Below are 141,953 nucleotides of genomic sequence, written 5' to 3' on the forward strand. Positions count from 1 at the left end.
ATCTAATCTAAAATTATATTATTTAATTCTTATAAGGACTTAAAATAAGGTGAAAAGACCATTTATATATGACTATTTAAGTATTTACTTATCAACCAATCAAACATTTAAAAGATTATTTTATTATTTCAGTCAAAAATATCTATGTACATTGACCCAGTTGTAACTGTTATTAGCTAGAGTATCTTCTCGAATTGAAGAGTGTATGTAACTTCAAATATAAATATCTATCTTAGAGTACAAAATGTTGCAAAAGGGAGTAGCTAGTGTTAGAATGCTATTATATAAGATTCTATTCTTTTAGATTCAATTTACCATCACAAATTTATTTAATTCAGTTTAGCTCAACTCATTCAAATCAATTAAGTTCAATCAGTATTGTCTTAACAAGTTAATCTTAATACAATTTCATTCAGTCAAATTTAGCCTAAAAGAATAAATCGTAAACTCATTAGAGAACTCCCAAAAATAGTGAGTTTATAGTTTACTAGGATGTCTAGAATTCTAGATAGAGTGTATGTCCTCAATATAAATGATTACATTATTGTATTATACTTTAACTCATCCATTTTTTTTGCTGCAACATTTAGACCTTCACTCTCGCCAAAAAATTATATAATATTCAATATATATAATATAAGTCAAGATCAAAATTATACACATATAAAAAGGTTAAAATATTATCTTAGTAATGTTATGGCATGGGAATGTTCCTCTCAAAACGTTATGGAGAAGTTAATGTTAGTAATGCATCAATAGGATTATTTAACATGTCTTAAATGAAATTATTGATGATCTGGTATCATATAAACATACAAGGTGTCACAAAAGAAATGAATTATTTTATTATTTATATCAATTGGGTAAAAAGGACCGGAAACCAATATAGAAGGATGACCATTTTGAGTATCGAGAGAGTGGATTTTTTTTTTTTTTTGTATGTTTAATATCTTTACCTAACCCAAGATCAATTTTGAATTGTATATTTGATTCATTGCATAAATAACCTTCTCAAAATCATTCTACGTAAATTAAAAATTAACACTTGATCTTATTATATTGATGAATAATAGCATAACAAATAATAATATGAAATTACATAAAATCTTAAACAATTGCATGTGATAAACAAATGTGTGACGTAAAAGAATGTGAAATCATACAATAAATATAGTGGAGATCAATAATAATTAAATGGCAGACAACGCATCTTCTGTCCATGCATATTAGTTCTCGATCTAAACTCTCGAATGCTTGCACTCTGGTGGAAAAGCTTGAGAAAATCGCTTCCAATCACTACAATAATCATAAACCATATAGTTTTTTTGAACCCATCTCATTCTTTTCCTACTATTTTCATTGAGATCGTGGTTTTTCCAACTCCCATTATTTGAGGTATCAATGTTGAAGTTGCGATAATAAGCATTGAAGGGAGCTTTAGACCAATCTGTTTTTACTAATCCACCTTGAGTAGCCCAATCATCAGCATTCCAAAGACTTGCATATATTCTTTGGGGTTGGTTCTTTGGAAAAAATATAATTCCACGATCTTCATAGTTTCTAAATACTCTTATTGGTGTTTCATCCACCAAGAACCTACAAATGTAAAGATAATAATGAGTGTAAGACTAGAGGGGGTGAAAAGGGTAATTTTTTTGACAACGGAAAAATTTACATTAATTAAAATTCAAATTACATCCTAGAAATTAAAATAAACTAATATTTCCTCCGTTTCAAAATATAGTTCTCATTTCTATTTTGGGTGTTCTAAAATATAATTTTCATTTTCATATTTAGTTCCACAATTTTCCGTAATTTCTCTAGAAAAACTGTGTCCCATCATTTATTTGGTTCTTGAATTTTGTTTTTTCCTTTGTTTATTCAACCAAAATGTTACAATTAATGCTATTTCACCACTTATTCTCCATTCTCTCTCCTAAAATCATCTTTTTCCATATCACATTTATTTTAATAAACAAAAAAATCTTTAACATTCCTCTATTCCACTTGCATAAATTACCCTGAAAAAAAGGGAGATGGGAACTATATTTTAGGACAGAGGGAGTACTATAGATGTAAGTTATCATGATTCTAGAGCTGATCATTTTAGCCCGGTCCGACCCGATTTTGGGCCAGGTTTTTTGGCCGCGGTCGGGCTCGGCCCAAATTTTTTGGCTTTGGGCAAGCTAAAATGACTTTTTAGCCCGAAAAGCCCACTAAATTTGGCCCGAAATAGTGGGCTTTGGGCACAAAATTTTGACCCGACCCGGCCCATAACCACCTCTACATGATTCATGAAAAAGCTAAGGATAAAGAGAAATTTGTTTGAGTCATATTCGAGTAATGAAGAATTTGGTTCGGTTCACTTATCAATTAGCTTATATGCTTAATTATTAATCACTATTAGCCATATATATTCAAATCGGGTCAAATTGAGTCAAATTTGGCCTGTAATTAAGAGTGTGGCAATAATTCAAGATTGAATAATAACGCACAAATAAACCAGTTCTTTTGCCACGTTCAATATAATGGATATAAGTTCTAAGAGGGATCTCTTTTGCATGTCTCTAAGAAAACCTAATAATATACTTTCTCAAATTTGAACATAACATTCAAAAACTTTAGATGTAAAAGCTGCCATATACTATAATAAAAATAATATTGATGATTTTGTTAGACTTACATGATGAGTTTTTGGTTCCAAACAATGGAATAGGTATGGAAGTTGATGGTTGGGTCAAACCAGAGGTGAAATTGTTGCTCCCTATTACCTTCTCCTTGGCTGAACACATTTGTGTGAAGGGTGTAAGGTTGGCCAGTCACGTTTCCTAAGAACTCAAAATCGATCTCGTCGTGTCTGCCTGTGCTTTGATCAGATGACAACTGCAAATAATAAGAATGTCATGAGAGTATTTTTCAACAATCAATATTATAGTATATGCATATATGGAGTAAGGATGTACCGAGCTATATAAGCTAATAGATAATATACTAATAGAATCGGATATGGGCCTTGTTTGAGGGTTGAGATGGCCTGCGGCCAATCCAGCACAACCCATCTTGTGGGCCCTATTGGCCGAGCCTGTGAAAGCCCGGTCCGACCTGGCTCGAACTGTGAAATTAGTGGGTAGGTCAGATATTTTGAATCCAACCCATGAAAGCCTGCTACTAAAACCACTACCCAACCCAGACCATGAAACCGGTCTAGCCAGGCCCATGAACCATAGCAGCCCAGTCCAAGTAATTATTCAACTAAATTATATATTTTAATCAAGTTACATATATTATAATTCAATCAAATTCAAAACTAACGAAATTATTCACTGGTCCTAATAATTGTGTATATTTTAATTAATCTTAAAGGTTTTATATAACAATATATAATGAATAATTCCTATGATGAAATAATTTCGAAACAGAAAATAAAAAAAATTCTTATGCCGGCACGCCAATCCGGTCCAGCCTGTTAGGTCCACGAAACACCATATTCGCTTCCCGAACTTTGAAAACCGATAACATACTGGTGTGGGCCAAAATTGCTCAATCGTGGATCAGTTCGTCCAACACGTGAATTTCACGGTTGGGCCATGAAATCTCAGTCCAACCCACTTGGCCCGCACGACCCGTGCAAACCGCACTAGTTGCCATCACTATTTGGGGGGGGGGGGGGTTTGACCTATTAATTGTAAGTTGGTAAATTTTATAGTTGTTTGTACCGGTTATTTTAGGCTATATATATTCTCTTCCTTTATAAAATGTTTTAGTAAAAATATGTTAAGTTGTATAAGAATAAGATGGGAGCATAGCCTTAGTATAAACTACTATGTCATTGATAACATTGAATGTTCATAAAGATGTTCGTTTAAGAAAAAAAGTTGTCTATAAGTTAAAAAAAAAACTGGCTAAACGTCATGCACCCAATGAAATTTTAGTAAGATAAACAAGATTATATACTAAAGTCGATCTTGTAACAGTATTATAATTAAGAAGTTAACATACAACTTACATATAAAGTAGTGACAGTGCCAGCAGAGTTACCACCAACAAGTTTCATTTGCATATCAATTCTACCAAACATGTATTCCTTCTTAGAACGAAACCCTGATCCAGAACCTTGGTCCAAGGAGAGCGAGAGTTGCTCGCTTCTTTGGCCGGATATTTGGACCCTATGGCCACCAAATGTGGGTTCAAACGCCTCATGAAAGTTACCTGCACCAAAGGCGGTAGAGCTCACCATGGCAACAACCACCATAACAATTTTAAGTACAAGAACTTTTTCATGATGCCCATTTGATAAGAATCCCATACTTTTGGGGTAGGCTCGGAATCACCTGTGTGATGCAAGTCGAGACTTACTCGTTTTCGAGTTTTATATATACTAAAACGTGAAAAGACTCAAGACGGAGGAATGGTGACCTATTGACTCCTATAAACTTGAGACACCTACAAAAACTACAATAGATGAAATTATAGGTTAACTATTACACTAGTGTAGTGTGGAACATGGTTAAGAAAGAGTGAAAGACGAGGTATATATACATATATGAAGTTGGATAAATGAATGAATAACAAGGAAGGTTCACAGTACGTAGAGGTATGGAGCATGCATTAGCTGGCCAATCATCGAACTCAACCGATTTTCGATACGAATTTCAAGACGTATTTTTTTGTAGGTCCCCTTGGATATTGTTGGTACTCTACTACTCAAGTTCTACTGATATTGTGTGATGAATAATTATGTGAGGTAATGAATTTTTCTGAAATCATCCAAAACATTATTTTACTGTCCTGAATTATATATGATCAAATTATTTTATGATCTTACCCTACAGAAAAGAGTTTTTAATGATCTTCTATGATGTAAACTTAATAATACTTCTAATAATCTATACACGCCATAAAAGTTCAAGAACTTTTTGTTCATTATATGTATATTCATGAATGATATTTTTCTTTACATAATTAACATAATCTCGATTATTGCATCTACAAAACTTAATAATTCATGGTTCGACCATTTTTCTTCGGCAATTCATTAAAATCTGATTTTCATAAGTGTAAAGTATAAATGTACAATCCTCTCATTAAAAGATAATTTTTTCTCTAAACTTGAGTTAATACTAAATTATCAGAAAAATTCAGAATTAGCTGAGTTTGGACAAGCTTATAAGCTAGATTTAGGCTCCGTTTGGTAGGGCGTAAAACGTTTTCCCGGAAAACTATTTTCCTCTATTTTCAGTTTTACATTGTTTGGTTGACAAAAGAGTGTAAAACCATTTTCCCTTGGGGTAAAATTACTCTCCCAATGATGTAAAACCATTTTCCTTTCAAAATGAAGGGAAAACTATTTTCCTTATCTCTCTTGTACACTCCTCTCACTACCTCCTTACTTTCCCTTTCATTTAATCATTTTTCTTACATCGAACCAAACAACGGAAAACTAATTTTGGAATTGTGTTTTCCATTGTAAATTGTTTTCCATGAAAATCATTTTACACTGAAAATGTTTTACGCCCTACCAAACGGAGCCTTACTCCTATAACTCAAACTTGAAGTAAAGCTAGCTAAGTAAAGTGAGTTTAAACATAGAAAAGGTAAGAGAGCATAACTCGACTCATGGACACTTCTCTCTACATAAGCGTAATATCTTAGAAATACTTGCAACTAGCAATATAAACATATAATAATGTCTCACCTATATTCTGTAGACATTATCCACCTTCCTAGTGGAATGTTTAGGGTTAATTTCAGGTAACTAAGAATATGTTGTTGCTTTGGAAGATTCGGGATTATGAAGGAGGTGTGGAATTTGGGCTTCATCTAAGTTGGGGATCACCTAACAATAAACCCGGCCGCTAGGCGTGCCAATTTGGGTTATCGAGTGGGTCTGAGTGAGCCCGAGTTGGGTCGGATGTATTTGGGTCAAATCGTGCCGGATCAAACCTTTTTTCAAATTGAGTGTCGGTTAGGTCAGAGCCGGATCAAGCCTGATCAACGTATATACTCGGATGTGAGATGGTTATGGGTCGTGCCATTTCGGCTAGGCTCAAATCAGTTTTGGATAGACATAACTCGGGTTCTAAATGGGTTTGTGCAAATCAAGTTGGATTCAGATGGACTTGGGTCAGCTCTGGTCGTGTTCGGATGGACTTGGGTCAGCTCAAGTCGAATTCAGGTCTAGTTGGAACAATCCATTATATGTTTGAATCAGTTAGTTTCTAGACATTATCGATATAGATCGAAGTTGGATCGGCACACGTATATTTGTGAGCGCGACAACGCGAGAAATACATAAATGAACAACTTAATAAACTTGCCCAATGTTGAGTATAATTATCATATTATCAAATATGTCCAGAGATTTTATTAATAACAATTTTTAATATCTTATATAGAAGTAATTATAAGAGCCCGAATCAAAGTTATGAGCAAAACATATTTGATTGATAATATCATCTCGGTAATGGGCTAGGTTGACATTAATCAGGTTACAATGGATTGGGTCTAAACGAGTTTTCTCGGGTCTACTTGGGTTTGGATTGACTTTTGGTCGGATGCGAATCAGGTTCGGATTTTGGTTTATCTGGGTTCAAATCAAGTTTGGTCGTAACATATTGTGTTGGGTTATGATATGTTCGGGTATAACTGGGCTGAGTTGATTCCAAATCAAAATAAATCAGATGGAAAACCTGATTATGCCCAATCGTGACAGATTGAATACGGATCGAATACAAGTGGATCCGTATATCGTGTATATTTTTAACACCCCAAACCAAACCCACTACATTATTAAAAAAAATTGCAGACCTAACTATATATAAGTATATAACTATACAAAGAGTTACAGCTTGCTCTATTTCAGTTCTTTTCACTTGGGCTAACCGCAAATGTTCCCCTGAATAATGCTATAGGCTTGATATGTAGGTATCATAGAAGAAAAAATATTTTTATACTCTGTATAGTAATGAAACACGGTTCTTATAGAGGTCTTAAAAAATGAGCAACGTAACAAGACTATGCGTCAATCTTGGTTCAACTAACGTCAATTTCTATTACATATAAAAGGTGTAAGAGAAGCTATTATTTAAACATACACTAACAAACATATACGTGTTTTGTCACATTATTGGACTTTTATATCGGTGCTACCAGACTTACGACATGTTCACATGAATAACAGGTATGAACAACATCCGAGGAACTGGAACAAGGCCAATCAGTATAATATGTAAGGGATGACCGCCCAACTGGACAAAGACAAATAAATTGTTTACAACTAATTAATAATTTGATACTATTAGGATTTTTCATGTTTTAAGATGCTAAATGTAGCATTGAAATGTACTATGTATAGAAGTTAAGAGTAAGAAAACTGATAATAAAAACAAATAACAACTAATTTTAGCTGAAATTTAAGAAATTGATACATTTTTAAAAAACTTTAAAGCATGTATATTTTCCTAAAAGAATATACAATTATACATATACTTTGATTATTTATACATCTTATAGTATGATGATAGATACCAAAATTATATAAATCGTGTCATTAAATACATTGAATAATTTTCGTATAATACCATTTTTCATAAATCAATATATATATATATATATATATATATATATATATATATATATATATATATATATATATATAGAGGCAAGATCACATGAGAATGCTCCTTATATGAGAAATGAGAATGAATCTCAACCACACGATTGGTTTAGAGTTACAAAACTTATTCATTAGAGTTATATCCTTCTAAAAAATTTTGAATTCAATTTTTTTTTGTTTTTTTTGAATTTTTTTTTCAAATTTTATGTTTTTGGAGTTACATCACTTTTTCATTAGAGTTACGTCACTCATTCATAAGAGTTATAGCGTGTAAAATTCATTCTCATTTCTCATATAAGTATGCATTCTCATATGAACTCAATTATATATATATAGAGAGAGAGAGCGAGAGAGCATAATATATGACCAATCGATCTCGTGTACTAGATAGTAACGACGATAGTCATGATAAATTTAACAAGATTCGACATACAATATGTTGCCCTATATGTTCGTAAGATTAAGCGGCTAAAGTTGGCAAACTTGAAGTACATAAAGAGAAATGCAACATAATATAATAGAAATTGAGGGGGTAGATTTTATTAAAAAAAAAGTAATTAAGAAATCTCTCATAGGTCAACTAGACCCGAGTTAGTCGACGATTTGGAAAGGTGGGGAAGGGTAAGGGGATAGATCCCCTCTCGCAAAGTAGCCGTAGTGGAAATTGAACTAACTCCCTTAAATAGTTCGTTTCTGTATATTAGACCAAGCTTAATTTGGTAACGAATGGAGTAGATATATCATATAAGGAACAAATCTAGTCTGTAAGACTACATGCCATAAGTCCCTGTTCTTTTGGACTTACTTTTAGGGTCTGTTCTCCCCAACTTATTTTCAGTTCAGTTTATATCAGTTCAGTTTATTTCAGTTCAGCTCTTGACAATACTTTTACTCTCACATATCACTATTCAGTTTAGTTTAGTTCAGTTCAATTCAATTCAATTCAGTTTAGTTCAGCTGTTTTATGTCGAAGAGAACAGACCCTTAATTCAGCTCATTCAGTTTCTCACAATCCAAAACAACGGGGCCTAAATCGATTGCTTTACGAACTTTCATAGTCATAGAGTTGAAAATTATGAACAAGTATCCTATGTACTACACCCAAAGGCCAAAACCAAATTAGCATGTATCTTTTTAAATGAATATGTATCCTTTCGAATGAGTATTTGTACAGTTTTCTAGAAAGAAAGCATGATACATTTACAGAATCCCTGTTTTTTTGGACTTATTTTCATTTCAATTACTCTCAACAGTTCAATTTCAAATAATTCAATTCAATTCAATTTAGGCTATATTCAGTTCACCTTATTTTTGCTTATTTCAGATCTAATCAGATCAGATCAGAAAAAATAAGTTCAGATCAGATCAGTTCAGATCATGCTTATATTTAAAAAGCATTATATCTTTCATTACATATTAGTAAAAATTATAATAATTGAATATTAATAAAGTACTCATTGAGACGAATCAAACAAGACCCCACATGACTATATTTTTTCTTATATATTGAGCAAAATCTAAAAGATAAGATCTTGTAATCAGAAAATATAAGTTCAGATCAGATCAGATCAGAAAAAATAAGTTCAGATCAGATCAGATAAGTTCAGATCAGAAAATTTCAGGTGAACTAAACATAGCCTTAGTTTTTCCGAATCCAAAAGAACGGGACCTTAACTTCAAGTATCCATAGAGCTCAGCTGGAGTATATAATTTGTGGTAAACTACGCGGTTTTCTACGTTAAATGTTAGTATTTCTATGTTTAGTAATTTTATTACATTATTGGCCAGCTTATGCTCACAAATCCGTGATTTGCGCTTCCGATGCTCTCCAAGTCCGCATCACACTCACCTAGGAAACTGCTATTTTCTTCACCTTGCAATTGCATGTGCTTACTAGATATCCCAACGGTCTCCAAGAATTTATATATATACACCTTTCTATACGTTCTTATTCACACAACTACTAAACACAAAATAACACATAATCTTTCTTCATAAGTATAATCTCCCTATTCTTCTTGTGGAAAAAAAAAACATGGCACTTCCACCAAATGGGCATCATGCCAAGATGCTCGTTCTCCAAATTGTTATGATTGTTGCTCTTGTACTGAGCTCTACTGCCTATGGTGCTGGCAACTTCCGCGACGAGTTCGAACCAACGTTTGGTGACCATAGAGTCCAGATGTCCGGCCCTGGAACCCGTGACCTCTCACTATCCTTAGACAAGTTTTCTGGGTCCGGATTTCGTTCTAAGAAGGAATATAAGTATGGAAGAATTGATATGCAAATGAAACTCGTTCCTGGTAACGCTGCTGGCACAGTGACTACTCTTTATGTAAGTTTTTTTTTTACTTGCTACTTTTTTTTATTAATATACGAACAGATAAAAGACTCTATTACAGTCAATTTGATATTAGATTGTTACCATCAAGTAATAAGCTAAGTCATTATGTTATTTTAAAACGACTAGTAAATAGTAACTTGTCGTCATTCTATCTAAGCCGTTTGTTATCACTTTTGTATAAGTTCTTATTAATCTTAATTCTTGAAAAAACTATTGATACTTATTGATTGATTATTGATGTTGTAATTTGTATTGCAGTTATCATCTGATCAAAGTACAGGTGTACATGATGAGATTGATTTTGAGTTCTTAGGGAACGTAAGTGGTCAACCTTACACTGTCCATACCAATGTGTTCAGTGAAGGGCAAGGCAATAGAGAACAACAATTCCACCTTTGGTTTGATCCATCCCTCAACTTCCATACCTATTCAATTGTTTGGAACCCAAGACTCATCATGTGAGTATTCTACTTATTTAATTCGAGAATATATTTCTTCATAGTTTCATGTGCATACAATATAACAAAGAAGAAATATGTTTATAAATAAAAATACCATTTTATCTACTTCCACCAGTCTGAAATAAATAAAAGGCATCTCCTAAAAACAAAAAAAAACTATTATGAGTATGATATACTAACAAAGACGAAGTATGTTTATAAAAAAAAATCATTTTATCTACTTCCTTCATTATGAAATAAATGAAACGCTTCTCTTAAAAAGCTCTCACATAAGATAAAGAAGTGTTTCATTTACTTCAGAATGGAGGATTAATAATATTATTTTTTGCTACGTTTTTTAGATTAATACGATATCATCTTCAATTTTTCTAAAGAAAATATCCTCTAATCTATTTCTCAATGTCTCCCAAAAATGCTCTTAAATCCATATTTAAAATTACCAAAATATCCTCAATATGCCGATAAGTTTGATATATATTAAATGAAGATACGAATTAGATTCTTTTAATTAACCTATAATTTATGTACCATTTGCCAAAACTTGTCTTTTAATTCACGAGTTTGTCTTGTAACAGACCGCCTATTTTTAAATTAAAATTAGGCAATTAATATTAGAAAGAGAATTAGTCCAATAATGACTAGGTTAATTTATTTCGATTGGTAACTAATTTAATTCATTTAGTGACCAGGTCTACTTTATTTTATATTAAAATTCGACCATCTCTTTTAATAATTTTTGTTAACTCGTCTAATTCACAGGTTCATGGTAGATGAAACACCATTAAGAGTATTCAGAAACTATGAGAATCATGGAATAACATTTTTCCCAAAGAAACAATACCAAAGAATTTATGCAAGTCTTTGGAATGCCGATGATTGGGCTACACAAGGTGGATTAGTAAAGACAGATTGGTCTAAAGCACCATTTGTAGCCAACTATCGCAACTTCAACATTGATACTTCGGCCAATGGAAGTTGGAAGAACCATGATCTTGATGCAAATAGTAGGAGAAGATTGAGGTGGGTTCAAAAGAACTATATGATTTATAATTATTGTAGTGATTGGAAGAGATTTTCTCAAGCTTTTCCACCAGAGTGCAAACACTCAAAGTTCAATTAAGGAGGTTGATCAAAAATAATATGGCATGGCTACTTTTTTTCACATTATATTGTATTATGATTTATCTATTCATATGAATTTTGATTATTTGTATTATTATGTTTTAATTATTGAATGGAAATAAATTCATTTTATTCATCGTTGATACAAAGAAAAATGTTTCTTGTATTGTTATTCCATTGTTATATTTATATCCATGTTAGTCAAGATTATTCAATTAAGAATGATGGTTTATTTTCATGCTTGTCATATTTTCTCATATAAAAAGACCTTTTTTTTAACTACTCCGTGGACATTTTACAAACCATGATTTACGTGACAAATAATCTTCAAACACGAGTAATATTTAACGACCACTTAGGCAAATGGGTATGGAGATATATATTCTTGTTATTTTGGTTTTAAAACACACATCTCTAATTAACTCAGCAACATCATCAGGCAAAATATATATAAAAATTACAAGACAGTCACCGACAATATATATCTACTTTTTGCCAAATTTTATAAAATAGAGAGCCTATTTACAAATTACAATTTATCAATTAATCTGATTATTATCGGATTTAACAAAGATGGGAGCTTAACTTAAACCCATAATAGTACAAATTATAGATGAAAAAGTTCATTCACTTATTAGGCTCAATTCTCTTAAATCTAATTTTGTTGAATTTATCTTACTTTCGTTAAATTTTACTTATTCTCGCCAAACTTAAGTTTTTCGAACTAAATTATTTTTATAAAATTAAGAATTTTGCTAAAATTTATTCCATACACTACTTTTACTGTTTTTACATTCGATTATTAATTTTTCTTAAATTGGTGAACCACGTAAATCCATTGTCTACTTTTACTGTTTTTACATTCGATTATTTGTTTCTTTCTCACGTCTGTTATAACAATTTTGCTGAAATTTATTTCATATACTACTTGCTTGTTTATAGTTTTCTTCAACTATATTAAAAGAACTTGGATTACTGAGCTAACAAGTAACAAATCTCCTACACCAAATCTCCGATTATTATAACTTATAAGTCGTTGATGTTGCGGACCTTGCGGTGCATGAGTCAGTAACTGTAATAGTATTATTCTTGGGAGATATTTGTTCCACCGTGTGTTCACCCATCAATGGATTACTAAAAATAAAACTACAAGATAATGTCGTAATACCATATGATGATTAGTACTACTAGAAGTATAAAAGATTAATAAATCTAGCTACGTATGAAGACGCATGTTATATAGATCCAAAAAGTATAGAATCGTTCCATTTGTAACTGGATACAGCGCAAATGATATATTTTTTTTAAAAAAAAAGACATCCAACAAAACAACCAAAATACTAGTAGTTCATAATTTATTGTTGAGTTTATCTTGTAATTGAGACCACCTACTTTTAAATTAAAATTAGGTAATGGTATTAAGCTTAATATTAAAAAGAGAATTAGTCCAATAGTGACTAGATAGGTTAATTTCTTTAGGTGATCAGTTTAACCTATTTAGTGACTAGGTATACTTTTATATTAAAATTAGACCGTCTTTTTTAATAATTTTTGTTTATTATTTTATGTACTTATAAAAGAAAGAAAAAGAAACTTATTTTGGAGGTAATCTTGTTCCTTTTAGTTTGTTTAGTGCAACTTTCATGGTATTGACTAATAATATCTTTAATTACGTACAACTAAAAATTATAAAGGTTTTTTAACAAGAATATGTAATATAAACTTTTGACCGTTCTCGCGCAATAATAAAAACTTTTGATTATTATGTAATAATACAAATTATACATCAAAATTCCTCCTGTAGGGCAATATCGGTTGTTAACTTGCTGTAGGAGGTAAACAAGCTGACATGGCACTCTCTAGGACACGTGTCCCTTTTTTATTGGTTGATTTTTTAATTTTTATTTATATTTGAAAAACGAAAAAAAAGGATTTTTTTCTTTCTCCCTCACACACCCCATGCACCCCCGACCCTGCCCACCCTTCCATCAACTAATCTCTCTCTTCGTCCTCTCCCCAGCACCTCCACAGAATCCCCTCCCCCATCCCGAAACTACAACTGCCACCAACCTTCACGATTTCCGCCGCGGAACCCTGATGTGTTACCGGCAACCTCCTCTCTCATCACCTCCTCCCTCGTTAGAGTCGCTGCCACCATCTCTAACCTTATCAAAGTCGCGCGTCCCTCCATGAAATTGAAACCCTAGAACATATAATTTCAAGTTGAGCTTGAAAACTCGGATCTACAAAAAAAAAATGGTGAAAGATGGAAGGTAGCAGGTCCGGTGCTGGTTACATGGTGGTGAGGGTTGGGTGAGAGGGTGGTTACGGCCCTTACGAGGTGGGTTTGTGGTGGCTGCAAGTTGGGTGGAATGGGTTTTGGATGGTTATGGTGGGGGTGAGGGTTGGGAAAGGGGTGGGGTTTCAGATTTTCAATTGGTTGGCTAGGGGGGTGGAGGAAGAGATTTTGGAGTTAATTTTAATTACCTATTTTACTATTTATGAGGGCGGTCTACTATTTGTTCTAAAAGTTGGTTATATGATTCCTAATTATCCATTTTACTATACTTTTCTCTGTCTTACTTAATAAAAAAGAATACAAAAAATATTGTATATTTACCAAGATTCATTCTCACATGAGGTACTCTTTAGTTTCCCCTTCCCCTCAATTCCTAATAGGAAGAACAAAAAGAAACATAAGGAGTATTTAATATTTATATTAGTGTGAAATTATGGTCAAAATTTTACAAGTTTGACCAATACTATCAAAAGAGGAAGCTAAAAGAACTGAGGGAGTCTGGTAATATATAGGGGACAAGACTCGATCTATTAAATGGGTGGATTAACCAGCTCTAATAGACTCTAATAGATAGTGAAGTCCAACTCGACCAACTTAAATACTTAATTATATATATCTCTGTTACATAAGTGACGGGGAAGGAAGATGGTGTTCCCCTTACAAAAAGTCTGATATACCCTTAATGAACTTGAATTATCGTAAATATATTAAATAATCTTTTCTTCTTCCTACTTGCCATATATATTGAACAATGTAATAATGTAATTACATTTGAAATTTCAATTAAATATCAAATTAAAGAGAATAATTTCCTCTTCTTACCTATGTGTGAAAAACTCTGATAAAAAATTAAATTGACAATATAACTTGATTGTCACAATCAGAAGAAAAAAAAAACTTAAAGTTCATATTAATAATTATATATATTGACAATATTTTAAAACCTCAATGTTGATTATTATTTGGTAATCTCTATTATATAAACCAGACTCTTCCACTCTATTAAATATTCAACGATTCAACCTCATACAAAAGTTCTCCGACTTTATTTGAGCACAAACTTTCTTCTGCTTTAAATTTCCTTTTCTCAATACTATATTTGAATAATGATGAAAAAATAACTAGAAAAAATCAATGAAACAATTAGTTAAGAAAAATATATTATAATATTAAAAATAATTATAAATGTCTATTCGACTTAAACTTCTTGTAACACCGATAAATAATTATTTGAGAAAAAAACGTTAATTTGACACGCACGCATAACATGAAAAAAATGCTAATATAGATAGATAGCAAGTAGGTGATCAATATATCTTCATATATATTCCCGTTGCTAAAAAATAAATATCTTCTTAGTTTGATAGTGGCAATTATTTGAACAACCTCTAAAATCATGTATTTGTATTAAATCTTTGTTCACTTATTGATATTATATATTCCATATATCTCATTTATCTACAACAGTACTTAACATTTAGAATAGTAGTAAAGGGAGTTACAAACAAAGCCCGTGCAAGGAAAGGCTTAATCGCCGCGGCCTTTCTTCTGGTTGTTATCAATTTGGGCCTCCAACTATTGACTGGCTCTTGTTATCTATTTGGGCCTCTAACCATTGACTGGGCTCTTGTTATCAATATGGATTTCTTACCATTGACTGGGCTCTTACCGAAAACCTAGACTGCATCTTTACGTATCTAAGAGTACTCACTAGTGCACTAGTGTACTACCACTCATAATACAGACTACAGAGTAGTGCTTATCAACTCGGATGATGCATATATATTCGAGGTGATCAAAAGTGGGTCGGATCGGGTTTGGTTGGGGTTCCACCAGCGAAAATTGGCCATTAATCGAATTGTCCTAAATTTTTGTATCCAAAGCCCGTTTGTTTTAGATTAAAATAATGGTCTTTTCAGACCAAAATTTGAAGTAAAAAGCCAAAATTTGAACTGAAAAGTCATTCCAAAACCCAATAAAATCGAACTGGGCTGGACTCGAACGTGCCCAAAAAACCTGCCCAAACCTGGACATTTTTCGAGCTCGGAGGTCGGATTCACTTTGACCGGGTATAATATACATATCTTAAAATTATGAACTTTTTAAAACTCAACTATTACAATTTTGAATGACAAAATTAGGTGTAGTTATCCATTGAAGGATACAAAATTTAATGTAACTGAAGTAGTTTTGATTGTGAACTTAAGCCTTATATCGATATCTAGATCGGTGGTTGAAGAGTGACTTTTGAATATGAAGTATTATGTTCCGGGATCCAAAATTACATCATAGAGGTTGAAGACCTGTTTTAAGAAAATGGATTGAAATTTGCGACTTTATAAAAAAAGGTTTATCGTCGTTTTTATTTATCTTATTTTGTTGTGCCTCTAAGGATGTACATTACACTAATTGTGCTGACAATGTAGTATACTTTTATATAGGTCATATATGAATCATGAGCACATCTATCCTATAAACGCTCCAACATGAACGATCCCGAATCCCAATCAAATTCATTTTACGATTGTAATAAAAAAGTAAAGTATAACTTGCACAAGAAGAATCAATATAAGTTTTTTGTGCACACGATTGAATTATATTTTTGTTACAACCATAGAAATTTTAACTTTGACTATGAGTAATTTGGTTGCAATAAATTTATCCCATGCAACCACTACATAAACAAAGTATTCTGAATCTATACACATATTGTTATGCAACTCACTTTCAAGTCATTCCACATGTAATGTGACCACTTTAGCAATTACAAATTGGTTTGAAATACTCATGAAATTTGTCATCGCATAGTGTTAACCATCATTCCCCCAATCGTAAAGTTAGTTCACCACCTATATAATGATTCTCATTAATGTGGTTATCACAAGTCCAACTCCTATCATTCCAACTTGTTCAACCTTCACTTGCATAATCAAGTCAATCTTCACTTCACATCAAACTAATTAACCAACCAAATTCTTAAAACAATTCAACCAACATCCAACCTATTCCTAATGCAATTTTATCTCAAACGTAAATAAAACTGTAGTAATTAGTCTATTATCAATCTATCAATCAATCATCACTCATTCCATCGAGTATCATTTTTCATTATACATCCGAGTGTACCTAAATTCGACGACTTTTTTTACTATCTCCACCAAAGTTTTATTTGGGTCCCCCATTACACCACCACCACCATTACCAAGAAAGAAAAAGAACTTTACTTACCCTCTTCTCTCAATCCTTTGATCTGGTAGTGAGAATATTTCTTCTCTTTCTCTCTCCTATTTTTTCTTCAATAGGGTTCTTAACTTGTTTTCAAGATTATACATATATCTGAAACCCTAATTTTCGATTACAATTCACGACTTTAGATTCATCCAATCGAACCTTCATTTCTGAAAGTTGACGAATAATCAAATTTCACACCATCAAATTACTTTTCTCCGAATTTGAGGAGCAGAGAAGAAGTGTGAGAAATTAAGATTTTTCGACGAGTTTTGGAATCAGGATCTTTCAGAATCTCGAAGGTTTGTTTTGGAGTAAATTTTAATTTAAGTTTAAGATTGAATTTTTTTAGCTTAAGCGTATTTAATTGAGTATGAATTCAGAATTTTATTATTGTTTATTAGTAAATTTTTTCATTGTTGAACTTAGAAGAAATAGGATTTATATGATTAAAAAAAAGAGTAAGTTCTTGGATTGTTTTGGAATCTTTGTTAGTATTGCTTATGTAAGTGGGATTGTATGAGAAAGTGTAACAGTGTGTGATTGATTGTTAAGAATTGTTTTGGATTGTTTGGCAATGTAATGTGTTAATATCTGATGAAATGTACTTGTGTATGTGTATTTGGTTGTTGTTGTTTTAATGGACAGCTGAATGATGGCATCCATGGTAGCGAAAGCGAGTACTAGTAGTTGTGGTCCATTATCTCCTTTGTCTGTTCAAGAGAAAGGGAGTCGGAATAAGCGAAAATTTCGAGCTGATCCACCATTAAATGACCATAATAAGGTTTTACCCTCAAACTTAAATGATGGGTCGAGTTATGAATTTTCAGCTGAAAAATTTGAGATGGCAGCTAGTCATGCTCACTTGCCTAGTCCTTGTGATGTCTGTGGTGTATATCAAGACCATTCCGACAGTTTGAAACTTGACCTTGGATTGTCGAGTGCTTCTATGGGGGATTCGTCTGAGGTGGGTTCTAGTCGTCCTAGAGAGGAAGTAGAAAGTGATGAGTTTCAAGATGCTGATTGGAGTGATCTTACTGAAAGTCAGTTGGAGGAGCTTGTTTTGAGCAATCTCGATGCTATATTCAAGAGTGCTATTAAGAAGATTGTCGCATGTGGATACACAGAAGAAGTTGCTACCAGGGCTGTTTTAAGGTCCGGTCTTTGTTATGGGTCAAAAGATACTGTATCTAATATTGTGGATAATGCTTTGGTATTTCTTAGGAGTGGGCAAGATATTAATCCTTCAAGGGAGCATTGTTTCGAGGATCTACAGCAGTTGGAGAAGTATGTGCTGGCAGAGTTGGTATGTGTTCTCCGAGAGGTCAGGCCTTTCTTCAGCACCGGAGATGCAATGTGGTGTTTGCTAATTTGTGACATGAATGTGTCACATGCCTGTGCCATGGATGGTGACCCCTTAAGTAGTTTGATCGGTGACAGTTCTCCAAATGATAGTTCATCTTGTCCCTCTCAGCCCCAATTTAAAGCTGAGTCCAATAGTACAGAGGTGAGTCTTCCTAGACTCTCTAAAGCAGCTCCAACAATTCCATGCAATGTAAATCAGACTGACTCAGTTGCTGGAGTTCCAAACCTCACCAAGACAAAGAGTTCCCTTGTTTCGAATGGGCCAACTTCAGATAAAGACGGCTCAACGTCTTCATCATCTAATTCTATAGATAAGCCTTTCAGTGCAGTAGGTATATCACGCTCTCTTTCCCTAGATGAAAAGTTTGTGTCAAGCAGGAAGACACATTCTAGCAGCTCAAAGAGAGAATCTACGCTTCGACAGAAATCCCTTCATTTAGAGAAAAGCTACAGGTCGTCTGGGGCAAAAGGGTCTTTTAGAACGGCAAAGTTCAGTGGTTACATCTTGGATAAAAGAATCAGACCTACATCTGAGTCAGCCGGTCTTAATTTGAAGAATGCTTCCCTAAAAATTAGCAAAGCAATGGCGATGGGATTGGAATTGGCCCATGAAAATGGAAGCCTCAGTTTCTCTGCCTGTCCTGCGTTGTCTTCCTCTTCTCCTCCAATTAATCTAGATGCCCGAAGTACCATTTCTTCAATAACCAAAACAGATCATACTCCAGCTGCACCAGTGGCCAAATCCAAACTAGCAGTGTCAGCTGCTGATACTGAACTTTCTCTTTCTTTGCCAACAAAAGCCAATCCTCTTCAAAAGAATCCAAGCTGTAGTAGTGACGCTCCTATTCCAAGCACTGCTGGGACTCCCTATGATAAGTCTCTGGCTCAGTGGGTGCCACATGATAATAAAGATGAGATGATTATGAAGCTGGTGCCAAGGATTCGGGAACTTCAACACCAGCTTCAGGAATGGACGGAGTGGGCTAACCGAAAGGTAATGCAGGCTGCCAGGAGATTGGGCAAGGATAAAGCTGAACTCAAGACTTTGAGGCAAGAAAAGGAGGAAGTAGAACGGCTCAAGAAGGAGAAGCAAACTTTAGAGGAGAACACCATGAAGAAGCTTTCTGAGATGGCGAATGCACTGGGTAAGGCTAGTGGACAGGTTGACCGAGCCAATGCCGCTGTCCGGAGGCTTGAGGGGGAGAATTCAGCGCTCAGGCAAGAGATGGAAGCTGCCAAGTTACGAGCAGCAGAGTCTGCTGCAAGCTGTCAGGAGGTCTCAAAGCGAGAGAAGAAGACATTGATGAAGTTTCAGTCATGGGAAAAGCAGAAAGGCATGTTCCAGGAGGAGCTTGGTGCCGAGAAACGCAAGTTATCTCAACTTCAGCAGGAGCTTGAACTAGCTAAAGATCTTTACAATCAGCTTGAGGTATGTGTATTCTCAGATTTGATCCTGCATTTTTTGTCTGTATCCTCTCATTTCAAATCGACTGTAGCTATAGTGTTGCGTGTCTGTGTATTTAATGCAATTGCTTGCTTAGTTTTGAAAACAATATACAATCTGAATACGGGGGTGTAAATCGGTGGATTTTGGAGGTTCCTGCTGGCTGCTAATGCCAGTCAACACAAATTTACTACATGCTTTGATGCTGTTACTCACCCAATTCTGAAGCACTACTCTTACTAACTTAGGAGTCATGATATTATAATATGTGTAGGAAGAAGGAAAAGAAGTTAAGCAATATTTAGGAGCTGGAGCAAATTACCTTCTAGTCTGTCTGACAGTAGCAAATGCCCAATAAGACTCTTGCTTACATTGCCAATGCAATGATGAGGAAATATTAGGAGGAAACTTGCATTAGTGGCTTCTAGTTGTGTATTATATATAGAAGATGAATACATAATTATATAAATATATGTTTCATTAATCCATAACTAGAAACTAATTAATTAATCAGCATAGTGGCAATCCCAATGCATAATTGCAAGAATTTACAATGAAATGAATGCCCCCTTCCCTCATTAATATATATTCATATGACTACAAATTAGCCCAATGTGATGTCCCCTTTATGTTCTTTATTGTTTGGTGTGTGAATGTTGATTTATTTCCTGCAATTGGTGTTTCCCTCTACTTATTTGAAGCCATTTATCTACTCTCTTGACCCCAATTTTTTTATAGCAGCATTATATAATGGAATATTACGGAACTCAGCTTCCAGACATGTTACAACTCGGCCTTTCAGTAATGGAATGACTGATTACTGAGCTTTAATTTCTTAATATCTTTCTTCTACGCCGGCTTTCTTCTATACCTAGCTTCAGCTTGTAGTAACTAGTAGGTATGTCCTTGCTTATATAAAGGAAAATTTTCATGTCATTGGAAACTTGCATTCACCTGCACTATATGTCCATTGCACAGTCTCATGGCCATAAAAAAGATAGTGTTTTCTCTTTTTGATACAAGCAGGTTCTCATGCTTGGAGGACTGGATATGCTCAGGCTCAACTTGCTTTCGTATTGGCCAAGTCACTGGTCCCATGGTACTTGTGGATGTCATCAGTAGCTTCAAAGTGCTGTTTCCATCCCTCCCTCCTCTTTCTGGACTTCTTTTCTTATCTCTTTTTGTATCTACTAGTCTCTAAATCAAGCCTTCCAGACTGAGAAGCACCGATTCATCACTTTGGAGAAGATCATAGGGATGTCTTATACAGTTATACCATCCTCATCATGTCTTTTTGAATTTCTCGTACCTAGCATCTACGTGAGTCCCAAGTCCACCTTCTTTATCACTGTTGCAGCTACTATGTGTGACTTCTTTCAAGAGCCAATACTTCAGGTTAGCTGGACTTTTTTGTGGCTTTTCTTTACTCCAGTTAGTACTTTTTAAGGTCATGCCCAAATCCAAAAGCGCTGTTGCCTTAAATACTTTTAGCTATCTTGAGAATGAGCTTCCCTATGATCCTGTTCTATGTGTTCGGCATTCTGGCTTAACTTGTAATTAGCAAGGTGCATCAGCTTCATCCTCGTCAGTCCTCTTCTTTCCATTCTTTCATTTTGGGCTGGAGGGTGCTTTCTAAACACCACTCCCAGTTCAGCGGATAGTCTTCCTGCTCTGAGTGTCTATACTAGTGGTAGTTATGGCCTGTTTTACCTAAATATTGTTTCTAGAGGATCATAAGAGAGGTATGAGACTATTAACCACGAGGCTTTAGCCTTTAAGTATATATACTCCCTCAGCTTCAAAGTATAAGGTGCCGATCGAACTTTTACCATTATTTTTTTTCAATATATATTTAGAAAAATTACATAAAAGAAGGAAAACTAAAATAAAGATATACTTTCTGCTTTTATTCTGATTATGAGAGTAACTAAATAGTATTTGTTTTCATAGGTTGCTATTACTTCTTCTGTTCTTTTATAATTGCAATCGTATGACTTTTACACCATTTATTCTCTAAATATGATGACGTGTTTTGTGTAATATGCTGTTGGCTTAGAGTCACTGTACATTTTCAAATAAAAATTGTACTTCTTTTCAAATAAATTCTAAAGATGTTAATGGTCAAAGTCATTTGTTGCCAAGCGTGAATGTCAAAACTTTGCAATTATGAAAGAATGGAAGAGTTATTTTGGGAGAATATAACAGACAAATTCAATTCTTAGAAACCATGGCATTTGATAATTTGAAACAAAGGGAGCAGTTTACCAGGGGATAGTTATTGTGAGTGCAAACTAATAGTTTCCCACAATCTTAGAATTTTAGGTAGTTAATGAAGTTTAATTGCATAGAACTAGGTAAAGATTTGTTTTGAGAACATTTATGTTTCATAATTTCACACACAATATGTACTCCCTCCGTTTCACGAAAATTTACTCATTTTGGTTTTTCATCAAAACCAAGAATATGGGAGAACAGTTGGTGAGAAAAATGGAAAAAGGTGGGAGTAAGGAGAGAGAGAGAGAGAAATAATGCAATTCAACTTGTTTATATATAGTACCCCATATGAGAAGATATGATGTGGTGTACAAAGTGACCTTAATCTGGCTGAAATTTTGGTACATGTAGGTGATTTTCTGAATGGACTAATAATCCTGGTGGGTTTTCCCAATAGAAAGAAGAAAAAGTCTTGCATGAATTAGAATCACCAAAATCCTTTTCACATCCATGGCATTTTCTTACTTCCATCTAGCTTGGTAGCAATGTGGCCGTATCATAATTATCCTTCCCTGATAATGCTCTATATGTAGCCATATGAACATTGTTATCTTCTGAAAGATCTCTAGTCTATTATACGAAGTACTGTTCAATGATTATGATGTAGCAAACAAAGTGTTTTAATTTGAAATGACATCCATTTGAAATGCTCTCTTGCATGTTGTGCTCTAGGCCTCTAGTACTATATACTTATTTCTTGTGGAAAGATAATTTAGATGATTTTTGAGAAAACCATCTTTTATCTCTTCCTTCCTTTCGATAAAAGGGTACATGTTGTCTTAGAGCAGTGGCATCAAGAGGCAGAAGCTATTGCCCATGCCGAAGATTTTCACTACTCATATTTGCCAAGTATTACTACAATATATATGTGATGAAGATTCAAACTTTGTTGCTCTTTTTGCATTCCATTTTTGTAGCAAGAGAGAGTGTAGTGTATCTTGATTTGCTTTTCATTGCATTTCTCTACTTAGAATCGTGAATGCAAAGCCAAAGGTTGCTGTTGGGATTCATCAACTTCTTCGCATTCTTTGACTCTCTATTACCGAATTTTGTCTGCATTTGATAAAGAATACAAGCATCCTTTCTTCATACAGGATGTACGACATAAGTTTGAGAAACCTGCAGCACTTGGCGGATCAATGCGATAGTTCTTACGTGGTCTTTGATTTAATTCATGTTTTTACTGGTGAAAGTTGGAGTCTTCGGGTTTTTCTGATAGTGCTTGAATGGTAAATTACTTTGCTCTCTTTGGTGGATAAACCTATGTTACCCGAACTCTTCATTTCACCTCAAGTACTCGTGTCTGATCTTAAATACCCCAACATAGGTAAGGTCAATTTGACACTTCTAGGCCAACATCATGGAATTTTTTTTAAAAAGAGCTGAGTCGGACACTTGGACACGTACCCATGTTTGACATTGAGTACTCGAGTCCAAGTAACAACAAATGTAGGGATCCATTCAGTTCATAATCTGTGGAAAAGGCCAAGAATCATTTGTTATCATCCATATTTTCTTCATAGCTTTTCAATGCTTAGTGAATACTAACTAATCTTTGTGGAATCATCTTTTCCCTTTGCTTTCAAATTCTGATAGCCTAAGTGAAAAAAACTTTACAGGCTCGGTGGAAGCAAGAGGAAAAGTCAAAGGAAGAACTACTCGCTCAGGCAAAGTCGATAAGAAAAGAAAGAGAACAGCTCGAGGCATCTGCAAAGTCAAAGGAGGATGCTATAAAACTTAAAGCAGAAGGAAATTTTCAGAAGTATAAAGAAGATATACAAAAGCTCGAGAAAGAAATATCGCAGTTGAGACTGAAGACCGACTCATCAAAGATAGCAGCTCTAAAGAGAGGCATTGATGGAAGTATTACTAGCAGGATCATAGACGCCCAAAGTACCCCTACTGCTAAGCAATCCCGGGATACATATAAGTCAGGACTGGCAAACAGTTTCCAGGAAATTTCAGCTTCTGGAGGGGTAAAACGGGAAAGGGAGTGCGTGATGTGCCTCTCGGAAGAGATGTCTGTAGTTTTTCTTCCTTGCGCTCATCAGGTAGTTTGCAAAATGTGCAATGAACTCCATGAGAAGCAAGGCATGAATGATTGCCCTTCATGTAGGAGCCCCATACATAGGCGTATTAGCGTGCGGTTCGCTCGCCCTTAAACCTTATCAATACTGCTCACTTGAATATAGAAGCACTTGAGTGTTCTGAATAACTGAGACTAATGTTTTGGAATAAAATACAAAACATTTTGAACCATTGAGTTCAAAAGTTTATACCAGAACTCCATATAGCCTTGTATTATGAAATGAAGGAGTTCATTAATGATTATCCTTTTGTGGAAATTAACTGGCCATGGATGACTAGCCCTCATAAGCCGTATGACTAATTTTTGCTTCCCTTTTAATCTTCTGATCTTAAGTGACTTAACTTGTCTTTATTCTAACATTAATGGCAGCTAGACCAAATCTGTTAGGTCACTTCTCACTAACAAGTTTATGTTATTATGTGTTTCATAAAGTATGGGATTGTAAGGCAATTGTTAATCAGTCGTGAGACGGTATAGTTCATAAGTAATACTACCTCTGTTTTTTAGATGTAACATTCGATTATTTTACTCCGCTCATCAAAAAGGCAAATGTTGCATCTAAAATAACAGAGGAAGTATTACTTTTATAAAGAGGAAATGCGAGGAAAGTTTTGGGCGAGACAAACTCTAACTAATATTTTAATCTATATTATAAACTTACCAACTAGAAAAGAAAGTTCCCTTCAAAAATTACGATCCTTGGTTAGAAACTACTTTCCATACGAGACTTTGCCTTCAAACTTCTTTGACAAAATGAGAGCCAGGAAAAAAATTATGGTGTGCTTAATATGAGAATTTTTTTTTGGATCCCTTTTGAAATCCCGTAGTAAAATGAATTGCCTTATGGAAACTTATTAAAATTTAATTTTATAGCTATCATAATTTATTTGAGCTTCTCTCAACTTATATTCTGTCTCTAACACTATACATGAGGCACTCTTTGATGTTTCTTTGACATATATATACAATGTTTTTTAAAAAAAAGGGAATTCATCTAATTAACATATGCAAAAATGATGACTATATATGATACAAATAAATTAATTTATTTACTTAGAACCCATTTTGAGTACAAAATCGGATACAAAAAGCTAATTTAGCTAGTAATGCAAGAAATTAAACAACAATATATTCATTCCATACTAAAGAACATTTCAGAACATCTTGCATTCAACTGGAACACCTCCAGGGAACCTTTGAAAATCAGTGCAATAATTGTAGATCATGAAGTATTTTTGAACCCATCTTAGTCTCCTTCTATTCCATGCATTCAACTCTTGGTTTTGCCACTTGCCATCGGTGAAGGCCGCGGTTGCAGCCGCGTGGTTTGGGTTGGCGTTGAAGTTCCGGTAGTACGCTGTGAACGGAGCCTTAGACCAATCTGTCTTGACACGACCGCCTTGTGTAGCCCATTGATCTGCATTCCATAGGCTTGAGTATATCCTCATGGCTTGGTTCTTAGGGAAGGGAACTCCTTTAGCTTCATGGTTCTTGAATACCCTTATTGGCATGTTATCTACCAAGAATCTGCATGAATTTAATTCAGTTAAATTTCAATCAATTACTTAATTAATTAATAATCATGTATTATTAAAAAAAAAAAGTGATCATCATGTACTTGGCTAAATTAAACCCTAGGTGTAAAACCATGTTGACTTCACCTGATTTAAGTTCATTCATCACAACGCAGGCGTATCACGTACGTGGTACACTCAAGACTAATTTTTGCTCATTTAGACTCTTTTTTTTTTACATTTTGCTCATTTGGATGATTTCAAATAACCCTAGGTGTACCATGTTCATGATACACCCGGATGTATGATAAAATCCGTAATCCGATTTTACCTGATTATATCGATCTTTCTTTACTAATATAAAGAGTTATGTCAACTAATTAAACTGATTAATGTGGATTATAGTGCTTCATCTTTTATATAGTTTACGAATTAGACACTTATTTGAGCTAATTTAAACCGATTTTTACATCAAATTCGGACTTTATTTGCAATTCAAACAATCAAAGAACCAAAAGAAAGGATTACTTACATAATCATCTTGGGGGTCCAAGCAACAGAATAAGTGTGGAATTTTAAGGTTGGATCAAACCATAGATGGAATTGTTGCTCTCGTCCACCTTTGCCTTGAGTAAATACATTAGTATGAAGTGTGTAAGGTTGCCCACTCACATTTCCCAAGAACTCAAAGTCGATCTCATCATGTGTTGCCCCTTCTGAAGATAACTACACAATGTAACAAAAAAATTCTGTTAAAGGACGGAAATTTGACTTCCTCGTCGAAAACAGTGTTTTTAGTACCTTTTAACAAAACTTAAATTTAGGTCGGTATATCAAAAAAAAAAATGAAGTATATCCTCACAAAAATGCCTTATTACCCTGGTATATTCCCGCAAAAAACACTAAATTATTTATAGTTTTATACTAATTATAAGCTCATTAATTGAATATAATTTCTTTCATAAATGTCTTAGATAAGTAAATAAATGTATTAGTATACATTTTCATTCTTTATGTGAAAACTTTTCGAGAGAGACGTCCTAACTATTTCAAAACGGATGAAATATAAGTTTCGAGTACTATATTACACTCCTCGGGCAAACAAACAAAAATTATTTTGGTTGCATACTATTGTTTTCTAGTAGCTTGCATGTTTTTAAGCAAATTCAAACAAAAGAAATTTTTGATGTTTTGAGTTGACATTCAGAAATATTATTGGAGCGTACGTAGATGCCATATTCCATTTCTCGTGCAAAAGCAATAGGCTAAATTAATTAAATTGCCAACTTTCACTAAAAAAGAATCCACACCCATAAAAAAAAAATATGGGTCCCTTATATTTCTCCATCATGTATAAAATTCGGTGATGCGACCTCTTTATATTACTACTCATTATAAGTACCCATAAATATGATTGCTCTTCTAGTCTTCTAGTATGTTTAAAAAATTAATGCAGATGTGGACCTACATCGTGTTAATAGGATGTATTAACTCCGTTTAATATTATTTGTAACGATTAGATATTTTTTATTTATATTTTATTTCAAATCGTTTATAATAAATTAATTTAAAAATCATCTATTTGACACAGGGGCGGCTTTTAGCATGTTCAACATGTTCCATGGAACAAAGCCCCTTAATTGTGAGGGCTCCAAAATAGAGAAAGTTCAAGTAGTAAAAAGAAAAAGTTTATCTATTTATTTGGACTACTTTTTTTCCATATATGATTATATGAAGTATGGATGAGCTATTATATTATTGAATTCTTCAAATATGAGATCGTACAGGGCCTCTATATAGTTTGAGACGGGCCTAATTTGACATGAAGTTGAAGTTTAATATGTTTAGTCCAAGTCAATATATAGTATATAAGTAAAAGATAAAAAAACATGTTTTGACTTGTAGATGTATAAGTAGGTGATTACTCATAGATTCACGTGCATAAATATCACTACTTATCATAATAACGGCAACAAATTAAATAAATATTGTATATTTTATAAAAAAATAATTATCTTATTGTTGCAGTTATTATGTAACGGAGGAAGTAAGTTGATTGATAAACAACTTATAGCGAGTACAAGTTATTTTTTTAATTGATAAACAAATATTGTGAAATCATATTTAAATATTGTTTTATTAATTAAGCTCACTCTACTAAGTGATCGACCTACACCTTACTCACTACTTAAACATGGTACTTTACAAAGAATGAAAGGAAAGTTCGAAAACTCGAACCTGTAACCTATCATTCATAACACTTCAATCTTAACCACTAGGTAGACATCAGTTACACCAATCACTAATCACTTAAGTTCACTATTTAGCAAGGTATTAGTTACTACTCTACTAGTGTACTAAATTTATAAAAGTACTATATGGTTACTTAATATAATAAAAAGAAGTCTTACATAATAAGCGGTTACAGTGCCAGCAGAGTTACCAGCAACGAGTTTAAGTTGCATATCAATCCTTCCAAAGAGATACTGTCTCTTTGACCTAAACCCCGAACCCGAAACCTTATCAAGAGAAAGTGTAAGAAGTTGGCCTCTACCAAATCTTTTAAGCCTTCCATCACCAAATGTGACCTCAAAATCTTGATCAAAATTTCCACCATTAACACAAATACTACTCAATGCTAAAGTTGCTAGCATTACCATGATCATAACTAAAAACCCATTATTTGAAGAAACACCCATTATTATTTATATATTGTTCACAAATTATTACCTAAGATTATATTTTTTGAATTTTCAAATGGAATTTTGTGACTTGTGTTTGAAGTGTTGTGGTGAATGAAATGAAGGGTATATAAAGGGTAAGAAATAATTGGAGGAATCCATGGAAGAGCGTGTAAGGTATGGTGTAATGAAGTGGGGAGCTTAAGAGCACCAGCTGGAAGTATTTCTGGTGACAGCTGGGGTAAAGTAAATACAATACAATACAAATACTCATAACTCACCCTTTTTATTAGGGTTACTATATTCTTTTTTGGGGTAGTAGGAGTATATTTTTTGGAAGTTAATGGATTGTTTTTAAGTATGGTGAAGTGAAATAAAGGATATACATGAACCTAAATTTAGGAAGTTTGTCTCTTTGTGAAATTTGGTGATGAGATTTTATTTGTCCAAAGGCACTTACTTATTAGAGTATTCTTAGTCGTTATCTTTCTTGTGGGTTATCAGGAGAGAGTGTAAAAGTAATACTACCTCTGTTTTTATTTAGTTGCAACGTTTTGACTTTCACGCTTGCCAATGTACAATTTCAAATCGTTTTATCTCTAATTGTATGTAAGTAAAAATTATGAAAATTTGATATTATGAAAGCTTACATCGAAACGAATCAAACAAGACCCCACATGATTATATTTTGTTTAACATATAAATCAATAAATGTGGTCAAATAAGAGAACATGAATAGTGCAATTTGTCAAACGTTGCAACTAAAAAAGAACGGAGGTACTATTAGTTTATTAGGAGAGAGAAAAAAATTCGGCCAAAAAATTAGAGGTGATCATAGGCCGAATCGAGTCACGCCTAAAAAATTGCCCATTGGTCGGGCTGAATTTTTGTGCACAAAGTTCGCTACTTCGGATCAAAATGAGCGGGCTTTTTGGGTCAAAATCGGCTCGGGGCCAAAAAATTGATTGAAAAGTCACTTTTGGCTTGATCAAAACCCGACCCAAAGCAAAAAAAAACGGGCCGACGGCGGGCCGAAAAATTCTATCCAAAATTACGCCGCGTCGGACCCGACCGCAGGCCAAAAAATCTGTTCGAAATCGAGTCGGGTTGGAGTTGATCAGCTCTATAAAAAAATGATGCACACTCTTCATGATGGACTAAGAAAAAGAGGAGCAAAGAAGGAATTGGAGGAGAGACAAAAATATGGTGAAGTAGGTGGAAGAGCGAAAAAGTACTAAAATAACTAATGACCATAAACTATAGCGCAACCATTGATTGTGCTGGTCGCATGAACATGAAGAAGACTATTGGTCTCTTTTATTAGCTTGTACATTTTTTAAAGTTTGAGTTTAGCTAAGCTGCTAAGGTACCCTACTTATTTATGTGAATGTTTATAGAACCATCACAATATGTTTGTGATCTTGACTCAAGGAAAATAAAGAATGCTAATACATGGTGAAATTTTCATTGCCATGCTAGAAAAATAAAGTATAGGAACATCTATAGTTATTGATACAGTTAACGGATACTTGTTGTTGTATGTTCTTCAAAATCTCAACTTTTATGAGTCTTTTCGAGTTCAATATTTATAAAGTTATGGCAGTAGATTTCATATAAAATTACTGTTTCTAATAATCTCCTTTCTTATACCTCAAAGATAAAGTTTCATATTTTCAGTTCAATATTTATCCGCGAGCATATCTAATAATTGATCGTATGTTCAAATCTTACTATACAAATTTTCATAGTACATCTTTCTTATTAAGCATATACCATGACATGTTTTTAATGTATGAGGATTCGACGTAACAACATTTATGGCATGTTCGACACAAATTTTTAAAGTAAGCTTTTAGTGTCTTGACTCGGTCAAACACTAATAAGAAAAAATGGTAGCATTGACAAGACTGTGGTGTAAATAGCTTTTAGCGGTACAAATAGTGTTTTTGTAGTGTTTGTCAAAAGTTACAATTTGTAGCTTTTGGATAGCGTTTAGTGGTGTATAAATTATATGTTAAAGTTTTGTTTGACTTTTTAACTAGTTATTCTTAAACAATTACTTTGAAAACTTCTTTTATCAAATATCAATATTTTATACCGCTACTTAGACAGCTAACTACTAACAATTACACACCAACTACTAACAGCTAACAACCCAGCTAACATCTACTCTTACAGTTAAAAACTACCACCACAATTATTATTGCCTAACACGTCCATATTCTATTAAGAAAACTGTTTTATACTACATCATCTTTCTCAATCCTAATAAGTGAAACAACTCTTTATTTTCTATCCATAGTTCATGATTCTATATATAGCAATTTACCCTATTTAAATTTTGATCAGATTCAAGTGGTGGGACCATGTTTAACCAATAGTAATAATAATACTAATAATAGGCAGCACTGAGTTTTATGGGTTATGGGGTCCACAAACCCAAAACTAAGACCAAAACTCAGAACTCAGAAGATGATGATGTTTTACTATTATTATCACTTCTACATTTTTACAAAAGAATTGAAAAAAATATTATCACTTCAGCATTTTATTGGGTTATGGATGAGGTGAGGGGGGTGGTGGAGTGTAGTGTAGTGTAGTGTAGTGTAGTGGTGTATAGTTGGATGCCATAAAGAAGACCTTAATTATTGATTTCAGAACATTCTGATTCTATTGGCTCTTACCAAAACCTTAAGTTAAGGAATAAATAATCCTTTTTTAATAGCTACTCAGACACGGATTGAGTATCTATTCGGATACGGGTGTTCAGGTATCGGATTCGGCTATTTTGTAGAAAAAAAGTCAAAGTTTTAGTTTAAAATGAAGTATCCAAGTAAAATGTCGTGTCGGACACGACACGACACGACATGATATCCTGTTTTTGAGGTAAGTGAAGGTTAAATTTTTAGTATAAAATGAAGTATCCAAGTAAAATATCGTGTCGGACACGACACGACATGACACTCCATTTTTGAGGTATATGAAGGTATCGGGGTACACCAGTACTTTTTATATTTTCTTTAAGATTATCTATCTTATTATTGTTGCCCATGCTATATTGTACGGTCGATTTTAGGATAGGGATTGTTCTACTATATATCAAGTCAAAATTTTCATTCTTATCTCTTTGTTAGTTCTTTCTATCTAGTCTTATGGGTTCACACCTCACAATACATTACTATTTTGGAGAATTAGAAGGTGGCCAATGTTTTATGGGCGGGGTAGGGTCAAGTGGTGGTCCGTTTGGGGGAAATTGGACATGGACTTCACCTTGAATTACGCATGCGGGTCGAGTTTCGGGTTTGGGTTGCGGCGAAGTATATTAGACTCAACCAAATTTGGGTTGGTCGGGTTGTACCTAATGAGCTAGGTTGGATCGGTTGGTTGGTTAGAAGCTTGAGTTACTTATCAAGTTGACCAATTCGAACAGGGTTGAGATTGGACCTGACCTAAATGGCTTCAATCCATAGTTAGGCTCGGATCGATCCAACCTTATAATCGCCTATATCGGCGAATTTACGTATTGTATATCATGATATCGGACGTATATGTGGCATGAAATTTACAAATAAAATGGAAGTGAATGTAAAAAGTAAAAAGCAAGATAAAGGAGGAAAAATTAGGTGATAGAACGAGAAAAGGAAAACAAATGTTTGATCGTCAGAGAAAGATATTTTTCATATGCAAAAGAGCAAAAAAAAAAAAAATGAGACAAATCTTATAGAGTTTGTCTAATAAAAGACTGCCTATTTTTAAATTAAGATTATGCAATGGTAAGCTCAATATTTAAAACAGAATTAACCCAATAGTAACTAGATTAATTTCTTTAGGTGACTAGTTTAATTCATTTAGTGACAAGGTTTACTTTTATATTAAAATTAGACCGTCTTTTTTAATATTTTCGGAACTTAATTATATGGTAAAATTTGATTAATATAAGATTGAGTTTGTCTTGTAAGAGACCGCTTACTTTTAAATTAAAATTAGGCTATGATAAACCTAATATGAAAAGTTATTCCTTTAGAATTATAGCTTTTCCTTTAGAACTCAAAGCTATTTATTGTACAATAGTATCCTCCAACAACTCTCTCGAGTCTTGTTCTTTATTATTACTTTTTCTAGGCCTCTCATTGGGCCAACTATGATTATAGTGGGCCTCACATCTATTTAGAATGACTAGTTGGGCCCACATCACGGATGACCAGTGATTTGATTCATCTATTCCAAATTTATAGTGCTGGATTCTTTGGAAACATTGATGCTAAGCTTTTTGCTTTCCTCATATTATTTTCAACTTTTTGTTGGCTCGAATTTTTAGCCATGAACAACTCAAAAGTGGAATTTACAGCTGCAAATCATATGAAGAGTATATTATAGTTACAAAAGAGAACTTGTGAAAAATGCCAAAATATGTAAATACAACTAAGAAAGCTTAAAATTGATGACATCCAAAGAAATCCCTTGACCAAAAAGTGAATCAAATGGTATGTATTTATGCTAAAGAGAAGCTTTTTATGATGCTTTTTGATGCCATATTTGCAAGTGATATAAACTACATTCTCTCCGGCTTACTTCCAGTTCAGTTGAATTCAATTCAGTTCAATTCAGTTCCATTCCTAAATGATAATCATTACTATTAATTAGTTATAATTTAGTTCAATTCAGTTGTTTTATGCCCAAAAGAACAGGCCCATAATGAAAATAATCTTTATAATTGGTCTACATTGGTTAGAGATGAGACTACATAAATGAAATAGAGTTAATCATGAACTGGAATTAGTTAGGACGAGCAAAAGTTGACCTGATTCGAAAACCTGACTCAAATATAACATGAAATAAGCATCATAAGAAACCTTTATTAAATATGTTGGGATTCGGGTCGAAAAAATTTCAACCAACCTGTTGGGGGCCCTAACTAGGCTGCCTAGAAAGGGTTGGCCATGTTTTGTTGGACAAGACATTGGACTGGATCGTATTTTGGGCCACGACGTTCAACGAGTTAAAGCGGGCCAATGCAAGTCAAAATCTAAGAACAATATATGCAGGAAATCAACAACAAGAGTTCGGGTGGTCAGACTTCATCAGCTGTGAAATGAACCTTACTACATTATCTGCCACAAGCAATAACTATTACTGAGGTTCATAAAACCAAATGTTCCTGTTTTCAAACTATATAATCCTCCATCGAAACAAACGATAATTACAGTAGAAAAATGTATTAGATATCTCATAATAGAAGTCATATTAGTATCTCAACAAAAGAGTGTTAACAATCATAGTTGCAGTTCTTCTTTTTGCCCCTTACGGGGGAGAGGGAGACGGGTGATGGCATCGGTACCCTGTGGGAAGGGTCAGTAAACCACAAGCTAGCTTGTTTGATAACAAGGATTTCATCAATATTTTGGCACAAAGTCAACTATGAAGCTTGAGTTCACAACTCCCAGGCATCAATTTTCAATTTTCAGAGTATCAGATAACACCACCAGGACCAAAGAGAATATGCAAAGTCCAGTAAAATCACAGTTCAAACGCTTACTTAGCTGGGTATTCACGGCTCTGTGAAGGATCGGTTGATACATCAAACCCAGGTGGTATGAAAACAACATCGTCCCATTTCTGAGTGGAATCATCCTGCAATATTAGTCTCTGGTGTTAATTTCGGCACTAGAATAGTGTTCCATACATTATAAATAACAGAGAAACTTAGGCGATCTTGTGATGGTAATTGGTAGATTTGCATCCTCCGCTTCCTATGGTTAGAAAATGTTCCCTTTCCTTTTCTTTTCAATGGTTACACTCCATGATGTGTGGAAACCTATAGAAACCTTAGTTGTTTCCATGCTAATGAAACCCCAAAATGGCTGACAAGTTCCCTAAAATCCAACCATTTTCATGCAACAGAGGTTACACTTATTTTTCACGGTCTCCAATAGACACCTTTGACCATTTATATCTTTAATTACATACAGTAACAAGTCTTAAAATTTTGATATTCTGAATATTTACATTTAGACAAAACAAGATCACACAAGATAATGTTTTTAGTTAATTGTAGTACAGAGTAAACAGTCAAAGTTTTCAAACTTTTACCACAAAAGGCAAAGTAACAATTAAAAAGAAATAGAGGTAGAAGTATTTATGGGATTTGTTCGGAAGAAGGCACTACCTGCCTTCATTTAGGACCCTCCAATAGGCTTTCGCAGTTTTTTATTTTTCTTCATTTAAGTTCCATAAAAGAAAGAAATATTAGGTAATAAAGCTTGCACAATGGCTCCATACTTTCTTTATTACATGTTAGAAAAATTCTGTTGAAAACTTAGGTTCATGAATCTCTTAGAAAATGCAAAAGTATAAATTAACATTTATTACTCATGTCTTGAGAAAATAGGGTGGTGATGAATTTATATACCTTCATTCCCTTGATTATGTCTTCAAGAACAGCTACCTGTGAAGAGAGGCGGTGAAAAAATTAGGAGAATCATATCCAACTAGACTAGCAAAGTTAAAAAGCCAGGAAAAACACATACTTCGATAGCTCCTTGTCTAAAAGCAGGATTCAACCTTCCTTGCTGCTTCGAAGCTCTATATAATGATTTTTCCAAGTCCTCCTATGTAGCCAAAGATCAGAGACAAAAATTGGGAGTTAAGGCTTCAAATATAAAGAAGGAAAAGCTGTTTACAATATTGACTTTTTCATTCTGCGAGTTAAGATGTTCAACCCTTCTGAAGAAAACTGGACGATATCTCCTGTTGTTGCTGCTCAAAATCAAACTCCGAGACTGTCATGTAAAAGTTAAAACTATTATATATTTATATGGATTATTCGAACATGAAGTAAAAAAGCCTACAAAAGAGAACCTACAAGTTACAGATAAGTGTCATTCGCAATCTGACTGTAACCAATGCCACAATACTCGTTTAGATGCAGACCACAAGTCTACAGTAACTGGTCGATACTAGTAAACCCAACAGTAGCCTGTAAAACTCAACTATAGGTTGCAGCATATAGGGTAGCCATAAGTAGTTCTTAAGCAGGCAATTGCTGAACTGAATCCGCCAATTGCTGAACTGAATCCGCTGATTCAAACTATGGATCACAAATGACGCAGATTGGGACTCTGAGAAAAGTCCGTCAATCTACTATAACTTGGCTAATAATTTCATGAGGAAAACCGAGTTTAATGGTGTTAGAGAATGAAAGAAAAGAAAACCTGGAAAATTGGAACTCCTAGAAGCTCATCTTCTGAATCTCCTGACTTTTCCAGCACCTGCAAATTCAATGGGACTGATAACAATGAAGCTTTACCCCTTTGGCTAATTTTAGAACAAGCAATTGAACAACTATGAGTCTATGACCATGATTCATAGATAGTAAACACTCACCCTCAAAGCATTTTTAACCTCTGATGCCTCCGGAAGTAATCTGAAGGCAACTCCATTCACCTTGAGCTGGAAAACCTGCCAATGCAAATCCCAGTTTACTCGCCATCACATTGTAAAAATTCGGAATATAATCAACTCATGCTCATCAATCTAAGTCCAAAATGCTCAATTAGCAACAAAGCACCTACCAGATCATCAAATAAAGGCAGCAAGAAATCAATTAAGGATCGCAAGGAACGATCAATGAATTCACTAGTAATCAAACAAAGAAAAAAACGATTACAACAGTTCATCTTGTTAGTAACTGATCCAACCAATGTTTCATTATATCCTACTCAAAACCTTCAACACCCTCAAACTAAAACATAATGGTTTATAATACCACCATTGCTTTTGGGTATCTTGTAACACACAAACTCTTATTTCTGAGACACGTCCCCCGCTTATATGTAGCATCAAGGGGAAGGCATAGTAGAGACCTAAGAGGGCCATGGCCCCTGCTAAACTGATTATAATAGGTTAAGAAGATTAAGAAAGTGAATATAAAAGTTGTTTCATTGGTAAACTGGCCTCTCTCCACAAGCATGTTTAGAATTCTTTGTTAAAAATTCTTTGTTAAACTCGCCTCCTCCAGGCCTCTACAACCAAGCCTGGCTTCGCCCCTGTGTACATTGGCCGCTAGCTAATTGCACCAATTTGGATAATACAATGACCAAATGAGCTATCCCATTATATAGGGGAAAAAGATATACAAGCAAATTCATCCACTTTATCAGCTACATATCATATCTTAAGATTTGACAACCAATCAATATTACAAATTACATACATTTCACAAACAAGCTATAAAATGGTCATTAATCTCAGTAGAAAAGGCGCAATTAAAACCCAATTCTTTCAAAACTAAAACTAAAAAAACCCAAAAAAAGAAACCATACCTTATTCAAAGCAACAGGAACAACACTAGAGCCGCGGCGCATATCAGGGTCCATCAATATCAACTGATCAAGAAGAATATCAGCATCTTCCTTCTTTAAACAAAACAAAGCAAGTGACTTTTTCGAATTTTTCCCAGAAATCAACACAAATTCCTCATTAGAATTGGTTATAGCATACACAGGAACTCCAGCTAATCTTTCCTCAATCGCTTCATTTGACATACCACATTGTTGTTGTTGTTGTTGTTGTTGCTCCATTTTAATGGGATTTACAGTTAATGGCGGAATTCGAGCAAAAGCGTGAGATTTAATGGGAGAAGAACATGTAGAAGCGAAATTAGAGAGGTGGGTATTAAGGTGATTAGTGAAAGAAGAAGAGAAATTGTGTAGAAAAGATGAACATGTTGTTAAAACTTGCTGAAAATGGGAATTTGGTGAAAATGGTGAAGAAGATGATAATGGGGATTGTTCATTGTTGGATGATGTTGCGAAATTCATCATCTTGGAAAGTTTTTTTGTGGGTTTATCGCGGGAACCAAAAAAAAAACAAAGTTGAGGGATTTTAGAACAAGGGTTTTAGGGTGGAATGAACAAGGGTTTTAGGGTGGATTTCTGGTAGTAGGATAGTGTAGGAGGGAGAAGGTGATGAGGAGGGGTTTCAACTTTCAAGGGCTTGTTGTTAACCCATGATTATTTGGGCTAGATGAACAAACTTGGGTTTAATACTAAATGTTGGTACTACTTGTTTTGGGTGGGAAGATTGTGTTCTTTAGCTGAAAAAATCTAAATTTATCTGAATTGAGTTTATTAGACCTGATTAATTATTATTAGAAGAATTTATTTTGAGTGTTATGTTAGACCTAATTGATCATTATTAGAAGAATTTATTTTGAGTGTTATGTTAGACCTGATTGATCATTATTAGAAGAATTTATTTTGAGTGTTATGTTAGATTTGATTAAACCTGATTTAAATTTATTGGACCTAAAACTTATTTTTTAAGGTGAAGAGAACATACCGTGTGTTCGGCAATAGTGTTTGAACTTCGAGAGGATATCTATACTAATATATTAAAAGGCGTTCCTAAGAACGTATATGTGTCACGTGTCCCCCTCCCTCATCCAATAACATTATATCCACGTCTTTCTCACATAGTAAAAAAAAAAAAAGAATTGTTTACGTAAAGATTCGAACCCATAACCTCAAGTATGAAAGTAAGAAATCCAACCATTACTCCACCGTACCATTATTGATTTTGTAATCAAAATTAATGATGACATATGAATGGAAAACGTTTGAAATACATATAATGAATAAGATGACTTTTTTAAATGAGTATGAGAATACTTATTTAACTATTAATAAATTGTAGCAAAGAGAAAATCCAGGGCATCGCCCGAGCCTAAATACTAGTTTGGTATGTCAAAATCTGATGTATGAAACGGATCTAAATAAGTGTTTCCATTTCTAATTGTTTGGTATGAGTGAAGTACCATATACCGTTTTCGAAGGAAAACATGATCCCCGTATTTTTTACCCTTATCAAACTAGCGGAAATAAAATATGTTTCCTTCCTTAACCATAAACCTCCCTATTATTTATATTCCACTAGTATATCAAACAACTATTAAAGGTACCATTTATTATTATTTTCATTTCCCTTCCTTATCCAAATCATTTCCATATTGTATATATTAATTATACCAAACACTCCCAAATGAAAATGCATTAACCAACTACAATTTAATATTAATTGTCACACTTTGGAGTAGCAATAATGATGCGAGTGGAGCTCGAGTTTAGCTCGACTCGAAATCTCATACCTAAACTCAGGGCCGTCTTAAACATTTTAGAGGCCCTGTTCTAATCTTAAAAATTAGGCCCCTAATATATATAAAAAATGCAATTTTCATAACAAAAAGTATGCATTAAATATCACCAAATTAAAAACAAACATACGTCGTTTCATTTGACATCTTCACTCTCTCAAGTCTCAAACTGAGTTATCTCATCCGAAATTCTCTCAAAGAAATGAGAGTTATCTCACTTAAAGTGAGCCCACTTGTCACCTGAGTTATACTTCACTGAGGAGTTTCTTGCTTTCACACCTGGCAGGTTATGGACTTCACAACACAACAATTACATCCAGCTGTCCAGACGCATGGTAACTGCATCGCCAGTTCGATCGGTAAAATCATATCCCACCGGTAAATTCATCCTTACCACCTTTGTTCTTCTTGTTTAAATACTCTCTCACTGTAATTCTTGCGGAAAAACTACCACCAAAAATCCTTCGCCTTTCCTTTCACTTTTCACTGTTAGTTTTTATTTGCTCTTTAATTTTGCCACTGTTTGTTACTGAATACCAACACAGAAAATTAAAAAAACTTTCGCTTAGTTCCAACACCTTCACCGTCTGAAATTCTACGTTACTTTTTAAACTTTCCACAACCTATATATTTGCGAAGAATGAGTTTCTCAGAACCTCAAACTAGTAATAGTGAAGGACTTCCTGTTCGTTCTATACACAAGCGCATGGGTAACCTTGTTAGCCACCCGCCATCGACTCTTCCTCCTCTGCCTAATTCGAGTGGAGTCATTCTGTAGTTGGCTGTTTTTTTGATCTTGTGCCTCCAAATACGAGCTTGGTTACTAATGTGGTCAATACTCAGTGGTACTCGAGGCTCCATTCGAGTTCTTCGCACTGGGGATTATTTTATCTTTGAGTGTCAAGACCCGCGTGATTGCGCGGCTCTTCCGCCAACACACTACGGTCATCGATGGTAAGATTATTACCTTTCGCGCTAGTTCAGCCAATCAAGTTCCTTCCACTATAGACTTTAGTTTGGCTACGCTATGGGTACGTATCCATAATTTACCTTGGCGTTTCTTGGAAAATGCATGGACTGCTCGTATATTATCTCACGTTGGGTTGGTTGATTTAGTGGAAGAAACTGGGTCGGGTCTCCCACAGGAGGCTTTTCTTCGTGCTCGTTTAATCGTCGATTTAACACAACCACTAATCCCAAGTTGCTTCTTGCCTTGGGAGATGGTCAAGTGTGTGGGTTTATTTTCGATATGAAGGGTTTTTAAGTTTTGCAAACAGGCGGTTGTGTAGGCCATCACACTGGAGATGTCCAATGTCTGCATAATGATGCACACCATCTTATTCATCGTCTTCCAGCAGTTTGAACATGATGGTATGAATATCATTTGGTGCTATGGGTGTTCCTCTTTATACAAATTATTCATGGGTTACCAGATCGTTTATTTACATAATGTTCGTGTGGATTTAACTCATGTGATTCCTGGCCATGACCCTATATATTTGAGGAACGTCATGTTGATGTTCATATGGTGGATCAAGCTCGGACGGGAACCAATGGAGGTGCGAGCTCGGAACCTTCGCTTGAGCCACCAAATTTGCCATCCCAAGCAAATAACCTTCTCTTCATGAATCTGACTTTCATACTAATCCCCTATGTCTTTTTCCCGGGGGTCACCTGCAAGCGTCACTCAGAATCTTTCTCCTGCTATCAGTGGCCACGAAGTGTTATCTCCACCTGGGCGCCGCTTTTCTACTGATGTTAACACTTCCGGCCACATCGAGGATTTTGTATCCCCAAGACCTCAACATGTGCCACCCGTATCTACTGCAATTTTCATCCTTCATTAATCGTACCTACAGCGCAGCACAAATACATCGAAGCAGGCCTTTTTCAGTCATCTGGGGATTACTACGCGACCTCCGAAATTATTCGCGTGGCAATGAACATGAGGAGTGTTATGTGCCTCCACAATGATGTGCATCGGGGTTTATTCATCAGTCTCCTGGTTGGGATTCTCTTAGCAATGTGGGAACTCTTGAGGCACTAGTGAACAAGAGAACTACGAGTGGTCCTCCGCATCCTGACGAACCTGGGCCTAGTACTTGGTTTTTCGACGGTCATAAGTGCAGGGCCGAGGATGGGTTGCATAGTCAATCTGCCAATGACATTGCTGGCTTGCCTTTGGAGGTGAGTTACAGATCTCACGCTGGAAAGCGACAACGTTTGGAACAATGGGAAGCTAAAGGAGGATTTAATTTAGGCTTCCTACGTGGTGATGTTCGTACTAAAGCTATTACTGATGTGTCTATGGCTCGAAATTTGGAAGTGGAACCTGGGGAAGAGATTATGTCTTCTTTGGCAAAGAAACGTCATGCAGCTACTTCACCACCTATGCCGGCTAAGAAATGGATTTTCAAACGTCAGCGTGGTAATGATGTCGGCTCCACTGCTACCGACATGGAGGGACATTTTTCTTTGTTGGTTAAGGTTGCAGATGACTCAACTAGGGTAGTGACTGACCCAGACCAGTCACCTCTAGTTCCATGAATATCCTTTCGTTAAATTGTCGGGGTTGAATACCAGTGATGCCCCGATAATTCCGTACATACGCTGGTTGGTTGCGACGGTTAAGCCCATGTTTTGTTTTTGCAAGAAACAAAATGTTCAGTTGCACATGTACAGTCTGTGTTACGAACTACTAATCCACACACTGTAGTTGGTGTAGATGCTCTAGGGTATAGTGGTGGGTTAGTTGTGGTTTCTTGGGCACCTTTTGCTGTTAACGTACTTAGGTCCACGTGTAATTTTATGTTTTGTAAAATATCAGCAAATAATGGAATGATCTGGTACGTTTTGTTTTTGTACGGAGAATCGCGCCAAGAATTTCGTATTCCTTATGGGATCAATTGTTACACTTGTTAGAGGCGTATCCTGACTTTGTTATTATTGGTGACATAAATCAACTTGATCATTATGGGATAAGTTGGGTGGGCTCACTATGATTAGGGGATGGGAAGAATTTTACCACTTGGAAGCATGCTCTACAACTACAAGATATTCCCTTTGTTGGTCCTCGATTCACTTGGACAAATAACAGGGATGGTGTGGATTTAATTATGGAACGTCTTGATAGAGTGTATGGTTCCCCAAATTGGAATAGATATCCACTTGGTTTTATTAAAAACTTCCCTATTCTACATTCTGATCATGCAGCTATCTTTTACCAGAAAACCACCAACCCAGATTCATCGTCGGCCATATCAGTTTGAAAATTGGTGCCTCCTACACCCTGATTTAACTAACATTATTTCGTCTGTATGGCGCATTCCCATAGTTGGGTCAACAATGTACCGGTTCATGGAACATCTATCCATCTTTCGCACTCAGATAAGGCGATGGTGTTTGGATCATAAAGTTGTATGGGGGATTGATTGGCAAGAACTTTCTACAAAGTTAATGGCCAATGCGACTGATATCTCTTCTCTTCCTCAGGTAACGCTTCATGCTCCAACGTCAGCAAGAGTTGAATAAGTCTGCTTTGGCACACTCTTATTGGTCGCAACGCTCTAAAGATAAATTCGTTCAAATCGGGGACCTCCCAACCAAGTTCTTCTATAATAAGATGAGACAAAAACAACGCGCATCATATAATATCTACTACGGATAGCAGACGACCAATGGACGGAGGATGGCCTACCATAGTAAAACTATTTTACATCATTTCAAGGTTGCATATGGGCCTCTCAGGTGTCTACTGCCTCTGACCAGGTCCAGGATGAGGCCATTGATTTAGTACTTCGCGACTTAAATTTACCTCATCTTTCTCCTTCTCAACAACAACAGCTCATTCGACCTTTCTCTAAGGATGAAGTGCATGAGGCCATGATTGGTATTGGTCAGGGCAAATCTCCTGGGATGGATGGATCAACGGCGGAGTTTTTCAAACTTCACTGGGTTGCCCTTGGAAACGAGGTATTTCAAGCTGTTAATCACTTTTTCACAACAGGTTTCATACTTCATGAATGGAACCAGACGTTGATTGTTTTGTTGCCTAAAGGAGAATCCTGAGGATGTGACACAATTTCGGCCAATTAGTTTATGTAATACCATTTACAAATGTGTTCGAAATGCCTTGTCAATCGATTACGGCCGTTGCTCTCTGATCTTATCACAGAATAACAGAGTGCCTTCATTCCAGGAAGGCATATGGATGACAACATTTTGATCAGTCATGAGTTAACCCATGTTCTTAATAAACATCGAAGCGGTAATGTTCATCTAGCGGCTCTTAAAATTGATATGAATAAGGCATATGACCGGGTTAACTGGAGGTTTCTCTTAAAGGTTCTTCAGGCCTATGGATTTCCTGCACAGTGGCTACAGTTGATTAGTCAATGTATATCTACAGTAACATATCGCATCCTGGTTAATGGACAGGTGACAGAGTCCTTTCCTTCCCATTGTGGGCTCCGTCAGGGTGACCCACTTTCCCCCTATCTATTCTTGTTCTGTATGGATATCTTCTCTCGCATGATAATACTGGCTACGGATATTCGACTATTTGATGGAATTCGAGCTCACAGGTACGCTCCTGCTATATCTCATCTGTTTTTTGCTGATGATGCTCTTCTTTTCTTTAAAGCGTCGACTACTTCTTGCACGGCACTGTCCAATCTACTTGATCGATTCTGCCATATTTCTGGTCAAATGCTCAGTTTACGTAAGTCTTTTGTTAAATTCAGTCCAAATGTTTCTGAGCACTTGGGTCAGGAATACAAACGTATCTTGCAATTAAATGCCAACGTTTCACTGGGCACATATCTGGGTACTCCTGTGGATATCCAAGGGAAGAAAACTCAGCATTTCACCTTCTTACTTGATAAAATTTCACAACGTATAACTGCGTGGAATCATATATCAATTTCGCAGGCTGGGAAATTGATTCTCATTAATTCAGTCCTCATTGCTTCCATAGCTCACATCCTATCAGTTTTCTTAGTTCCCACAACAATCACTAATAAGTTGGATGCAATGCTAGCACGATTCTTCTGGTCCAATTGCTCAGGTAAAGGAATTGCTTGGAAAAGTAAGGAGCTCTTGCATTTGCAAAAAGGTGCTGGCGGACTCGGATTACGTAGTATTGCGATGCACAATCGGTCGCTTCTGATTAAGAAAGTATGGCGTATTCATAGGGATTCCACTGGCCTTATCAGTAAAGTATTTGCTGATCAAACTTTGCGGCCGAGTTCATCAATATCTACACTGCGTCCTATGCGGAATCAATGTTCTTGGGGTGCGCGCGGATTAATTCAAGCTGAGAAGGTGCTCTTGACAAATTATATTTGGAAAATTGGATCCAATTCCAGATTACGAGCTGGCAACGAGCGCTGGGTTCATGGAAGGCTTCCCATCTTTCGGGATAATGTCTCTCTTCACACTGCCGCTACTGCTTCCATTGCTTCCCTCTTATTGCCACACCAACAAGGATGGAATGTATCCCGGCTTCATTCACTCTTTCATTCCAACACAGTTCGTGATATACGTTCTCTTGAAGTGCCACAACTCACAAACCAAGAGGATCTGTCTATTTGGCCTTTTACTATGTCGGGCCAATATACTACCAAATCTGGGTACTACTTCCTCTCTCGAAATACCGATATCTATCGCATGAACCCCCCTCTCAATTCGGAGTTCTTTCGAATCTTATGGGGATTGCGCATCATGCCAAAATGGAAACTTTTCCTCTGGAAACTGTTCCATAACGGGTTAGCAACAACATCTAACCTTTCGTAACGTGGTTTGACTAGTTCAGATGTTTGTCCAAATTGTAATTTGGAACCAGAGACATGCCAACACCTTTTTCGATTTTGTCATCTTTCCACGTTAGCATGGCAAACTAGCCAATTGAATCTTAATTCCAATCTGACTCCCCTTGTGAGCTTCAAAGACTGGCTCATTGCTTGGATACACTATTTCTACCAGCAGGATGGATACAATGGCCCTCGTCTTCCTTTATTTGTGGCTATTTTATGGGCTATTTGGCAGGGACGGAATCAAAAGGTCTTCAACAGCACAACTCCTGATCTGCCTCTCATCCGTTCACTTCAGGACAAAGGTATCCAACAACACTTCACCTTTATGGCTACTCCTCTTCCTCAACCTCGGTTTTTGCATGAGGCACCAGGTCCGCCAGGGTTTCTTTTCGCACATTTTGGGTTCTCCTTCTCCGGGGTACCACAGTTACAGATACAAGTGGATGGGTCCTGGAAAAAGTTTCTTCCTTTGGCCGGTATTGCTTGGGTTGTTGATAACGTTAGTACTAACGGGAGGGACAAGGTAGCTGCATTTATGCTGAGTCAGCCCTGGTGGCTGAAGCACGGGCTTGTCTGGGGGCTTTGCTTTGGGCTCAAGCTCAGGGTTATTATCACCTTCTGATCTACACAGATTCCGATATTCTGGTCCGGAGTTTGCTTCATCAAGCCACACAACCTATTTCAATTGCCTGGACTCTCAACGACATTCGAATCCTGGGACAACAACTTCAATGGTGTCGTATTCTAAAAGTCAATAGGCAACAGGTACGCGGGCAATGACCTGGCCAATCATGTTCGCCTAGGACAGATTCCAATGGCCAACCTGTAGTTTGTTTATTTTATGATTCTGTACGTTTTACCGATGTCCAAAAAAAAAAAAAAATATCACCAAATTACGATTATATTCTTACAAATTGAGTCCCCAAAACTTAAAATACTTTATTTAAATGGTAAATAAATCTCATTGCAACTTGAAGCTATTATTAACCTTCTACTTTAGTCAATTGCTAACCAATAATTTCAACCTAAAAAAATTAAAGAAAAAATCTCTTTGATTTAATAAATCAATTGATGATGGACATTATACACAAATGCCATTAAGCCTTAAAATATTACATTACAGGTTTACAGCATTACATATTGCAAGTTAGTACCTGTCATCGTCTTCGTCAGAGTAGAACAATTAGGCTACTGCCAACATTCTAACAATTGCAAACCATAAAATGAAAGAAAAAAATTGATAAATTAATAAACCCAATCGAACAGCAGATGAATGATAGTGTATCTTCAGTCTTGTCGGTTCTTCTTCCCCAAGTTCCCAGAAACCAAAATATAACATAACTTGAAGGTATGAATCTTAAATTCTTTTGTCTCAGAATCAATTGGTAATTGATGAAAAAATAGATTGAGTAGAAATATATAAAGAGTAAAAAAAATTAGCAGTTAACTGAAGATTGAATGGGGAAATTTGAATTGATTTTTCCATATTATGCATAGTTGTTGATAGTGAATGAATAGGAGAAATTTGGAAAGTTGTAGAAATTGAGAAATTAAGAATATGGAAGATTTTCAAAAGAACAAATTTTGGAAAATTGAACCGACAAATTAGGGGAAGTTAGAGTGTTATGCTGAATTACTGAAGACTGAAGTGGTGCGCTGAATATGGAAGATATCAGTTGAGAAGAAGACGTTTTTTTTTAAAGGCTGGGCTTCAATATTTGGGCCCTTAAAATTTTGGGGCCCTGTGCTAATGGTCTGTTTGCACAGGCCATTAGCCGGCCATGCCTAAACTTGACTCGGCTCAAAAATTCGCGAGCTTGAAGGATTCAGAACTCAAACTCGATTTAAGCTCAAACTGAACTCAAATTCGGATCAAGCTAGTGTAATGCCGAGTGAGGTTGACGAGGTGATGTAGCGCCAAGCTAATGAGGTGGGTCTCGTTGGTGGTTGCCTGGTTGGGTGTAGGTGACTGCCGTTGGTCTCTTTTTTTACTTTCCTTAACGGATGGCTAAGATATATTATTTGGATTCTTTATATCCCATTCATTGATTTACTTGTATAAATTCCTTTTAATTTTTTAGGGGAAATTCCCATCTATTGATTTGGTTGTATTAAATTCTTTCTTTTTTATATATAAAAAAGTAAATATTTATTGAAAAATAATTTAAACTTTATGGAAAAAACTAAAAATATATATATGTAACATTTTTTCGAGTATCTTACTAGTTCTTCGAATCGAGTATCCGGTAACTCGACTCGACTCAACTCATTAATTTGTCGAATCGAGCTCAGTCAAGTCGAGATTTAACTGAGTCGAGCTCGAGTAATTCGCAGACTGTCTCGACTCATTAACACCCCTAGTCACCCGCTTATTATTTTATGGTTTTTCAATTTTCGTTGTTGGGGTTTTTGAGTCAACTCCATACATTTTTCGTTTCTCTCACCTCCACAGCTCCACTCCCTATTCCTCTCACTCTCAAGCAGGGGCGGATTTACTATGGGTTCACTGGGTTCAGGTGAACCTAGTGATTTTTGGAAAAAAATTGCCTTTTTTTTTTTAATTAAAAATATTTTTTGGTATTAAATATAGGGAAAAGCTATATGCAGCCCTAAGGGCTGTATATAAGAAGCTAAAAATGGAAATAAGTTGCATTAATTGATCATTTATTACATTGGTTGATGCAAAAATTTTCCATAAAGTCATAACTTATTTCCATTTTAAGTAGTGTATTTATGTCTTATATGCAACCCTAAGGGCTGCATATAGCATAACCCTTAAATATATACTATATGCGTGCAAAATAAAACATGAAGGTCTGAGGTTCGAAACCTCATAGTCCTTTTTTTTTTTAAAACCTTCTCATTTCTTTTCCCCCACAACCCAGCCAACATTTTTCGGGTTTCTCCCAAACCAAAACCCTAACTAGTAGCTCCCTAGTCCCTAGCAACGAGCCAAAGCCAACCAGCGACGCTGCGACGACGGCCCACGGCCAGTCGTCCACCGTGACACCGTCTTTCCCACCGCGACAGCGAACCAGCAGGCAGGCCGCAGGCGGCAGCAACCTTTCCGGCCATTTAAAAGGTAAAGCCTAAACCCAGATCTTCAATTTTAAATATGAATTTACTATTTCAGATTTTAGTCTTTTACACATTAGATGATTAAAATATGTAATTGTAGTTATTTAATTTTGTTAATCATTTAAATGTTGGTTGTTGTCTTGTTGAATAATGAATACTTGAATGAATGAATGTGGAATGTGTACTTTGGAGTTTGGATTGTGATTTGTGAATGTTGAATAAATTTTCAATGAATGAATGTGGATTGTGGATTGTGGATGAATGAATGATTAATGTGATTGAACTTTGTAGTGTCTAGACTCATGGTATGGGTGATCAACTATTGAATGATAGCTTAGTCATATTTCTTGAGAGAGATCTTTTTGTTCAAGTTAGTGATGATGATGTATTAAAATGTTTCCAAAGTATGAAAACTCGTAGGATGCTTTTGTAATTTTTTTATTGATGTAATGTAATGAATTAACATTCTATTTAGCTATTGTAGTTTGATATTTGAATTAATGTATTGAACTTTGATTGAATGAATGTATTTTTTCTTTACCGGCTCCGAACCCATAGGGTCGGAATCCTGGATACACCATTGCTCTCAAGAAGACTAACACACGCCAATTCAGATCTGAAGTTTCTTATTTTCTCTATCCTCTTCCTCGTGCTCGAATTGCAGAAGCTCGTTCCTGGTTCTACTTTTGTTCCTTTTGTTCAGACGATTTGTGTTATTGTTTCAAATGTTGGTGTCAAATTGCGACTTTTAGATATACTTCATGTGATTATTCATGCCATTGTTTCTATGCGGTTGTTATTGTGTTGTTTCATGAATTCAACGTATTTTTTCGTTATCTCATATACTTGGTTATTTTCATGTTTTTATGATTCGAATTTCTGGTATAACTTCTTCATTCATGTTTGTTTCATGGAACTAGATGATAAAAAAATTTATATTACAATTTGTAGATGGGCATATTTTCATGCCATTGTTCACTTGTTCTTGATTATATCATCAAATCAATTTTTCAAGTGTTGTGGCTGGAAATCAGGAATGATTGACCTGTCATCCCTGGCCCCCTCTTGCCGTCGCTTGTTAATTAATGCAAAGATTGATTTTTTTTTTTATCTATATGAGCCACGAATGCAGTACAAAGAAGAGGAGGAGATTCGAACCTATGACCTATTGTTCATAGTACATCAATCTTAACCACTAGGCCAAGACATCACTGGTGTTTTTGCAACTTGCCATAGCACTAATTCCATATTTTGTAGAAGGATACTTATATGATATCAATCATGTAATTATTGTCCTAGATTGATTATGTTCTTGCAACTTGCCATAGCACTAATTCTATATTTTGTAGAAGGATTTTAGGATGTGATATTTAGGAAATAGAACCTTTGTATTTAACATTATTTATATATCTATTTGTCACTCTGAACAATATCAAGCATTAAAGATGATATTAATGGCTATACTATATGATAACAATCATTGGAACTTTTGTTGTTCGTTGTACCAAGTGTTGTATATTTTGTGTCTGTAAAGAAGCTTTTTTAGCATTTCAAGACTAGTACTTACTACTTAGGCACAGTTTGATGAAGGGTAAAATTTTGGTTTCAATTTATGTTCTTTGTCTTGCTTTTTAGTGTAAGTCCATGACTGATTCTTACTCTTGCATCGTGTGTGGTTTAACATGATGTTAGTGACTTATTGTTATGAAACTAGTCAAAAATGCCTACACTCATCTATAGAGACTGAGAGACCTCATATAATCTTGCATCTTTCAAATGATCATGATTTCTTGTCTTCATCAACTGTTCTTTTGCTAAATATGTTAGTGTCTTAAAGTTGTTGCTACTAAATCTTATGAAGCAATCTTTGATGACTTATCTTTTTAGGCATCAAATTTGCCTATTCCCGGGTTTGAAACACACAACGGACTAAATATCAAAGCAGTAAAGATGGAACTGACTCTAACACGCCCTGATGACTGGCATCTTCATCTCCGCGATGGAGATCTTCTTGCTACTGTTGCTCCTCACAGGTTAGTTATAAGAGAAAGAATGATCATTTTGAATGTGTGATACTTATGTGGGTTACTATAAAGTGTGCCTTATCCTTTTGTAATTCAGTGCAAGACATTTTGGAAGGGCAATCGTTATGCCGAATCTAAGGCCTCCTGTTACTACTACAGGTGCTGCTATTGCTTACCGAAAGTCTATTATGGAAGTATTGCCTGATGATAGCGACTTCAATCCTCTCATGACACTTTATTTGACTGATACGACCAGCCCTAATGAGATCAAGCTTGCCAGTAAGTCCTAACTTGTAGTTGAATCTGAAAATATATGTTATTCATTTTGTAACTGTCTCCTAATCCCTAGAGCTGATCATGGATTTTTATTATGACAAGGACTAGAAAACTTACGTCAACATATGCCTGTGTGTTCGGTGACAAGCACCATCTACCGATACAATCCAAGAAGTCTTTGTTTGCAGAGCCATCTCTTATTTTGGCATGAAATATAACTTCTTTTCCTTCGTTTTGTATCTCCATATATCTTACTAAGCCAGTGCTCTTTCAGCTTTTCATTCCCTTGCCATATTCCCATATTTGTCACTGTTCTCGCACATTTTCTTCCGCTTCTCTGATGATGGAGTGCTGCAGATTTATTACTTTTAGAACTGTTTGTCTGGTTTGGTTCTAGGTGTTCCTTCATCGGAGTCTGGGAGATATTATTTAGCATTAGGTATCGATTGCAGAGTGAAAAATGTGCTCTAAATCATATTCACCTAACCAGCACACATTATATTTCAACTAGTACTATAGAATGTTATTTTGATTTTTGATTGGTAATGACTGATTCTTTTGACAGGAAAAAGTGAGGTGGTATATGCTGTCAAATTATACCCTGCTGGCGCAACAACTAATTCTCAGGACGGTGTCACTGATCTTTTAGGAAAGTGTCTGCCTGTGCTTGAAGAGATGGCTGAGCAAGATATGCCTCTTCTGGTAAGGTTTTTATCACATATAAACGCAGGGTTTCGTGATGTCTTTTCTTTCATCAATTCTTAATTTGGGTTTGTCTCGTTTGTTTTGATCTTTTAGTCCCTTCTATTTTACCTATGATAGTATCAAATTTCACTATTTGACCTTCAATTTTAGGCAAAATTCCATGTATAGGTTTCTCCCAATGTGATTTGCACTTAATGTTTAGGCAAATTAGCTTTTCTGGGTAGCAAGATGTAACCATCAATCTATTTGGTATATTTCCCATTTGAACGAAAACCTTATAATTTCCCAACTCCTTTTAACATCCCCTTAAATGGTTTCTGCCTTGAGTTTTTTCCTTCATCTTTCTTATCCCTTTTTCCCATCTTAATTCTATCCTTTTGTGGTTGTGAGCTCACCGGTTGAGTATGGTGATATATGCAACAGTATTTTTGTTTGGGAAGCAATGAATAGCAACGCAAAGAGGTATTAGAACAAAGAGTAAAGATGTTGTAGTTCTTGCACCACCATACCTTGTTGAAACAAGAACAAAGATTGGCTTCTCTCCTCCTTCAGTAAATTGAAGGAAGGATTTTTCAGCGTTAACGTTGTCTATTAGGTCCTACTTGGTATCATTACCAATTTTCAGATTTCGAGCACTATATCATTCAGTTAATTACTTATACTAATCATGATTTATTATTAATGAAAACTGCCAAGAAAGAACTACTACTATACTGAAGAGTGTAAAATCAGAATGATAATTAACAAGCCTTTTTTGGTGGAAGGAGTCTTGGTCTTTGAAAAATCATTGTTTTTTATTAGTTGTTATGCCTTTGCATGAGAAGCTTGGGGTTCTTGCTTCTGTTGATTGTTTTCTGGTGCCAATTAGTTTTGGCAAGAGATTGAATATGAAGGGAACTTCTGGAGAATGGAGATGATCATTCTCATATGTTCAGACTTCAGTTACACATTGTTAACAAATGGATGTCTACCAAAATATGATTTATTATGACAATTTGTGAGATGAAGTTATGAGCTTCTACTTGTATTATTTGTGAATTGTTGGACCTTTCTAGTGCTACTTGGGTAATCAAATAGGAGTAATGCCTTGATGGGATCATGATGAGTGATAATTTATTAGCTCTTTACCTCACTCTCTCCGAGCAAATGTGAAAAATATAAAAGCATATCTACTGATTATGATATTTTGTGTGATGATAGGTCCATGGAGAAGTTACAGATCCTGATGTAGATATATTTGATCGTGAAAAGGTTTTTATTGAGTCAGTTTTAAGACCTTTAATTCAGAAATTACCACAGCTAAAGGTTGTGATGGAACACATCACTACTGCTGATGCTGTCAAGTTTATTGAGTCCTGTAATGGAGGTAAGATTGCTGTTATATTCATGACAATGTCTATCAATTAGGTGTGTTAGTTAATTGTTGAACAATTCTTGATTTTCTTTCAGTATCCAATTTGACCTGTCCATTATCTTACTCCTTTATGTTTATCAGGAAATGTAGCAGCCACTGTGACGCCGCAGCACCTTGTTCTGAATAGAAACTCTCTCTTCCAAGGAGGGTTGCAACCGCATAACTATTGTCTTCCAGTGCTCAAAAGAGAAATCCATAGTATGTGAGATTTGAGTCCGATTGCGTACTATTCTTCAACTAGTCAAGAAGAAAGAGGCTGGGGGTGGTGTTTTCACACAAGACTCAGTCCTGCTCCGTTGGTCTCTGCTTGTCTGATTTGTACCCTTTTGATTGCTTATGCAGGACAGGCACTTGTTTCAGCGGTAACCAGCGGGAGCAAGCAATATTTTCTTGGGACTGATAGTGCTCCTCATGAAAGGCGGAGGAAAGAATGTTCGTGTGGATGTGCTGGAATCTATAATTCCCCTGTTGCTCTATCACTATATGCCAAAGTATTTGAAGAGGTATACTTCATTGAATGCATTTATATTTATTATGTACTATGCCAAAACATTATGGTTTTCACTCATTGAGCTTATGTTGGATACTTATATGATATATGCTGTCCAAATGTTTGGCCCCGCCTCCTCCTGTGCATGTGGAATGTAACAAAATAGAGTCGATCTGAACTAGCCTATATACTTGTTTTTATAGATCTTCATGTTCAGTACAGTTGCTTGAGAACAAAAATTCTATTTAAGATGAAAGAGGAGAAAGATAAGGTGAACGGGGACTAAAGGTGGTTCTGATGGTCAACCTTCAAATGCTGCAATTACGAATTATAAATGATAATTCTCTACCTTTACCATGTTTCTTCTAAAGGGTCAACTCAACTCTTGGTTAACATAACAATAACATGGACCAAACTGCCAAAATATGCTACATTTTCTCTTCCACCAGACTCCCTTTTCTAAATTTCCCCCCAAATGAAAAAGAAATTTGGGAACAATCGTTTGCATAAGAAATTTGGAAACCACAGTATGCGTTGCAATTTCCCATCAGGTTGATACACACGCTTTAAAATTTAAATTTAGGCAGTGCAATCTCCCATCAGGTTGATACACATGCCTAAAATTCAGGTGTGGTTAATACTTGCTGTGAACTAGTCTGTGATTGCTTGTTCGAAAATTATGGGGTCTCCTCACAGTTGGGAGCATGATAATTTGGATTTTCTTTCTTGCTTTATCGCCTTACCATGTAGTAGACATCGGTTCTCCGATCTTGCATCTGCAGTGGTTCAAATTAAGTACTAGTTGTTTGGACGTTGAGGCTTTCGTTATCCTATTCTTTAACATGAAATTGCACCCTCCTTTTTTTTTGGGAGGTGTGTGTTATTCTTCCATCCATTTCCGAGTCGATTAAATACCATAAAGGTATGGATATTTCAAGCAAAAAAAAAAGAAAAAGGTTGTGTCTAGCAAAAATGAGACACCTCTCTCATCTAGAGCTCCTCAACATGCTTTTGAAATAAAATCATTAGCGTACAAAGTTAAGATTTTAGTTGATTGTTGTCTTAGCAGCAAGTAATGCATCCTCTTATATGTCCCTTTATATCTGTGTCTGTTGTATTTGCCCTCATTAGCTGTTGGATGTATGTTGTTTTTTAGGATGAAATCTTTGCTGATATCTTCTTCTATAGTATTTTCTCATGAATCTTGTTGTTTCACTTCTACCATATTTTTACTTCTTTTGACAAGGGAAATAAAGAGAAGACACCGGCCATTTCATCTCTTATGCTTCCCTTTATATCGTATAGCATTTACTGCCAGTCAATTTGCTGTTTTTTTTTTGCTATTCAGGCTGGTGCCCTTGACAAGTTAGAGGCATTTACAAGCTTTAATGGACCTGATTTCTATGGTCTTCCAAGGAATACGTCGAAGATCAAGTTGAAAAAAGAACCATGGAAAGTCCTAGAGCGTATACCTTTCCCATCCGGAGAAATAATCCCTATGTTTGCTGGACAAATGCTTGACTGGAAGCCATCTTTCTGAGATCATCTCTTATCCATCTTTACCATCTGTACTTTCCCTTTCTTTTGTGTCTCATTGATGAGAAATGTGTACTGCTTGAACATCAATTTTGTGGACAGTCAGTTTGTAAGACCTCTTACCTTATTTAGCAAAAAAAAAGGACCAACAAGTGCTTGGATCAAGTGGTAGTAAGAGGTTTCGGCTCAATCAAAGGATTCAGATTCGAGCTTCAAGCACTTGTTTGGAGAGCTCCCCCCAATCGAGCATTCCCTGCCCAAATCTAAGATCATTCGAACTCTGGTAGGCTCTAAATTACTGTGTATTTTTTCTTTATCTTCTACCCCTTGACATGAAAAAGGGGGTTCAAATTTTCCAATTTAATTTCTACAAGACAAATTTATAATAATTCTAATAAAGTTCTATACTAGCTTAATCTTACCTTTATTTTATATAGAAGTTTGCTTCAGTCTAGAAGGGTGATTTACTGATTTTCATCAATCTTTGTCAAAATATTGTTCGAGTTTTGTATGTTCGTCTTGTAACACAACGTACCTTGATCAATGTGTAAACTTTCTCCATGTGAGTTGTAATTGAAGCATCAGTTAATTAATAATTACATGGTATTGCCACTATAGTACTAGACCTAGACACAAGAAAGCGCGTAAATCATACTGCCTCCGTTCTATATTAATTGTCATATTTGGGGAATAAAAATAAATAAAGGAATATTATTTATGTTGTTTCTCACTTATTATATTACTTTTGACGAATAGAAATTAAGTTAGGTGGAATATTTAATGGTTTTGTCGTTTATTATTATATAACTTGCATGTTTGAGCACTCAAAAAGCCCTCAAAACATATTTTTAGAATGGAAAAAAAAAAGTGATTTTGATCATTAAGAAGTATTTTATGCAGGGACTCAATAATGATGTACTTGATCAAAGTTTTTGGTTAATTTTTTAGTGGCACTCAATGACAAAACATGTCATAATTTGAGATTTTTTGTTTTAGACACGAGCTAGTTAATGATTTCCAATAGCTAATCAATGGCAATTATTAGTACTACGAAACAAAATAAGGGCAACTAGTATTAATATGTTCGAGTGGGACTTTGTACGGGCATTACTGCATTACTTTAGGTATTTAAAAAATACGAACGATTTTAAGTAAATACGAACAATAAATAGTGATAAAGTAGTGAGTCATATTTATGCATTGAGGTGTTGCCAAGAACCGGCTTACAAACTGGCAAATACAATAAAACTGCAGCACATACTACAATAATGGCTTCCAATAAATAGAATAAAGTTTTCAAACCGGTATAATAATGCACAGGTTAAAACTAATTATACTGTAATACTCCCTCCGTTTTCTAAATATTTTCCCTCTTTTCGTTTAATTGCGTTTCCAAAAGATCTTCCCTCTTTTGCTTTATTCCTTATTTGGAATTTTTTTCCCCTTTTTATTCTCTCATGTCCCTATCATATGGTCCAGTAACAAGGAAGATCTTTAGGAAACGGAGGTAGTATATTCTAGCACAATAATATATCTATACATCTATACATATATATTAAAAGGCGTGCGTAAACAAGAAATTGTGCCACGTGGCGCTCTCCCTAGCGAGTTTTATGTTATGTAATACATGTACAATAAAAAAATTAAGAAATTGCATAATATAGGGTTTGATCCCAAGACCTCAAGTACATATACTATGGTTATATAACCAATAGGCTAAGTTGTATTTAGTGTTATTATTATAAAGTATTATATTAATAAATGAATTTTTTTTCTTACCCGGGGCATAGCACGGGCCTAATAACTAGGTACTCATATTAAAACTCTTCTCTTAATAATTTAAATAGATCTAACATATTTCATAAAGTAAATTACAAGTGATTTTTTTTCTACCTAAATTAATGATCTTGTTTTAATTTTTTTTTTTCCAAAATAAAATCCAATGGTACATATATTGTAAATGTTCCCTAATTCTTGTTCCACAAATCCAATAGTTACAAACTCGTATATAAATATTCCACAATTTATTATGATTCTTTCGAGAATTCAATTCATCGATGATTTTGTTTGAATATTAAATTACTTAAAGAGGACAAACCATGTATTATTCAAGCAAAAATAAAAGTTTCCTAAATCTTGTTATTTTTCAATTAAATTATCAAAACAACTCGTAACAAACTACCTTAACATGGTTGATGATGATGAGTGCATCTACCTAACATAACCTAATTCACTAATGATCTCATAATCTAGTACAAAGAAGTCAGCCAATCACAACCATCCACGATAGCAATGAATAATTTTCATCAATGTGTATAGATTTTTATTTTCCCAATCTTATCCTGACAAAATGTAGCTAGAATATCTGCCATTTTCAGTACAATAGCACAATCCTCTTTCACATTATTGATTGGTCTTGTGGATGGAATCATGGGATGGGGAGGTTAGTATGTTTATGTAAGTTATCAACTTTTTTCAGTTAACCTACCCAAATTTGAAAAATACTAGAAATATGTTTGGTTCAAGTTAAAAGAAAATGGAATTAAATAGTTGGCGCACGACTATTCTTCCTTTTTGTATTGGTTCCCTCCTTATTATAATGATTTCTCTCTTATTATCTGTAAAGATGTTTTAGGTTGGTCTTCGGATTATAAGGTCAAGTCTAAGTCTGTTTTCCGTATAAAAAAAAAAAAGAAAAAAAAGGAAAGTATAATGGTAATAAAATTTTTCTTTTTATTTGGTATTTGGTTGAAGCCTTGAAATATAAATCAAATAGATGACCGACGCTATTACCATTGACAAATGGAATTTTTTATGGCATGATTAACCATAACTATTATCACTAACATATGGATTTTTTTTATTTGAGGGGGAATGAAAGATAACAAATTAAGGAATTACATTACACCAAGTAATAGTAATGGGCTTTACAAAAAAAATAATAGTAATGAGCTTTCAAAAAAAGAAAATAATGGTAAAATGAATTAAGAAGGGATCGAACCAAACAGGAAAAAAGGAATAAGTGATTGATTCTATTTTATAGAACACAAAAATAGTGAACCAAACATATACTATATGTGAAAAAAATAAATATCCGAGTTGCAATAATTTTGATTTTGTCTGTTTTTCTTTTAGCCAGCTGTTTCAATGTCTTTTTTAAAAAAGAAATTAGCTCTAAATCCGTTGACTAGTCAAAATTAACTCAAATAAGACCAATTCATGATTGCCAAATAAGGGTATCTGTTAACACTAGTTTGAATATTTATTACATAATTTGGGTGTGTTTCATGGCATATCAGAATTAACTATGTTGGATGTTGAATTGTTGATAAATCTTTGATTTTTCTTTCTTTTAGTTTATACTTTCCTATTTCAGCTTATGTTTTAATGAATTAATAAAGTTTATTTTCATATGCTTAACCAAAACAACATTAAGTACACATTCTTTTACAAATTTCTAGATTTAATTGTGGATATCATCTAACTGTAACAGTAAAGTTTTATAAAAACAGTGCTAAAATCAGAGATTGAATCCCATATATATCATTGAACTTATTCACTCGTTTACACCAAATAAAAGTTCTTGATCTAATTTCAAAGTCCAATATAACACTCATGTTAACAATCAACGTAACATTACAAGTAATAACAAGCTTTTGAAACTGAAATTCGTTGCAAGTATTTAAAAACAGAGTAAGTGTCACGTTGAGGAGACTAAGAAGACTACACTTACCCCGCAAATTAGATGCTAGACACGAGGCTACCATCTAAATGGTGCGCACTATTCTATACGGCGTCATTTCGCATTATAATACAATGAACAAACTAAGCAACATGACGATGAAAGTAGAATAAAAGAACAACACACAAGACTCAATAAACATCTGAATCAGCAATGAACAAGAAGAAAAAAAGAACATAAGAGAAAATAACTGATGAATAACCACTCAACCTAATGAACAAACAAAAAAACACAATGAACAAAGACATATTTGCAATACAAAAACTAAGAAACATAAAGATAAAGGTCAACAAAGGATAATTGTTGAAATCGATATTCATTGGAGAACAGTTGATGTACATTAGTTTCACATATTCATTGAAAAACAATTGATATACATTAATTTCACGCGTTTTATGTTTTTTAGACTGCATTTTGACACTAATCAACCATCTACCAATTGCACTTACCCACATAGGATTCATTTTCTATATCAGTAATTGACTATTTGTATCCCCTTGAAGAGGGTCCCACTAACATAGCATAACATGCGCATATGGTGCACTGGATAAGCTGTTCTTACTCTCTCTCTCCTCCACACTTACACTGGCTCAGTCGCACTTGACTCAGTTAATACTACAACACATCAAAGAAGAGAAAAAAAAAGACTTGAAATTTCACCATTTATTTCTCACACTGTTTCTTTCTCTCTCCTTAATTTTTTTGCTATTGTCCTTTTTCTCTCTGTATTTTATCCATTTTATTTTTCTCTGGTCGGAAAAATGGAAACCCAGGATCACAGAAAGCCTAATCAATCAGGTTTGTCTTCTGGGCATTTAATTTTTCTGGGTTTTTTTTATATGTAAGAAAAATCTGATCTTTTTTTTTTCCTGGTGTAAAATGTGACAGATTGTACAGAATTTTTTGTGGGTTTTGTGTTTGGATGTACTTGTTCTTTGTTGGATTGAATATGACTGTTGTTTTGGTGATAAAGTTGATAACACAGTCATTTAATTTTTCTGGGTATTTTTTATATGTAAGAAAAATCTATCTTTATTATGGTGTAAAATGTGACAGATTGTACAGAATTTTTGTGGTTTTATGTTTGGATTTACTTTGTTCTTTGTTGGATTGAATATGACTGTGGTGTTGATGATACCTTGACTTATTGTGATTTTTTTTGGTCTTTTGTGGGTTGTCTGCCAAGTGTTTGTTGAAATACTTGAAAGAAGATGGGATTTTTATTGTTTCTGATTTGATCATTTGATGTTTGTAAAAGGAGGACATGAAGGACATAGTGGTGGAGTTCATGTTTGTCATAAATGTGGATGGCCGTTTCCAAACCCTCATCCTAGTGCTAGGCATAGGAGGGCTCATAAGAAGGTTTGTGGAAACGTTGAAGGGTATAAGCTGGATAATGATGCACAAGACAAGACCCATTTGATGGATGATTCCGATGGCGAACATGTTTCCGATGATGAACACAAAACCCTGAGTAATCATCAGTCTTTCTGTCCTATTATTTTGTTAAACTGTTTGGAATATGTTCTATGAATGTTGGTTTTGAAGTGGGTTTGAATTGGATATTTCATATTTGGAAGGTGGCAAAGTTGTGGAGAGGACTATAAGCAGGAAGAGTAGCAGTGGAGTTGGCAGCAGATCAAGTAGATCAGCCAGATCGGAAGATGAAGTGTTTACTGATGCAGTCACGGATTTTACTGATGGTCCGGGTCCTGGAGAGCCCTCGGAGGGTGGTATGCAACGATTCTATTCGATGCAAAATGTAAATGACAGTGATTTTGATGACATTAAGCATACTGCAGAAAATGGAGGTGCTGGTGAGACCATTTTTCTTCTGTTCTATCCAATTCTTATTGCTTGGTGTATGACTAATGAGTAGTTAAATGTTTCTGATTGTTGTGGAATGTGGATTACACATAAGAAGTAGCAATATGTTTGCGTGATCCAATAAAGCTTGTTTGTGGTGTAAGCTTTCTATAATTGTTATTTGTTTGTGTTTGATGTGAACATAAAATGATGTGAAGTTGGAATTTTTAATTTACTTACTATATGGTCTGATTGATATCATTAACTGACATACATCCTCTGTATGAGAGCAATGTGATTTAGATTGATTGAGGTTAGTCTATATGGTTTGATTGATATCATTAACTGACATCCATCCTCTGTTTGAGAGGAATGGAATCTATGCCATGCCAAAATCAGGATCTTACAATAGATATGGAAGAGCTGGTTATTTCCCTTTTGTGCTTAGTTCAATTGATTTATTTCTACTTACTGGGAGGAAATTTTGGTCTAAGCATTTAACTTGGGAGGAATTTAATAACATGCTTCTGTTCATGTTGAAAATCGTAGTGAGTCACGCTTGATGTTTTCTGGAAGTCATTGACTGTTCTCCTGTTGTGAGCGAGGGGTTTTCTGATGGAATCACATAAATTGATTGATTTACTAAGTGCATAGGAGTTGAGGATCAATGTATATTTGTTGGGATAACATCCTATCACTGTTTTGGTAATGAAGTGATTGTTTACAGCTAGCAATTTCTTTCATTTTCTCATTTTTTTTGTTCAGTGTGGCTGCCAGTTCTTGCTCATGAAATAGTTTAAGTTATTCTTTTTATTTTAATGCAGATAACTTAAGTACACCTAGTTTAACTCTCAAGGACAGTCAGACTCATTTTGAGACTGTACAAAACTTGGAAGGTGAAAATGACAGGGTAGAAGCTGGTAGTTTATCCCAGGATCACATCTCCAGCTGCATCACTGGTCCCACTCTGGTCTCTGCTTCAGTTACAGTAGAAAATGAGGACGCGGATGAAAGTAAAGATTTTGTTCAGAGTAAGGAGATACTGGAAATTAGGACCTCAGAAAATGAGATAACTGGGAAAGCATCAGAAGATATTTCATATCTGAGAGCCAATGAAGAAAATCTAGGTCCCGTCTCTACAGGTAAAATAGCGAAGTTTACAGGGTTGGAAACTACTGGTTCTGAAAACAATATTGAATTCTCTCAAAACTCCTGTTCCCTAGAGCATCCCGTTGAAGCTGTTGATCCTTTAAATGGGAGCACAAGCAAGTCAAGTGATTTGATGGAGGATTGTGACTCAAAGACTGGAGCTAATGACGATGTCCTCGTTTTAGCTGTTCCTGATGCTTCAGCTTTACCTTTGCATAAGAATCCTGAGATAGTAGTTGAAGATTTAGACAACAACAGAGAGATAATTAACACACATAAGGCCCCAGGCTCTGTTTCGGAAACTGAAGGTATAGCTCATACTGCAGAGATCTGCTCCGGTGATAGTAAGAAATTTCGTGCTGAAGATGACGTCCTTACGGATGTTGACGCCATAGAGAATAAGCTTAAGCAGGAAGTTGGGACACAATCTATAGTTGAACAAAACATTGGGGAGCCAGGTCAAATACCTGATGTTGAGGCTTCTGTTGGTGACATCAGCAAAATCAGGAGTGAAGTGGTTACAGACTTCAAGACTGAAAATACGAAAGATGCTAGCTGTGCTGAAGAGCAAAAACCCATTGTATCGTTGGAAAATGTCTCTCCAGAAGGTGCTACTGCTAATGCTGCTGAGAATGTGGATTTTATCTGGAATGGAGCCCATAACAAAAGTAACAGTGTTCAAAGTAACACAGAGCATCTAATTCTACAAGAAACTGATGAACGTGAAGAGTCAGGGAAAGAGTTGTCTGGAAGTTCTTTATTGGCTGAGTGTGCTGTCAACAACAGTCAGGATAGCAATGTTACAGGTATTGGTAGGAACACTGAAGTAATACAAACTCAATTGGAAGAAATTAAGTCGAGGAGTGGAGGTGAAGAAAATGAGGCTATTAATGCTGAAATTGCACCTGGTTGTGGCTTGGGTGCCGCTGGGTCTCATGACGTCATTCATGAGCCACTTGAGCCAGAGAGAATCAGTAATCATGGTAAGTCTATTAATATGGCGGATCCTGGAGAGCTGATGGTAGATCATTCACTACCAATGATGGAGAGCACCGGTGGTAGTCCAGGAAGGGAAGCACAGTGCATAGGTGAAGATGGTCCAGGTGGTATCCTGAAATTTGATGATGTTCCCGTTTCGACATCTAAGATCATACCAAGTGATTCCTTAGAAATGGGTGAAGATGCTCAATGTTCTTTGCAAAGTTCTGCTGCCGTCGATGACAGCTGCACAAAAAGACTTGCAGAGGAGGCTTCTGGTGTCGCTGAAGGTGGCAGGATTATTAAGCAACATGTTGCTGTTTCAGCACTCGATGTTATCCCGGATTCAAGTAGCCAAACTGACAGTCTGGAAGGCAATTGGGGATCTGTCTCAGGTAAATCTATTTTAATACTTCCGTTGGAGGTTTAGCATCAATTGCTACATACCCCACATTTTTAGTAACTTCTTTGGGATGAAATTACTGTGCTCTTACCTGATTTACATGACATTATATATAAAATTCTATTCGGGACCTCTTGGATGTACTTTTTCCTTTGCCTTAACTTGTGTTTAAGTTTCATATGTAGCAATTAGATGAGAACAGAGGAGGTAAATGATCTAGAAGCGATTTTCATGTACTTGTATCTCTCATCTTTTTTGGACAATGGTACCCTTCTGGATGCATTTGCCTATTCATACTTGATATATAGGGCGGAACATAACAGCATGTCAATCATGCTTATTTTCATTAACATGAATTGTATTGCCTCTCAGTCCATTTGCATGGGAATTTAACTTTGTTATGCTCTTTCTTGACTGAAGATGCAGTCATGTCTGCCCTATCAGACACACCACCTGCCGCTGGTACCCCTGCATCAAACCATTCCCAGGCATCAGCTGCAGAAGAAAATGCAAGCTTGGAGCCAAAACCAGTGATGGAGGTTCAACATTCTGTGAGTAAAACACCAGTTGAATCACATGCTGGAATTAACAAAATGGAAGGCATATCTGAAATCCAGACATTCGAGGAGCAGCAACAGAAAAACTCTACCTTGCAGACTTCTGCGTCTTCCTCAGTTGCTCATGTAGGAAAGAAAAATGAGGAGATTATTGCTAAGGTAACTAACTGGAGTACCGAAAAACACCATATTCCTTTAAAAACCCTTTTGGGAGAAGCCACTGCCAGAAGTAGAGAAGAATCACCAATTCATCATAGTCACAGCTCAACTTCTGTGCCTCCAAAAGAAGAAATACCGGTAGCAAACAATGGGCTTTCTAAGACAGAAAATGTGATTCTTAGCACTAACAACCCCCCGGAAGAGTCTTCCAAGGAGGACGCAGAAAAGGAATGGAATTCTCCTGCGAGATACCCAGTGAACATCAAGACGGAGAAGAGGAGGGCCAAGGGAAGAGGTTATTGGGTGCCGTTTCTTTGCTGTTCATCCGTTAATGCTAGGTAGGGATATGGCCATTGAAAGACAAGAAAGAACTATGGAGACCTGGTTGATTAGATTTTCTTCCATTTGTAGAATGCTTGTTTAAGTTGCACATGTTTAGGGGTTGTAAAAGATGTGTCGATATGCGGGTAATTAAGCCTAAGTACTCATGATGGTGTGTTATTATATTATTTAGTTCAGATAATTATTGCGTAGAGATGATTTGCAGAACAGAGTGAAGATATACTCATATTGGGCTTATGTTTCTATGACCAATACATATAGTATTTCTTCCACTCCATTTTATACGTCTCAATTTAATTAATACTTCTATAATTTAGTCACCTGTAAGTGGAGTTTGAAACAGAGGAAGTGTTCTATATATCTATTCTTCCATAAGCACTGAGTAGCATTTTGTGAACCCTGATTTGATGCAGGATGCTACACTTTAAAGTTTTCAAGAGTTAAAAGAATTAAATTTCTCGATCCTGTTGCTACTACCTTTTAACAAGTGAGGGAGTCCTCAAAAGGCGCCCAAACGTTTATGAAGAAATCACATTTTCGCGATCTCGAATGAGATATCCATTAGCTCAATAAGACAAGACGACATTAGTTGTCGCGGTATAAAATTACTAAGACCACCCAGAACTCATGAGAGTTTACGAGCTTAGCAGATTTTAAAATCTTACTCTTAGTTTAGGATAGAATATAACATGTGATTTGGGCACACTTAAGGAAGAAGAGAGGGATATAAAAATTCAAAAAAAAAACTTTGCTTTTAGATGAAGAGATAGAGATCTGTCGAAAGAGAAAGTGTTGCATTTAATTTACAACAATTTATTATTACAAGTGTAACGTTTGAAGCATATAAAAAAGTAAAACTGATCTATGAAGCACTAAGGTCGCTACTCACTAGCACGTATCTTTATAATGTATTTTTATATACATTTACTACCATATAACCTCAACTGATTGGATAATGATAATGAACCCACCAACATGACCATAAATTCTATATGAAGTCTAACTTATACGTTATCACTCATTACTCAAACCTCTCTATTTCCCGCAGCAAGCCTAGAAAACAAGTCTGTTTCTTCCATTAATCTGTTAGCTTTAGCATGATGTCCGCCAGTATTGATATCCAGATGTGATTCAGAAGACATTATTTGAAGTAGAAACTCACAAACTTCTCCCATGTCGCTCGACATAGTGACTACCTTCCTTCCATTCTCTTCTATGCATTCATCTTCATTATTTTCCATGCATATACATCTTCGACATGCCTGCAATACATATATAATGTAGAACAATATTGGTTTCATAAGATTTCCCTCAATGAATTTTAATCTTATTTGTGTAGAACACATTAGATAATTCTTCTCACCTAATAGTTCCCTGTAAAAGTAACAAAGAACAAAAGGACTTAAAACATCCCTTACAGAAAAACCATGGTTAATATCTGATGAATGGTCATTTATGGTCTTTTTTATGCCACTATTCATCAACCAACTTTGTTAAGTTATCTCGCACCATTATATAAGAAAAAACGTAGTCGGATGGGGTCTTGTTAGATTCATCTTAATGCGAGAATTCCAAATATTAAATTTTTATAATATTTACTTACACCAAATAAGAGATATTGACGTTTAAAGAAGCATCTCGGCAAATGTGAAAAAGCAAATGGTGCAACTAAAAAATAGACCAAATCCACACATTATAATGAATGCCAAAAGAACCAAGTATAAATGACTAACTAGTTTTTTTTATCTAACACCATGTGTATCGACAACATTACCCCGTGTATTTAACCCAACTTGGTTTTAGTAAGGGTATTAATGTCAATATATATAAGGTGTTAATTAGTCAAATAGCCATTTAGCTATAAAGCCAACTCAATTAGAAGTTCACATAAGACACAATATTAAAGACAAGAATTACCTGAAGCAGATGATCTATTTTGGCAATTTGATCAGACTTCAGGTAAGCTGACAGAAGTAGCTGTTGAAATAAGAGAACCACCTCAACACTTATGTTGTTAGGAGAGAGATTTTCAATTATACCAGATACACAGGCTTCATTGAGCACGGAATTCATCCATGAAGGAATAGTCTTTGATCTTAAAAGCGCTATAGTAATGTACACTGCAGGCCTGTGATGATTCATGAATGATGTCGACACTGAACATGGAGCAGCCAAAGATTTTGCTAGTTCTTCTACAATTGTCCTGCACCAGCTGTTGTTTCTCACTAAGCTTGTGGGTACTTCCCAACTGAATATCATCGATAGGCAGAGGCCAGAGTTCATGGCAATTCGCAGATCATGGTGGAATACTAGGCCTTCTAATATTGCAACCATGGACCTTAAATACCCCATGCTGCAATTGACACCGTTTTGTTGATCAGTGATTCCGTTTAACAACTCAATTAGGCAATACGAGGCAACCAATTTGACCAGGGATGAGCCAAAATGCAGGAACCTGCATACATCCTGGCAAAGGATTCCAATTGAAGGAAGTGTGCACGTCTTTTCTGGTATACAGAAAAAATTCTGCCAATCCATGTTTCCTGGTAGAACGACTTGCAAACTAATGCTAAGAAAGTTAGCAATTTGGCGTAAAGAAGATGATTAAAGATGCTTTTTGCACATCATTGCTTACCTTCTTAGGTAAAAGTGGCTAAATAACAGTATAAATACTAAGGCTTGCTCAGTGTCCGTTTCCTCTTCTTGCTCGATTGAAGCGGATCCATTTACAAAGAGCCCATCAAATGTGGCTCGCATTAGGGGGGCTAAAGAAGAATTCAGAAGTATGAACTTTGCAGTTTCTACAAGTGCACCATGAGTGGAATGATGCAAAACCAATGAAAGGACACCAAGTACTAAGAGATGCTCTTCTGTCCATCCATTAGTCTTCATTCTTAAAGCAAAGGAATCCAATAACTGCTTGAACAGAGCAAAAAAGGTAATTAGATGAATACATAATTTATATAAAAAGTTCCATGTGGATGAAACTAGAATTTAATGCATTACAGTCTTGAAATAAAATAGACTTGACTACCTTCATGATAACTGCAAGCCAAGCTTCATCACAGTAGAGTGTTTGAGACTGCACAGAACATAAAATGATGAAGATAAAACGTGAAACAATCATGTCATTCTCAAGTGAGGAAGAGCATAACATATTTGAACACAGATTCTGAATTGCATTGTCCATCCCATGCATGCAGAGTTGATCTGAAGCATGCGGAAAGGCGTTAATAACTAATGATATGAAGTGAAGCAATGACATTACATCCTCTAGCAACATATCTACCCCAACATGCTGTTTCAGCAAAAGGACCAATACTTTTGGTAAAAGGTTGTCTCCTACAGAGGCTAAAAGCGCAATATCCTGAAAATTAAGAACACTGGAGTCCACTAGAGTCCCATTTGAGCCACTATTTCGACAGAGTTTGAGGATCTGGCTAGACAAGGATTTGGTAATTTGCTCCTGTTGAAACAGCCATCTTAGAGAAGACGGGTGAATATTGCAAGATGATAAATCCCAATCTCGCTCCTCTAACAGCTGGAAGAAAATCTTTTCTGCATCTGGACTATAACAGATTTGGTAATTTGTCTTCGCAAAGCTTCTACATAGAGCATAAAGATTTAACAAATAGATTATAACATTTGAGTCAGCAGATCCAAAAAGCAAGTGGCTGCTATTGGCAAGCATAAATTGCTCCAGTGAAGTCAAAATTAGCTTCTTGTCAGCGACCCTGACAACAATGGAAAAAATCAGAAAATGTTAATATGGAAAAAGATATGGATTATGCAGTGATTAACAAGTCAGATAGATACAAATCGGTAAAATACTTGCATTTCGTCATATAATGAGCTGATATATAGTATTTGCAGTATAGCAGTCTGGCAAGATGACAGCTCGAAGTTGTTTTTCTGCCCAAGAAGAAACAGAAGATCAACAGGATCTGTTGGTAGAGTAGAAGCAACTGCTTGGATGGGTCCACCAGAATCATCTCCAAGAAGATTATCGACAATTGTACTCAACATCAGATACACCCTCAATCTCATAATCTCACTTGGGTAAAGACCTAAACATCTGAAAGACAAGCTGAACCAAGAATTCGAAAGTAGAGCATGTGTGAGTCGCAAGGCTTGAGTATCATGAGCTTGTGACAATATAATGTGCAAGGTCTCCAATATTCCCAAAACACTTTCCTCTTCTAATCCATTAATTTCTGTTGTAAACCAGGGTAATATGTGATTTTGGCATATTTCTATAACAGAATTCCTCAGTTGCATCTCTGGACTGTTACTTGTGGAGCTGATTTTCTGACTAAACGAGTATGCTTCTTTCAGCAGAGATAAAGAATGCAGAAGTTGGCAACTACTAAGGTCAATTATGCTCAATGAGGCCAATAATGCATGTCTTGATGCTTCTGATACAGTAGCCATCAGTATTGAAGCTCCACTAGCAGAAGGAGATTTCACAAGAGCAACAAGAATGGAACAGATGGTACTAAATGTTTCAGGAAGCATACCCATCTCTCCAGTAGTGTATCTCTTTAGCATTAGCGCCAAGGAACTACTTATTGCTTCAACAAGTTTCGCAGATACTACTCCAGGGGAAGTAGAGATGCCATCCAATACGAGCTTTAGCATCTGAGGCTGAATAGGATGAAAAGGTACTTCAACTACCCCAGGCAGAACAGAGACTAAAGTAGAGAACCCAAGGGAAAGCCTTTGCGTGAAGGTGTCTTCGGCCGTTGATAAGAGATTAAGAACTTGTACGCAAGAGCTAACAATTTGATCTTTATTATCTGTGCAACGTAGAATATGTTTAAGTATATAGTTATGAACTTCAGCATATCCATCCTACAGAAAAACGCATGCTAGAATGTTCCCAGGGATAAAAGTAGTTGCCAATAACCACAGGTACATGATTTGAAAGGGCGAGATGTGTGGATAAAATATTGTACAAAGCATAACTGATACATGTAACATAATGTCCTAAACACACCCTTAATGGCTTAATGTTATAGTAGTAAGCAATTTTGATGAAGCATAGCTTGAGGTGGTATAGTATCTAAAAGTATCGTGAGCAACTAATTACCTGAGAGCCTCAGTATTTCAAAGATGTAGTCTGCAAGATTTTCTTCCACCAAGACTTGAATCTGCTTGAGTGAGCAATCCCCACATGTCAAACAATTTACGATGAGGTCTAGTGTAGAAGTTTGAACTTGAATATCAGGGGAGAGCAATGGAGACTTTATAGCCTCGGCAAATAATCTACTCATAGAACTGCCATTAGCTTCACCGTTGGAGGTTTGAGAATAGTCATCAGCTTCGCAGGTATCCATGTTGACTTCACTTGAAAATGTTCTTGCAAGGAATCCTCTTTGTCCCAACACCTTTAAAAGGGCTACACAGGTAAACCAACCATTATTTTAGTCTGAAAATGCAATACAAATACAAAGTGCTTCTTGCCATCTTTCTCTTCCATGTGATTTCCGGATTCTTTCATCTTCGAATATATCTAAAGCCAACCAATGAGATATCAATAACCTGAATGTCCCCGAATCAATGAACAAGAACAGATATGATCCCCCAATTAACTTCCCAATAACAAACCAAGAAAAGGTTTCTAACTTATTCTTCTTTTAAGTGCTTCCCAACATTCATTCCATTTTGAACCTTCTCTTAAGCTCAAGTAGTGATTTAATGTTTGAGCAGCTGAAGACTATACCATTTTACATTGCCAGGATCATGTGGACGCTTAAGACAATCTCTATGTGGCTTGAGCAACTAAAAGGTTAGACTCTCAATGTCAAGATCCTCTAGCCCAAAAACACATTAAGGCATCTCTTAATATTGACCTTGCAACATTGTTCTGCAAGTGTTACAGTCTTGCAGAGTGATCCCAGCTGAAAGGCTACTGTATAATGTACATGTAGTTTTAGAAATTAGTGACAAACCTAAACAGTTCAAGCGAACATCATCCCTTTGAATCTTCATAAGTGCATCCAATGATAACTGCAAGATCATGGGACAATACTCAAGCAATATATCAGCACCTTCCTCGTCTTTACTGGAATACTGGAGGATACATATCTTGTATAAGACAAACATAATCTCCCCTCGCATTTCTTCACTGCATTTGTGTCGACAAAAGATAAACCCAGTAAAGAGATCGTCATCTGTACTCAATAGATAAACTGCACAGAGTTTTTCTCTAGCTGGTACCTTGGAAACTGAAGACCGGTCACTAGGTTGTTGATCAATACAGTTTTATCTTTGATACAACCATAAGTATCTGTTTGACGTGTCAAAAGAACTCCCAGACAATGTAGCTACATTTATAATGAAAAATGGAAAAAAAAAAAAAAATCAGCGAGTCCAACTCCAGGTGTTCTTTCAACAAAAAGTGACTCTTCCAAGATTAATCAACTGGGGAGGGAAGGGGGTTAAGTGAAACAGCAAGGAAATGCTATGCAGAACAGCATGTAAACTTGAAAATTGAAATGCTGGTTATAGAAGAATTAATGGGGCTGATTTGGATTTACTTCACATTATATGCAGCTAATGGACATGTTGAAACCTATTTCACACAACTCCATCAATCAAATTTCCAAATACTACCATCAAAATATGAAACCACATTTCTTATATATTTTTCTCATAAATTCTGTCATACAACTTCACAGATGAATTCTTCACAACATTAACATCAAATCAACCTAACAAAACACAAAATTCCAAACTTAATTCATCAGAATTCACTCTAACAACTCCATCAATCAAGTTTCCAAATAGTACCATCAAAGTAGGAAACCGCAGTTCTAAAATATTTTCCTACTAAATGATATGTCATACAACTTCACAGATGAATTTTTCACAACATACACATCAAATTGACCAAATAAAACACGAACTCCCAAACCTAATCATCAAAATTCAGCTCTTACAACTCCATCAATCAAGTTTCCAAATACTACCATCAAAGTATGAAACCGCAGTTCTTACCTATTTTCCTACTAAATGATATGTCATACAACTTCACAGATGAATTTTTCACAACATTAACATCAAATCAACCAAATAAAACACAAAATTGCATCGAAATTCAACTCTTATAACTCCATCAATCAAGTTCCCAAAATACTACCAAGTACCATCAAAGCATGAAACCACAATTCTCAAATAATTTTCCTAATAAATGATCTGTCATACAACTTCACAGATGAATTCTTCAAAATCACAACATTAACATCAAATCAACCAAATAAAACAAAAAATTCCAAACCTAATTCATCGAAATTCAACTCTCACACACACAGAAATTGACTCAAATACTCACCAAGTAAAATTGACGTCGGCTCCAACAGAATTCACCTGAGGATAAAACATCAGCAATTCTGGATACAAAATCAGCGGAAACCGAAAAACCACCAACATCAGAGAGATCGGACACAAGATCATTGACTTGTCGACATATTTGTTCGTCATCGAAGGAGGAAAGAGAGTGAACGAGAGGAGAGAGAATGAGATGAAAATGGTAAGAAAGAAGAGGAGAGAGAAAAGATGGTTGAGAAACAGCATGAGATAGCTGAGAGAAAGCGTAAGAGACATGAAAAGTAGGAGAATTAGGGTTTGAGATTAGGTTTGTGAAGCAAAGCAAGCAAATGCAACCTCCTTCTTCGGTTTCGAGGATGAGAGAAGAACGATGACCTTGATTACATGATGAAGATGAAGATGATGATAATGGAGGATTTGAAGATTCTGGAATTGAATTTGCTGAGAAATTTGTTTCGTAGTTGTACATTTTCTGCGATTTTTGTGAAAAAATGGCGATGAGAAAGTGAGAGGGAGAAAGAAATGATGTTAGGACTTAGAAGTGCAGTGTTTAAACTTTGGGCGCCAAGGAAGTGATAAAGCCATTTGGAAAATTCTCATGGTTAACCTTGTAGTTTTTCGGTTTTTCAAAGATAACTCTTATTGATTTTCAAATGTGATTTTTTCCGTTAAATCTAATTGTTACATCAATGGATGCAAATTGAGATGTTTTTGGTATAGTCGGCAAAAGAGACTCGCACCTGTTGACCCAACCCGAAACCAGTTTTTTCGCCTAAAATAGCGACCCGAAATAAATTCGAAACCCAAAATAACCTGAACCTGACTTAAAATAGACCCGAATATGACCCGACCCCGAATCTACCCGACACGAATTGACCCAATAATGTTGACCACAACCCGAACTCGACCCGAAAAGTTGTTATATTAGTTACTTTTTAAACAAATTTAAAGAAAATATATCATGAAATACTAATATGATTTAGCCATTGTCCATTAATTATTTAATGTGAAAGTATTGGGTCAGACCGTCTGACCCAATATGTTTCGTCGGACGAAGCCGCTTCTATCATCTCATCGAATACGAGCTGTTCATAGTCCTACCATCGACACCACTTCTTCTACTTCAATGGCGTCGACTACACCTAAGTGGGCCCAGAAGACCATCACTCTCTCTCCTCACCCTCGCGGCTGTCATCTTGTAACTTCCAAGGTTATCTCCAAGACGGAACTCGAAATCTCCAGTATCTTTGGGTGAAGAAGATTCTTTAGATTTAGATTTCGAGTGTTTAGAATCATCATCTTTGTATTCTCGGCTTAGAGATAATCTCGGAGTTAACCAGCCATAGCTTGAGTGGTTGGTTTGGGTATGTTATTTACACAAGCGGACGCCATTTTTGTAGATGTGTGAAGTGCTGCAAAGTGGCCATTTGCCTTTTGTCTCCCGTTCTGCCGGGAAAGGGTGATAAATGCAGCATTAGGTATGATTTTGGAAGACTAGTCTAGGTATTTTCATCTAGAAGAAAGAAATCAGAAGGAGAAAGTGAGAGGAAAGCAGAGGTTAATGTTTTGTTTTCTTTTCAGTTGAATTTTGTTTTCTTTCAGTTGAACTTTGTTTTCTTTCAGTTGGACTTTGTTTTCTTTCAGTTGGACTTTGTTTTCTTTCAGTTGGACTTTGTTTTCTTTCAGTTGGACTTTGTTTTCTTTTCAGTTGGACTTTGTTTTCTTTCAGTTGGACTTTGTTTTCTTTCAGTTGGACTTTTGTTTCTTTTAGTTGGACTTTGTTTTCAGTTGGACTTTGTTTTCTTTCAGTTGGACTTTGTTTTTTCAGTTGGACTAACTGAAATAAAATGAAGACTACCTGAAGAAAAATGAAAACTACCTGAAAAAGAATAAATACCAACTGAAACCCAAGTAAAGCACAAAAACCAACTGAAAAACAAAGAAGACTAACTGAAAACAAAATGAAGACTACCTGAAAAAAAATTGGAACCACCTGAAAATCGTCCGACCAAGATTATGGTCGGACGAGTCCGACACAATACGTTCTCTTATTTAATTCACTCTCATTATCTTATATGTGTTTTATTTGTTTGCGAGATTGTAATCTCGATCTAACCCGATTTGGTATGACATGAAACCTCATAGACCCGATATGAACCCGTACCCGAACGAACCCGAATCGGTCGTAATCCGAGCACAAAGTTGACCCGATCATGACCCGTCTCGTATGACCCGTTTGCCACCTCTAGTTTTTGGAACGCAAATTGAGGCGACTCTAATCGTTTTTTGTAAATTCGGACTTCAAATTTGACCCATAAAGAACTAAAATGACCCCAAAACCTTAACAGGGATATTTTTTTCCGAAATAATTTGCATTCCAGAAATATCTCGATTTACGTGCATTATTTTGTGAACCGGAAAAATAGCCCAATGACAAAATAGACAACCATCAATTGTAGTTTCCCCTCTCCTTGATCATGAATAATCTCGTAATAAGTACTAATCTCTTATGCTAACTGGGTCACCTTAATATCGGGGAAGGGTGAACTCTGGGATGATACTCAATCTATGTGTTGTTGTGCAGGTTGTTTCTTTCCTGCATTGGCAAAAGCTGTGAAGACAATGAAAACGGGAGAGAAGGTTATTTTGACAGTGAAACCACAGTGTAAGTTCATCCTAAGACGAATAATTACAATGCTGGAATTTGTTAGTTGTATGCATAATTAATGAATATTGTTTCATTTGTAAAACTACAGATGCTTTCGGGGACAGAGATAGACCGTCATGTTAGTGATATATAGGTATATGAATTCATACTTGTTTCGAGTTTATCTTCATCGAGTTTATTTTCTTCGGCAGGCTGTAAATTTGTGGAGTATGATTCGACATTCAGTGATGACGAGAAGAAGCAAGCAAAGGGATTAAAAGTCACATGTAACCTTAACAATGCTGCCTGTAAGCTGAAGCTGAAGCTGAAGGACTACTAGCAGGCTGCAAAGCTTTGCACCAAAGTGCTGGAACTTGATAGCAACAACGTGAAGGCACTCTACAGAATAGCACAGGCATACATACAGCTTGTTCACTTCTACAACAACATATTTGCAAAGATGAATAAACTTGAGCAAGTTCGATCAACTGTAAGTGTAACACTAGCTGCTATTTCGTTCTATTTCGTTGTGATGCACGTCTCACCAGTTAATCTTTTATCTTCTGTGCAGAAAATGTTGTCAGAACAAAAGTCGATGTCAATGGCAATTGACAGCAAAAGCATGAAACCTGATCACTATGTGTTAACCTATTCCTTGCCACAAACCAACGTGTTCGTTGTGATATGTGTGTGCTATATATCACTTGTATAAGTATATGAACAACAGTCCTTAATCACATTTTCATTATCAAATATTGTTCAGAAAAGGAATGTTTTCAACCTGAGCAGCAAATGTTGTGAGTTGTTAGCAGGGTCTCGTACACGTTGTACTCATGTTCAAGTTATAAAAACTTTCTTAATCAGATCCAGTTTGTATATTTTGTTCATATTTATCATTTATACGACGTTACCCCAAATCTTGAACTAGGATCAATAGGCATTGCTATTCTTTTCCACCATTGCACACTTGCGCACCCTATCATTCTATCAATACTCTGGAAAAATGAAATTATCAATATTTGTTTTTCACATCAGACTAGATCGTTACATGTTGATCAATGTAATGTATTGTTGGGAAGAAGAAATATTGCTACTATATTATATTGAACTAAGAGGAAATATAAAGGCTATGAGTAGCTTGCCTTGTTTTGTTATTTCAGTTCTTCTTACTTTGCATAAAGTTACAGCAAACATTATATAGCAAATCACAAAAGTAACTGAAGGATATACCAACAGCTTAGGCACATGAAAAGCTGTAAAGGGTGGAATAATATATTGCCCATTTATTACACACTAATTAAAGTAAGTTGTGACTTTTGAATTACTTATTCAATACTCCCCCTTGATTCAAAATCACTAACTCCTAGCTTGGAAACAAAGAACTGATGCTTCGCTTGTGAAAGTGACTTTGTGAAGATGTCTGCAGTCTGTTCATTTGTTCCACAAAATTCCAACTCAATTCTGCCATCAGCTACCAGCTTGCGTATGAAGTGGTGTTGAACGTCAATGTGCTTAGTTCTAGCATGAAATGCTGGATTCTTGCTCATTGCAATAGCAGACCTATTGTCACAAAACATTTTAGTAGCCTCCATTTGTTCATAACCAAAATCTGCAAGTAGCTTTCTAAGCCATAGAGCTTGCCGGGCTGCTGAATTTGCTGCTGTATACTCTGCTTCGGAAGATGACAGAGCTACTGTTTCTTGTTTCTTTGAACTCCATGTCAATGCACCCGAACCAAGACTAAAGACATTACCGGAAGTGCTCTTGCGATCATCTAAACAACCTGCCCAGTCGCTATCGGTAAACCCAACGAGCTTGAAATTCGCGACTTTGGTATACCATATGCCAAAGTTTGCAGTTCCAGCAATATACCGAAGATTCCTTTTTGCAGCACCGAGATGTTGTCGAGTTGGGTTATGCATATACCTGGACACGACACTTACGGAGAAAGCAATGTCAGGCCTTGTGTTTGTCAAGTAGTTTAAACCACCAACAAGACTTCTAAACAATCTAGCATCAGCTTGTTGTGTTCCGTCGTTTCGCTGTAATTTTTCATTTAGGTTCATTGGAGTAGTTGTCACTTCACTGTTTGTCATATTAAATCTCTTCAATAAATCAGATGCATATTTTCCTTGCGAAACAAAAATACCATCTTCAACTTGCTTTATCTCAAGTCCTAAGAAGTATTGCAATAGACCCAAATCTGACATCTCAAAGTTTTTCATCATACAAGACTTGAAATCATTAACAAGTGATTGTGAAGATCCCATATAGATCATATCATCCACATAGAGACATACCACCAAAAAATCTCCAACACCTTGCTGCTTCAAGTAAAGAGTGGGTTCATTCTCGCTTCTTGAAAAACCATTCTTCAGAAAGAAAGAATCAATTTTGCTATACCATGCTCGCGGTGCTTGTTTTAGCCCATAAAGAGCTTTCTTCAACCGATAGACCTTGTGTTCATTGCCACTAACAACAAAGCCTTCCGGTTGATCTACATAAACTTCTTCCTCTAAATCTCCATTGAGAAAAGCTGACTTCACATCAAATTGGTAAACAGGATATTGTAATTGTGCAGCCAATGCAAGAAAAACTCTTACAGTTTCAAAGCGGGCCACTGGAGAAAAGGTCTCCTCAAAATCTATACCTTCTTGCTGTGAGTATCCCTTGGCAACAAGTCGAGCTTTGTGCTTTTGGATACTTCCATCTGCATTGTATTTTGTTCTGAACACCCATTTTAGCCCTATGACATTCTTGTTTTCAGGTTTATCAACTATCTCCCAAGTTTCATTCTTGCGTATGGCTGCCATTTCTTCTTCCATAGCATTTTGCCAAACTTGATTTTCAGCAGCATCTTCATAGCAAGTAGGATCAGACATATATAAAGCAAATGAACATGAGGCATATATCTCGCTTAATGGACGGAACTTTCTTGGAGGTGTTTCAGAGGAAGAGCTTGAAGATGGTGAATGAGCACCAATTGATGGACTGCCAGGTGGAATTGAGTTAGAAGATGGTGAGCTGACGCTATTATTCAGTTCAAGTTCACCTTGTTTTGCCACTGGATATAACGGGATTGCAGATGGAGTATGGCTTTCTGTATTCCAACTCCACTTTCCTTCTTCATCAAACTTAACATCCCTGCTTGTGATCACCTTACCACTGACTGGGTTATATAATTTATATGCTTTGGACTCACTACTATAGCCAACAAATATGCATTTTTCAGATTTACTATCAAGTTTGTGGCGCAAGTGAGAGGGGATTAAAGCATATGCTATACAACCGAAAATCCGTAAGTGACTAACCTGAGGTTTTTTACCTCTCCATGCTTCATAGGGTGTCTGATGCATAACTGCCCTTGTGGAGAAATATTCAGAATGTACACTGCTGTGGCAACTGCTTGTCCCAAAACTGATTTGGTAACTCTTTTGCCTTCAACATACTCCTAGCCATTTCAACCACCGTTCTATTTTTTCGCTCAGCCACACCATTTTGTTGGGGTGTATATGCTGCTGTGAGTTCTCTACGAATGCCGTGATCTTCACAGAAGTTGGTGAACGGTTTAGATGAAAATTCACCACCACGGTCTGTTCGAAGTGCCTTGATGCGCCTATCACTTTCATTTTCTACCAAAGCTTTGAATTTCTTGAAGCATTCAAACGTTTCAGATTTGAACTTCAAGAAATAAACCCAACTCATACGAGTATAGTCATCAGTGAACAATAAGAAATAGCGACTGCCACCAATTGACTCTGTTCTCATTGGACCACATAAATCGGCATGCACAAGATCAAGGGAATTAGAAGCCCTCCATGACTTTCCACTGGGAAATGGTGCTCTATGATGCTTCCCATAAACACATCCTTCACAAAATACAGTTTCACCAATCTTTGGCAGACCAACCACCATCTCCCTGTTGCTTAGGAGTTTTAACCCCTTCACATTAAGATGACCATAACGTAAATGCCATAGCTTAGCCTCAATACTCTCCTTAGCAAGCAAGACTCTATTTAAGTCGTTTGAGATATCTAGTGGAAACAGTTTATTCTGTGACATTTTGATATTAGCAATTTGTTGCCCAGATTTTTTATCACAAATAATACAAAATTCACCTTCAAAGACCACAGAATATCCACTCTTTATCAATTGACCAACACTCAGCAGATTGTGAGCTAAACTAGGCACATACTGAACATTGTGAAGAAGTTTAACATCACCTTGAAAAGTTTTGATGGCAATTGTACCTTTCCCTTTTACTTGCACCTGATTATCATCTCCAAGCCTTACTTCACTCTTATGGGACTCATCAAGATCTCTGAATAAAGACCTTGATCCAGACATATGATTCGAGCATCCGCTATCAACGAACCACACGTCACTAGCAGCATCATGAACATGAGTGTGTGCCATGAATAACTTACTTTCCTCTTCTACTTTTTCTGTATAGTTGGCCTTTTGATCATCCTTCTGCTTGCTCCAACATTCTGTATCTTTATGCCCAAATTTCTTGCAATATTGGCATTGTGTTATGCTTTTGTGTGGACGCCATTCGTTAAAACGTCCTCGACTTCTTCCACCGCGACCTCGACCACGGAAGCCACTTCTTCCACGAAAACCACCTCTGCCATGTCCTCGACCTGCTGAATTTTCTGTAGGACACTTATTTGATGATTCCCCCTTCACTTGAAATGCCTTCTCTTCAACCTTAACCTCATTTTTTCTTACTCTACTTTCATGAGCTAACAAGGTGCCCATTAATTCATCAAAGGTATAAGAGGTCAAATCCTTTGATTCTTCAATTGCAGGAACAATATGATCCCAATTTGGATTCAAGCTCCTTAGTACCTTACTTACCACGGTTTCATTACTCATATTTTCACCATATGATTTCATTTGACCTACAATTGCAGTAACTCTACCCAAGTAGGTCTGAATTGATTCCTTGTCTCCCATTGTTAATTCCGCAAAATCTCGGCGAAGAGTTTGCAACCGCACCTTAATTACTCTTTGATCGCCCAAGTACTCTTGTTTGAGCATCTCCCATGCTTCACGAGCATTGGTGGCTGACGTAATTCGTGGAAAAATTTCGTCATCTAATGCTGATTGAATGAAGAACAATGCCTTGGCATCTTTCTTACGGTTCTCCTTCAGCTGTTGATCCGGTGTGGCCGGTGCCGGGTCCGGTTCTGCATAACCGGTCTCCACCATCTCCCATAATTCTTGGGATTTAAACAGAGTCTTCATTTTAAGACTCCAAAGATGATATTTTTCACCTTTGAAAATAGGAATTAACGGTTGAGAGGATGCATTGGTTCCATTTACTGCCATTTTGGGACTCCAATTTATGTGGGTAAGTGTTTCTGGTTTTTTTTTTTTTTTGTTTTACGGGTGAAGGGGATGAGTTGCAGAGTGAATGTCAAAACAAGACTTTGGTTTTCTCTCACTAACTTTACTCTTTCCTCTTGTATTTTATTTGGACCAAAACCTGGTAATATGCACTGATACCAAGATTGTTGGGAGAAGAAATATTGCTACTATATTATATTGAACTAAGAGGAAATATAAAGGCTATGAGTAGCTTGCCTTGTTTTGTTATTTCAGTTCTTCTTACTTTGCATAAAGTTACAGCAAACATTATATAGCAAATCACAAAAGTAACTGAAGGATATACCAACAGCTTAGGCACATGAAAAGCTGTAAAGGGTGGAATAATATATTGCCCATTTATTACACACTAATTAAAGTAAGTTGTGACTTTTGAATTACTTATTCAATATGTATCACTCTGCAAATATAGTCGAAAGAGAGATATTTATGTAAAATTAGAAGTTTACTATTGAAGTGTACGTTAATGAGAATCATTACAATACTTGCTATTTATATTACAAAGTTAATAAAAACTACCTACTAATACAAACTACTCCTTAACATAACAATCATAACAATATAATAAACCATAATATAAACTTCAAGTAGATATTGAATATAGATAATGGAACAAATTTTAGTGTTGTTCATGTCCATTTACCAAATGAAGCTTTAAGCCATAGATACAAATCGACTAACAAACATCTTTACGACTGCAACTCTGCAATCATTATTTTTTTGAACTTCCAGAATTAGCTTGCACATCAATGCCAAGTACCTACTCACTGAGAGATTTCAACCAACTCTCCCACTTATATTTTTTCCATCGTCTACTATAAATCAAACCCAAAGATGCAATGCACTGCTGATCTTCGAATAATTTGAGACGTTTATCACACTTGCTTTTTATCATAACTGAAACACGTAATAGTATAAAACACACAATAAAAACATTATTCAACTCCTCGTTCTCAAAGATAACATATAAATATGATGGAAAACAACCTTTAGTCATTATTCAAACGGATAATCCCTGCAAAGATAAACCAGACGGTTTATGAATCGCACGACATATATGAAGAGCAAGATGTGTAGAAAAAAGATGATGCCATATCATATGGGAGTGATTTTAGTTGAATATTTCAGATTGTTGTTGTATGTTAAGAAATTCAACTTGTAAAGATGATCAATAAATAGCGATACAAAATGAAGGAGGAATTGAAAGTGGATTTCACGAATTCAAAATTAGAAAGGGATAAAAGCCAATACTTGGAACACAGATTTGAAACAAATAAATTAAAATTGTAGACACCAAAATCATATATATTTTTATACGATGGAGCAGGGCCGTTTCGAAGATTATAGGGCCTGTTCTAAAATTCAAGATTGGGCCCTTAATTTTTTAAATAATTGTACAAACTTCAAATCCTTAATATTCAGTTTATAAACAATGGATATTTCGAAATCCAAAGTCTCCCCTAAAACTAAACACATAGTCATGATTATTCACAATTACAATTTTACAAACTCAATCATTCAGATAACTATACACGTTATACTCATATATGAAACGAAAATTTTAAATATAAGCCATTAGAAAAAGTTAATCATTCATAGTTATCCAATTCTATGATAACCAACATAATCAATCATACATTCATATCCACCATTCAATTTTGCTGGATCAGACAAAGTTACAAACACTCATTAGTGAGCATGAATTGATGATGATTGATCAATGAATAACAATATACCTTGACTTTAGAGGGTTCAAATTGGAGAGAGAATCATTCGACCCACGACTAGAGGAAGAGCATAATGCAATAATAACTTGAGAAGCAGTGTGAATACATCGAAGAAAAGGAAAATAAAAACTCGGTGAATTAAAATACCGAGTTAAGTTCGAAACTCGTTATCAACCTTAAAAGCCCTAACTTTTCCGGCGTCAACAAGAACACTGCGCCATTGTTGATAGATAACAAACTAAATTTGGGAAACAAATATGCCATTGAAAAGAGCTGATATAATTTTCCATGGCGAGAAAGAAGAATAAATAGTACGCTCACTTCTCATTTTTCACAAGAATTAAGGAAAATAGAAGAGTTTTAAGATTTCACAAAAATATATATTTAAGTAAATGTTTATTGGGTATTTTTGTCTTGGAACTAGTTTTTTTCTTCTTTTTTCTTTAAAATAAAATGAAAGAGCAATAAATATACCTTGGAATGGTGTAAAACAATAAATAGGGACACATATTTTAAAAGAAAGTAGGGGTATTTTGGAAAGTTTTAGGTAGAAATGAAGGATAATTTAGTCCAAACAAATTGATAAAAAAGAAATAGGCACAATATTTTGGGACACCCAAAGAGGAATGCAAGCACTATATTATGGGACGGAGAAAGTAATTAGGTTATTGATTTATTTTTGGTAACTTGATAAAATATTAATGTGCCTTGATGGAGAAGAGCAATAAAGATGGAAGGTAGAATATGAACAAACAAAATAGCAATAAAGAAGGAAGCTACAGTACATCTGCAGAGAGAAAATTAGACCAATTAGTATAGGTTTTGACTTTTGGGAAGGGGCGTGGGCCGCGTGGCTGCGTAAGAAATTTCGGATACTACAAGGGATTCCTTTACTCAACTTTCGTTGAATTAATAAACAGTTAGTAGCTTTTTGGGGCCCTTTTATTTTTTCTGATTTGGGGCCCTGTGCAATAGGGCATCTTGCACACCAGATCGACGGGCTTGCAATGGAGTATTTTAAATGTGTAAATATATTATGAAAAACTATTAACTGTTATAAAATTGAGAGGATTATAGAGTATTGAGAAGAAAGATGAGGGAGAAGATAATCGTATTATTCACCTCATGGGGTATATATATATATACACAATAATGGGAGAGTCTAGAGTTACGTAATGCGAAAAGTCATGAGGGGATGTTAAAAGTTAGGTAATACAAAAGGTTGGACATCCACCTATAATTATTCCATGCATAATAATTATTACATAACGTAAGCTATATATTTCAAGATATAATATTCATCTTTTATCTTATCTTCCAAGCCATTTTAGAGCTATACATTAAGTATATATTGTGTTAATATATTATGAAAAACTATAAACTATATATTTTAAGTCTAAGCCATTTTAGAGCTATACATTAAGTATCTTTTACTAAATTTCAAAGTTTCTAAAAAGAGTTAGAATGATTTTAACATATTTAGGCATTTCGTAGGGTGAAATATCTTCAAATAGGTTGAGATACTATAAGAAGATATAAAAGATATCATTTAAAGGTATTTCAAGCCACCTTATCACTATAAATTGAACATTGTTTGATGGAATAAATCACATATGGCGCGATCTCCTCCTTAGTACTCTCCTGTTCCGAAATATCCTCTCCACTATGACATATTTCATTGATTTACATGGAAGGACAAATATAGTCACGTGGGATATTCTTAGATTCGTTTTAATATCTATTTGATAAATATCTACTTTAATAATTTTTACAAATACATAACTAGAGTTATTAGTACTCAAAGTTTGACATTAACATGCATGAAAATTGAAAAGTGGGAGGATATTTAGGAAACATAGGAAGTATCAAATTGTAGCTTGTTATCCCGTAGCAGAATGACATCAAGAGATTTTCGAAAGTTGCATCCCCAATAATATGAAATAGCAATTGTTTGCTGCATTGTTCTTTGCAATTTATATTATTCTGTAGATTTAAATATTTAGTGGTTTGAAACGTAAGTTTGCACATTTTTCTTATCTATAGCATGATTTTGAAGAGATCACAAATCTTCAAAACCACCTTTGTCCCATATTAACTGTCAAATTTTCATTATTTAGAAGTCCCATTATAGTTATGAAGTTCATCCAATGTTCACCTAAACTCATCGTTTAATGGTCAAAATTCAAAAGTAATATAAAAGGCGAAAAACAACACAATAAATGATTTTTCCCTTATTTATTTCCATTCTCCAAACATGACAACTAATATAGACTAGAGTTGATCAACTCCAGACTGGCCCACGGGACCAGGCCAAATTTTTTTGCTTTGGGCCGAGCTTTGGACAAACCAAAAATGACTTTTAAGTCTATTTTGTTGGCCCGACCCGATTTTGGCATGAAAAACCTGTATGATCCGGCTCGAATAGCGGGTTTGAGTTCAAAAATTTGACCCAAATTTTGAACCGGCCTGGTACAGCCAATGGACATTTATTTTAGGCCCGAATCTGCCCATGATCACCTCTAATATGTATTTTGTATTGACTTCATGACTTATATAAATATTAAAAAAAACATGTGAGGAGTGGTGATTCCCCGACAAACGTCATCTCATTACTTCATGTCTTCATTAGTTCATTTGACAAAATGCACTAAACCCAACTACTTACTACACGTAAGAAACAAGCTGCCTTCTGTTTAACATGTTTCTTTCAAGAAAATAGTGTCCACTTTAGAAGATGGTGCCAGAATCTACTCTTGTCCATTGTACTTTAATTGCAACCTTCCAATAACTATTATAGGCCCACGCCACTTGTAATTAGGAGGACACATCCTTTCAAAATTAAATTTGGTTTAACCAACATAAGAGTGACAAATTGGCAAACGAGTCCTATAGTTTTAACTTTGAACATAGTTACAAGTATAACCAATGCAATAAAGCGATGAAAAATTGAATAACAATTGACACATGAATTAACGTGATTTACTAATATTGTGTTAGGTTGTTAAGGCTATTAGGCGTTAACTACATCAACATATAAAGGAAAAACTTTATATTATATTTTAGGAGAGAGTATAAAGTACAGAATCATAGAGGCAGTTAATTATATGATTATATAATACCCTTCTCATTGACCTAAATATAATGAGCCTAAACCGAACCCAAAACAAAAACTATATACTAAATTACATAAACCCTACTGTTGGTTAATTCTAGCGTCAGATAATTCTAGGCATATTTCAACAAAGATTAATACGTCACTTGTATAAGTAAAAAATTTCAAAAGTCGATAATTTTAAAATAATATTTTTTTTACATCTATGTAACTATTCTTTTCCCAAACATATTTCTCTCAATTGACGAGAGTTAAAATATATTATGCAAATGACATTTAAAATCAAAGTAATTGAACTAAAAATAATGTAAATATTAATATTAAGTTTTTTTTTGACGGAAAATCGGATAATAAGATGATAGTAATCCTATAAATTTTATGTAAACTCCATCCTATCAGATATATATATTGTATATTTTTCCCAGATCAAATCGGATTAAAATTAAATATCATCTTCTTGCGAATTGTATTTTTTTCTTTTACCTTCCATTTTCCGTATTTTACTTAAAAAAAACACACACAATAAATAAAATTCGGTTATAATATTTGGCAACATCAAGATAAAAAGCAAAAGTCCGAGATAATTAAGAAAAGGAAATCCGCGTAAATTAGGTTTATTCTCTTCGTCAAATTGCGGGAGATTTTCCGCGTAAAAATTAATAAAAATCACCATTGTTGTGCCATTTTTCTCTCTCTACTTTCACCATTCCAGAAAAGAAGGTTTTTATAGAGAGAAAGAAGCGAAGTAGGCGAAGGCTTTCAAGAGTTCAATTCTCTTGAGTAGAGAGAAAAATTCTCGAAATTCGCACTGAAAGATCAAAATGTTGCTGTTGCAGAACGATCATCTGCAATATGAGCAACAAAATTTGGAATCACAGCACCATAATTCTCAACAACAGCAGAATTTGCAGCAACATCAGCAGAATTTGCAGCAGTTTCAACGTCAATTGCAGGTAGCTAGGGTTCCGTTTTCGCTCGATCGCAATGATTCTTTCGTTTTTCATTCCGAACATCAGCATCAATCTCAGCCACTACCTCAGTTGCAGCAGCAGTTACAGTTGCCTTTATCTTCGGCTTTGAATGTGAAGAATTCTCAGTCTCTTGATCCTTGCCAAGGTGTGTTTTTTATCAAATCGTTAATTATGTTACTAATTTCATGATGTATGCTTGTTAAATTTAACTATATGTTTGTTAATTTTAACAATATATTTGTTGATTTTGCATAATATTTGCTAATTCGTATTAATTTTACAATGTATTGTCAAGTTTGGTGATTTTGGCCCGTTGTTAGGGTTTGTGAAGTGATCCTCTGGAAAAGATATTGAAACTTCTCAATCAATTTATTTATTTATCGGTCAATCAACGAGTGATCAATAATCGTGTAAAACCTTACTGTTATATAGAATCAGTATTTTTTTTTTTTTGAAGATTTTCGGTTTTTGTTTTTTCATTCTACCGATTGTACAGTATCTAATTTTTTTTTGAGATTTCGCAGCTGTTAGTGGTATTTAAGTCTTTTATGCTCATGAATTTGCTTATGTTTAGCTTGCCTCAGTTATTTATATTAAGCATTCTTTGTGTGTTTTTAGGGAGGAATGAGGATTTTATTATATAGATAAAATAAAAATTGGAGGATTTTATGAGTTAGAGCAAATTAGTTATTAAGCCGTTTTGTGTGTTTAGATGGAGGATATTATGAATTTGCGTACATTAGGAATTGCCCAAATTTGTGATCGAGATGGGAGGGGAATTAATTCAATTAAATCACTCACAGTCTTATGTTCCATAGTGATAGGGCCATAGTAATTTGATTTAACATTGAAATTTATATAGAAAGAGGAGATAGATATTACTTGTTAAATTTCCAAAATGGTCAAAAACTTATCTTTATAGACTTGTTAATAGTGGGTGGATGATCTATAATGTCCATTTTCATGTCCGTAGCTCCATATTTCTGGATTTTTTTTATCAATTTGTGTTCGGTATCGTGATATGGATCTTTCTTTTGAGATGATGAATCTTTTATTGGATCCTATTGGGTATGTTATCTTTACTCAAGTGCATTTAGATCAACTTTTTATTGAATGGATGCTTTTCTTTCATTCCTGTAGTTGATGACAATCTGCTGCTGACTCTTGCCCACCAAAAGTACAAAGCTGGGAACTACAAGCAAGCACTTGATCTCAGCAATATCTTGTTTGAGAGAAATCCTCATCGTACAGATAATCTTTTGCTATCGGGTGCAATTTACTATCAGGTCTTATGCCGATCTTTTGACAGAATATGGCATATTCATTTTCATTGGTTTTGTTGTTTTGGTACTTAGAAGCTACTGCCTCACAGTTCTTTCTGTACTGTTTTTAGCTGCATGACTTCGATACTTGCATTTCAAAGAATGAAGAAGCTCTCCGAATTGATCCTCATTTTGCTGAATGTTATGGCAACATGGCAAATGCGTGGAAGGTACTTCGCTAAATTTCTGTGAAAGTGTTGGCTTTATATTCAGACTTATTGCTTTACATGATAAAGCTTCACTTATGAAAACGTTCAGAAAAGTCTATAAACAGACTTGCTGTAATCAGAGTTTCTGTGCATTTGTGTCCTTTTGACTTGTTGTTTACCTGTCTGCAGGAGAAAGGGAATATAGATCTAGCTATCCGCTATTACTTGGTTGCCATTGAGGTAAGGTCCATGAGTCTATCTATGTTGATTGTGTCCTGTTTTTTTTGCATGAAGCACAGGCTTGTCTTGTTTTTATATTACTGTATTTTTGTTGTAGCTTCGACCCAATTTTGCCGATGCGTGGTCCAATTTGGCCAATGCGTACATGCGGAAAGGAAGGGTTAACGAGGCAGCTCAATGCTGCCGACAAGCTCTTGCATTGAATCCTAATCTGGTAAATGTCTTGGATTCCTATTGTGAGTTTATGTGAGTATTGCTGATAACTTGTTACTGACATATTGTCTCCTTTCGAAGGTTGATGCTCGTTGTACACTGGGTAATCTGTTGAAAGCCCAAGGCCAGGTCCAGGAGGTGAGAGACAATAGCTGTAGCTCAAGTCTTTCCTTTCACATGTGTTGCTATTATGAGCAGTTCACTATGTGACAAAGAGTCTCATTTGTTTCCCTTGGAATACAATTTCTTGCATGCTCTTATTTGCATGTAAACTTTCCGATTATACTGGCATACTGTGATCTATCATCGATTCAGAAAGTAGTCTGGCACTTCCATTTATCGGAAACTATTACTATATTTACCATGAATATGTTATCTTTTCTTTCCGGGGAGGGTGGTGGGAATGGGGGAGAGGTGGTGGTTGTATACATGTATGATTGTATCTCTAGTATGTGACAGTTCTACTGTCTTTTGGGACTATGTTGTGCCTAGCAAAATGTTTAAAGTTTCAAACATCTTAAATGAATCTTGTCTGCAGGCATACAGTTGCTATGTCGAGGCTCTCCATGTTCAGCCTACTCTTCCTGTTGCTTGGTCTAATCTTGCTGGGTTATTTATGGAGACGAGAGATTATAAGAATGCTCTTCAGTGCTACAAGGTACTTTTTTGTTTGTGTAGAAAGAAATCTTAATATAGGCTTCCCCTTACCCCTCTTCTTTGCCGTACCTTGAAAGCACTGACTTTTTTTGAATGATCTTGCTTTTTTACATGTATATCAGGAAGCTCTTAAACTCAAGCCTACATGTGTAGATGCCTATCTAAACTTAGGAAATGTTTACAAGGTAAGCAGTTAAGAAGGATTATACATATCCCTGAAGGAAAACGAAAGAAATTTACGGCCATCTTATTACACTTCTGTCTTTGGCACAGGCTCTAGGGATGCCTCAAGAAGCTGTGTTATGTTATCAACGTGCGCTGCAGGTCAGACCAGACTATGCCATAGCTTATGGTAAGGATACCTTTTCATTGCTGGCCTTTCAGAGATGCACTTATTAATTTTTATAGCTATAACATATTGAGATATAATTGTGCAATATATAATTATGTTACTAATTTGGGCTCCGTTTGGTATGGCGTAAAACATTTTCCTAGAAAACTGTTTTCCTTTATTTTCAATTTTACATTGTTTGGTTTCCAAAGGAGTATGAAATCATTTTCCCTTGGAGTAAAATTGCTCTTCCGAAGATGGAAAACCATTTTCCTTTCCAAATGAAGGGAAAACTGTTTTCCTTCCTTTTCCTTATCTATCTTGTACACTCCTCTCACTACCTTCTTCCTTTCCCTTTCATTTTCCTTTCATGTCATCATTTTTCTTACTTGGAACCAAACAACAGAAAACTAATTTTGGAATTGTGTTTCCATTGTAAATTGTTTTTCATGAAAATCATTTTATACTGAAAATGTTTTACGCCCAACCAAACGGAGTCTTAAGCATTTATTAATTTTGATAGCATCTAACATCTCACATTTCTCTCTCGTTTTCCTTCTCCTCTAAAAACTGCTAGGGGTTCTTGAAATCTTTTGACTCTTTTTCTTTTGCTGCTACCCTTTACTTTATTGAGTAGTCTTAGGCAAAAGTCACAGGGGGTTATTGCTTAAGAATAGAGTCAGGGGAAAGATAATGCTATATTGGTATATAATCTGCTACCTTTCTTACATGTGGTCCCTCCAGACGTCACCAAAGCTGGAATACAAGCTGGACCCATGGTTGGTATCACTGTTTTCTATAATTTCATATGCGAAACTGCAGTTGATTGGGCTAGTGAGATGATTGATTTAGAGGAAATAAAGATATGCCAATCTTGATGTCTTCCTGTTGCGGAACAACCGGTCTATACTATAGAGTCACATTTAATTCTTAAACCCTACTTTCTGATCTGTACTCTATCCTGGTACTTCCATTGAATATGCACTGGAGAGGCTGTGTATTGTTTTTAAGATATGTGCTCATAGATATTGAATTATACGAAACAAAGAGATGCTGCATGCCTGCATTCAGCGACTGATTCCCGACTGTGTTACTTCTTGTTAAGCATCGGCCTAAGGGAAAGATGCCGCTGGAATTTTTTATAACTCTGTTAGGAGTTGCATGAGGAAAATGGCAGATGATAAGTTAGATTAGTGAGACGGGTAAATCAAATGTAAAAAATAGCATTCTGAAAACTAAGTTTATTTGCTTAGCTTTTTAGTCTTGGGACTGGCGGTCCGCTGGAATTGCTTGGAAGTAACTATCAATTTTCTGTTGTCTTTTCTAATTTTTACCAACTTTATCTCTCATCTTCATCTCTTCTGTTTTATTTTCTCTTACGGAATTCCAGTTTATTACACCCCTTTTAATGTGCATCGTGCCTGTACCTTAAGGATGTTTTTGTGTGAGCTGTTGTTTTGAATGCTTATCTGCAAGAATAGAAATGTTTACATTCATTTAGGTGTTCAATTCTCCTGCATTTGCTATCTGTAAGTTTCTATCTTCTGATTTCTAGTTTCGTACCTCAAATGTTCCAGGTAATCTTGCCAGTATATATTATGAACAAGGGCAGATGGATATGGCAATTCTACATTATAAAAGAGCCATTGAACGTGATCCTGGTTTCTTGGAAGCTTACAATAATTTGGTATGATCTTGATGCTCTTCTCTTCTGTCTCTGTCTCTTCTACATTTTGTATTTGGAGTTTGCTTTTTTGATGCTTCCATTGTCTAATCTTCTTTTTGTGGTGGTTATGAAGGGTAATGCACTAAAAGATGCTAACCAAACTGAGGAAGCCATTAAGCACTATCGTGTATGTCTTATCATGTGTTTTGTGCAATCTATTGCCTCCTCTTTATCTTGCCCTTTTATTTTCGAAACTGATCCATTGGTTGTTGTATGCAGCAATGTCTTTCTCTGCAACCTAACCATCCACAAGCACTTACTAATCTTGGCAATATATATATGGAATGGTATGTGGTTTCAACATCGGACCTCTTTAAGATGCATGATGGAAGTGCTGCTTTAACTCTCTAAATTAGAGTAGCAGTGTCAAATAATTAGTTTTTGATTCAGGATCTGTGGGGTTTTGTAGGAATATGATTGGTACTGCTGCACAGTATTATAAGGCTACACTGAATGTTACAACAGGATTATCTGCACCATACAATAACCTTGCAATAATATACAAGCAGCAGGTACTGTTGTACTTGGCTTTTCTAGGAGTTTATGTTGTAACATTCATTATGATCCCACTATTAGTTTACTCATTGCTTTTAAGTTTTTTTCTTTTCTTTAAATTTTATTGGGCTTGTTACTTTGGAGTTAGGGTCATATGCTTTGTGTTGTTGATCATGAAATTAACAATTTGCATATTCCTGTTTTTCTCCCAGGGTAACCTTGTGGATGCTCTAACTTGTTACACAGAGGTCCTCCGGATCGATCCATTGGCAGCTGATGCACTCCTTAACAGGGGAAATACATATAAGGAAGTTGGAAGAGTTAATGAAGCTATCCAGGACTACATGAGTGCTATTAATGTCCGCCCTAATATGTCTGAAGCTCATGCTAATCTGGCTTCAGCTTATAAGGACAGGTTAATCTTTTTGTTAGTTCCTGCTGGAAATGCAGTATGCAGGTCATGTACTAGGCAACTTTTGTATATGTCATGTTTATAAATTTGGCATTTTTTCTATTCACAGTGGTCATGTTGAAGCAGCTATAAAAAGCTACAAGCATGCGTTGATGTTGCGTCCTGACTTCCCAGAGGCAACATGTAATCTGCTTCATACTTTACAGGTATCAAGTAGATCAGCTTACCTACCACTCAGTTTCTGTATATCTGCATGGATCAGAGTAGACTTAGAAAGCTGAGGCTTTTTTTCTTATGTACAAGAAACAGGCCTAATTAATATGTAACCGCTTGTTTTTCCATATTTGCCTCGTCTCTGAGATGGCATAGCTTCTTTTGAAGCTTCTGTTAATTTTCTGTCAGTCTAGTCCCATTTTCCAGAAATTACTGGAGTTCAATATCCATTTTTCTACATCAATTTGAATGCCTGTTCTATATCTTGTAGTGCGTATGTGACTGGGAAGAGAGAGAGAGCAGGCTAGCTGAAGTGGAACACATACTGAGGCGGCAAATTCAGGTTACTCAATCTGCTAGGCCTTGCCCTATTTTTTTATCCTAGTGGAGCTCTTTGTTCTGGATTTATCTATGTCTCTAGACTTGGAAATTATTTCTGTTAAATTGAGCTGCTTGTCTGATTGTTAGATGTCTACTGTTCCAAGCGTGCAACCCTTCCATGCCTTCGCCTACCCTCTGGATCCAATGCTTGCACTTGAAATAAGGTGAGTAATTCTTCCATGGAGATGGAGTATTCGTTTCTGCAGTTCCCCATAAAATTCTATAGTTGATGCGCATATTTCCTCTTTTGTTGCAGTCGTAAATATGCGGAGCATTGTTCTCTGGTTGCTTCTCGATATTCACTTCCTCCCTTCAGTTATCCTGCTCCATTGCCTGTAAAGGCTGTTGACGGGAGCAGGCGATTGAGGGTTGGGTATGTCTGATCTCTTCAACGTTACATTCGGTTTTTAGATTCAATTCTTGTCTGACACGTCTGTTGTGGGTTGCAGATATGTTAGCAGTGATTTTGGCAACCATCCCTTATCACATCTTATGGGTTCGGTTTTTGGGATGCACAACAGAGAAAATGTTGAGGTATACATATTCTTTTTAATTTAACGAGGTTTTATCTGTTTATTTCTTGTATCAATTACTGTTATTTATTCGTGGTTGAAATTTTGTTGGTGATTTGGTGTGATGGTAGGTCTTTTGTTATGCCTTGAGTCCAAGTGATGGTTCAGAGTGGAGGCTGCGTACTCAGACAGAAGCTGAGCATTTTGTTGATGTTTCTTCCATGTCATCTGATGCGATAGCTAAATTAATTAATGCAGATAAAATTCAGATCCTTGTAAACCTTAATGGTTACACGAAGGTATGATGCTTGTTGAGTTTAGCTTTCTTTTGGTGTGAGGAAAGCTAAGTTGTTCTTTTACCTCCTGTAATTGCTTTTTAGGTTTCAAAATGCTGTTGTCCCTTTACGACATATGGCTTAGGGTCTCATTTTATGTTTTTCTATTTTATCATTTTTATCTTTTCGTTGTCCTTAATTTACATAGAGCTTTTGTACCCGGTTGGTATTGTATTGGAAAGTAACTGAACATGGTAAAATATGAAAATGCTCTTTTGTAAATCTAAGTGTATTGGCAGCCACATAGCAATAGTGTTTGTCATATTTATCTGTGGATGAACCTCGGGGGATTTTGGTTGATAATGTGTCCTTTAATTCTGCAGGGTGCAAGAAATGAAATATTTGCTATGCAACCTGCTCCGGTACAAGTCTCATACATGGGGTTTCCTGGAACCATGGGTGCTACTTACATACAGTATCTGGTGACCGATGAGGTGCGAGAGTGAAGTATTTATCTTTCAATCTGCATCTGGATTTGGACATCCTTATGTTTTATAGTAAACTCTAATTTTGTTGTTGCAGTTTGTTTCTCCGAGTTATTTGTCACACATTTATGCCGAAAAGCTAGTTCATGTTCCCAACTGTTACTTTGTTAATGATTACAAACAGGTTGGCTTTGTGACTTTTGCTTTGAGGGCTCCTTTGTTGGACTTTTGAGATTCTCATCATTTGTAACATTTCTATTTTTTCAGAAAAATTGTGATGTATTGGATCCGAATTCGCAACCTAAGCGGTCAGATTATGGGCTACCTGAGGACAAATTCATCTTTGGATGCTTTAATCAGCTGTACAAAATAGATCCTGACATTTTTGACACTTGGTATGCTACGGAATATATGTTGAAGCTTGTGAAAGCATGCCTTTCATGATCTTGTTGTTTCCAGTTACTGTAACAATACTTTATGTCTGATGTCCATGATAAGCTAAGTTGACAATACGTCACATAAAATAAATCCTTTTCTTTTCAGGTGCAACATTCTCAAGCGCGTTCCAAACAGTGCGCTCTGGCTTCTGAGGTTTCCAGCTGCAGGCGAGAGTAGACTGCGTGCATGTAAGCTTTTATATCTCTTAAATTTACTGTTAGCAGTGCTGTGTGACCATATTTTAATACTATCTTGGACTGATATCTTTCAGATGCTGATGCAAGGGGTGTGCAACAGGATCAAATAATTTTTACTGATGTTGCCATGAAGGGCGAACATATTAAACGCAGTGCTTTGGCTGATCTCTGTCTTGACACGTAATAACTTGTGAATTGTTATCATTTATGCTTTAAGTGTGCTCATATCAGCTTGATTGGTCATCTTTTACTGATGCTTTGACTTTATGTTGAGTTAGGCCATTATGCAACGGGCACACAACTGGCACAGATGTTCTCTGGGCTGGTTTGCCGATGTTGACACTTCCCCTGGAGAAGATGGCTACCAGGGTTGCTGGTTCACTATGTTTGGCGACTGGTGTTGGAGAGGAGATGGTGGCTAACAGGTATAAGATGGTTCACTTTTTAGTTTTTACCCTTGATTTTTTTAGTCTGGTAATCGAGCTGGAATCCAGATGCGAGTCATAAGATTTAAGTCCTTTTGCTCAGTTCTGCAACAATGGTATTTGCATTGCGTGAAGTATGAATTTTTGCCAGTGTTCTGATCTCATGCATTTTTTGTGTACTTGTGTAGCCTTAAGAGTTAAGACTGCTGCATTATGATTTGTAGTTGGATTTACATGTAGGTTGATGTTGCTGCATAAGTTTGATGACCCTCTCTCCGGATCTTGTATCTGTTGTGAGCCTCATGTGTTCATTGCCTTTTGATTGGTCTGCTGGCTTGTTTATGCATGCAATAATAATTGTAAATTAAGTGATGCATTCCTCTTGAATTACCCTTTTGTGCTGGAGGACCAATATTCATGCAGTGTGAGATTTAATATAAACCTACCTTCGCGTAACCTTTTGCTTGCATTTGTTAATGTGCATCGACTCCACTAAAGACATGTTATAGGTTTTTGACAAGATTCCGATTTCACAACTGTTCTTTCTTGGTGTCCATTACTCCATTGCCACATATTTTGCTGTTGTCTCATGTTTTGCTGGACTGTCATGCTTTTGCGAGTGTTATTTTTGGCATGCTCGTAATTCATGCTGTAGCTGATCTATTTGTTTCTTTTTTGCCGTGCGGAATGGTATCTCAAAGTCTGAGAGATTATGAAGAGAAGGCAGTGTCTTTGGCGTTAAACAGACCGAAGCTTCGGGAGCTTACCAATAGACTGAAGGCTGCCCGCTTGACTTGTCCTCTCTTTGACACTGCTCGCTGGGTGAGTAACATATGTGCCTTTTCATGTGAATGTGCGATTCTGTTCCCTTGGATCAAAAAACAAATAAATATTAAATTGTTGCATTATACTACTATATCGTAAATATGGGAGACGGGACAGAGAAGCTGGACAAAGCAATTAAAATGTAGCGCTGGTAATCCCGAAAAGGCTAAATTTAGTAATATTCTTACCTCAATGAAGGTGATAGTTTTGGTGAAAGTTATCATACAGGGGATATAATCAGTGATATTTATCATACAGGAGATAGAGCCAATGATAGTTAACAATAGCTTCCTGCCAACCTTCCAACCATCCTACAGTGTTGTATCTTTTGCAGTTTCCTATGAAGATTGTTGTCTCTTTTGAAGAAATATCAGCTTGCTGATTCTGAACTTATTGTAATGCAGGTGAGAAACCTTGAGCGAGCCTTCTTCAAGATGTGGAATCTATACTGCGTTGGCCAGCATCCTCAGCCATTTAAAGTGACTGAGAATGATCTAGAATGCCCATATGACAGATAGGAGGAAAGAAAATGCAAGACTACAACATTGTAGATAACCTGAAGACTATAAGTTAAAAGTTTTGAGAGGTAGAATGACTTGTTATGGAGATAATTATTGTGTTATAGGTATTTATATGCCGGAGCTGCCAGGCCTTGAAATTCAGGTAAATGTTGCTTCACACTTATTGAATTGTAAGAGTTGGGGGGAAAGACCTGCTTTTCATGTTTAGTGCATTTCTCCTCTCCCATCTCTATTCCACTGATGCTCTTTCTTTGGTCTTTCCTCTTGAAGAACAATTATGGTGTTGTGACATTCAATGAAGAGTAACGCTGCTGCTGATCCAACAAGGTGGTCCAAGCAGACAATTCTGACATATTGTTTGTTGAACGGCGATTTCAGCAACGATGTTGAGTTGGGTTCTGATAAGAAATAAGTTAATATTCCCTCTAGCCCAAAATCTTTGCTTCACTTTCTTTTGACATGCATTATAGTGATGGTTGAAAGTAGAGAGAATAAATATGGGGCGGTGGGTTTGGGCCCAAACTTTGAGGATTAGTGTATCTTATAGAGCAATAATTTTGGGCCTGACTAAATAGGCAAAGATTTTGGGATGGAGGGTGTATATGCGAATTTCGACAACCTTTTTGATCTAAGCTGAGATTTGTGGTGACAGCCCCTCAATGCTGCAGAAACAGTTGGATGAACACTGATCATGACTTAACTTATTATTTTCCTAGGATTCGGTTGCTCTTACAGGGAAGTTGTTGGTTTAAATGGATGGTCAAATAAGGGAGATTGGGATTAGGTGCCTTAAAGTGATTTTGTGTAATGAACGGAGTAAGGGAAAGAGGGTGAAGAAAGATACTCGGGTGCTTGTGGTGTTCTATAATGGCATGGAAGGGGAATATCCTACTTATATGAGGTTGGCTAAGAGCCTAAGACCATTATGACCAAGAAAAAGGAGAAGATCAACCTGATCACTGAAATTTTTTAGCTGTTTCTACCCCCTCCCTGCTTCCCTTTTCTTTTGCCTCAGCTGTAAATCTGTAATGACGATCTGGAGGCGTCCTTGCTAGCTGAAGGAGCTAGAGCAACCATTGTGACGCGGGTGTCCGTGAAGATGCCATGCCAAGGAAAAGGTAAGCATTACGCAATTGTCAACAAGAAAGGTAAAGGAAAATTAATTAACAGGTCAATGAAATCTTTAAACTTAATAAGATGGGGTGCTGATAAAGGATCATAATCAGATAAAAACTCAAAAACAACCAGAGCAATTTCTTGCAAAAAAGTTGACAATAAAAGGAGAGATGGAGGGTGGGAATGGTAAGTGAAAAGCCAGAATCTGACCCCAGAAATTGGACTTTTTCCTGTATATAGTGCTTCCACATTGAAGGCAAAATTCTCGATACTTGGATGTGCAACATGCACATTGTATGTCACTCTGTAGGCATGCGTCAGCATGGGGATATTGCTGCTACTTCATTTCAGCAATAGTTCATGTCTTGCATCTGCCAGGATCGCTCGCTGTAAATCGAGCTGTTCGGTTGATGCAAATCGAACAACCGAGCCAGTATGACTAATAATAGCGACCGACCTTAAATTGTCTGACATCAGAGTTACCGAACAAGTCGGACTTGAACCATATGACAGTATCCTGAAGCAGTATAGGAGTATTATCCATTTGTGAGGAAAACAACTTAAACTAGTACATGCCGATCCCGGTCTACGCTTACCTGCAGGCTACATGCTTCGTTTTCATTTCTGTATCTCTAGCCCTATACTAACCCGAATGCGCTCATTGATTGACCCCGGTAATTTTAAGAAAAGAGAGATTTACCTTCGAACTATTGATACTATTCGCAATTTGTGGACTCAAAATTTTGAACTCAACGTCATCAACATGCAGACTGAATGGTACAATTGTTGCCTGATTAATCTGAGAAATAATTGATTGCCTTAATTTTCAAATGGCAAAGGATCTCATAAATATTACTCGTATTCCTTTTGCTTGATATCCCTAATTTCACCTGACTTGATATTATCAATGATAACAAACTAGGATTTTGGATCTCCCGCAACATGTGTACTACGGTACATTTTCTTATTAGTAAATTTCGTTGAAGAATAAACAAAAGATAGTCAATTGTCATAATTTTTAAAGTGGTACATAGAATTGAGAGATGAAAGCTTTTGCCTCGAAATTATGTCATCTTGCGTTATTTTATCTTCGTCAAATCATGATAGTCATGTAGTTGGATCTGTTAAACGTCTCAAAAGTACTTAAAATTGCCCTAAATTTATTTTATAAACTATTTTTCCTTCTTCTGTTTTACACCACCCATCACCACACATCACCTATCTCCCACTGCCACTCGTCACCTCCTCCACCACCCACCTGGAAGCAGTAGAATTTTTTTTAAGTTGATGGGCAAAAGTTTGGCCAGGATGTTCGCTCTATGGCTCAAACGTCCAGGCAAGACGTTCGCTCTATGGCTCGAATGTCCAGGCAAGACGTTCGCCCAATGGAACGAATGTCCAGGCTAGATGTTTGCTCTCAGGTCGGACGTTCGCCCATCGTCCTAAAAAAATTTCGACTCCTTCCAAGTGGTTGGTGGGTGATTGTGACAATAGGGTGGTGGTGGCAGGAGGTGGAGTGAGGTGGCTGATGGTGGTGGCAGGAGGTGGATGATGGTGTAATTTTAACCTTTTTTGGAAGGATTTTAAATTTTTTTAGGACGATCAAAAAAAGTTCAGCTGTTGTTCTATGTTTGAGATTATTGCAAAAAGAAAAAAAATAAAAAGAGAGGGAAATGCCTTGAAAATACAAATATGTTCTGACAAGGTCAACAACTTATCATTGTTAATCCCAAGATAGAAATACAAACTATTACTTCATGTGTTTCTAAATATGTGCAACACTTCTTGTTTTCACGTTTGCCAATGTATTATTTTAATTATTAATATCTTTAATTATCAATAAGTAAAAATTATAAAAAATTAATATTAAAAAAATTCACATTCAGACGAATCTAACAAGATCCCACATGACTATGTTTTTCTTAAAATGTAAATCACCAAAGCTAATTAAAATTTAAATTGTGAATAGTAAACACTATGCGTTGCACTTATTTAGAAACGGAGGAAGTATTTATTTATTGTGTAGGTACAATTAACACCACCAAGTTCCCTTCTACATTAATTAACATTAGATTAAAACAACAAAAACACGTAAGCAAGAATTTCTACATCTGTTCACTTGGTGCTTCTGGTAAACTCAATCTCGAAGATGGGCCAAAGTTGAGTAATTTCTTGGACTCATGAACCCAAGGTTTAACAACCACCACTGCATCAAAAATCCTACTAACCCCATCTTGCATGGCTTCAACCTTAAGATAGTATTTAAGCCCAGCAACTACCTGTTTTTGGGCCTCAACTACTTTAACAAAATTTAACGGGCCGTTAGTATCACCAAGCCCAACACTACGAAGTGGGCTTTGCTGCATGTTTAAGATTTCTCTGTTGTATTCCTCCACTGAAAACTTGCCTAATTCTTGTACTTCTTTGTTTGTGTTAACATCTGTTATTTCTTTCTTTGTTCCTACCATTCTTCCTCTTTGTACTGCATGTACTTTAGTTGTGAAGAAGAAGAGTAGTAGTATTAGAGAGAAAAGAGTAAGTTTCTGCATTTTGAGATTTTTTCAGTTTTTTTGTTGCTATTATTGGACTGTGAAATGATGGGAGTTTGATGAAGGAAAGTAAGAATGGAGAAAAGTGTCGAAACTTTAGAGGGGAGAGAGAGTGGTATAAATAGGTAGCACTTAGCAGAGAGACGTAAAAGAGGAGAGAGAAAGATAGGGAAGGTGGAAGCATAAACGGTGTGCCGCGTTTGAAAGACATGCAAAAAAGGTACTTCCTCCGTTTTTTATTAGATGTTACACTTTTTAAATCACGGACTCTTAGGTAATTTTTGGAGAGGAGAGAGATAGAGAGAATGAAAAATAAATGGGTCCCATGTGAACATGTAATAGGAGAGAGATAGAGAGAAGTTATTACCCAAAATAAAAGTGTAACATCTAATTTAAAACTTCCTCAAATAGAAAGTGTAACATATAAAAAAAACGGAGGAAGTATAAGAAAATACAGCAGTGTTTACTGGAGAAAGTATTTGCCCAATATTCGATATGGACTACTTTTTCCATATCGGATACTTGATATGATTAGATGTTTGTATGTGTGTGTATGTGTGACAGTGTGAGAGATCATCAATTCATCACTTATCAGAGGAGTTTTGGATGGTAATGCCGTAATGGCGTAATGCTAAAGCGGTGGGGAGGTTTTTTGTGTGAATTTTTGGAGCGTACGGTAGACTTCTATATTTGGCGTAACATATCCTTTTTCTTTTCTTTCTTAATGCAATTCTTTCCTAATTACGTACTTTATTTCAAAATAATTGACACTTTTTCTAGAGATGAAAACAGGTCGGATTTGGATCGGATTATTCATAAATAAGTCGAGTTCGACTTTATAAGAAGTCGGATTTTAAATCCGAGTCCGACTCTGACACCCGACTCCTAAAATCCGAACATCTGGTTGCGAATTCGATCCGACTTATAATCCGAACATCCTAATCTGAATCCTATCCGATTTATTTTTCTGTCCATTTTTTATAATAGAATAATATTTTATAATACAATAATTTAATCATTACAATTTATTCTAATAATTATATGAAAATCTTATATAGTATAAATAATTTAAATATTATTATTAATTTTAATAATTATTTTTTTAATGAGAAAATTTTATATAATGCAATAGACTGAAAGTCAAAGTCAGATTATATATAAATAATATGTTAATGTAAATAAGAAAAAAGGATTGATTGATACAAAGTGAGAGTCGGATTTGGATGTCGGAGTATTTTATGAGATTTTAAGCAGCCCTCCTCTGACTCGGAGTCGGATTACTTTTTTATCGGGGTCGACTCGAATTTTTTTTCCGGATCCGAATTGAGTTGCATCCGTACTTTTTCTGATATGCTTAACAGTGTATATTTTCAACAAAATAACTCTAATTTTCTGTAAGTACTAATTTTAAAAAGTTAATATTCTAAATATATATAGAGATAAATCTAACAAGATTATAAATGATTTCATTTTTTTATATATATAAGAATTGTGAGGTTCATTACATATTTTGAAATCGAAGAAGTAGCAACTCGTATATTGATCATATATGTAATTGAATAATGACAAAACTAATAATAAGTTAAAGCTTATTGTTTCCATATGTCTTTTGGTTCTGTGCTTTTGGAGTGTAATAAATCCCTAGGGAATTCTATTTTAAAATAATGTTGGAACTCGGAAGTGGTATAAATGAAATAAAAGAAGAGATAGGCATCCCAGCAGACCAGCGTGGCTTATGCAAGGCAAAACATGCGGCCTTTCATGTGGTATCTCGTGTTTAGAGCGACGACGTGTGGCATTTGTTTTCTTTGTCAGTTGTGAATTGTGATGCTGATACCCATTATCAATCTGCCCATGATGCCTTATTCCTCACTTCAAAGTTGCAGCTCAGCCTTATCATAATACATTTTGGCTTTATCTGTACATGTATGTTGTTAGAGAATCATGTGGAAGAATGTTCTAAATATGATCATGCCCGAAAAAGTCCAAAAATGTTTTAAAAATAGCTAAAATTGAAGGTTATAACACACCCTTTCAGACTTTTTCGGGGCCAGAGCTCCAAACGTAACAGGATGACTCCTAGGGAAATGGGAGGTCATTGGAAAGAAGTCATGTGGCTTGGAACGAATATGTGGATGCTTTACGTTGACTCCTTTCCAATGACATCTTATGTCCTTAGGAGGTTTCCCATGGCGTACGGAGCTCGGGCCCCAGGAATGTCTGAAAGCGTGCATTATAACCTTCAATTTTTGCTGTTTTTGGGACATTTTTGGATTTCGTTGATGTCATATTTTCTCCCGAAACATTTCCAGGAGTGCCGAAGTGACTTGTAACGTTGCGCGGTTGCTTGGAACAATTTGTGTTGCCTCGAAAAGCCTTTAAACACCCCATTTTTGTTCATTTCTCGTGAAACATAAAATTGCATCGAAATAAACGTAAAGGCATCCATATATTCGTTCCAAACCACATGACTCGTTTCCAATAACCTCCCATGGCCAAAGGAGACATCCCGTGGCATTCAGAGCTCGGGTCCCGAAAAAGTCCGAAAACGTGTATTATAACCTTCTATTTTGGCTGTTTTTGTTCTTCCCCGAGCAAGGTCATATTTTCTCTTGAAACGTTCCTAGGAAGGCCGACATGACTTAGAACCTTGCGCGGGTGCTTGGCACCATTTGTATTGCCTCGAAAAGCCTCTAAATACCCCATTTGTTCATTTATCATTCAACCCAAAATTACATCCAAATGAACGTAAAGCAGCCATATATTTGTTCTCAGCCACATGACTCATTTCCAATGACCTCTTATGTCCCTAGGAGTTTTCCCATGGCGTTCGGAGTTCGGTTCCCGGGAAAGTCTGAAAGCGTGTATTATAACCTTCAATTTTGGATGTTTTTTGGACATTTTTGGACTTCTCCCGAGCCAGGTCATATTTTCTTCCAAAACGTTCCTAGGAAAGCCGACATAAATTGTAAAATTGGGCGGGCACTTGGCACCATTTGTGTTGCCTCAAAAAGGCTTTCAACACCCCATTTGTTCATTTATCGTGAAACCCAAAATTGCATCGAAATGAACGTAAAAGCATCCATATATTCATTCCAAGCCACATGACTCCTTTCCAACGACCTCTTATGTCCCTAGGATGTAACCCATGGCGTTCGGAGCTCGGGCCCCGGGAATGTCTAAAAGCGTGTATTATAACCTTTAATTTTGGCTGTTTTTATGACATTTTTGGATTTCGTCGAGCCTGGTCATATTTTCTCCCGAAACATTTCTAGGAGTGCCGAAGTGACTTGTAACTTAGCGCGGTTGCTTGGAACAATTTGTGTTGCCTCGAAAAGCATTTAAACACCCCATTTTTGTTCATTTCTCGTGAAACATAAAATTGCATCGAAATAAACGTAAAGGCATCCATATATTCGTTCCAAACCACATGACTCATTTCCAATGACCTCCCATGGCCCTAGGAGACATCCCGTGGCGTTCAGAGCTCGGGTCCCGAAAAATTCCGAAAGCGTGTATTATAACCTTCTATTTTGGCTGTTTTTGGACATTTTTGGACTTCTCTCCAGCCAGGTCATATTTTCTCCCGAAACGTTCCTAGGAAGGCCGACATGACTTGGAACCTTGCGCGGGTGCTTGGAACTATTTGTTTTGTCTCGAAAAGCCTCTAAATACCCCATTTGTTCCTTTATCGCTCAACCCAAAATTGCATCCAACTGAACGTAAAGGCAGCCATATATTTGTTCCCAGCCACATGACTCCTTTCCGAAGACCTCTTATGTCCCTTGGAGTTTTCCCATGGCGTTCGGAGCTCGGGCCCCGGGAAAGTTTGAAAGCGTGTATTATAACCTTCAATTTTGGCTGTTTTTTGGACATTTTTGGATATCTCCGAGCCAGGTCATATTTTCTCCCGAAACGTTCCTAGGGAGGCCAACATGACCTGTAACATGGTGCGGGCGCTTGGCACAATTTGTGTTGCCTCGAAAAGCCTTTCAACACCGCATTTGTTCATTTATCGTTAAACCCTAAATTGCATCGAAATGAACGTAAAGGCAGCCATATATTCGTTCTCAACTACATGACTCCGTTCCAATGACCTCTTATGTCCCTAGGAGGTTTCCCATGGCGTTCGGAGCTCGAGCCCCGGAAATGTCTAAAAGCGTGTGTTATAACCTTCAATTTTGGCTGTTTTTGGGACATTTTTGGATTTCGTCGAGCCTGGTCATATTTTCTCCTGAAACATTTCAAGGAATGCCGAAGTGACTTGTAACGTTGCGCGGTTTCTTTGCACAATTTGTGTTGCCTTGAAAAGCCTTTAAACACCCCATTTTTGTTCATTTCTCGTGAAACATAAAATTGCATCGAAATGAACGTAAAGGCATTTATATATTTGTTCCAAACCACATGACTCATTTCCATTGACCTCCCATGGCCCTAGAAGACATCCCGTTGCGTTCAGAGCTCGGGTCCCGAAAAAGTCCGAAAGCGTGTATTATAACCTTCTATTTTGGCTGTTTTTGGACATTTTTGGATATCTCCGACCCAGGTCATATTTTCTCCCGAATCGTTCTTAGGAAGGCCGACATGACTTGGAACCTTGCGCGGGTGCTTGGCACCATTTGTATTGTGTCGAAACGCCTCTAAATACACCATTTGTTCATTTATCGTTAAACCCAAAATTGCATCCAAATGAAGGTAAAGGCAGCCATATATTTGTTCCCAGCCACATGACTCCTTTCCAATGACCTCTTATGTCCCTAGGAGTTCTCCCATGGCGTTCGGAGCTCGAGTTCAGGGAAAGCCTGGAAGCGTGTATATTAACCTTCAATTTTGGCTGTTTTTTGGAAAGTTTTGGACTTCTCCGAGCCAGGTCATATTTTCTCCCAAAACATTCTAAGGGAGGCCGACATGACTTCTAACATTGGGCGGGCACTTGGCACCATTTGTGTTGCCTCGAAAAGGCTTTAAACACCGCATTTGTTCATTTATCATGAAACCAAAAATTGCATCGAAATGAACGTCAAAGCATCCATATATTCGTTCCAAGCCACATGACTCCTTTCCAACGACCTCTTATGTCCCTAGGAGGTTTCCCATGATGTTTGAAGCTCGGGACCCAGGAAAGTCTGAAAGCGTGTATTATAACCTTCAATTTTGGCTGTTTTTTGGACATATTTGGACTTCGTCGAGTCTGGTCATATTTTCTCCCAAAAGATTTTCAGGGGTGCCGAAGTGAATTGTAACGTTGTGCGGTTGCTTGGCGCAATTTGTGTTGCCTCGAAAAGCCTTGAAACACCCCATTTGTTCATTTCTCGTGAAACATAAAATTGTATCGAAATGAACGTAAAGGAATCCATATATTCGTTCAAACCACATGACTCATTTCCAATGACCTCACATGGCCCTAGGAGACATCCCATGGCGTTCATAGTTCGGGTCCCGGAAAAGTTCGAAAGCGTGTATTATTGATGTGTTTTAAAATATACCGCAAGTGCACGGTGTCTGTTTAGCAGAAACTGGCAAATACGGGTCGATCCACAGGGAGAGGAGTTCTACAGATTTATTTTCAATTATCTAACTACTTCCAGAGAGAAATAATTGAGAATTAATAACTAAACTAGAAAACTAGAACGCAGAAAAATGGGATTTTATCAAATAATTAAAACCTAGGGCAATCGATCGGTCCACCATGCTTATACCAGTTTAATCAATATAATATAGTTCAACAACACTTGGATTGAGGTTCAATAAATGAAGTATTTCGTTAATCCTTGGTCAGGCATTAACAACTCCTAGATTAACATATGCCAGTACGGTCGCTCAACATAATCAAATCTACCTATTGTAATAAGCCTCTAATGAATATGATCTTTCGATTCTAATTCTTATTAGCTAAACATAACTCATGATATTGCGCAATTACATGAATTAAACAAGTATAACAAATCAATAGGAATTATTCTAATTCAATCCAATTATTGAAGAACATCAAACACAATCAAAAAGGTATAAACATGGCTTCCCTCTCAAACCCTAGAAATAGACTACTCACTCATGATGATATTGAAAGCAATAAACATAATCAAAGTAAAAGAATTCATGAAATTAAACTAAGTAGAGAAGAATACCAAATGATTGAAGAACGATGGAAAAGGAAATCGACGATCTATATATCTTCCAATGTAAAAGTTCAACAAAAGTAGAGAGAATAAACTAAGTGTTTGCCCTAAAAAACGTAGAAAATAAGATAGTCTCTACGAAAATATAAAAAACCTATTTATACTTCTTACAAAACCGGCTAAAAAACCGAAAAAACGCGTCCGAGAAACCGCCCGGTGACGGGCGAAATCCGCCCGGTCGGGCGACGGTGATTCACAACTTACGACAAAAAAGCAAATCCGCCCGGTCGACCGGCGACCCGCCGTCGGGCGCGTAAGCAATTTTCCATTTGGTCGCCCGGTTGACCGGGCTAACATTCCTTGAATTTTGGTGAAAAAATAATTTCGCCCGGTCGGGCAAAACCACCCGGTCGACCGGGCGAGAAAACTGTGATTTTGCATCAAATTGCGAAGGCGGTATCTCTCAAAGAGATGTCGGATTGGGGTGTGTGACCTATCATTGGAAAGCCCTTGAAGTCTAGTTTCCAACCCAACTTGGAATTTTGTATTATCAATTGTATATCAAAAGTTATGGCCAAAATATGAACAGGTGTCAGTTTTACACTTCGTTTGCTAACTCTTTGCTTCATTCTAACTCGAAATTGTCCCGAATGGACGCATTATGATCCTTGTGCAATATATCTTCATCTTCAATGATTAATAAGCTTGATCTTAGGTAATCATAATCAATTTGCATCAAAGTAACCTGAAAATGATCAAAACACGCAAACGGGGAGTAGTAGAGCACAACTTACGTAATTCATTCCATTATGCACCTAAATGCTCTAAAAGGAGTTCTAAATGCAATCAAAATGCATCTAAAATCATATATATATGTGACATATCAAACTCCCCCAAGTTAAACCTTTGCTTGTCCTCAAGCAAATAAGACATGAACATGAATATGATTGCTTCACCCCTTTATATATGAAAATAGAGATAAAAATCTTTTATAAAGCTCATAAATCATTCAAGCAGGCACAATTCAAGTTCAACTGTTCAGATTACTCTATTTATCCATCGCCCAAATAAGCAATCAAATGCAGCTGCCTTAATGACATACAAATCTCGAGAAGGCTCTCACTAGGGTGTCACTCCTCTCGACATTTTTGTGGCAGGCAAAAAATGTGCCCGATCACTCACCATCCCAACCATAATAACCCTTCCCACTCACACTCTCATGTGTTTAGAAAGGTGATAAGTCACTCAACCTAATCATGTCGACTCAAGTAGCGAACGTACTCTTTAACCTTGACAAACTGACCACATCAATCCGATAGACAATGTAAGCGCAAGCTCAAGAGGACTTTTTCAGGGTTGTAATGGGGCTTAGGTATGGGTATGGATTATGTATGGGAAATGTGGTGGAAAAACCAAGAATAGGGAGCACAAGTTACTAGAAGTATCAACCTGAATATAGCCAATAACAGTGTCCCAATTTATAAATCACAAAATTTTCAATAAACTCATCCTTGAAGCAGTGTGATGAATTTTTTTCTTTGCAAGCACTTGTAAAAGAAAGAATTTTTGACTTTTTGTTCGTTTCTTCTTTTTCAATCTTTCTTTTTCTTTCTCTTTGCATTTTTTTCCAATCCCATAATCACATGTATTTCACTTGCTATTCTTTTCTTTTTCTCAACTTTTGTACCTTAATACAATCATCTCCATCCAAAGTAACTCATAAAAACTATCTCAGATACTAACTCAAACATATGCTCCCCCAAGCTAGGCTTGGGATTAATATCAAAATAAGGGCCATGGGCATGTAATGAGGTTTAGTAACCTGAAATAGTCATTAGGCTCAGGGGCTAAGGAGGATAAAAGTATATCACAAAAATCACTTTAAGGCTCAAAAAGCAGACAAAAGAACGCCTCTATCACAACAATTGCCACAAACCATCAGATATCAATGCGTACGATGTCAAAGTCAAGATCAGTCAGCTAATGAGGAACTAACACACAAGAAAACAGAATGGATATAGAAATGAATCCATTGGCAAGAATGAATCCTCACAGTCTAACCAATTCAAGTATGCAGTCAAGATAAGCGCTTTATTATCAAAACTCATTGAGGGTCAAGGCATTTAGAGTTCACATTCCAGCATCACAATCTCAAGTGCCCAACTATCCAGATAAAGAGCCCAAATATACTTTCAAAGAACATCATGGGCACAGGGAAGCAATCACACCAATCCAGTCAAATCGTATTTTTGTATTTTTTCAGCAATATTTGTTTTTTTTTTTTTTTTGTCTGAAAGCAAATAAATCTGGCCTAAGAAAGCAAAAATCTACACTAAAAGGTAGTAAAAGAGAGAAAATACATACAAAAATCCTCCCCCAAGCTGAACGTGGCAATGTCCTCAGTGCCGCAAGATGAACTATAGGACTATGCTTAGAGGAAAAATTAACGTTAGTACGCTCCCGCTCTCTCACTCTCTAAAAGGGAAAAAATGAAAAAAATATAAGAAAAAAAAAATAAAGAGAAAAAAACTACGGGTTGCCTCCCGCTTAGCGCTGGTTTATAAAGGTCCCGCACGACCATATTACCTCCTCAATCTCAAATCGGAGGGGCTTGGCAATGAGTGCCCCCCTCATCAAACATTTTCCTCCTGCAGCAATTTTGCTCAAGCATAGGAGACTTAACAGCATTGGTTAGTTTAAAAGTGACATTATCATCACCAACACTCAAAGTTAAAGACCCAGACTTGACATCTATAACAGCACCAGCTGTACACAAAAACGGCCTACCAAGAATAATAGGAATTTGGCATCCTCCTCCATATCAAGCACCACAAAATCAACAGGAATATAAAACTTTCCCACCCTAACAGGGACGTCTTCTAAAACACCTAGAGGGTATTTTATAGAACGATCGGCCATTTGCAAAGTAATTTGAGTGCACTTAAGTGCTCCCATATTCAGTTTCTTATAAACAGATAAAGGCATGACAGAACCAGAAGCACCTAAATCACACAATGCCTTATCTATAAATAACGCACCTACATGGCAAGGGATGGAAAAACTACCAGGATCCTTCAACTTAGGCGGGGTTCATTTTGTAAAACAGCACTACACTCTTCAGTTAGAGCGACTCGATCTACCCCACCAAAGTCTTTCTTTTTAGTAATCATGTCTTTCAAAAACTTAGCATAAACAGGCACTTGAGAAATAAGTTCAGTAAAAGGAATTGTTACCTCAAGGTTCTTGACCATAGTCAAGAACTTACCAAGTTGTTGATCGACCTTCGACTTCTGCATCCTATGGGGAAAAGGTAGCCTTGGTGATAGGCGTTTCAGAAACCTTTTCCCTCCGCTTTCCTGTCTGATCTTCCTTAGCTAGTTCGACCTCAGACATCGAACTCTTCTCCGCTTCTTCCTCTACCACCTCTTTCTCCTTGCTAGGAGCATCATCATCAATGGGCATGGGGGAGCATCATAAACAGTGCCGCTACGAAGTGTAACGGCATTGACAGTCTCCTTTGGGATGGTTGTCCCGGCAGATGACCTGGTTGCCTCTGTGCATTATTTTCCACCACCTGAGCAAGTTGAGTCTCCAAATGCTTGGTGGTGTTCTTCAGCTCCTTGATGCTCTCCTCATGATTTTTCTGCATAGAAACCATCATTTTCATTAGATCAGACATAGTAGGCTCTTGAGACTGGTATTATGAGGAGTTTGCTGCTGATAGCCTTGGGGTGAAGGCCTATTGAAACCAGGAGGGGGTTTTGAGGAGCCCCTTGATAATATGGTTGTCTAGCAGCAGTTGTGGTATGTTTTGATGTGGTGGTTGGTAGGAAGATTGTGGTGGAGGTTGAGGATTTTGAACATTGTTGTTCTTGTAGGAAAAATTAGGATGTTCTCTCCAACCTGGGTTGTGTGTGTTAGAGTATGGGTTGTGTGGAGGTCTTTGCTGAAAAACATTTGCATGCGCCATTTGATTCGGATCAGGTTGATTGTAGCAACAATCATGACCAAAGTGGCCTTGAACACCACACACTTCACAAAAGGAAGAAGTAATAGGAGCCATGGAAGACATTGCATTAATACTCATAGGAGGAATACTAGACTGCAAAGATTTCAGTGAGTCCATCTTCATGCTCAACTGGGCTACTTGTGAAGACAACAAGGCATATGCATAGCATCCAACTTCTTCTTTATAGTCCTGGAGAACTATGATCATTCGCTGCTAAGTTGGCCAGAAAATCTATCCTTCATCTACCCCCTTATCTAGGAAGACACCCCCTGCAGATGAATCAATCGTGCTCTTGATATGAGTTGTAGACCATTGTAGAAGCTTGGGTGATGAACCACTTATCCAGATTGTGGTGTGGCATTCTCTCTGCAGATCCTTAACTATTCCATGCTTCCTTCATGTTTTCATCGGGTTCTTGTTGGAAGGTGGCAAGCTTGTGTCTTATTTCTGCAGTTTTGGTGGGAGGGTAGTACTCTTTCAGGAATGCTTCAGATATAGCACTCCACTCAGTTTCATTAACATCATTCAGCCACTTCTGTGCCTTGTCCTTTGTGAAAAATTCAAAGACCATGACCTTCAACTGATCAGGAGTGACCCCTTGGTGCTTAACGGTACGACAAAGCTGTTGAAACCGTTGTAAATGATTTGCAGGGTCTTCAGATGGATGACCACCAAACTGATTCTGCTGGATCATGTTGATGAGGCCAGGCTTGATTTCGAAGTTGACTGCTTGTATATCAGGCATAGTAGAGCCTGTGGGAACATTGCCAGGAGAAGGTACCCCATAAGATTTCAGCGACTTAGGAGGCATAATTGGTTCAGTTAGTTCTTCCGTGGCTTTTTTCTGATTAGCAGACTGCTTTTTCTTCTTTTGTGTCTTCTTGAGCTGCCGGATGGTTTTCTCAAGATCAGGATCAGACTGAACTGGAGAACCTGTTCTTTTAGACCTGGGCATAAAAGAAACAAAGAAAAATGTGCAGTAAGATGGCCTCAATTGGAACTTGAAGTTCCAATGAGACAGCAGAAATAGTCAAATAATTAATCAAAAAGCTATAGAAACTAGCCGTCTCCCCGGCAACGGCGCCAAAAACTTGATGTGTTTTAAAATATACCGCAAGTGCACGGTTGGAATTTTGTGATTATCAATTGTATATCAAAAGTTATGGCCAAAATACTGAACAGGTGTCAGTTTTTACACTTCGTTTGCTAACTCTTTGCTTCATTCTAACTCGAAATTGTCCCGAATGGATGCATTGTGATCCTTGAGCAATATATCTTCATCTTCAATGATTGATAAGCTTGATCTTAGGTAATCATAATCAATTTGCATCAAAGTAACCTGAAAATGAGCAAAACACGCAAACGGGGAGTAGTAGAGCACAACTTACGTAATTCATTCCATTATGCACCTAAATGCTCTAAAAGGAGTTCTAAATGCAATCAAAATGCATCTAAATGCTATATATATATGTGACATATCAATTATAACCTTCAATTTTGGCTGTTTTTTTGGACATTTTTGGATATCTCCGAGCCAGGTCATATTTTCTCCCGAAACGTTCCTAGGGAGGCCAACATGACTTGTAACATGGTGCGGGCGCTTGGCACAATTTGTGTTGCCTCGAAAAGCCTTTAAAAACCGCATTTGTTCATTTATCGTTAAACCCAAAATTGCATCGAAATGAACGTAAAGGCAGCCATATATTCGTTCCCAGCCACATGGCTCCTTTCCAATGACCTCATATGTCCCTAGGAGGCATCCCGTGGCGTTCGGAGCTCGGGCCCCGGGAAAGTCCGAAAGCGTGTATTATAACCTTCAATTTTGGCTGTTTTCGGGACATATTTGGATTTTTTCGGGTCTGACCATATTTTCTTTCGAGAAGTTCCTAGTAAAGCTAACGTGACTCGTAACGCTGCACGGATGCTTGGATCCATTTGTGTTGCCACGAAAAGCCTTTAAACACCCCATTTTTGTTCATTTCTCGTGAAACATAAAATTGCATCGAAATGAACGTAAAGGCATCTATATATTTGTTCCAAACCACATGACTCGTTTCCATTGACCTCCCATGGCCCTAGGAGACATCCCGTGGCATTCAGAGCTCGGGTCCCGAAAAAGTCCGAAAGCGTGTATTATAACCTTCTATTTTGGCTGTTTTTGGACATTTTTGGATATCTCCGACCCAGGTCATATTTTCTCCCGAATCATTCCTAGGAAGGCCGACATGACTTGGAACCTTGCGCGGGTGCTTGGCACCATTTGTATTGTGTCGAAACGCCTCTAAATACACCATTTGTTCATTTATCGTTAAACCCAAAATTGCATCCAAATGAAGGTAAAGGCAGCCATATATTTGTTCCCAGCCACATGACTCCTTTCCAATGACTTCTTATCTCCCTAGGAGTTCTCCCATGACGTTCGGAGCTCGGGTTCCGGGAAAGCCTGGAAGCGTGTATTATAACCTTCAATTTTGGCTGTTTTTTGGAAAGTTTTGGACTTCTCCGAGCCAGGTCATATTTTCTCCCAAAACGTTCCTAGGGAGGCCGACATGACTTGTAACATTGGGCGGGCACTTGGCACCATTTGTGTTGCCTCGAAAAGGCTTTAAATACCCCATTTGTTCATTTATCGTGAAACCAAAAATTGCATCGAAATGAACGTCAAAGCATCCATATATTCGTTCCAAGCCACATGACTCCTTTCCAACGACCTCTTATGTCCCTAGGAGGTTTCCCATGGCGTTCGAAACTCAGGACCCGGGAAGGTCTGAAAGCGTGTATTATAACCTTCAATTTTGGCTGTTTTTAGGACATTTTTGGACTTCGTCGAGCCTGGTCATATTTTCTCCCAAAACATTTTCAGGGGTGCCGAAGTGACTTGTAAGTTTGTGCGGTTGCTTGGCGCAATTTGTGTTGCCTCGAAAAGCCTTTAAACACCCCATTTGTTCATTTCTCGTGAAACATAAAATTGCATCGAAATGAACGTAAAGGCATCCATATATTTGTTCCAAACCACATGACTCATTTCCAATGACCTCACATGGCCCTAGGAGACATCCCATGGCGTTCAGAGTTCGGGCCCCGGAAAAGTCCGAAAGCGTGTATTATAACCTTCAATTTTGGCTGTTTTTGGACATTTTTGGACTTCTCTCCAGCCAGGTCATATTTTCTCCCGAAATGTTCCTAGGGAGGCCAACATGACTTGTAACATGGTGCGGGCGCTTGACACAATTTGTGTTGCCTCGAAAAGCCTTTCAACACTGCATTTGTTCATTTATCGTTAAACCCAAAATTGCATCGAAATGAACGTAAAGGCAGCCATATATTCGTTCCCAGCCACATGACTCCTTTCCAATGACCTCATATGTCCCTAGGAGGCATCCCGTGGCGTTCGGAGCTCGGGCCCCGGGAAAGTCCGAAAGCGTGTATTATAACCTTCAATTTTGGCTGTTTTCGGGACATATTTGGATTTTTTCGGGTCTGGCCATATTTTCTCTCGAGAAGTTCCTAGGAAAGCTAACGTGACTTGTAACGCTGCACGGATGCTTGCCTCCATTTGTGTTGCCTCGAAAAGTCTTTAAACACAACATTTGTTCATTTCTCGTGAGACCCAAAATTGTCTTGAAATGAACATTAAGGCATCCACATATTCTTTCCAAGCCATATGACTCGTTTTCAATGACCTCCCAGGTTCTTAGGAGGCATCCTGTGGCGTTCGGAGCTGTAGCCCCGGGAAAGTCCGAAAGCGTGTATTATAACCTTCAATATTGGCTGTTTTTGGAACATTTTTGGTGTTCTCGGGGAATGGTCATATTTTCTTGAAACGTGCCTAGGAAAGCTGACGTGACTTGTAACGTTCGCTGGTATTGCGTACCATTTGCATTGCCTCGATAAAGCCTTTGAACACCGCATTTGTTCATTTCTAGTGAAACCCAAAATTGCCTCAAAATTGAACGTAAATGCATCCATATATTTGTTCCAAGCCACTTGACTCCTTTCCAATGACATCCCATGTCCGTAGAAGGCACCCCGTGCCGTCCGAATCTCGGGCCACAGGAAAGTACAAAAGCGTGTATTATAATCTTCAATTTTGGCTGTTTTGGGACATTTTTGGACTCTTTCGGGTCTGGTCATATTTTCTCCCGAAACATTCCTAAGAAAGTCAATGTGACTTGTAACATTGCACGGGTGCTTGGTACATTTGTGTTGCCTCGAATAAGCCTCTGAACACCTCATTCGTTCATTTCTCGTGAAATCCAAAATTTAGGATTAAATAAATATTATTGTTGCATAGAATTTGTTGTAGTTTTATTTATTACAGACCAAAGATGTATATAATAGGGCATAGACTATAGAGTTAGATAAAAGATTTTTAGTTGTGAAAATATCATTGTGTGACTGAAGAGGATTGAGGCAGGAAAGTCGCTGGTCTTTCAAAGAAATTTTAACCTCTTGTTTTTCGAAAATGAGAAACATATTTTTTATGAGAGTTTCCATGCTAAATATATTTTTAGATTTTTTTAATGTTTATTGATTTACACATCCTTACTTCCACTTATGTAGTTCTGTTAGTGAGGTTTTCGTTTTTCAAAATGCAAAGTGATGGCCTCCGGGTTTATTTTTACCAAGAGGGTTGATTCTCTTGTGACTTCTTATTATATTATGTCTTTTCCTAAATGGTAATTTAAATTTTTATTGTGGACACTTAAAGCATGATTAAAAGTTGATTAAGATGGTAATTGTGTCATGTTATAATAGGAAGAGGTCACACACACTTTTTAATATATTTGTATAGATAGATATGCAAATGTCACCTTGTCACTAATGATATAAAGAATTAGTGATAGATTGAAGATTGTTACTCAAATATGTATAATAGAAAATTGTTACAATAGAAAGTTCTTATTTTCGTGTTATGGCAAAAGATTTAGAAGTTCTTATTGCATGCTACTACTTCATAATTATTACTACTTTCTTCGTTTCGTTTTAAATGCAACAACCTCGTTTCGTTTTAAATGCAACAAAGGATATTTGTGAGATATAAAATATTACTTTGTTGCAATTAAAATGAAATGGAAGAAGCATTCACAATCTTTATACGATCAAAATTCTTTTATTACATTACTATATGCTAGAGATACCAATTCATGCTGCTTTTTTTTTCCCTAGCAGATTGAGGATTTTGCATTTTGCTATGTGTAAAAGAAGATGGAGATAAAGATGAAGACGATCAACAAAAGAAAAGCAACTTACTACTTAATAGAGGAAAGTAATACGAACAATTTCAATGAACATCATGGGATAGCAATGGACGTTCCTACACATGAACCTAACAATGATGGACATGTTCCCCAACATAACGGTGATGATGAGGATATCATCGACCTTAGTACTTTCGGGTTGTAGGCCTGAACCATTCTTGTTTCTTGACTTTGGTACCTTCGTTTCCTCTAGGGTTTCTCCGTAACAGGGATTTTCCTAGCCTCCATCGCTAGGTTTTTTTGTCGGCTTTTTTTGACTTTGATACAAATGCATGAGTATTGCTAACAATAGCATAAAAAGTGAAAATAGTTAGTAGCATCTATTTAGATAATTACATTAACATAAAACTGGTAATCAGCTCCCTCCTATGCTGCTTGACTCTGTACACTCTTTCTGTGTCCGATCTGCATGATCTCTAGTGCCCTACTTCAATTTCACAATCATATACAGGTGCTCTCTCCGTGATGCAACTCGACGCGCCACGAGACATTACATTCTCGCACTCACCTCATGGACCACCACGCCTCACAGAGATGTGCCAACCGTCTCATGTTCTACCTACTCTGAAACAGTAGAGAGATCATCGTATCAAATTGTGTGACCAATTAGACCACGATTAGTCAAACGAAAAGTGTAAAAGAAACAATTTTTACCTTGACCGTTGTTTCTTCTGCTCTTTCTATTGACTGGAAATTTCTAGTAATAAGAAGTATCGCTAAAACTTTCAGTTTCATGCTCGTTATCACCCTCGTCGTTGTAGGTTGCGAGGTATGCCTCATCTCCTTCCGCCTAAGGAATTATCAGTCAACAACAAAAACAAACTAGAGTAACAGCTAAAGGACGAGAAATACAAGGGAATTGACCTCTATATCCTCATCTTCTGTAGAATAAGCAGCATCTATACTGTCATAAAACTCTGCATCTTTTTGGTCTTTCTCTTCTATCATATCCATATGCTCCTAAAACATTATTCAAAAGGTCAGTCTTGTTGGTAGAAAAAAGGACGGAAAAAAAATCGAACACTTGATGAAATCAAGAATGTGGTATAAGCTAATTGCCTAAGAGGCCTCACAATTTCAGATCTTAATTTCTCCACATTCCGCTGCAACTGTGCGATATGCTTCAAAAGAGCCTGCAAATAAAGTAATGGCAATGCATTTATTTTAGATAGACTTGGTAGACAAAAGGCAATCTGATGCATATGACAAGTTCTTTTTAGAACAGTAAAGTATTCATGAAGATAATGATACTTCAAAACTAATGAAAGTAACAGACTAATGTAAACATTTCGAATTACTCACTGCTACAAAAACAGAAAATATTATTTAGTGATTTGTAGCATAATCACTGTACTGAAATGGCAGGCTATAGAACACAATCATTTAACTAGAAAACAAAATCTAAAGCATTGTTTTCTGAATTTCTCAACATTGTGCAATGAGAAAGGAGTAGAAGTTTAAATTGTGCTGGCAGGGACCTGTGCTACCCGTAGTCCCGTACTCAATAACAAGGATCCGGTATGGCAGCCAACCAGAGTATCCAACCCTTGCTTGCAAAATTTGCAAAAAAGAACACTCTCTTGTCCTTTTTAATTCTTCCACTTCTTTTGCAAAGTCAAAATTGGTAAATTTTGACCTTGTATAATATACTGCGTAGTTACATGTTAGATTCGTGTGACAAGTATTTTTGGAATAGTAACTTTTTATATTTTTACGTAACAAAATGTATTTAGTGGTCAAAGGTGTGCAATAGAGACCGTGTAAAAGAAGTGAAACAACTAAAAGACGACGGGATTTTTTTATTAAAATAAAACTGTAAAGTACTCTCATTAAGCTTTTTCAAGGAGCTATATAAGTCCCTGGGGCCCTCACATCTCCATTTCCTATAGCATTTTTCTAGTTGCTATGTCCACTTCTGTGCAAGTGTCCTTGTCAATGTTCACAAAATTCAACTAATCACTACCTATCATGGCTGGGCTTTACTCATCAAAGCTAAAAGTGCAGAACTACTAGCTCAATGTGTAGAAGAATCACGTGAAACCACCAAATCCATCCTCTAATTGACAATGCAAGGTGCAGAAATGTACCTCACGCCTTTGCAGCTCAATGGAACGCGCTAAAGCCTTCCTCTTAGTCAAGAGGTTTTTTGGCCTCAGTGTAGAAGGACGATGATAAGCTTTTCCACGGAATACAATAATAGCATAACCTTTAGAGACTTTGTCAACGGAAACCAAGATGCCACCACTCTCAGCTTCAAGTGCTAAAGCAATGTTTTTTACATCTTCAAAATTCTTCGCCTTTAGAATGATCTTCACAAGCTCACGGTACTTCCAATGCAAATGCATGTTCTCAACTGTACCATCAAAAACACCACGTCTACCTGAAAGAGAAAAAAACACACCACATATCAGCATCACCAGAAAAGAAATTAAAAATTTGCCACCAATCACAACGACTTGTACCAAGAAGTAGAAATGCTTTCATCCTCAAACCAAGCTTTCTAAACATGAATCTCTCTTCATCAGTAATACTTTCAGGATCCTGCTGTTGATCAGCTGGTTTCAAGAACTCTTCCACTTTTGACAAGGTTTTTTCTGCTTTCAGTAGCTTCCGTTCAGCCTGCCAGAAATTTTGAGCTTTGTGTCATGGAGAGCATATACAGTATACACTAAATGTCCCATAGCTTTCCCAATCAAAGAACATGGCCATGAAATGCAAGGTAACCATGGATGAATTATTCATGATAATCCCAAACACAGCACATGTCCAATTATATCTCAATTTAATGAAGGCCGACATAAGCAAAGCACTTATAAATGCAAAGCAGATAAACTCTGTACAGCCTCTCACCATCAATTAACCCATTAACTGTCCAATTTAACTCAACGAAAAACAAAAGAAAAAGAATACTTATAGAAAAAATAAAACAAAAGAAGAAGAAAGATGGTAATGCCTTGTTATAAAAACATTAAGAATATTAATTAATTTCCTTGCTTCTTTTGGTTTTTAAGATACTTCCTCAACATTATCCTATAAATGCACAGATGCACTCTTTCCTTCTCCTAAACCTTTTAATTTCCACATGAAAAAAAGGAGATTAGAACAGCCAGCGGAGCGCATGTTCTCTGCAAAAGTAGCACTGAAAACCTCTCGAACATTTTGGGGGTAAAATTTCCTATTAAGAAAACCTCTGTTTAGATCTTAATCTCCACAAAACAAGTCTCCATATTCCACTTTGTCTTCTGCATAAACTATGGATAAGGCTTTACTTCGAGGCCTATCTTGTCATTCAAAATCTGAGCAGGAGTTACATGGTTATACCCTCTTTTTCCATTGTGGTTGTCCCATCAAATATCAATCCACTGCTTAAGATTAGTCTAATTAATACACGTCCACCCCCTTTACCTCCTTGAAGAGGAGCAAAATTTCCAGGCTCCGATATCCTAACTCCTGATTCTTGTCAGTATGACATGAATTGCACCCGCATATAATCATCCCCATTTCATATATCATATCCAACAAGTCCACCAAAAATTTTCTGTTACACGAAAAGTTCGAAACCTCCCAACGCAAGTCTTCATTAACAACCATCCCAAGGCCTAAATATATTATCACTACTTTCAAACAAGGCCGGCTAAAACTTCTCTACCTACCTCTGGTAAAAGAGCCATCAGCAAACCTCTTATAACAGAATTCCAGATATCCAAGAATTAGTATTCTGCTTGAGCTAATCCTATTAACTCAATCAGCCTTACCAATAGTTAACAGCCTCTCCATTCTTACCCTGAGCCTTTGTAGTATAACACGAAAAATATTAGCTCGAGGATTGTTGTTTAAGCCCCTCATAAGTATGACCTTCTGATGCGTGAATGATTGGCATATTGGTGAGGAGTCCTAGTTCTGTTAGGACATCTATGTAGTGTCCTAGTTCTGTAAGGAGACTATGCAATTTAATTGCTTTATAACTCTTTAGTTTAGATGTTTTAGTGATAAAGGAATCCTATTATACTTAGGAGTCTAATTCCTTTGTCATTGAGTCTTAGTAGGAGTCTTTTCTTTTGGTTTATCTTTAGGTTTAGGCGTGTGATGATAGAGTTGTTAGTTAGTTATTTTTGTTTATCCTTTAAGCTTTACTAGTTCTAATAAGTTTAGGAATCTTGTAATATATATAAGTGCTGATTTTCGGCCATAATAAGAGAGAGAGAGTTTGTTTTGAGTTTAACCTATTCCTTGTGGAATTAACGTTTTAGGAGAGAATCCCAAGCTTTAGCAGGGAATGCAACCCTAGTTATTATCAAACCTTGGTTAGGATTTGATAATTCCATATCCTTGTTACTTAGTTTCTTTAATCATCAATCATAAAACGTGTGATTCATACTTAGTGTGAATTTGAATTCTTGATTAAAAAGAATGGATCTCTAATGAATCTTGAATGAATCTTGAATCAAGAAAGCAATTCTTGATCACTATTTAAAGTTTATGGTCGAATTCTTTAAGTATGAATCACACGTTTTATGATTGACGATTAAAGAAACTAAGTAACAAGGATATGGAATTATCACATCCTAACCAAGGTTTGATAATAACTAGGGTTGCATTCACTGCTAAAGCTTGGGATTCTCTCCTAAAACGTTAATTCCACAAGGAATAGGTTAAACTCAAAACAAACTCTCTCTCTTATTATGGTCGAAAATCAGCACTTATATACATTACAAGATTCCTAAACTTATTAGAACTAGTAAAGCTTAAAGGATAAACAAAAATAACTAACTAACAACTCTATCATCACACGCCTAAACCTATCATCACACGCCTAAACCTAAAGATAAACCAAAAGAAAAGACTCCTACTAAGACTCACTGACAAAGGAATTAGACTCCTAAGTATAATAGGATTCCTTTATCACTAAAACATCTAAACTAAAGAGTTATAAAGCAATTAAACTACATAGTCTCCTAGCATAACTAGGACACTACATAGATGTCCTAACAAAACTAGGACTCCTCACCAATATGCCAATCATTCACGCATCACCTTCAGCTTCTTTGATGAGATCTCCATTTTGCTAGATATAACATTCACTAGTACGATTGGATAAAATGTTTAATAACGCCGAATAACAAAGTCTAAAGCTTCCATACCATTTGCTACAAAAATGTAACAAGAATCCCCTTCAGCACATCCGCTTGAATTTCATTGTTCACTGCTTCATGAACACAACTATTAACTCGTACCATCACACATGCCTCCAACGATTCACCCTCATCCATTCCCAAATTCATCATCCTATCTCATCACTCACCCTCCTCACATGCCTAGGTGCCTCCTCAGTCCCACACATGTTGTCATGGGTCGTCACATAATCTAGCTCTCCTACAGGTGACTCCATCCATCTGTCACCCCATAATAAGTGAAAGGGGAGTGAAGTTCTCAGATACTCCAATTTCATTAAACCTGTGCTAAAGAGATGGAAGTCTACTGATAAGAGATGTATTTATTCTCAAGAAGATAAGAGATGCACAACAGGTAAAGCATGGACTGAATAATTATAGAAAAGAGTGTTGTTCGACATACTCCCCCATTTCAGATTTACATCTTACACAGCTTGGTTTGGGTACATTTATAATTTATTAAGAAGGAGGAGAGATATAGGAAGAGAAGAGATTTTTTGCTTCTTGGACGAGGACATAGATAGTGGGACCAATGGTGCCAAAATGGGTACGGCAAGTGTGTAATATTCTAATTTGAAACTTGAAACAGAGGAAGTAACAAAAATATAATTGATGAAACAGCTTGGAAATCAAATCTGTCCTTATGCTTATGTGTCCATCTCCAAAATCAATGGAATAAAAAGGTAGAAAAAGACTAAAGCAAAAAATCATACCCAATTTATTCATATACAACTAATTTTCCTAAGGAAATGGAGAAAGAGACCAACTGGAAAGTCAAGAGAAGAAGCAAATTAAATGGCTAGGGTTGAGGTGTAGCAGCAAACTTGAAACTGCATCTTGCTATCGGCTGGAAGCTTACACATAAATCAAAAGTTGCAGATTTTTTGTACTTCTTGCTACTATCTTCAATCATAATCACTCTAGTCTACTGACAACTATTAATGGAAAGTTCTACTAAATTACGGTAGATTAGTGAATGAAATTTCTGGTTGAGCCTAAAACTCGAGCTACAATTTTGTTGATTATATAACTAAGTAGGGGAAACATCACATGTTGATGAATCCAAAAGCCCTATATATCCAGAATATATATCTCTAGTAGTGAATAGCTGAATCTTCAAGAACGTAGCATCTTTAAGGGAGCTAGTCAATCTGAGTCTGTTTGGTGAGTAATTAACGTGTCTTCCCCGGAAGATACTCAATAATTCTCTGCAGTTTTGGTTAAATTTTTAGAAAGTTACTTGATAACTCTCGAACTATGAAGCTCGCTTGCTTTTGCAAGGGGGTTTAATCATAAAAGATAAACCTTTGTGTGCATTCATGGCTCATGCACGCTTGTGTGTGGTAGTGTGTGTCACTAACGAGTAACAAGAGAGGGAGAGAGTGTGTGACATGTCACTTGATGTTATCGCCATTCTCGTCATTTTATAAAGAACTGAAGGAACTTACAAAAGCAAGCTTCCCTTCTAGCTTCCTGACCAGGTTGGCATGCCTCATTACTTCAGCTTGTCTAAGCACCTTTTCTGTCTCATGATCGTCAATTTTCTTTCCCCACTTGGTGTTTGCATCCAAAGTTTCAGAGAGTGTACCAGCAGCTCCACGATATTCTTTAGTCTCGGCAGAAGGTATAAATGCGCCTGAGGCTCTTGTCCGTGCCAGCTCCTCTTCATCTTGAAGGTCCTTCACCAATCTTTCCCTTTCTAACAAAACTTCAGTGACATCTGACGATAAGAAGTCCTTTCCCCTGTAAAATACCAGGAAATCCTTGTTCCTAGAAAGGAGAATTCCTCCAGTCAACCTCTGCATGAAATTTTCAGAAAATATTAAAAACACGCAGAAAATGAATATGGCAATAATAAATTGCAGATCTCCTAATGGAAATAGATTCAAAAGTCCTGAGAGAGGCTTCATATTGAATTAGAGCATCCAAAGCAACAATGCGACGAGATGTCTTATTTCAGATAATGAGGAAAATATCACAGCAAATAAATTATGCATTAGCTGACCTTGATGTCCTCAGCCATTTTCTCACTTGTCGTAAGCTGAACACCACGTTTCAGAGCGACTTTTGCAATGGAACTTCTTTCCCATAACTTGACAATGGCAGCTGCCAAACCCTCTAGTTGTCTACTTCTGCCTGAAAACAAAACCTAAGTACAGTTACAAAAAACTAAGCATCCAGCAGGTAGAATCACAGAAGAGTTAGCATACCAAGAGCAAAATGAGGGGGAAGTGTTCTAGCAATCCTTTTTATTGATGTAGACTCCTTCATTCCAAGAGTACGTCTGACTCCGTAAGGAAGCAATCTAAATGGTGGGTGGTATCCAGGAACTAAATTTGGCAGCAGATCAGCATCTACGGGTAATGGGCTATCACCCGGCCAGTCCATATATCTGGGCCCAAGATCAGATAATAACTTGTCTATCTCGTCCTCATACTTTACATCCATTAAAGATTCAGGATCTTTCTTGTCATCACCAGTTTTTATGAGGTTCTCTTCTGGATGTCGTTTATTACCATAAGAATCATCATGTACAGGATTTCTTATATTTTGATCAAGCAACAAACCGCCAGTAACCTGAGCTTTATTTTTCTTTAAAGTCCGCCCAGGAACTTCATAGCTCACTCCTCGATATATAGAAGCAGATGTCCCTGACCTCCAAATAACAAGACCACCGGTTTTCCTCTGAATTGTAAATGAAGAATAATTTCAACAAATGTACAGGAAACTCAAAGCTTGCGAACTATAATTACAATAAGTTCAGTAAATATACAGTGAGTAAAGTCACACGCTTTCATTTATAGCAGAGAGAACTAGAGAAGTCACTATATTTGATGCATTAAAATAGTAAAGAACTATCAGTATGAATTTCCATCCCTATAGGCTTTATAGATTTAATTGTCACACAACTTTACATGTGGTCATCCTACTCTGTTGGCAAGGCAATAAAAATTCTTTAAAGCTCAAGCTTCCGGGAAATATTTATGTCAAAAGGAAAAATCAAACTCATTAACTCCCTCAGTGAAGTTCAACAACCAAGTCATAAGCAACATGAGTACATCCACCCATCCATTTCATCTTTTTGCACCGGTTCTCTTTCTTATTATATTTAAATTTTCAAGCTAGTGGCTCGGAATTCACATTTATTGCTGATATAAAAGTCTTCAGAGTTCAGAGGTAAAGGAAGAATAGACTTTCTAAGCACACAAGCACCGGCAGTGTTAAACTTGATTCAAAGTGTTTGCTTGAAGTGTGGATAAGATGGTTCAACTTGAAAAATATTTCACTCAATAACTGATTTAGCTTCTCAATCCATCTCCTTGAACAGAGAAGCTCAAAAATCGATCCCAAATAGCTACACAGGTAAGAAGTGGACACCCCTAAGTATCTTCAGGTTAAACCAATAAATAAGAAGTTTTATCCTCCTCTTTTCAGTTTTTTCTGTCAATACCAGCAACAAGTAATTACTTAACTGAAGTCATTATCTATAAGTACATTAATTATAATGACAATTTGTGAAGTTCATACCTTAGTATGTTCATAAGTATAAGAAAGACCTAAGATTAAAAGAGTTGGGTATGAGTTAAAAGATACATAGAGTAAGCTACATGTGTAGGATTTTCTAAAAGTTATATTCCCTTGAAGTCTCGCTTTACAGTTCGCATTCACTCAATCACGAATAAGGATCATTTGTTATAACTTTTGAGCCATTCATATATATGCACCTTAACCATAAAACCACCAAGGTGTTTTATAATTTCCAAGTTAAAGTAACTTTGGTTTTGTCATTGAAAACCGTTTATCAAACTCGAAAATTTCAGGTGATTTTCAGGCTAAGTTTCTGATTTGGGTGATCGGCTCTGCGAGCTTAGTCAAGGGTTGCCAATATACCCCACGGTAGGGTTTTGATGTGAACATCGGCCAATGAAACTAAAGATTTGTCTCTAGTAATGGAAGGGCTTATTAAAGACTTAGTTCAGTGTGTTCAACTTAGATATATACTTATCTGGCATTATAATGTTCAGCAAAAAAAATTTGACATATAAAACATGCAAACAGATGCATGAAATAGTCCTAAGTATAGAGTATGTCTGGGCACTCTATAAAAAAATTCAGATGCGAATTTGATGATTAAAATTGTCAATGGTAAATGCTTGGACAAGATTAGCATAATGAAGTGCTTAAAGAATTATGATAATGGAACTTCTGGAACCGTTTGCGGATGTGCCATTACTTGAAAGACTCCAGCAATGATAGTTGTTGATGGTGCTTTATGTACTGTACGAGTTCAGAGACTTACATTTGTGCAACTGCAGCCTTGTTGACAGTGTCTCCCATATGTCTTATTGTGTTATCACTTACTACCAGAAACAACCAAAAATAAAATTGCTCTACAGCACTTTCTTAAAATACGTTGTGTTTACTAGCTAAGCTAAATGACACAGCAATAACTTTAATGGAAACTGGAAAGTAAAGAAGAACGGACCATGAGAAGCAAACCTCGAGAATCTCATGCATTCGCTTCATATTTAGCGCAGGAGGGCCCTCTACTTTTAGTCTCACTATTTCTGCGGATTTCCACTTCTCATATATTGCATCCACCACAGCTTGTGTAACACCTCCACCACCTATCTTCAATTTTTGCTTTGTTTTCAAAGTCAAATTCCTCAACCTCCTCAGCTCAGACTCTGGTAGAGTAAGCTCAGCCATATAAGTCCTGCTTCGCATTTTCACTGAATTTTTAGCTTCATCTACTTTTGCCACAGGTTTCTCCCATGGAAAGCGAACTTCCTCATCCGCGTTAAATCCTTGTTCTATCCCTAAGGAGAGATTCTCAGAAATTCCACCATGTGTATTAGGAAGCATCCCTTCTTCGACATAGAATATATCCTCAACTGACCCTTTCTCAATTACCCTTTCTCGGTCATCATCATATTCATTAGCATCATCCATGTAGCCAAACTTTTTCAGCTTCTCTACAATCCTATCCATTGTACTGCTAACTGCATGGGTACTAGATGAGTGACCATTAGAACTAAATGAATTCAGCATATTATCCCTGCTTCTGTAATTCAATGCCAGTCGAGGTGGTTTTGGAGGATTCTTTCGACGGGTTTCCTTCCACTTATCTAACCAAGCACTCGATGAATTCCCATCAGTTCTAGTTGGCTGAGACAATGATTTTTGACTAGAATTCTCATCAACTTGATTTGACTGAGACAATGATGTTTGACTAATCTTATCCTTTCTGTGCAGAAATCTTGAGTTCCTTGGTAGGCCCTGCTCATCAATTGAAAGTGACCATATAAAATTCTGGTTTGAGCAGTAATTGCGGCTCCCAAAAGAACTAGAGTAACTGTACCTAAGTAGTGGCATAGGAATGCCATGAAACTTCGAGAGTGAGCTCTGCAACGAGTCTATGAAACTAGTTGGGCAGCTGTGACAACTCTGAACAAAAGACATCCTTTTGAATGCAGGCTCAAATCTAGCAAAACAAATAGAATGTCAAAAGGAATACTACAATGCTAATATACAAAATTAAACTTAATACAATGAATTTATTCACTTTGATATTATGTTCCACACGAAAAGAAAAAAAAATACATCCCAATAAATTCCCAGTAAGAATACAGCACTACCCTCGAAATATTCTACTTAGATTTTTTGATAGTCTATTCTCTTTTACCTAATTTTCAAGATAAGGAAATCCTTAATAGCAGCAAGAGCGTGTTCGGAAATTTAGGAGTTGTAAGCAAAAGTTATGTAGAGAGCCTAAGCCACCAACTTTATAGTCTACATTTCATTTTAAGCTTCACCGATTCGAAATAAAAACATAAAAAAGTTGAGCATCATCACATTATAACATTTCACACTCAAAAGACAGTACAACTATAAATCCTGGAGAAATCACAAGCAAACCATAAAAATCTACCAACTCAAGTAAAACAAACGATACTAGATAGCCAAGATGATGAAGGATGACATGAAAACCAACAAAGCTTCTCTAAGTACGCATGATTACACAGTTTAATCTCCTTCCTATGTTTTCCCTCTCTTCAAATCAGAAAAACGATGTTTTACTATCCTATCAATCACACGTTTCGGGTAGGGCATAATATGAATACCGGAAATTATGATCAAGGATTACCCACTAAAATCTTACCATTCTATGTTGATCAAATGCTCAAGTATATCAAACCATATTGGTCCTTACTTTCAAAAACAAAGATTATAATCAACACAACATTAAAACCAAACTACTCAAAATGAGAAACTTTCCCACACTTGGTTCTCAAAGTTCATATTATAATCATACAAAACTACTGGAACTAAACACAGGTTACCTAGAGTTAAACAAAAATCATTAATACTTCCTCTCGTTTCGTTTCGTTTTAAATGTAACAAATGAATATTTTATATCTTACAAATAATACAAATTTGTTGCATTTATAACGAAACGAAGGAAGTAGTAATCATATGGAGTATAAAACATGATAATAATAGTGGGTCCGAAAATCAGGATTCCAAAAAGCTCCACTCTTTCATAGAAGTATATTCTTCTCTCTAAGAAAAAAACCCAAAAAATCTAAATTACTACAATTACTTAAATAAATTAATTGACTTTATCCAATTAAAACCCTTAAATTTCAGATAAAAGTCACAAAAATGGAAGTATAATTCAGATAAAATAAGTAAGAAAGAAATTGAGTATTGAAGAGATGAACATACCTCAGGCAAACAAGAACCCAGTAAAGAAAAACGACAAATTGCGCGGTTGCAGAAGAATGGATGAACTTAGCTTAAGGGTAATGAAAGAGGAGAGAATAATTTTTATTTTTTGGGGGGAGGGTGGACTCAATCAAGACTGTGGAGAATTGGAGAGTATGGGAAAATACTCAAAATGGACTATGATCTCTAACCCACTCTCGACTAAAAACTTGAAAAAAATTGATTGAAAACCACACACAAGCAAGTTATGTTTGTAGGAGGTAAGAAGAAATCTTTCATCGTACAGTCCTCACTCCTCACCCAACAAATATCTCATTTAGCCGTGGAGTTCCTGATGATAGACGGAGCAATATTTCGCAGTTGTTGGGTGTGCATTGTGCAAGAGATGGATATCTATACAAAGTCTGTTCTCCGCAGCTTATCTTCAATTCAGTTCAATTTAGTTCGGTTCAGCTTTTGATAATACTTTTACTCTCACATATCACTATTTATTTCAGTTCAGTTCAATTCAGTTAAGTTCAGTTCAATTCAGCTATTTTATGCCGAAGAGAACAGACCTTAATACAAATATATTAAAAGGCATGCGAGAGAAAGTTTATGTGTCATGTGGCACTTTCCTCAAATCCCTAACGCAGATTTTTTATGTCTATGTGTACTCCTCATTTTTTAGGATTATAAGTAGGGTTAGGGTTAGAATTAGGGTATTAGGATTTAGGATTTAATGGTTAGGGGTTAATGGTGGTAAAATCGTAAATAAAACTAACGGTGAGTTAACGGCGGTTAGGAAAAGGGTATATGATGCATAGTTTCGAAATCCATTGGTATATGGTGCATTTCTGAAACATTGAGGATATATGGTAAATTTTTTAATTTGTCGAGGTTATTTGGTGAAAAAACCGAAGTAAAAAACTTGTTCATTCAGTTTCAACAGGTTATCAGTCAATAAGGACCACACGCTTCAACTACACATGAAAGTTGGATTGGTGTAGAATATTTGAAAGCTGAGACCTTTTATGAAGGGGTCAGAGTTGGAACCGTCCTTCTAAGATTTTCCTATCTCTAATTGCGTATAAGTAAAAATTTGATATTTGAAATCCTTGCATCGACATGAATATAACAACACCCTACACTTGATTATGTTTTCTCTTATATAATGATACGAGATAACTTAGGCCCTTTTTTTTTTTACTTATTTTCAGTTCATTTCCGTCTAATTTAGTTCCATTACTCTCTGACGTTCTTTCACTCCATCATATAATTTCTTTTTTTTTATGCTACAAAAGTAAAATTTGGCTAAAAAAAGTGCTGGATAGATCAAGGATTATGTGTGCAGTTATGATTACAAAGTTATGTGGATTGGATCTTTTCCAAGCTGTGATATTATCTCATTATTCTCACCCCCCAAAAAAAGATTGTTTTGTGATCCACAATTCTTTATTAAAGTATATCCCTAATAAATCATTAATAAAAAAAAAATATGAAAGTGCTTAATAAATAATAATATACACCATGATTTGCACTAACAAATAATATACACCATGATCCTGAAGGATCGAACACACGATTTCCGCCGCGGATCCTATCTAATTTTCTTACCACTTCAAGTATTTATATAAGTTCCCTCTAGGTTAGCCTTGGGAGGGTCTGCTAGTTTCCATACTAGGTTTTCCTCGAAGGAGGCGGTTTTGGATCTGTGAATTCCCAAATTTTAGGCAATCATGGACGCTGAAAACAATGAAACGATTGAAATTCGGTCTCAAAAAAACAACACGATAGTAGTGAATGATAATAAACCAGGTAGCGAGGAAAAAACAGGAGAAAATAGTTACGATACTGCGGAACCGGTGGAATGGCAGGATGAGATCGGAGGATGAGGAGGCAAGAACGGAGTTAGGGTTGGTTCTGCGCATATGGACGAAACGCCATATAAATCAGGCGGCCTTTATTTCGACTATGACCAATTTATGGCAAACAAAACATGATATGGAGATTAAAAATATAGGGAAGAATATGTTTGTTGTCCAATTTCACCACTGGAGGGACAAACAAAGGGTTATGGATCGCCAGCCATGGCACTTTGATAAACATGTCATTCTGATGAAGGACATTACTGGTACTACTAAACCATCTGAAATTCAGTTGTGGGAGTTCCCTATATGGGCTAGGGTGTACGATTTACCTTTTAAAGGGCGACTAAACATCAATAACGCTCAGGCAATAGGTAACAAGATAGGAACTTTCGTCCAAATGGATACTTCTGGTGCAATGGGTATTGACAAATCCATACGAATTAGGATATTACATGATGTCCGTAATCCTCTTCGGACTAATGTGAGGGTGAGGATGAAGAATGGAGTCGAGGAGAGTTTCGATGTTAAATATGAAAGACCACCACTGTACTGCTTTTTTTGTGGCAAGGTCGGTCATGGAACGAAAGATTGTGAGATGGAGGATGCAGAAGAAGAAGGAGTTGTAAAGTATGGGGGCTGGCTCAAAGCCTCTCCTTGGAAGATGGCGTTTGGTGGTGATGAGGAAGTGAAAAGAGAGGGAATAACGCCATGTGCTCGTGCACTATTCATCACGAAACCCAAGAAGAAAGGTGTAGTCGAAATAAAAGAGGCGGTTGAAGCAGTGGTAGATAGAATGGATCAATGGGGGATAATAGAGAAGGACAAGGCAGATGGGGGAAAAGGAGGTATGGAGGGGAAGGATCAGAGTGAGCAGACACGAGATAGGTCTCAACTTGATGAACCGAGAATGATAGCCCAACATGAGGTGACTGATATAACAATACAAGATGAAGGGGTAATGATGGAGAACCTTGATAAAGCTGCTACAAAAGTGGAGAGTCAGAATATAAAAGTGAAGAAATGGAAAAAAATGGCAAGGCAGAGTAGTTCCCTGGAAGATGGTACTGCAATGGATATAGTGGGGGGAAAACGAAAAGAACGAGAAGGGGGGACGAATACTGTAGATGCTGTGGAAATGGAGGAATTACGATACTTAAAGCGAATGGGGATGAGTCCTATGGCTAATGTATCAGGTGAAACAATCCAAGCTGAAGAAGAAGTGGCGGGCCCCACTAAAAGGGCTCTTAGGGATCAATGAACCACATCCTTTCGTGGAATTGTAGAGGGATGGGGAGCCCCTCTGCAATTAGTGCACTGAGGAGAATTCTATCCTCGGAGCATCCCCAAATTGTCTTCTTATCGGAGACAAAGCTAAAAAACCATGAGATGGAAAGTGTTAAAAAAAAGCTTAGATGGGAACACATACTAGCAGTTGATTGTGAAGGTGAAGGAAGAAGAAGAAGAGGGGGCCTTGCATTGATGTGGAGAAGTACTATTAAAATTCAAATTACATCCTTTTCAGCAAACCATATTGATGTTATTGTGGGAGAGGAGGATCAAGGGGAATGGAGATTTACGGGTATCTATGGTTTCCCGGAGGAGGAAAACAAGGATAAAACCGGAGCATTGATGATAGCCTTGGCTCGAGCTACGGAACTTCCGTGGTTATGCGGGGGAGATTTTAACCTCCTGTTAACAGCAAATGAAAAAAAGGGAGGAGATGGTTTCAATGCGCGAGAAGCTGACATTTTTCGGAGAGCTATGGAAGCTTGCCACTTCAGTGATCTCGGCTTTGTGGGATATGACTTCACGTGGTCAAATAATAGGGGAGGTGATGCTAACATTCAAGAGCGATTAGACCGATTTTTTGCTAACAATAGCTGGAAAGATAAGTTCCCGGGATCCTTTGTCTCGCACCTAACAAAGCGAAAATCAGATCACTTACCAATTGTGATCAGTGTTAGAACTGCTCAAGCTGCGGGCAGTCGAAGACCAAAAGCAAAACGCTTCAGATTTGAAGCAATGTGGCTGCGGGAGGAGGGGAGCACTGCAGTGGTGAAGGAGACGTGGCATAGAGGTTCGGATGCGGGTGTAAATATTATACGAACTGCTGGAAATTGTCGGAATGGAGTAGGAAAACTTTCGGAAATGTTGCTAAAGAAATTCGTGCTTGCCAGCATCATATGAAGGAGTTAATGGAGTCGGAGCCCACGGAGAGCAATGTTAATCAAATGCGGTGTATTGATGCACGCATTGATGAACTCGAAAAAAGGGAAGAAGTTTATTGGCACCAAAGAAGTCGACAAAATTGGATTGAAAGCGGGGATAAAAATACGACTTTTTTTCACCAAAAGGCTAACCAGCGCGAACAACGTAATCATGTGCAATGTATAAAAAATGAAGCGGGAGAATGTTTTGAGGATGAAGATGATATTGGCGAATGCTTTGTGAAGTATTTTGAATCACTGTTCCAGTCCAGCAGTTCGTGTGATATGGAGCCGGTCATTCAAAAAGTCCAGCCCATGATTTCAGAGGCGATGAAGGCCCAGCTTGCTGCCCCGTATAGACGTGAGGAAATTGTGACAGCTCTGGCCCAAATGCACCCAAATAAAGCACCCGGCCCTGACGGTATGAATGCTCTTTTCTATCAAACTTTCTGGGAAGATATTGGGGGAGATGTAACAGAAAAGGTACTGAATATGTTGAATAATGTGGAGGATATTGGTGAAATAAATCAGACACACATCGTGCTTATCCCAAAAAAGAAACATTGTGAATCTCCGGTTGATTTTCGCCCAATCAGTTTATGTAATGCTTTGTATAAATTGGCTTCAAAAGTTTTAGCTAATAGAATGAAAATGGTGCTGCCAATGATTATTCATGAAAGCCAGAGTGGGTTTGTTCCGGGACGATTGATTACTGATAATGTGTTAGTGGCTTATGAATGTTTTCATTACTTGAGAAAGAAAAAGACTGGTAAAAAAGGTTATTTGGGCTTAAAATTGGATATGAGTAAAGCATATGATCGAGTGGAGTGGTGCTTTGTGGAGAATATGATGCATAAACTTGGCTTTCCGGAGATATACACGAATTCAGTGATGCAATGTGTGAAATCGGCAACATTTTCGGTACTTGTGAATGGTCAACCTTCCAGAAACTTCACCCCTACTCGTGGCTTGAGACAAGGTGACCCCTTATCACCATTCCTATTTGTTCTATGCGCGGAGGGCCTGTCGACTTTATTGCGTGATGCTGAAGAAAAAAAATTGATTCACGGGGTCACAATAGGGAGAAGAGTGAGCCCCATTTCTCACCTGTTTTTTGCTGATGACAGCCTTCTGTTTATCAGAGCTAATGAGGAGGAAGTTGAGAATGTGTTAGATGTTCTGTCCACCTATGAAGCTGCCTCTGGACAGAAATTGAATATGGAGAAATCGGAGATGTCCTATAGCCGAAACCTTGAGCCAGAAAAGATTAATATCCTTCAGATGAAGTTATCTTTTAAGGCAGTCGAAGGACATGATAAATATCTAGGACTTCCTACTTATATAGGGAGCTCTAAGAAACGAGTTTTCCAATCTATTCAAGATCGTGTCTGGAAAAAGTTGAAGGGTTGGAAAGGGAAATGTCTCTCACAAGCAGGGCGAGAAGTGTTAATTAAAGCAGTTGCGCAGACTATCCCTACTTATGCGATGCAGTGTTTTGCTCTCCCCAAGAGCATAACTGATGATATAGAGAGAATGTGTCGAAGTTTCTTTTGGGGGCAAAAGGAGGAGGAGAAGAGATTGTCATGGATTGCATGGGAGAAGCTGTATTTGCCAAAGAAAGAGGGTGGGCTGGGGATCCGAAATTTTGAGGTTTTTAATAGGGCACTCTTAGCTAAACAAGAGTGGCGTATACTAACACGCCCTCACTCTTTGATGGCTAAAGTGCTGAAAGGTAAGTACTTCCCTCGAGCCTCGTTTCTTGAAGCCAAAGAAAGTCCGAATATGAGTTATACAAGCAGGTCAATTTTTGGGGCTCGCAAAATTCTAATGAAAGGACTTTGTCGTGTGATTGGTGATGGTGCTGACACGAATATTTGGAAGTGTCCATGGGTCCCGGGTTTGCCAAAGTATTGTATTGAGCCTCGCAGTCTCACCAACGAAGAAGAACGGCCTCAATATGTGAATGAATTGATAAGGGAGAATGGGTGGAATATTGAAAGCTTGCATATGTGGTTCCATCCATGGGAACTAAGGGCTATTACACAAATACCTATTCCATTTCGTAGGCATCCGGATGAGTGGATGTGGGCGCATACAAAGCATGGCCAGTATACTGTTCGAAGTGCATATTACACTGAACTCACAGCAACTCGGAAAGAAACGCCCTCGACTTCGAACCAAATGAGCTGTAAAATATGGAGGCAGGTTTGGGATGTTCATATTCCACCAAAAGTGAAGATGTTTAGCTGGAGAGCCATCCGCAATGGTCTAGCGGTGAAGAGTAATATGTTCCACAGAGGAATCACGACGGAAAAAATATGTCCTAGGTGTGGGGAACACAATGAAACACTCGAACATATGTTAATATATTGTGGCGAAAGTTCGAGGGTATGGTATGCATCACCTTTACGAATTGATACGAAAGAGGAGAACGTGGAGAATTTCAGATCTTGGGTTGATAAGCTCATCGAGATCCATAAAACGAACGAATGGTGGGAATTGTTTTGGATGTTATGCTGGCAAATATGGTTGGGGAGGAATAGGTGGGTCTTTGAGAGGAAGAAAGTGGAATTAATGGAAATGGTGGATCGAGCTGTGCGTGGCACCCAAGAATTCGCAAAAGTATTATGTAGGGAAGAGAGTAGTATCTCTATCGGAGTGGAAGAGGTCAGATGGATAGCCCCAAGAGAAGGTATACACAAACTTAATACGGATGCAGCTGTGTTTTTGGGAGTTGGTATTGGTTTGGGTGGGGTTCTGAGAGACTACAAAGGAGAGGTACTGCTGGCCACCTGTTGTGGAATGAGAGATCTGGATAACCCCGAGATGGCTGAAGCGTACAGCATGAGACATGACCTACAGGTTGCCTATGAAGCTGGTTTTCAAAATCTGGTAGTAGAGACGGACTGCAGAAATTTATACCTGCATCTGAGAAGATCGAAACGAGATACAACTCCTTTAGGAAGAGTGGTGGATGATATTATCTTCTTAGCATCTAGATGTTCATCTGTCTCTTTTGTCCATGTGAAAAGGCAAGGCAATGTGGTAGCCCATAAACTAGCTCAAATGTGTAAGCATAATATGCAACTTAGAGTGTGGCATGAGGAATACCCTCTTGATGTCAGTAGTGCTGTATTGAATGATTTGCCTACCTAAGTAATATATCCTTGCACTTTTCCGGTCAAAAAAAAAAAAAAAAGTATTTATATAATCTCATAAATTAATACCTTCAATAAACTAATTTATTTGTTTGTATTATAGCTTTAATCATTAATATCATTAACTATAAACAAATAAATTTATAAAAAGTTGATATTTGCAAAATATATGTAAAGACGAATTTAAACAAAATCTTAATTGACTGTATTTTTCTTTATATATCACAAATGATGGTCAAAGTGAAATTTGTGTATAGTAACAACACATAAAATATGTAAATTATAAAAAGAAACGAACGTAGTATCTTCTTACGTGAAGTTTTTTTTGTTTCAAGTACTTTTTTCAATATAAATAATTTTTACTAGGACTTGTAATTCAGATCCATATATATTATATTCACGTCATTTGAGTTATAAAGAATTCCTTTTGTTATGCACTACTAAGGACTTCTAATTTTACAAGGTTAAAGGTGAACATATGTAAAGAAGAATGAGATAGTGAACAAGGTGGCTCACACATTCTGGGTGTTATACGTAGCTGGGCAAAAATGAGGTTAGTAGTTGACTTATATATATTTTCATTTTTCAAGCACCTTTACAAACTCTGGCATAAAAATAATCATATAAGTTATCGACTTATTTTCTTATACAGAAACTCTATTTATACAAAAATAACAAATATATATTTTTTCTTATATCAACTTAACAATTAGTTAGAACGTCGTTCATCACTAAAAGATCCTTATATGTCTTAATTTTAATTAACTAAATGACAAAAAGAAATATATTGTATAACATATATAGGAATTACGAAAATATCATCGATAGAGTTCATTCATCATACGCCGAGTGTATTATGTGCATGGTACATCAAAAATTAATTTTTGCTCATTTACTCATTTGGAGCTTTTACAATTATTAAATTAATCATTTATAGTTTTCAAGTGAGCGATAACAAGCAAAATACGTGACAAAAGTTATAATAAACTCCCCATTATCATCCTATCAAAAGTTCACAACTCATCATGACAAGGCCAAGAAAAATAGGATAATGCTAAATTAGCATGTCAGTCTTATCACAGAATGCCTAAAAAGTCAAATGAATAAACTATTGAATTTTGCCCAATCTCTCCTTCAATAGATTACTTTCCTAATATGGGCAAATACTTCATAGTTTGAAAATTTTGCATAAACTAATGACTGTTTTGGGTATTTCTTAGAAAAATAGACAATAATTCGGATATTTTTTTTTTCCAAAATTATAAAAAATATTATATAAAAATAATGCATATATTCGATATAATATATTTTGTAGGTTCTCGATTAATGTTACCTAAAATTTCTCATGAACCTAGTAAGAAACTAGATATTATAAATTGTGCATATAAAGTTGTCAAAAAATAACCTGAGCTGACAACCCGGCATGAACCTGTAATGACCTATAACTGACTTGCACCTGATTTTTTTTAGTAAATTAGGTCATATGAAACCTGATTGTACCCGACTTGATAGTAATTGATACATGATCTTGACCCGGTACTCTATGACATGAACCTGAAGCGACGCATGTGTACAGAAAAGACCAATAATTGAACTGATTCGGCCTGACAACAATTCGAATCCGATTCAACATCTGACCTGATTGAGACTTGAAACCGATTATAATTCGACCCAACCCATTATTGTGCTGACCTTTTCCGACCTGTTACCTGATTTACAAGACATGTTGCGACTTGGTACATCATTTTACCCGACTTGTTGTTACATGTTACTCGACTTGTTGATTTTTGATAACTCGAGTTTTCATTTATTTCACCAAATGATAACATAAATTATGAACTAACGCTGCTAACAAAAGGCATATACTAGATGAATTATTCAAACATTAATTTTTAATGAAATCTTTAATAATGATACAAATTTGAAACAATGCCATACAAGTTCCATGACCCTTCTCATACAGTCATACTCGAAGCGACTCAAAACCAAGAATGATACAATTCAATTATAACACACACCTGATAAACACCAAGTTGAACTTGACTCGAATCTGATCCAAACCGTTATTCTCCTGACTTGATAAGTATACGACTTAGCATGACTTGAAAGCAACCACTACAAACTTGCAATAAACCCGACCTGACACCACATGACCATGAAAGATGACCTGTCCTAAAACTGACCGCGTCGAACCCGATCGAACCGGAAAAAAGATACAAAACAAACTTGACCAAATCACGACCTTTCCGACCCTCCCCGGCCTTTTTAATTTATTAATCTGACACGACCTAACCGAACATGACGTAAAACCTAAGATAATACAACCAAAACCCAACTCGAGTAACTGAATTGACATTTCTAACTTCTAAGTGCATATATCCGATATTGTTACGTAGTTTCTACGTTGATTTTACCTTATTTTCTCATGAACCTGGTACTAAATGAATTATTTTCGTTATTTATGTCTGTATTTGGCCAGGCTTTGGCTATAAATACAAACCCATCTCTTTCTTGTCTTTATAAACTCATGCTGTAGTGATCAAAGTTAACCAAACACAGCACTAACTCATCAATCATCCATTTTTAAGAAGAAAAATAATCTGAGAGAGGGAAAAAAAATTAGGTGGGCATTTTGATTTTGCATTCATCTCATCTATTTACCTCTATAATATTAAATTTCCCAGTTCTTTATTTATTTTTTTCTGATTAATTAATTAATCAAATCTCAAATTTTGGCAGAAATAATGGCAAGTGTTGATGTAGCTGTGTTTGAGCATGGTGAAGTTGACAAAAAGGTGCAAAACGATGTTGTAAGTGGTTGCTGCCATGGCAAAGGTCCAGGCTATGCTACTCCCTTGGAAGCCATGGCTGGGCCCAGAGAATCTCTCCTTTATGTTACTTGTGTTTATACTGGTAAATATAAATTCCTTTAGAAAAAAGATTCAATCTTTACTATTATCTGCCTTTTTGTTGAAATTACATATTAATGTTTGTATTTTAGTTGATAATTTCCTAGATTAGGTACTCTTTTTCAAGTCTTTTTTGGGTTGTAGTAGTGGTAGAGCTAGGATTTTCTCTACTAGGAGGCTGAGTCTGTTTAACATTTCGAATAACCAAGGACTTGGGTCCAATGGTGTCACTTTTTATCTCCCACATGGAAGACCAAGGTCGAAATCTTGGTTTAAGCACAATTTCGAGGGGGGGGGGGGGGTTGAGGTGCTTGTTGGGCCTTTGGGTGTGTCTTGTGCGAGGACAACCCAACGGAAAATTCTTCTTACCATGAGGTTCTCGGAAAGAGGGCCCCAAAAAAAGTTACATATAACATTTCGAATAATTTGTACAAGTAGGGAGGTACGAACACAAAATACGGGGTCTAGAAACAATTTGGACTAATTAGGGGTCGTTTGGTTCAATAAATAGAATGGAAAGGGAATAGATAGAGTTATACAAATAGAAGGGGGGGGGGGGAAGTGGTACAAAAAATGGTAAAGCCAAGGAACGAATGAATGCTAAACATTACCACCAAGTAATTGATTTTGTTACTTGAGGAAGGGGAAGGTAACAAATCATGGGGAATCTATTACCATCAGACATTAAGTGATGGTAATGGATTGACGAGGGGTTGAACCAAACAAAAAGAAAGGAAATCGGTAAGTGATCCGGTCTCTTGAAGCTCGAAAATACTGAACCAAATGACCCCATAACAATTCAACTATGATATAACTAGAGCTTTCTTCTTTCAATGTTTAATACATCCAAAACCTTAGGCAAGGCCGTGGTGGCATGGCCTACCCCTGCAGCCCGGCCGGCCGGCCCCACTTGGTTGTGCCACTGGTTGTAGGGAGTCTCAAAGAACGAAATATGATCTCGGGTCTTGGGAATCATTCCTATATGACTAAGTCAGTTGACATTCAGTAAGGCACCAAGCCAGTCGTAGTTTGTATGCTGGGACAGCAGTAACTTTCTTGTGGGTCATTTTTTTGTTGTATATGATATGGAAGATACTACTTTTATCAGTGAAAGTCTTCGATAGAGTTTCTGAAGTTCTTTCTTTTTCATGTCAAGTGATGGATTTTCTGCTAACAGTTACGGTAGTGATTAATTAAGATTAAGAAACTATGGAAATGAACCAAATTAATGTATGATTTCAACTTAAGGGAAATGCATTTCTATAATTTCTGTAAGATGGGTTTTGATTGGAACTGTAAAGGTTCAATTTGGTATATTTTGGAATTATTACATGTCTCAGAGATGGACAAATACATGGATCCTGAGGTTTGAAATTGTGCTGACTGTGATTGGTTGTGCCACTCGCGAGCACGTTACTCAATTGGAGTGGGGGGATTACAACTTACAAGTACAAAAGGTTATTTATTTGGAAAATTAAGTTTGTTGAATTAAATTAACAACTTGGTTAAAATATAAATTCGGAAGTGATATCTTGTCAGAAGTTCTTTGTTAAGTGTACAAATCAGTCAATTAGCATATCACATTTTTCATTCATTTTCTGTTACATCTGAGTTTGCCTGTTGCCTTAATTTGTGTAAATTTCAATTTTTGTTAAATGTTATATTTACATCTTTTTTTTCAAGGAACTACGATACAGAAGCCTGACTACTTGGCCACAGTTGATGTGGATCCAAACTCTCCTACATTTTCTAAAGTTATCCATCGATTGCCTGTCCCTTATTTGGGGGATGAGTTGCATCATTCAGGTTGGAATTCCTGCAGCTCTTGCCATGGAGTACCATCTGCTGACAGACGTTTTCTTGTGCTTCCTTCTTTGATGTGAGTCTTGTCTAACTTATATATACCCTGGTGCCATAATATTGTCCATCAGATACTAACTGTCCACACTCATAACTCCACATCTTACTTATCGATCTGTCATACTGTTAAATTTGGTTCAATTTCAGTCATCTTTCTCATTAATCAATAGGGTATATTTATACAACCAAAGTAGAGAGTCCTACTTCATCATAGATTAGGAATAACAATCCTATTCCTAATACATATGTCCTGCTTCATCATAGATTAGGAATAACAATCCTATTCCTAATACATATCCAATCTAGAGTCCTAACACATACTTCCCCTTGTTTAGTCGGAACATTTGCTATTCATGCTTTCTAACACACAACTTTGACCATTTTCTTGAATTGTCTATTAGTAGTAGTAACACTTATAAAAAGTTGATTGTTTGATATAATACATTGAAATGAACCCAACATCTTACATGCTGAATTTTGATTTTGTATATAGTCAAGTAATTCCTGTCAAGGTTAGTGCATGGTTATTGCAAACTCAATATATTGCATAGAATTGGGGAGGAAGTATATGAGGAGTCGCTTTTTGCTTATAGTCTTCTAATGATCTGATTTCGTTGGCAAGAGCCTCTGTAGAGAAGTTGAGTTTCCCCAAAACCTGTTTCCGCAGGGGCTTAAGCTGTTTTTGTGTTAATGCTGTTACTTGCTATGGTTGCTTCGCGATGTTGAAGTTTGATTTACGTGATCTGATGATTGGTACATGTAAACCTGATTTCATTTCAAAATTTGTCCAAAATGACTTAATTATGACATTAACTTTCGTTTGTGGTCTTTGTTTTAGGAAGTATGAATAAACATTGATCTTGATTATAGGGTGAAGGGTGTGTATGATACCTAATAGTAACATACATGCATGAAATATTGACGTGATTGACCTGTCTTTTCTACTTGCAGATCAGGAAGAATTTACATTGTAGACACCAAAAAGAATCCAAAGGCCCCATCATTGCACAAAGCTGTTGATCCTGAAGAAATCTTGGCAAAGACTGGATTAGCTTACCCCCACACTGCTCATTGTCTTGGCTCTGGTGACATCCTAATCTCATGCCTTGGAGGCAGTGATGGGAAAGCTGAGGGAAATGGGTTTCTCCTACTCGACTCTGAATTTAATGTGAAAGGAAGGTAAATAGGAATTGTCGTTCTTATTTTCTGCCATTACCTAATGTGCCCAAGTAGCTTAATTAGTAAATGCCATAGAAGCTATATATAGTACTCGAACTCTTCAATTTAGCTCAAGTACTTACCATTATCCCATCTTCGACTTGGGCATGGACAGGCTGACACTTCGACACTTCATGTTACGCTAAAGTCGAAAATTTTCATAAAATTGAGACCTGAAGACTTGGAAAAGTACACAAGTATCCAACTAACTTAGATAAAAAGGTCATTACGACTTCTAATATGTTTTCTACTTCTATCCAATCCACTCACTCAAACTCTTTATCTCGTTTCTAATATTGTTGTGCAATTGTGGGATGCTCAAGCCCTCAGACCTAGTTATAGATACTGCATTTGGGCCACAAACATGGAAACTTTTGTAACATGCATGAGTCTCATATCGGTTTAAATACCCTTACTTTGACACTTGTTTCCTCTAGAAGATTACTTTGAGACTTTGATTACATTCTTGTAACTTAAGATTTGTTCTTGATGAACTTCCATTGTGCTAGGTGGGAAAAGCCAGGACATAGTCCTTCCTTTGGCTATGATTTCTGGTACCAACCACGACATAATACAATGATAAGCTCATCATGGGGAGCCCCCCTGGCATTTTCTAAAGGTTTCAACCCTCAGCACGTGGCAGAGGGTCTATATGGAAGACACTTATACGTATATAGCTGGCCTAGTGGCGAGTTAAAACAAACATTGGACCTCGGCAATACTGGACTTATACCCTTGGAGGTGGGTTGATACTTGATACTAAGAATCTGCTGATGAAACTCTTGCTGATAAGGTTATAGTATAAGTTTTTTCTTTCTCATCTCCGTCTTGTATTTATGCAGATAAGGTTCCTTCACGATCCTTCTAAAGATACTGGCTTTGTTGGCTGTGCACTATCAAGTAACATGGTTCGGTTCTTTAAGAACCCAGATGAATCCTGGAGCCATGAGGTACGCATCCAGTAAAGATTAAAGTGAGCAGTATATTTGGTTTTCTTAGATGGGAGAAGGGGAAGGGAAAAAATAATAAAGAAATAAATTAGCATTGTATTTTTATTTATCTTTTGCAGCACTTGCTAATTATTAACTAATGCCATTGGCTTTCTTTTGGTCCAAATCATGTCGAATTGGCGGCACAGTGATACGAGACTAATAATGAAAGATTTCCTCGAATCTATTTCCTGGATCTTACATATTAAAAACCAAACATGAGAAGTGACTTTTTTCCCTTTGAAGTCTTTCCATTTCTTGATAATTCCTTCAGCTTAACAATTTGTTATTGATTGATGGTAAATCTGTTAATTGCTTTGCAGGTTGCAGCATCTGTCAAACCACTAAAGGTGCAAAACTGGGTTCTACCTGAGATGCCCGGTCTAATAACCGACTTTTTGATCTCCTTAGATGATCGGTTTATATACTTCTCGAACTGGCTTCATGGAGATATTCGACAATATAACATTGAGGATCCAAAGAACCCCGTTTTGACTGGTCAAGTGTGGGTTGGAGGACTTATTCGAAAGGGAAGTCCTGTTGTGGCAGAGGCTGAAGATGGTTCAACCTTTCAGGTTGATGTTCCAGAAGTTCAGGTATATGTTGTCTTCATCTGCTTGTAATCTTAGGTCCTTGAACATGAATCAGACACATAATGCTTGAATTAGTCCATGCTGCAGGTCCTCAATACTTGATTTTATGGGAGGGGGGGGGGGGGAGGAGAAGTACCCTACTAAACCGCCAATTAGGTCCGACAATTTTGGTCCTTCAAAGTTCAGTTGGGTTTATGACATGTTGTATATGAAAGCTCGTTTTCTTTGTTTTGGTGGAAGCATAAAGAATATGTCTGGGAGGTTATAAGATTTTCTTCAGTTCCAGTTTTCCAGTTCATATTTTCCAGATTACATTGCCTCATTATATAATGAGTATAAAAGTAAATTTCCGGAACGAATCTGGCGAGGAACCCTATCTGGCTTGCAGATCCCTAAACTTATACTTGATTTTGGTTTGTGATTCTTATAGCTCCTTTAGCTTGTATTAGGATAGCTGACTTCAACATGTTCATAATCAATCTCAATTTATCGACATAATTGAATCAGATCCTTTAGCTTTGGATCTTATTGCTCTGAACTCAAACTAAGCAAATGACATACTATACTTCTTTCCAGGGCCAAAAACTGAGAGGTGGACCTCAGATGATACAGTTAAGTTTAGATGGGAAACGACTTTACGTGACCAACTCCCTCTTTAGCGCATGGGACAATCAATTCTATCCTGAATTAGCAGAGCAAGGATCTCATATGTTGCAAATTGATGTCGATTCCGAGAAAGGCGGCCTTGCTATAAATCCCAACTTCTTCGTAGATTTTGGCTTGGAACCTGATGGTCCTTCCCTTGCCCATGAAATGAGATACCCAGGTGGTGACTGCACTTCAGATATATGGATTTGAGTTTATAATTAACTCAGCAAATAAGATTTCATTGTGTTAAATAAATCTACACTATGTTTGGATAATGAAATATACCTGAATCCACTCACAGTGTCAGTGTTTCTGAATATTAACTACAGTATACAGATAGTTCTTTATAACCTTTATTGTAATGTATGTATAACTCTTGAAATGCTGGTTTGAATAGCTACCACTGAGTTCATGTATATTCTATTTCGCTTGTGAGAGAAGTCATCCTTACATGGAGCTCTGTAGAATACCATGCACAAATGAATATGTACTTCTATTTCCCAATGCAAAATGACCATGAACATAGATATATAAAATCGAAGAAGCGAGCTTAGACATGGATGATCTGATCTATTATGCACATCTATATCAGTGTAATTTACAAGTTTGCTAGCTGTATAATAAATATGCATAATTTCGTAATTCTTTTCTTAGCGAAACTAAATCATAGATAGAATTTGAAAACACAAGAAAGATTCGGCACCCATTAAAATGATATTCTAGCTTCGTTCCTGCGGGCCTAGTTCAAAAGTGTAAACTCGTCTATACCTATCGACCTTTGTGCGGTTGTGCCTTTATATATAGGCAGACCAGGTATACGAAATTGCTCACGGGCTTATTGCTCGGGTATAACTTCTTATTACGCTTATATCCGAAACGACAACAAAAATGCTCGAGAGCGCACTAAAGAATCCGATCCCTATGACTCTAAGAATGAATCTATCATCATCTGAACTATACTTACAAAGTCATAGCATGATAGCATCAGTATTTTATATTTACATGTTGAGATGATGACTATAGTTGACTTGCTATACTCCTAAATATCTCTTCATGTCCTTGAATCGACCACAACAGTAAAGTACACCACACCTAGCATTATCAACTTGTCTCGAGGAATATATTCAGTGCACTATGAAAGTGGCCACTGTCCAATTTTTATGTCCTTTCTTTCTCTTCATTTCTAGGATAATAATGCCTATATAAGAGAATAGTAGTAACAATTTCACTTCTCATCTCAAAATAGAAACCCAAGAAAAAAGTGTAATAACAATACCCAACAATGGAGTACTATCAAAACTACAGGCCATACACAGAACAAGAGTATGACAGTAGCGCGACTCAGATACAGTACACTGAGCACGAGCACGAGCACGAGCAGTTCAGCAATGGCCAGGCTGAGGTTGATCAAGAGACGATGTTCTCAGAGCAGAAAAACTACATTAGCTTCAACGCTATGCGAGGCGATCAGGCACCGTCATCCCAGGGAAGTAACGGTCTTCATCCGGCAAACAC

The 141,953-nt window shown here is 36.5% G+C and overlaps 13 protein-coding genes across 27 annotated transcripts in view; 7 read left to right on the top strand and 6 right to left on the bottom strand.

Moving 5' to 3' along the window:
* Positions 1-1,027: 1,027 nt before the first annotated feature.
* On the bottom strand, positions 1,028-4,518 carry LOC104889735 (xyloglucan endotransglucosylase protein 1). Its single transcript, XM_010675032.4, has 3 exons — positions 4,007-4,518; positions 2,684-2,883; positions 1,028-1,596 (listed from the first exon to the last, which is right to left on the bottom strand). Exons 1-3 carry the CDS (start codon positions 4,304-4,306, stop codon positions 1,239-1,241), a joined length of 858 nt encoding a protein of 285 aa, XP_010673334.2. The 5' UTR covers positions 4,307-4,518; the 3' UTR covers positions 1,028-1,238.
* Positions 4,519-9,567: 5,049 nt separating this feature from the next.
* Positions 9,568-11,678, top strand: LOC104889736 (xyloglucan endotransglucosylase protein 1). Its single transcript, XM_010675034.4, has 3 exons — positions 9,568-9,950; positions 10,218-10,417; positions 11,180-11,678. Exons 1-3 carry the CDS (start codon positions 9,651-9,653, stop codon positions 11,538-11,540), a joined length of 861 nt encoding a protein of 286 aa, XP_010673336.2. The 5' UTR covers positions 9,568-9,650; the 3' UTR covers positions 11,541-11,678.
* Positions 11,679-17,010: 5,332 nt separating this feature from the next.
* LOC104889760 (putative E3 ubiquitin-protein ligase RF298) lies at positions 17,011-24,483 on the top strand. 5 transcript variants are annotated; one of them, XR_007272088.2, is made up of 4 exons: positions 17,011-17,371; positions 17,718-19,863; positions 23,247-23,381; positions 23,772-23,911. XR_007272088.2 is itself a non-coding variant. In XM_048640068.2 (3 exons), exons 2-3 carry the CDS (start codon positions 17,722-17,724, stop codon positions 20,998-21,000), a joined length of 2,238 nt encoding a protein of 745 aa, XP_048496025.1. In that variant the 5' UTR covers positions 17,011-17,371; positions 17,718-17,721; the 3' UTR covers positions 21,001-21,144. The 5 variants fall into 5 exon arrangements, 4 of the variants coding, with proteins under 4 accessions (XP_048496025.1, XP_048496026.1, XP_048496027.1 ...); XM_048640068.2 differs by lacking the exons at positions 23,247-23,381; positions 23,772-23,911 and adding an exon at positions 20,905-21,144; XM_048640069.2 differs by lacking the exons at positions 23,247-23,381; positions 23,772-23,911 and adding an exon at positions 20,620-20,872.
* Positions 24,484-25,268: 785 nt separating this feature from the next.
* Positions 25,269-28,641, bottom strand: LOC104889761 (xyloglucan endotransglucosylase protein 1). Its single transcript, XM_010675061.4, has 3 exons — positions 28,167-28,641; positions 26,288-26,481; positions 25,269-25,768 (listed from the first exon to the last, which is right to left on the bottom strand). Exons 1-3 carry the CDS (start codon positions 28,452-28,454, stop codon positions 25,396-25,398), a joined length of 855 nt encoding a protein of 284 aa, XP_010673363.2. The 5' UTR covers positions 28,455-28,641; the 3' UTR covers positions 25,269-25,395.
* A 4,881-nt stretch (positions 28,642-33,522) lies between these two features.
* LOC104889762 (protein TIC 22-like, chloroplastic) lies at positions 33,523-37,465 on the bottom strand. Its single transcript, XM_010675062.4, has 7 exons — positions 36,758-37,465; positions 35,820-35,894; positions 35,648-35,704; positions 35,156-35,215; positions 34,964-35,044; positions 34,846-34,881; positions 33,523-34,067 (listed from the first exon to the last, which is right to left on the bottom strand). The coding sequence occupies exons 1-7, from the start codon at positions 37,256-37,258 to the stop codon at positions 33,969-33,971; spliced, it is 909 nt and encodes a 302-aa protein (XP_010673364.2). The 5' UTR covers positions 37,259-37,465; the 3' UTR covers positions 33,523-33,968.
* Positions 37,466-47,264: 9,799 nt separating this feature from the next.
* On the top strand, positions 47,265-54,343 carry LOC104889763 (dihydroorotase, mitochondrial). 4 transcript variants are annotated; one of them, XM_048640073.1, is made up of 8 exons: positions 47,265-47,481; positions 49,365-49,510; positions 49,599-49,780; positions 50,343-50,479; positions 51,683-51,848; positions 51,978-52,094; positions 52,239-52,399; positions 53,735-54,343. In XM_048640073.1, exons 2-8 carry the CDS (start codon positions 49,428-49,430, stop codon positions 53,924-53,926), a joined length of 1,038 nt encoding a protein of 345 aa, XP_048496030.1. In that variant the 5' UTR covers positions 47,265-47,481; positions 49,365-49,427; the 3' UTR covers positions 53,927-54,343. The 4 variants fall into 4 exon arrangements, with proteins under 4 accessions (XP_048496030.1, XP_010673365.2, XP_048496031.1 ...); XM_010675063.4 differs by lacking the exon at positions 47,265-47,481 and adding an exon at positions 48,088-48,154; XM_048640074.1 differs by lacking the exon at positions 47,265-47,481 and having other exon boundaries at positions 49,193-49,510.
* Positions 54,344-58,225: 3,882 nt separating this feature from the next.
* On the top strand, positions 58,226-63,433 carry LOC104889764 (uncharacterized). 4 transcript variants are annotated; one of them, XM_010675068.3, is made up of 6 exons: positions 58,227-58,462; positions 58,923-59,138; positions 59,245-59,481; positions 60,295-60,612; positions 60,694-61,992; positions 62,421-63,433. In XM_010675068.3, the coding sequence occupies exons 1-6, from the start codon at positions 58,426-58,428 to the stop codon at positions 63,056-63,058; spliced, it is 2,745 nt and encodes a 914-aa protein (XP_010673370.2). In that variant the 5' UTR covers positions 58,227-58,425; the 3' UTR covers positions 63,059-63,433. The 4 variants fall into 4 exon arrangements, with proteins under 4 accessions (XP_010673368.2, XP_010673370.2, XP_019103933.2 ...); XM_010675066.3 differs by having other exon boundaries at positions 58,226-58,462; positions 60,295-61,992; positions 62,427-63,433; XM_019248388.3 differs by having other exon boundaries at positions 59,245-59,475; positions 60,295-61,992.
* A 406-nt stretch (positions 63,434-63,839) lies between these two features.
* On the bottom strand, positions 63,840-70,964 carry LOC104889819 (protein PUTATIVE RECOMBINATION INITIATION DEFECT 1). 2 transcript variants are annotated; one of them, XM_019248397.3, is made up of 9 exons: positions 70,392-70,957; positions 69,278-69,384; positions 69,010-69,185; positions 68,148-68,456; positions 66,894-67,854; positions 66,093-66,792; positions 65,694-65,974; positions 64,976-65,621; positions 63,840-64,320 (listed from the first exon to the last, which is right to left on the bottom strand). In XM_019248397.3, the coding sequence occupies exons 1-9, from the start codon at positions 70,854-70,856 to the stop codon at positions 64,084-64,086; spliced, it is 3,882 nt and encodes a 1,293-aa protein (XP_019103942.2). In that variant the 5' UTR covers positions 70,857-70,957; the 3' UTR covers positions 63,840-64,083. The 2 variants fall into 2 exon arrangements, with proteins under 2 accessions (XP_019103942.2, XP_048496028.1); XM_048640071.2 differs by lacking the exon at positions 63,840-64,320 and having other exon boundaries at positions 65,325-65,601; positions 70,392-70,964.
* Positions 70,965-83,846: 12,882 nt separating this feature from the next.
* Positions 83,847-95,999, top strand: LOC104889767 (probable UDP-N-acetylglucosamine--peptide N-acetylglucosaminyltransferase SEC). 2 transcript variants are annotated; one of them, XR_007272089.2, is made up of 29 exons: positions 83,847-84,380; positions 85,376-85,521; positions 85,629-85,727; positions 85,896-85,946; positions 86,044-86,160; positions 86,241-86,297; positions 86,698-86,817; positions 86,939-87,001; positions 87,090-87,168; positions 88,725-88,834; positions 88,947-89,000; positions 89,093-89,160; positions 89,283-89,385; positions 89,581-89,783; positions 89,890-89,986; positions 90,265-90,336; positions 90,462-90,538; positions 90,631-90,747; positions 90,824-90,908; positions 91,018-91,185; positions 91,545-91,655; positions 91,744-91,830; positions 91,914-92,041; positions 92,190-92,272; positions 92,356-92,461; positions 92,560-92,706; positions 93,408-93,528; positions 93,936-94,194; positions 94,323-95,999. XR_007272089.2 is itself a non-coding variant. In XM_010675069.4 (28 exons), the coding sequence occupies exons 1-28, from the start codon at positions 84,086-84,088 to the stop codon at positions 94,047-94,049; spliced, it is 3,078 nt and encodes a 1,025-aa protein (XP_010673371.2). In that variant the 5' UTR covers positions 83,847-84,085; the 3' UTR covers positions 94,050-94,289. The 2 variants fall into 2 exon arrangements, 1 of the variants encoding a protein (XP_010673371.2); XM_010675069.4 differs by lacking the exon at positions 94,323-95,999 and having other exon boundaries at positions 93,936-94,289.
* A 1,157-nt stretch (positions 96,000-97,156) lies between these two features.
* On the bottom strand, positions 97,157-97,843 carry LOC104889768 (cysteine proteinase inhibitor 2). The gene has a single exon (XM_010675070.4). It carries the CDS (start codon positions 97,715-97,717, stop codon positions 97,274-97,276), a length of 444 nt encoding a protein of 147 aa, XP_010673372.2. The 5' UTR covers positions 97,718-97,843; the 3' UTR covers positions 97,157-97,273.
* A 15,231-nt stretch (positions 97,844-113,074) lies between these two features.
* LOC104889769 (CRM-domain containing factor CFM3A, chloroplastic/mitochondrial) lies at positions 113,075-125,369 on the bottom strand. Of its 3 annotated transcripts, none has more exons than XM_010675073.4 (11): positions 125,007-125,369; positions 122,778-123,762; positions 120,488-120,962; positions 120,283-120,413; positions 119,726-120,076; positions 115,569-115,725; positions 115,194-115,486; positions 114,180-114,239; positions 113,971-114,066; positions 113,761-113,896; positions 113,075-113,665 (listed from the first exon to the last, which is right to left on the bottom strand). In XM_010675073.4, exons 2-10 carry the CDS (start codon positions 123,738-123,740, stop codon positions 113,804-113,806), a joined length of 2,619 nt encoding a protein of 872 aa, XP_010673375.2. In that variant the 5' UTR covers positions 123,741-123,762; positions 125,007-125,369; the 3' UTR covers positions 113,075-113,665; positions 113,761-113,803. The 3 variants fall into 3 exon arrangements, with proteins under 3 accessions (XP_010673375.2, XP_010673374.2, XP_048496033.1); XM_010675072.4 differs by having other exon boundaries at positions 113,075-113,670; positions 125,007-125,368; XM_048640076.1 differs by lacking the exon at positions 125,007-125,369 and having other exon boundaries at positions 113,075-113,670; positions 122,778-123,557; positions 123,640-123,762.
* A 2,774-nt stretch (positions 125,370-128,143) lies between these two features.
* Positions 128,144-129,043, top strand: LOC125495795 (uncharacterized). Its single transcript, XM_048640624.1, has one exon. It carries the CDS (start codon positions 128,144-128,146, stop codon positions 129,041-129,043), a length of 900 nt encoding a protein of 299 aa, XP_048496581.1.
* A 5,645-nt stretch (positions 129,044-134,688) lies between these two features.
* The window catches only part of LOC104889770 (selenium-binding protein 1), a 7,531-nt gene continuing 266 nt past the window's right edge, over positions 134,689-141,953 (top strand). Inside the window, exons 1-8 of the mRNA XM_010675074.4 lie at positions 134,689-134,844; positions 134,961-135,134; positions 136,814-137,009; positions 137,942-138,169; positions 138,718-138,949; positions 139,051-139,158; positions 139,521-139,793; positions 140,367-141,953. The exon at positions 140,367-141,953 is cut by the window's right edge and continues 266 nt beyond it. Coding sequence (XP_010673376.2) covers positions 134,966-135,134; positions 136,814-137,009; positions 137,942-138,169; positions 138,718-138,949; positions 139,051-139,158; positions 139,521-139,793; positions 140,367-140,648 — 1,488 coding nt within the window. The 5' untranslated portion in view covers positions 134,689-134,844; positions 134,961-134,965 and the 3' untranslated portion in view covers positions 140,649-141,953. The remainder of the gene's footprint in view (positions 134,845-134,960; positions 135,135-136,813; positions 137,010-137,941; positions 138,170-138,717; positions 138,950-139,050; positions 139,159-139,520; positions 139,794-140,366) is intronic.

The sequence above is a fragment of the Beta vulgaris genome, chromosome 3 (assembly GCF_026745355.1).
Source record: "Beta vulgaris subsp. vulgaris cultivar EL10 chromosome 3, EL10.2, whole genome shotgun sequence".
In the NCBI taxonomy this organism is placed as follows: domain Eukaryota; kingdom Viridiplantae; phylum Streptophyta; class Magnoliopsida; order Caryophyllales; family Amaranthaceae; genus Beta; species Beta vulgaris.

Excerpts from the sequence above, each read along its gene's own strand:
- LOC104889735 (XM_010675032.4), bottom strand. The coding sequence starts at position 4,306 with ATGGGATTCTTATCAAATGGGCATCATGAAAAAGTTCTTGTACTTAAA. Across the intron at positions 2,884-4,006 it reads GCACTGTCACTACTTTATAT|TTGTCATCTGATCAAAGCAC; the intron begins GTAAGTTGTATG and ends TATTATTTGCAG. Across the intron at positions 1,597-2,683 it reads TGGAACCAAAAACTCATCAT|GTTCTTGGTGGATGAAACAC; the intron begins GTAAGTCTAACA and ends TTACATTTGTAG.
- LOC104889736 (XM_010675034.4), top strand. The coding sequence starts at position 9,651 with ATGGCACTTCCACCAAATGGGCATCATGCCAAGATGCTCGTTCTCCAA. Across the intron at positions 9,951-10,217 it reads GCACAGTGACTACTCTTTAT|TTATCATCTGATCAAAGTAC; the intron begins GTAAGTTTTTTT and ends TTTGTATTGCAG. Across the intron at positions 10,418-11,179 it reads TGGAACCCAAGACTCATCAT|GTTCATGGTAGATGAAACAC; the intron begins GTGAGTATTCTA and ends TCTAATTCACAG.
- LOC104889760 (XM_010675060.4), top strand. The coding sequence starts at position 17,722 with ATGATGGCATCCATGGTAGCGAAAGCGAGTACTAGTAGTTGTGGTCCA. Across the intron at positions 19,864-23,771 it reads ATCTTTACAATCAGCTTGAG|GCTCGGTGGAAGCAAGAGGA; the intron begins GTATGTGTATTC and ends AAAACTTTACAG.
- LOC104889761 (XM_010675061.4), bottom strand. The coding sequence starts at position 28,454 with ATGGGTGTTTCTTCAAATAATGGGTTTTTAGTTATGATCATGGTAATG. Across the intron at positions 26,482-28,166 it reads GCACTGTAACCGCTTATTAT|TTATCTTCAGAAGGGGCAAC; the intron begins GTAAGACTTCTT and ends TACATTGTGTAG. Across the intron at positions 25,769-26,287 it reads TGGACCCCCAAGATGATTAT|ATTCTTGGTAGATAACATGC; the intron begins GTAAGTAATCCT and ends AAATTCATGCAG.
- LOC104889762 (XM_010675062.4), bottom strand. The coding sequence starts at position 37,258 with ATGATGAATTTCGCAACATCATCCAACAATGAACAATCCCCATTATCA. Across the intron at positions 35,705-35,819 it reads AGGTTAAAAATGCTTTGAGG|GTGCTGGAAAAGTCAGGAGA; the intron begins GTGAGTGTTTAC and ends TTGAATTTGCAG. Across the intron at positions 35,045-35,155 it reads GTCCAGTTTTCTTCAGAAGG|GAGGACTTGGAAAAATCATT; the intron begins GTTGAACATCTT and ends TTGGCTACATAG.
- LOC104889763 (XM_048640073.1), top strand. The coding sequence starts at position 49,428 with ATGGAACTGACTCTAACACGCCCTGATGACTGGCATCTTCATCTCCGC. Across the intron at positions 49,511-49,598 it reads GCTACTGTTGCTCCTCACAG|TGCAAGACATTTTGGAAGGG; the intron begins GTTAGTTATAAG and ends TTTGTAATTCAG. Across the intron at positions 49,781-50,342 it reads TAATGAGATCAAGCTTGCCA|GAAAAAGTGAGGTGGTATAT; the intron begins GTAAGTCCTAAC and ends TTCTTTTGACAG.
- LOC104889764 (XM_010675065.4), top strand. The coding sequence starts at position 58,426 with ATGGAAACCCAGGATCACAGAAAGCCTAATCAATCAG. Across the intron at positions 59,139-59,244 it reads TGATGAACACAAAACCCTGA|GTGGCAAAGTTGTGGAGAGG; the intron begins GTAATCATCAGT and ends CATATTTGGAAG. Across the intron at positions 61,993-62,420 it reads CAATTGGGGATCTGTCTCAG|ATGCAGTCATGTCTGCCCTA; the intron begins GTAAATCTATTT and ends TCTTGACTGAAG.
- LOC104889819 (XM_019248397.3), bottom strand. The coding sequence starts at position 70,856 with ATGTACAACTACGAAACAAATTTCTCAGCAAATTCAATTCCAGAATCT. Across the intron at positions 69,385-70,391 it reads GCCGACGTCAATTTTACTTG|CTACATTGTCTGGGAGTTCT; the intron begins GTGAGTATTTGA and ends TTATAAATGTAG. Across the intron at positions 68,457-69,009 it reads TGTTCGCTTGAACTGTTTAG|CCCTTTTAAAGGTGTTGGGA; the intron begins GTTTGTCACTAA and ends TTACCTGTGTAG.
- LOC104889767 (XM_010675069.4), top strand. The coding sequence starts at position 84,086 with ATGTTGCTGTTGCAGAACGATCATCTGCAATATGAGCAACAAAATTTG. Across the intron at positions 88,835-88,946 it reads TGGAAGCTTACAATAATTTG|GGTAATGCACTAAAAGATGC; the intron begins GTATGATCTTGA and ends GTGGTTATGAAG. Across the intron at positions 89,784-89,889 it reads GCTTCAGCTTATAAGGACAG|TGGTCATGTTGAAGCAGCTA; the intron begins GTTAATCTTTTT and ends TTCTATTCACAG.
- LOC104889768 (XM_010675070.4), bottom strand. The coding sequence starts at position 97,717 with ATGCAGAAACTTACTCTTTTCTCTCTAATACTACTACTCTTCTTCTTC.
- LOC104889769 (XM_010675073.4), bottom strand. The coding sequence starts at position 123,740 with ATGTCTTTTGTTCAGAGTTGTCACAGCTGCCCAACTAGTTTCATAGAC. Across the intron at positions 115,487-115,568 it reads GAAAGCATTTCTACTTCTTG|GTAGACGTGGTGTTTTTGAT; the intron begins GTACAAGTCGTT and ends TTTCTCTTTCAG. Across the intron at positions 114,067-114,179 it reads AGAAATTAAGATCTGAAATT|GAGCATATGGATATGATAGA; the intron begins GTGAGGCCTCTT and ends ATAATGTTTTAG.
- LOC125495795 (XM_048640624.1), top strand. The coding sequence starts at position 128,144 with ATGGGGAGCCCCTCTGCAATTAGTGCACTGAGGAGAATTCTATCCTCG.